Here is a 115,334-nt window from a genome sequence, read left to right as displayed (position 1 = left end):
GTATGTGAATTATATCTCAGTATAGCTGTTTAAAAAAAAGAAAGAAGAGACAGCACAGCAATCAGTTTTGAGGGGAAGAGGTTGTGATTCAAGAATTTCATAGGTAATCAGCCAGCCGTTCAAGCATATGAGCAGTCAAACATATGGCAGAGTTTAGAACATCTGTGTGCCCTTCTTCAATTTCTTGTGACCAAGGAATACCCTTTTCCAAGGAAGCTGCCTTGGGCCTTTTTTATAATAGCCCTATCCCATTCACGAGGGTTCTACTCTTATAACCTAAGCACCGTCCAAAGGCTGCCCAACTCCCAATACCATCACATCAGGCATCGGTTCTTTGTATTTTGAATGTACATCTTTCTTTCCTCTAGTCAGGAGCTTTTCATTTCTATTTCCCTTATTCCATTTCTGCTTTGTCTTATTCATTTATAATCTGTCTTCATCTGTACTGCAGGATCTTTGGGGTAAAAATCCTATTTTGAAGATTTTATTTATTTATTTGAGAGAGCGAGCCAGCAGAGGGAGAGGGAGAAGCAGGCTTCCCACGGAGCAGGGAGCCTGATGCGGGGCTCGATCCCACGACCCTGGGGATCATGACCTGAGCTGAAGGCAGACGTTTAACTGACTGAGCCACGTAAGCGCCCCTAGAAATCCTATTTTGAACATCTCTGTATTCCCCCAAAGCCCCTGACATAGTACCTATCTACTTCCAGCACTTAATTAGTACTTGTTTTATTGAATTTTCTAAGGCTCTGCTGTCAACATTAATTATACATTTTGATAGTCTGAATAATGCCATAGGTTTCAATTTCTTTGAAATTAAATTAGCTCCTAGAAAAAAAAATTCCAAGATTTAACACACTACAGAATTAACCCTGCAATGTAAATTGAAATGTTTGACACATAGAATGAATAAGTGATTCTTGATTAAATATTTACTTGAAGAAAAACATAGATTGTGTAACGCTGTCAGGCAATATTTCATTTTTGAGAGGCGTCCAAATTAATGGCTTTAATAAGGACTTTATATCAAGGTCCTTGACACCAAAGGGTCATCCAAGTGGAAAGCTACCCCAAATATTATTAGAAGTACATGATACTTACACATGGGTATTCTCAATCACCTACCAGGTATACTATTGTTCTACTTTATTATTTTATTATTTTTTTTAAGATTTTATTTATTTATTTGACAGAGAGAGAGAGAGCACAAGCAGGGGGAGCAGCAGCAGAGGGAGAGGGAGAAGCAGGCTCCCTGCTGGGTGGGGAGCCCGATGCAGGGCTCGATCCCAGAACTCTGGGACCATGACCGGAGTGGAAGACAGACGCTTAACGACTGAGCCATGCAGGTGCCCTTATTGTCCTACTTTAAACGGAAAGAACTATCCCAGCATGGTTATCTGTCTGCAGAGAAGGACTAGTTGGTCACCAGGCAATAGTTAGATGACTCTGAAGGTTAGTGTTGTCAGACCATGACAGCCGGAGGTATGCTCTCTAGTATACATACCCACTGCACCAGAAACAAGGGTAAAGAGCCCACTAGCAAGATGGACGTTCCCGAGTCCCTTCTCTGTGCCTCCATTCCTCACCCACACTCAGCCACACCCAGTCCCCCCCATTTTCTGAGGAACACGGTGTTTCTCTACCAGGATTATCACCTTCCATTAAATTATAGTCACCTTCATCTGGGGATTATTTTGCTTTATTTAGTATTAACCCTGTGAGATTTATCTTACCATTGGAAAACAAAAGAATCATATCTCCAGTTTTAGAGAATGATTATAGCTTTCAAGTGATATCCTGGTAAAAACAAAAACAAGCACACAAAATTCTCTCTGTGCCTTTTCTAGAGTCTGCTGTGAAATCTGAGCTAGCAGTGTTCATTTGATAAGGTCTGAAAAATGGCGACTGCCATGTTTCTCCAGGAATTCATTCTTTTTTTTTTTAAGATTTTATTTTTAAGGAATCTCTATACTCAATGTGGGGCTCAAATTTACAACCCCGAGATCGAGAGTCTCATGCTCTACCAACTGACCCAGCCAGGCGTGCCCCAGTAATGTATTCTTGCAAACATGTATTCACTTACCACTGTATGCCCAGGTACTAGATGTTGCTGTAGATGTAGTTAGGACAGAACCAGAAAAAGTCTGTACTTAAATAAGACTTTCTTGGGGCCCCTGGGTTGCTCAGTTGGCTAAGCGTCTGCCTTCAGCTCAGGTCATGATCCCAGAGTCCCAGGAATACGGCTTCCTGCTTGATCCTGCTTCTCCCTCTCCTTCTGACCCTCTCCCCACTCGTGCTGTCTGTCTCTCAAATAGATAAAATCTAAAAAAAAAAAAAAAGACTTTCTTAAACTGAATAAAAGACTTAAGTATGCAAGGCAAAAGGGCAGACAGGGTAGCAGGCAAGGTACCTGACCTACCGGAACTCATGAAGGTCTTGTACTAACACTCTGGGGATGATGTTTGTGATCTTCCTTTGAACATTACATTTTTATCTGGCCCTAAAAGCCACGTACGAGTATCTCCCATTGAAAATGTAGCATATTTAAAATTTCAGGGTTTCGGGAATGAGGATGGCATTTATTTAACTAAGAAAGCGGTAACATTTTATAAACCCATGTTATATTTATTGTAAATGAGGGCCAGGGCATCTGAGTGACAGCTGAAATTATAAGCAATTTGGGACATCCAATTTTCTGGGGAAAAGGCTGCCCACAGGGAAGTCTTGGCTTAGTGACAAAGTGTACGAACGCTGAAACCAGTTTTTCCAGGTTTGAGGACCAGCTGCGTGCACTGGAAATGTGACCTTGGGCAACTTGTTTAAGTTCTCTCTCTTCTGTCCTTTTCTTTTGGGTTAATCAGTAAAGCAAGGCAAGTGGAGAAGGTACAAAGAAATCTGTAGCTGGTGATCAATTACTGCTGCACTCAGACCAGTCAAATTCTTTCCCTTGGTTTTTTCATCCTGAAACAAGGGTAATAAGAGCACCTAGCTTATGGAGATCCTCTTCCATGGCACTAATCTTGCTTTATAATGATACATGTGATTATCATTCTTCCTAGGCTCTAGGCTGGAGGGCCTGGGTCTGTCTCATTATTTTAGCTCCAGTGCCTGGCCAGTGTCAACAAATATTTGTTAAACAAAACAAATAATAACGCCAACAATTCATAGGATTTCAACAATTGGATCTTTTAAAAAATTATATCTATATTTTAATATTTATCTGAGAGAGTGAGAGAGCGAGCGAGAGAGAGAGCATGAACAGGGAGAGCGGCAGACGGAGGGAGAAGCAGACTCCCTGCTAAGCAGGGAGCCCGATGCTATGTGGGGCTCAATCCCAGGACCCTGGGATCATGACCTGAGCTGAAGGCAGACGCCCAGCCAACTGAGCCACCCAGGCACACGCAATCAGATCTTTATATGCCAGTACACATCTGAATTGGAACTTGCGTCCCTGCTTCCCAAGTATGGCCAGAAAATAATATTTTAAATCACCTCTATTTTAAAATTTGCCCTTTAAAGGAAAACAAGAACAAAATATTAACTTGGCTAAAATTGCCGAACTTTTTCAGCACTGAACCCTAACCAATTTCTTTTTGTAGTTATGAGAAAAGAGTTGGTTCCCAATGAAGTCTTTTCAATCTAAAAATTATTTTCTGATTTCACTCCAGGTCTATACAATAAGTTTCGACTTCAAAGATAAGACTTCAAAAAGTGTTTGTCAGGTGCCTCCTTATATCTCATTTATAAAAGTGAAAGTTTAGCAGTTAGCTAAAAGTTTAGCTCTCAGTTCATCATCTTAAACTGATTAAATACCACCTTCCTGTCTATTAAACAAAAATGATTTGCTGTACTCCTAGGCAAAACCAAACCAAACCAAACCAAACCAAATCAGCCATCCCCCCCAAAGCCCAAAACTAAAAATCCAAGACAAAGCAAATTTTAAAAAGCCAGAATCTGGGGTGACTGGTGGCTCAGTAGGTTGAGCATCTGCCTTTAGCTCAGGTCATGATCTCGGGGGTCCTGGAATGGAGCCTCATGTGGGGCTCCCTGCTCAGCAGGGAGTCTGCTTCTCCCTCTCCCTCTGCTCCTCCCCCTTTCCCCCCAATTGTAAAAGCAAAACCCTCCACACTTTGCTTGGATTTTCTGAAAAAGTTTTAAATATCCTCTCAATTAAATCCACAAATGTTCTCCTCTTTGTCTTCTGAATGCTGATATTTTCAGTATTTGGAATTAAGTTTTTGTTCAACCTATAATTTACTGTGTTGGGCTCTGGCATGGGGCTGCCTGGGTCCCCACTCTACTGCTCTCTAGTTGTACGAGCCCTTGGATATTTCCTTCTTGCTTAATTTCTGCCTCTCTAAAATAGGAGCAAATATATGAATCCTATTTTATAAGAATGAAGATTAAAATAAGAGATGGCACGTAAGAACTTAAGAGTTCCATACACAAGAGCCAGTATAACCATGTAACCAGATCAAGCCCATTTTTTTGTATTTCCTTTTAGTCAAACGTGATGTCTACATACGGTGCTGGCGTAATTAGCCAGGTCGAAGATGAGCTACCTTTTGATGACTAAGAATGCTTTTGGAGGGGCGCCTGGGTGGCTCAGTGGGTTAAGTGTCTGCTTTCGACTCAGGTCATGATCCCAGAGTCCTGGGATCGAGCCCCGCGTTGGGCTCCCTGCTCAGCGGGGAGTCTGCTTCTCCCTCTCCCTCTGCCCCTCCTCCCCACTAAAGCGTGCTCTCTCTCTCAAATAAATAAAATAAAATAAAAAAGAATGGGGTGCCTGGGTGGCTCAGTTGGTTAAGCCACTGCCTTCGGCTCAGGTCATGATCCTGGAGTCCCAGGATTGAGTCCCGCATCGGGCTCCCTCCTTGGCGGGGAGTCTGCTTCTCCCTCTGACCCTCCCCCCTCTCATGTGCTTTCTCTCTCTCATTCTCTCTCTCTCAAATAAATAAATAAAACCTTTAAAAAAAAAAAAGAATGCTTTTGGAGTTAGTGCAGCAGGTGGAACGAATTGAGCCAACTGACCTCCCCAGGTGCCAAAGTCCTACAGATAGAGAGATGGTAATTCTCTTCATTCAGGAGAAAAGGGGGAGCAAGGCCTCTGTAGGGCTATTGGTGACAATAAAATAACTTCAAATTTCCTTTGTATTCTTTTTTACTACCTTGTACTTGGCAACAATACTGTATATCACAGACTCCATAAATTCAGTTCAATTACTACAATCCAGGTGGGTTATCAAAGTGCTTGTTGACCTATGTGACTCTGGGAGTGGGTCATAATCTTGAGATTATGAAAGGATTTGAGGGAAGAAGGACAAGGTCAAGAGTCTTCTGGGGAAAGCCATGGTCACCTTGACACCCTCCAGGGGTAGCAATCCCTTATTCCAGAACTGACTCTCAGTTGACATTCTTAAGACTCTGACTAGCAGGACACCAAAGCAACCCAATGGGCTTCACACACACAATCAAGCCCATAGAATTTTTTTTTTTAAGATTTTATTTATTTATTTGAGACAGAGAGAGAGAGTGAATGTGCGCAAGTAGGGAGGAGGTCAGAGGGAGAGGGAGAAGCAGACTCTCCTCTGAGCAGGGAGCCTGATGTGGGCCTTGATCCCAGGACCCTGAGATCATGACCTGAGCCAAAGGCAGATGCTTAACCAACTGAGCCACCCAAAGCCACAGAATAATGTATAAAGCTAGAATACAGTTTACTTACTGGCGTACAGTAAGAGTTGGAGATTGAGGTTCATCAATCAGAGCTTCTTTCTATGAAGACAAACCCGCTGGGAGAGAACCCCAGAACAACCAAAAAACAACCGAGGGGTTTTTGGAGTTGTACCTCTACATACTGGATGTGTGATGGATGAGCCTAATGAGATGGTGAAGATGAGGGTGGGGGGTGGGCTAGCAGATTTTCATCAAAATAAGATAATAGATGCTTTACTACAGAAATAGAGAAATTGAGGCTTTGTCTCAGTGGTCCTACCTCATCTACAGATGCAATTGTATTAGTTTCTTAGGCCTAGTGTAACGAAGTACCACAAGATGGGTGGCCTAAAACATCAGAAATGTACTGGGTCGCAGTTCTGGAAACTACAGGTCTAAAACCAAGGTGTCAGCAGGGCCATCCTGACCTCTATTTTTGCTGTCACATGGCTGTTTTTTCCTTGTGAATCTCTTTCGTCTTCCAACAAGGACACCACTCATGTTGGACTAAGGGTCCATTCTCCTTGGACCTCATCTTAACTAGTTACATGTGCACCAAAACTTACGGGGGCCATTCTATCCCTCCCACGCTCTTCTTTGTTCCATTCTCCCCCACTCCGCTTTTTCCATCTCCGAGTATCACCATTTTTGGCAAAGATGCTATACACATTATTATTATACTATTTTAGATATAAAAAATTGAGTTAGAATTACATACAGTAAAATGAGAGTGGCATGCAAATTTGTACTTTAAAATAAAAAGATCAGTAAACCTCGCAATTTGGTCTCAATTTTATTTTTCTAGATTCATTTGCTTTCCTCCCCTCTACCATGCTCATCCTTACAGAGCTGTCCTTTATTTCAAATTCTTTCAAATGCTGTGTTCTACTCAGGGAGTTTCTTCCCCCTGGAGAGCTCTTCAAGTCCCAGTTACTTCCTTGAAGCTTTCCCCCAAAACCCTTAGAGTAATGCAGCTCCTTTTTTTTTTTTTTTTTTTAAGATGTAATTTATTTATTTGACAGAGAGAGAGACAGCGAGAGAGGGAACACAACCAAGGGGAGTGGGAGAGGGAGAAGCAGGCTCCCCACCGAACAAGGAGCCCATTGCGGGGCTCGATCCCAGAATCCTGGGATCAGGACCAGAGCTGAAGGCAGACGCTTAACAACTAAGCCACCCAGGCGCCCCTAATGCAGCTCTTTTGGCACACTGTATGTGGTTCTCATTTTTTTCCTGTTCAATTGTTAGTTTTAACTAGTTTGTGAGTTCTTTCTCCAAGACAGCAGCCCCGGGGGGTGAGATGTAGATTGTCTTTCTTTGCATTCCAAGTGCGTAGCCCAATGCATGATACATAGTTATACTGTCAGTAAGTGACAATTAACACGCACATATGCACTTAAGAGTTTTCATAGAGCGTTCGCGCGATCTCATTTTCTCCCTCCTACAATCTTATAAAATAGCAGTTACTGCCACCCTATCATTTCCTGCTTGTAGTGGTGAGACTCAGGTTAATTATCTTGCCCCGCACCAGTCTGTAGCAAAACGTGACTAGAACTTGGTCTTGACTCCAAATTCCCCGCTCTGGACACCACAACAGGTTGAAACCAGCGCCCACTTCGCACCACGACTTAAACTTGGAGAGGCCACGAAGGCCGCACTGCCGGATATCGGGCTTGGAGATGCGCCCAGCCTCCGCAGCACTTAACAGTTTTGGGCTCCGGCAACACTGACTGCGTGGGACCTTGGACTACATCTCCCAGAGAGCCCTGGGGCAAACCCTCAGGTGATTGGTTAAAATGGATCCGTCAATACCCGCGACGTGCTCGTACAGACCAATCATAGGCCGGAAGGGGCAGGACCTCCCACGCAGAGGCTAGATTGAGCGGAGAAACTAACGTTGTAAGGTGTCCCAAAGCCCTAGGGGCTGAGATCCTCGGTCCCGCGCCCCGGGCGCCACGTCGTCCTCCTCTTCGGGTCCAGTCTGCGCCTTTCCCGCGACCCGACTTCGGGTCGCGCGTGTGTGGCCGCCAGCCCCGCGCCGAGGACAAGCCGGGTGACCGGGAAGGAAGCACGTGTTCGAGCGTTGTAGCGGCCGAGGGCGCGCCTGTCATCCCCACGCCGCGCCCAGGTCCCGCGGGAGGTCCCCCGCGCGGCGTGCGGTGCGCGGAAGGCCCCGGGCGCCGCGGGCTCCGGGGCCCTCGGTGCCCCCAGCGACCTGGGCCTCTGAGGCCGGTGCTGCCCGGCGTCGCTCTTGGCCCAGTCCTCCTGTGCAGAGTGCGACTTCCCGGCTTCGCCCCTGGCCTGCGGAGGAGGAGACTCGGCGGCATGTCACCCGCGCTGCCAGAGCTGACGCCTTCCGGTAACGCTGCCACCCGCTCTCCGCGGTTGGGTTGTTTATTGACTCCTGTTGTGGGCTCCTAATCCCTGGGGTAATTTTCCTCGCCACCTGGAGAGGCGCGCCAGGTTTCCTCGCGGGCGGGAGGGCGGCACCTTTGAACTGGCGGAGGAGCCGGGAGGTTCCACGTTGTTCTGCTGGATTCCTTCCCCACCTGCACCCCTTCCTCCCCAGACAGACAGACAGACAGACCATCAGCAGCCACGAGGCACTGCTCTCTCCCCGCGCGCCCGAAACACCTCTTCATGTCAAAGTAACTTTGCAGTTCGGTGCAACGTATTCCAGCGGGGCGCAATGAAAGTTTTGCCCGAGTTAACGTTCTCAATTCAATACATATTTATTGAGCACCTGCTGTGCTCATACAAAAAAAGTTCACGTGTTGAGGGACGGATAAGGAAACCCAGAGAACTATTTAAAACTTACAGGAAACGATTCTTTTCCGGGGTTAGAGCAGTCGTTCTGCAAACTCCAGTGGCATAGAATCACTGTGTAAAATGAGCAGTGAGTCGTGATGCGGAGTAGCAATCTCAAGTGATTCTGATGTGGATGGCTCTGAGATTAATGAGAAAAAACGAGTTTGGCTTAAGAACTGACAATAATTTCAGCTTTATAATGAGATCTGGGCCTCTAAGGTCATCCCTGGTTAAAATCTGTGGTCAAACATACCCATAAAAACATGTGAGGTATGAGGTAGGAAAAGTAGAAAGAAGAGAACCAGTCCTAAGTAGACAGAGTATAGCTGGCTGTGGGGGAATGAGGGTGTTCAGCTTGGCGGGGGGTGAATATTGAATTCATAACTCAGAAGGAAATTTATCAGAGGTGAGCCAGTGACCCTGTTGATTCTAGGGTTCTGATGTGGGACTGGTAAAATTGTTCTTGAAACCAGTGGAAAGGTGACTGTGAAACATTTTATCACTGTTGCTATAAAAGAAGAGGTAGAGAGGCAGATCATATAGTTCTTTGAATAATATCTCTGCTTCATGACTTCTTGCCTTTCCATTTAATTAAAAAAGGAAATACATGATTTCCCTTTCATCTAAATTTATCAGCAGCAGAATGCCTTGGCTAAATGGGGGAAATGCAGAGCTATATATTTTTGTTTTCACTGTGAGAGATGTTGGGGAGAATCTGCTCTGTTAAGAACCTGATTAGTCAGGAGTAAAGTGTACAGAATGTTCGGTATGCGATGAACCGAATATAGATAAATATGAGGGTGTTTAGGTTATCATTGTTCTTCATGGAAGATCTCAGTGACTGCTCACCTTACCAAGGGAAAGGAGAATTGCTAAGGTGGCTTACCCTTATGAGAAGGTTCTGGAGGGGCAGCAGTGATTAGAAGCCAGTGAATGATAACCCCCTACTGGAAAAGCTTGGGGAATACATGAGGATAAGAACAGTGAACACTTAAACCAACAAATCCGGCAGGAAGACCTCTTAGTTTCTCTAGAAGGGAAATCTTACCCCTAAAGGATAAATAAGCATGTGGATGATGTAGAAGCAGGGGATTTTTAAGGGCCTCAGTTGGAGGGGAGTTTTGTATCCAATGCATGCAATTCCCATTTTATTATGTATCCCATTTAATCTCATTTTCTTTCTTTTTTTTTTTAAGATTTTATTTATTTGACAGAGAGAGAGAGAGCGAGAGCAGGAACACAAGCAGGGGGAGTGGGAGAGGGAGAAGCAGGCTTCCCGCGGAGCAGGGAGCCCGATGTGGGACTCGATCCCAGGACCCTGGGATCATGACCTGAGCTGAAGGCAGACGCTTAACGACTGAGCCACCCAGGCGCCCTTAATCTCATTTTCTGTTCACAGTTCTCTTGCTCCCACAGGTGGCCTGTTTCCCATATTGCTATGTATTCATACGTTTCCTTGTACTCTATCTAGTCTGTGTATTTTTAATTTATGTAAATAGTATCTTGGTAAGTTGACGATTTCTGACCCTTTCGCTCAGCATTCCATCGTTATCGTATAGCAGTGCAAGTGTTCCCCACCAGTATCCACCACATTTTACTTGGCCATTTCCCAACATTGTCTCCAACGTGCCACTCCTACAAACATCCTCTTCGGTGTTACTGACGGATCAATCTGAGATTTTGTTTGGGAAATACACCTGGGATTGAGATTGCTGGGTTTTCTGCATACTTAATTTTTACCAAGTTCTGCTAGGCTGCTCTCCAGAATGGCTCTGTCCAGCAAGCATCCTGGTGGGTTCAGGTTTTCTTTGGCATTATCCAGTTTTCTAATTATTGTCCATCTACTGGGTGCAAATGCGTATCATCTTGTTTTAATTCACATCTTCACTCATGAGTTTGAGCATCTCTTCATATAGTTGCTGGGTATTATTTTCTTCTTCCTTGACTATTCGTATCTTTGTAGGGGTTCCTTGTGCATTATAGCTGTTAGTCCCTTTGAGTTTTAGACATTGCAAAATCTTCCCCCAATCCATAATCTGTTTATTATTTTTGTTTATGGTAACTTTCATTTCATAGGAATCCTTAGTTTTTATGGAATCAAATTCATCTTTTTTTTTTTAATATTATAGTTGGGCTTTTTGAGACTTAATTCTTTCTCTATTCTAAGTAATGAAGATATACTATATTTTATTTTTCCTTTTTCATGGGAATATAGTTTTATGGTATGTTATGATATTTAGTGGGTCAAATAACCTCTTTCTACTTTTTCAAAGTTAACTTAGCCTTTTCTGGACTTTTAGTCTTCCACATAAATTATAGAATATGTTTGTCAAATTTCTAATAAAAAATCAGATGTTTTGTTTAGAGTTTAAAAAAAAAAGCTTTGATTTCTTGCATATATGATGACTCCTTTCACAAGATCTCAGAACTTGTATATGTAGGGGCGAGGTTGTTTTATGGTAAATACTAAACTGTCTTAAAGACCAAAAATAGTTTATATTTCTGGATTGAGAAGTGAATACCATAGGGACCCCATGGGAAAGTGCTTAGATTTTTTATGAAAATGGGAGGAGGAATAGAGGCATGCTTTTCACCCTCAGACCTGCAGTGGGTACAGACAGACCTGCAGTGGGTACAGACGTGCGAATCTTCCCTAAGTGCAGAGAGAAGGAAAGTAGCGTAAGCCAAGCTGTAAGAGGATTATGAGGTGGAGGGTGGGGTGAATTTTGGAGCTCCCAATAGAAGACTTCTTTGAATGGGATTAGGTAGAATCTCCTACAGAGGGAGAAGGATTTGGAGCTAAAAGAGAGCAGGTCTGGGACAGTAGATGTGGGCTGTGTTGAGGGTAGCCAAGAAAAGCTGACCAAGGAGGAGGCTCCATGTTAGGAATTTTCAGGGACTCCAATCACCATAGTTTCTGTGGCTTTCCAGTAGTTCTTAGAAACCTTTTCCACACATCTTTTCCCCCTGGTTTTGAAAGTCAGATTTTTCACTTTCTTTGAAGCAGGTGTGAAGAAAAGCCTGCAGGATGAGATTGAAGCCATTCTGCGGGAGAGGATCATGGTGCTGGATGGAGGGATGGGGACCATGATCCAGCGACATAAGCTAAGTGAAGAAGACTTCCGAGGTCACGAATTTCAAGATCACGCCAGGCCGCTGAAAGGCAACAATGACATTTTAAGTATAACGCAACCCAATGTCATTTACCAAATCCATAAGGTATAGTATCCGCCGTGTCTCCTGTTCTCAGTCCATTATCCTATAAGCCGCTCCGCATATTGAAGGCTCTAGAAGGTACAGAAGAAAGGGGTGATTTGTTCACAAAGAAGGCGTTGGGCACAAGATAAAGGTCTTGCACTGTGATGAGCATTCAGGATAAGGAGATGAGAAAGGTAGTTTGTCTGCCTTCGAGACAGTTAAACTCCAGTGAAAGACCATAAAAATCTTGGGCAAATTGGGCTTTTCACATACACTACTTTACCTAAGTCACCACAACAGTCCCGATAAAAACCAAAAGGTGGTGGTTATTCTCATTTTGAAGATTTGGAAGTTGAGGCTCCCAGAGCCTAATGTTAGGGAGACTTCCTCACTTGAAATCCTACGTTCTTTCATTCCATTTTTCTGTCTCCAATAAAAACGGTTAGCCGGCATAAAGAAATGAGGAACTGGGGGCGGTAGGTTTTTAAAATTTAGAAATAAACACAGAACGAAATTGTTTGATAGGTTATCATCATAATTTCATAGAATTAAAACCAGAAGAGATATTGAGGTGATTGAATCTGTTTTCCTGGTCTGGATTCAGTTAGGACAAAGTGTATTTACCAGTGAAGTGAGAAAGTTTTATTTTCTGGAGAAGGGCATTGCTGTAGGTGTGTTCAGGCTCTTCTTAAGGAAAAAAAAAAAGTCATTTAAACAAATCACTTTGTGATTAAATGATCCATCGGGAATGGAAGGGATCATTCTCTTGCGTGGTCAAGACTTTGTTTTAGGTTACATGCAGAATGGCGTTCATTTGAAGAAAAGCTAAGAATGCCTTTCCTTTGCTCATAATGGGAATTCTAGGTCCTAGAAGATTGAAAATTGGTCTTGAAAAGGTGTGGTTCTGCCAGAAGAATGGTAACTGTTTCTGCTAGGCCTTGAGAATATGTAGTTAAATCCTATTATAAAATCCTAGTCGATTGGGAATGTCATCATGGGTATGAATTGCTTGGTATGGTTACAAATACGCTTTTTTTATTAAAAAAAAATTATTTATTAGAGAGAGCACAAACAGGGAGTGGCAGGCAGAGGCAGAGGGAGAGGGAGAAGCAGAAGCAGGCTCCCCGATGAGCAAGGAGCCTGACAGAGGGCTTGATCCGAGGACCCTGGGATCATGACCTGGGCCGTAGGCAGATGCTTAATGACTGAGCCACCCGGGTGCCTCCCATATAGGAGGCACTCAATAGAGGAAAGAATCCTTGCCCTGTGTATTAGGTAGGCATCTAGGTGGAACAATGAGGTTCCCATGATAGGTACATGAAACAAAAATGGCTGTAAATACAATAAAGTATACCTGGGTGACCCATTTCTGGGGGCGCATTTACTAGCTGGAGATATGGAGAGCATGTCGTGTTCATGGATGAAGAAGGTAAACAGACTGTGTTTTTTTCACACGTGGCTATTTCTAGTGGAGCTAGTGACCACAGATCAGATCCCCTGGTGTTTAATTTTAATGGAATGTCCAAGTTATATTTGTAATGTAGGTGCCTGACAGTAAGCTGCTTTGGTGGTAATGTAAATGCCTGACATCAGGCTTTGGGTTGCCAAGATATCCATTTCAGAGACATCTCTCTTGTATTAAACATGACGCTGCTACTCGCTGAACAACTAGATAGCAGGCTGCTCCCACCCATGAGTTCCACTCTTGGAGAGACCTGGATGACCCAGACAACTGACTGTTCTCATTTTTCCCTTTCCACACCCTGATCCCCACTCTTCCGTTTTAAATTCAGTAAAGAGTGAAACTGTGAAACCCTAGGTGCCCCATCCTTGTACCCCCCAAGAAGGCAGAACCCCATGTCTGTGCTCAGCACCCCCACTGCCCATCTGCCCCTCGCCCTTTGAAGCATGGCCCTGGGCATACCTGTACCCTCCAGGACTTGTGAGTAATACACCTTTTTCTCCCAAAAGTTCCCATGGTTGTTGCTGACATACCACAAGGGCTGGTGTCGCCACACCTTGGGCTCTGCCCAGGGAAACGTGTGTGGGAGCTGTCCGCAGGGAGTGTGGGTGAGCACCTCAGGCATTGCTAGCCCATAGCGGCTCTCTCAGGAGACAGAAGTCAGAGCCTCTGTTAGCATATACAAATGCTGTCCTTCACATCCTCCTTGACTCCTGACAGCGTTCTCCATGAGAGAAGTGAGGAGTAGAGAAATTCAGTAGCGTGCCTCAGATCACACGTTTTTTAAACTGGCAGGAATAGGTTTGGAAATTGGCAAGAATAGGTTTGGAATAGGTTTGGGATAGAGGGACGTCCTGCCTGGAGTCCACAAGTGAGGATATTGAGCCAGGAGAACAGGCACAGAGAGAGGATGAAGAGCTAGAAGAAATCCCTACATACTTACCTGTAGAAAACTATACAGTATGGAAATTTTCAAATCTACACAAAATTGGAGAAAACTGTGAACTTAGAAATTTTTTTCCCTAATTTTAAGACAATACGTGTTTATTGCTTAAAAAAAAAGTAGATAATAAAAGAGGGATGCCTGGGTGGCTCAGATGGTTAAACATCTGCCTTCGGCTCAAGTCATGATCTCAGTGTCCTGGGATCAAGCCCCACATCGGGCTCCCTGCTGAGCGGGGAGCCTGCTTCTCCCTCTCCCTCTGCCCTGCTGCTCCCCCTGCTTGTGCTCTCTCTATCTCTCTGACAAATAAATAAATAAAATCTTAACAAAAAAAAAAGAAAATCATAAAAGAGAAAATCAAAACCAGGACATATCAATACCAAGACATAACTACTATCCATTCACATATTTTAACTTACATTTTAATCTAGTATTTATACTGGGATTTTAAAAATTAAATTTTAATTATATTCCTTTGTACTGTTTTATAATTTGCATTTTTATCTGTATACATGAGTATTAAATATTCTGAAACATGGTTTAATAACTTCATAATGTATTCTATGTATATATTATTAATTACTTAACTAATTCACTTATTCCTAAGCATTAATGTTTCCAGTTTTTCTTGTTTTTTTTTAATTTAATTTGCTGTCATAAAACAAAACCCATAGATGAGAATAAATTCACTTTTGACCACTACTCCAAATTTCTATTTTTTCTCCTGAGATAACCATTTACATTAATTGCTGTATGTCTTTCCAGATTTCTTTGTTACGCATTTACATATATATGCGTACATATATATGCGTACATATATATGTACATATGTATATGTGTATACATACTTACCTGTAGAAAACTCATACTGTTGTATACATGTATGCTTTACACTTAATGGTGTCCCATTTTACATATCAATCAATTTTGGTTTCTACTCAATATTTTTGGAGATCTTTCCATGTCAGTATATGTAGCTATACACAATGTTTTTAACTGCCACAAAGCATGTTATAAAATGGATACATTCTAGCTTATTTAGTTTTTTCCAGTGGTGGATGTTTAGGATGTTTGTGACTTATTATAAATATGTGTAAATCTTGGTTTTCATTTCCCAGCTATTTTGTAAACAGGTGTTCATCAGTTGGGGAGGGGTTGGGTTTAGTCACTATTGGAAAATCAAGAGAGTTGAGGGATTCCAGAGTGTTCATCGCATTGAGGTTGTGGAGGTGTCGTCCAAAGAGCGAAATGAGGAAGATGGGTTTCGAACAGGGAGGATAGGAAGGCACCGAGATCCTCAGGGTTCTAGAAGGTGTGCCGATCTGGCTCAGAGGGACCCGCAGAGAGAGAGACTGAAACGATTACGGGCAAGACTGGGCTCTCAGACGTAGAGCCGTTGCCAGTGGGGATCAAACTGTGCTGAGGCTGGAGAGCGCCATCCTGGGTCAGAACCTGTGTCATCACACAGCCATGCCATGGAGCTGGGTTCTAGTACTTTCCATGAGAAACTGGAACTCAGGGTTTAAGGAACTTGATTCCATTCACCCAGCTTAGCATGTGAACTGTGTCTGAATTCAAGCTCTGCGTTTGTTTATTTATACCACATTCCTCTCTCTGAAAGCCTTGTATCATTTTGCATCTCTGGCCTCTAGTGCAGGGCCTGCGCTTAGGGAGCAGTCACAATGTGTTTGGTGGGGATGAACAGATGTGTTTATTGCTGGGCGACAGGGGCTTTGAAACTCCGAGCACTGACATTGCTATCTCGTTGCAGGATTACTTGCTGGCTGGGGCAGATATCATCGAAACAAACACTTTTAGCAGCACTCACATTGCCCAAGCAGACTATGGCCTTGAACACTTGGTAAGAATGCCCTTGTTCTCAAACTAAGATGTTTCTGGGCATTTACTGCCTTGATAGTTGCTGGTGAGAAAACCATCAGCCGCTGCAGCGTCAAGCTGATGCCTATGGTCAGACTGGGAAAGCGCTTTGAATCTCTCTGCTTATGAACACAGCAGACCATTCATTTCTAACTGATTTCTTTTATGGGCAAGTAATCAGGTAAAAATGATACTTATTAAGCAGTGGCTGCTGATAAAGGCGCAATGATCAGCTGTGTGTGCACCCTTTTTATGACCTGGGTGGCAGGTTTTTTTTTTTTTAATTGTGGCAAAACACGTGCAACATAAAATTGACCATCTTAGCCATTTTTAAGTGTATGGTTCAGTGGGATTAAATATATTCATGTTGCTATGCAGCCAGCACCACCATCCATCTCCAGAACTCTTGTCATCTTGTAAAACTGAAGCTCTGTACCCATTACATTCAGTAACCCCTGTCCTCCCCTCACCCCCCTGGGCCCCAGAAACCACCCCTGTACTTTCTTTCTCTATGAATTTGACTCCTCTAGGTACCCCACGTAAATGGACTCGTACAGTTTTTGTCCTTTTATGACTCTTAGCTTAATGTTTTCAAAGTTCACTCATGTTGTAGCAAGTGTCAGAATTTCCTTTTTAAGGCTGCATAATGCTCCCCTGTATGTATGTGTGTGTGTGTGTGTGTGTGTATTACATTTTGTTTATCCATTCGTTTGTTAGGGACACTTGGGTTGATTCCACCTTTTGGTGATTGTGAACAGTGTGGCTGTGAATATGGGTGTACAGAAAATGTTTGCATCCCTGCTTTCATTTCCTTTGAATATATACTCAGAAGTGGTAATTCTGTTGCCTTTTTTGAGAAACCACCATACTGTTTTCCACATTGGCTGCACCATTTTATATTCCCACCAGCAGTATGCAAGGATTCCAAGTTTTGTACGGCTTTATTGACACTTGTTATCTTCTGTTTTTTCATTTTGTTTTTGTTTTTTTTTTTGATAGTAGCCATCCTAGTGGGTGTGGGGTGAAGGATCTGGTTTCTTTTTAATCAATATGATGCTCCTTTTTCAAATTTTGTAAAATGTGGATGATGGGAGTACATAGTAGATGCTGCCGTACCCACGTCTGTGTGGGATTTTTCCAGACGCATGCCTCTGTTTTCATGCAACACTGATTTCTCTCATGATGTTGGGACTTTGTGAGATCTCGCGTCTTTTGGGTTATCAAGGGAAAATGATTAGTTTTGTGTGATTTAGGGCAGGAGTTGGCAAACTTTTTCTGTAAAGGGCCAGATAAGTGAATATTTTAGGCTTTGTGGGCCATATACAGCAACCACTCAACTCTGTTATTATAGTGCAAGAGCAACAGTAAACAATATGCAAACGAATGAGCTTGATTGTATCCCAGTAAAACTTTATTTATAAAACTGGCCTAGGCTAGATTTGCCCTGGGACCTATAGAGTTTGCCAACCCCTATTTTAGGATATTCTGGTTTCTTAATTACCACGGTGCATAGGATCTGAGAAGGGCTCATGAAGACCACAAGTCTAGCACCTTCTAATCTGTTCTGGGAAAGGGTTTCAGGAGGCCTATGGACCTCTTTAAATTGTAGGCATTATTTTGTGTGTATGTGCATACTTTTTATTTCCTAGTGAGGGGGTTCATGGCCCTTTACCAAATTCTAAAGAGGCTAATAATCTGCGAAAAGTTCGGAACCCCTGAGTACAACCACTGTACAGAGAAGGAAGTCAGGGCCTGGAGAAGTGGCTAAGGGAACTGCCCAGGCAGGCCCTGAGAGAGCTGGTCTTCGAACCCCCGTCTCCTGTCTCTGAAGCCTGTGCTTTTTCCATTCCTGTGCTTTCTGTGATTCGCAGAGGATTTAACTGCATCAGCTTACTCTTTGACATACCAGATGTCCAAGAGATTGCCCTTTTTCTAATAGTTAGCTCATGGCTAAGGGGAAGAAGCTCAGAGTGGTTCTCAAGGACTCTTGGCTCTCCTGCTTCCTTCTTGGCTAAGATTTCGCTCAGACCTCCTATTAATTCACTCGACATTTCCTTACTGAATAAAACTGGGTTTTATAAGGTCACGAATCCCTAATTTATTGGGTGGAGGGAGAGAAGTGCTAGCTAATGTTTGTGTTGATGTGTAGGCCTACCAGATGAACAAGTGCTCTGCGGGGGTGGCCAGAAAGGCAGCCGAGGAGGTGTCTCTCCAGACAGGTAAGGCACGGCTGCAAGGATGGCTCCTTTGAGAGTCGCAGCTGTCATGCGCTGTCGTCATTGCGCTTTTCCCTTCCATGACAAGTGGCCCACCAGCAACACTTCAGATGCTGTTTCGTACCTGTGGGTAGGTGACTTCTTTGCAGTTTCATAATCAAGCCCTCCCCGGTCTCTCTGAATTGATTCTGTCACCCTGGGTTTTGGGCTCGGGGTTTCCTCTACTGCGGGTTCCAGCTTCACTTTGTAGCTATAGCTACTTTTTCTTTTCATAGTTAGAGCTTCTTCGCATGTTTACAGCGAAGGTGATTTTTCTCCTTTTGGAAGCACATTCAGGTGACAGTTGCCTGCTCTAGTTTTGTCGGTTAACATTAAGATATTTGATGTTCTCAAATATCTTTGAAGCTACCATCGTCCTTGTGATTGGCTTCTGTAGGTGAAGAGCCATTGCCTTTTGAGCATGTTCTGTGTCCTATCCCTCATGTCCTTGAAGGCTCTGTGCAGCACACACAGGAGTGTGGCATGAGACTCAGCCTTGCTGGAACATGAAAAGCGGCCTCTTGAAATAACTACCCTCCTGGCTGGCTGCCATAACATGACTTGGGCGCCAGCTGGTGGGGAGGCTCTGAGGGAGGGAAAGGAATAGGAGAAATATATGGAGCCCCTTAAGATTTGGAAATGTAAAATTATTGCCAACAGGGGAAAATATAAAGCAAAATTGCTAGGAAGTGAGGCACAGCATACTAATGAAGAAAGACCGAAGCAATTTATGGGAACTCTGCCTCTGGGAGATAGTGTTTAAATCCACGGATGTGCATAGACTGTTACCCCAACAGAGTCGCGGGTCAGAGAATGTGAAACCAGCGAAAGCAGGGAAAGATAAGGACATTTTTCTTATACGCACATTATTGTTCAGCTTGGGGCAAGGTAACCTGTTCAAAGGCTGGGTTATCAACTCGTTGGTAATCTTCACCACTTAAGTTGTAAAGCGTAACCCAGGTTACTGAGTGGTTACCATCACCAAAGGTGATGAGCCGTGTACCCCCGGCTTCAGTTATGACATGTAGATGAACCTAACTTTTGAGGCTCTTTTAGAAGCACCTGGACTCTAGCCCGGAGGAAAGGTTATTAAAGAATTATTAAAAGAGTGCTTACAGTAAGATTTGACCAGCTTCATATTTTAATTTTAGGCTTTATAATTGTTAATCCTGATCTAATAGTCTCCCCGCCAGTGAAGGGCCTGCAGCCCGATACTGGAGAGCATTTCAAGTTGAACACTACTGTGAGGAGCTTTTGTAGAATCTGTGTTAGGTTCAGGACCTTCAAGATTCCTTAAGAGTAAGGGGAGGTAATTTATCCAAACATGGCTGTGGAGATAAAAAAGAGTTACTGAAACGCTTTGAAGCCCGATAGGCGAGAATTCAGAGTCTTTGGGATTGGCTTGGCAATCAGCTGTACACATCCCTGTATTTCATAATTTTCCCGGTGGGGTCCAGGATAGCTCCTATCCTCGGATACACATTTGCAGTCAAATCTGTGCATTGTCTCACTGAGTGTGATAAAGACTTTAAAGAGCCTCTTGTTGGTCCAGGAGAAGTCGTTTTCTTGTCAAATGAATTAAGAAAATAATCTGTGCTCTTGTATTTCCGAGTTGTGGATAAAGGATTATAGACCTATGTTCTAGGGGAAAATCTTATAGCCTATTGAGTCACAACAAAAAGGTCAAGCTCTTTAGAGATTTTTACATTTGTTTTTCTTTTCCCAAAGGAATTAAGAGGTTTGTGGCAGGAGCTCTGGGTCCAACTAATAAGACACTGTCTGTGTCCCCGTCTGTGGAGAGACCAGATTACAGGAACATTAGTGAGTATTGTAAATAATCTTTGACCTCCTGCAAGTACGTCTGTGTTTCAGTGATCTTAAAATCTGTAAAATGGGACCAATAATAGGCTCTTCCTCAGGGTTATTGTGACTTAATGGACATAAAGGGCTTATAATGGTCCCTGGAATGTAGTAAACATCTAAATAAAAAGATGTTGTTATTATTACTACTTTTATTATTTCAAATGTACATGGTATTGTGATCATGCTTCTTTATCACCTGAGGAAAGGAAACTAATCAAGAGAAAGCTTTAAACTGAGAAGTTGAGCAAATATGGACACTAGGCCTTGGTCTATTATGGGATAACCCACTGGGCCCCCATTTTATGTCAGAAATCACTCCAAACTATATAAACATACTAGCATTGTTGACATTATAAACTAACGTATAGAAACATACTTACATTGAGATTTCATGAAAAAAATCTAGATATCTAGATCAATTTCTTTTTTTTTTCTTTTTTTTTTTTTAAAGATTTTATTTATTTATTTGAGAGAGAGAGAGAGCATGAGAAGGGGGAGGGTCAGAGGGAGAAGCAGACTCCCTGCCGAGCAGGGAGCCCGATGCGGGACTCGATCCCGGGACTCCAGGATCATGACCTGAGCCGAAGGCAGTCGCCTAACCAACTGAGCCACCCAGGTGCCCTCTAGATCAATTTCTTAAGCATCAAGACAATGAAATACAAAAAGAATTAAACTTAGCTGAATAGTACTGATACTTTGTATGGTGAAGAATTTTGTGTAGATGACAAGTTCAGGCAAGTATGGTTTGTAGGTTTTTGGTTATAGAACTTTCCATGTGGTGATATCATAGCTCTTCACTAGGGGTTGCTCATACTGGGCTTATGCGTGGTCGATGCCCTCTTTGATCCAGGCATGACCACGAGGGGCTAAGTTTTCCTTTCTCTTGTGCTATATACAGCAAGCATAAAGGTACTACTTGGGTTTTCCTATTGAATATCCAAGTCTTTGTCTTTTTTTCATTGGGAGGTAAATGGGGAGAGGGATGACCTCTCAAATGGAAATGGACAACTCAAGATGTTTCTAACAAAAATTGTACCCAGGAATGATTGAACACTTTGGTTTCAGACTGAAATTGCCCTTCAGGGCAGGTTTTCTTTCAGGCAGGAGTGAAGTCCACAGGACTGAAGCCTTTTACCACAGCCAGTGTGAGAGAATGTGACTAGACCTGCCATCTTTCCAAGTCAGGGTGATGTGTTTCTCTACTTATTCCTCGCACTCATCCCTTAACTGGACTGATTAAAACCATTCCTAGGAAGAATGATGTACCTTGAAGGTGTTGAAAATAAGGTGCAGGGCTCATTAAACCATGTACCTGCTCACTCACTCATTCTTGGCTCATACGTGGGATGTGGAGGTTGTGTGGTAAGTGTTTAGGAGTGACTGTGTTCAGTCTACAGGTTTCATTAACATCAATGCTCCATTTCTTTATTTGGTTTCTCACAAAAGGTGATGTCCTTAAATTAAGCATTAGAAACCAGCAATAGTTAGCTGACAGGTGCCAGGCCTGAACATAGCATGTCCTGATCATTGAGAGGATATTTATGACTGGATGTGATTTATTTTTTGCAGCATTTGATGAGCTCGTTGAAGCATACAAAGAGCAGGCCAAAGGGCTTCTGGATGGTGGGGTTGATATCTTACTCATTGAAACTATTTTTGATACTGCTAATGCCAAGGTGAGTTAAGGGAGATGAAAGGGACAGCTGGGGTGGGGGCTGTGATGAGTCCCCCAGTGGGGCGAGAAGCCATTGTCAAAGTTAAATAAAAGTCTTCTGTTCCATTCTATTTTTGAGCATTTCTAGTTGAGGCCAGTGGGATGAGAAAAACCTCAAAAGATTATCTTTTTAACTTTCAAAAGCATTTTTTTTAAATTATGAAAGTAAATACACATATAGCTATTAATTAGGTGCACATATGCAGATGTAGTAAATATATATACATGGTTCTAAATTTAAAATGTACATAAATGTGTGGAGTGAAAACTAAATATCCTTCCTTCTCCTATTCCCTGGGCATCAACGTCTTTCCTGGGTCAGCTATTACCGGCGTGGGGGTCCTGATAGAGATGCTACGCAGGTAGAGGAAAGTGTGACATTACATTCTTTCGATTATTGAGGGACAGGTTGTCCCCATGACGCGTCAAATTTAGTTTGGAGTGAGGAATGTGGTAGAGATCTAACTAGGTACTCTTTTTCTCTAAGGTTTACCTAGTTTTCTTAACACCATCTATTAAATATCCTACCATTTCCTAGTGATAGGAATCGTGTACCACCCTAAATTCAGAAGTGCATCTGGGTAGAATCTATTCCAGTCATCTGTCTGATGTCACACTCCTATCCTGCTATTTTCCGTACCATTGCGATTAAAATACCTCTTGAATAACTGGTAGGCTTTCATTAACTTCCCTCACCCTCGGTTTTTCCCCCAGAATTTTCCTGGTTATTCTTCCTCATTTACTTTTCCATAAGATCTTTAGGATCACCTTGGCTAGTTCTTAAAACAAAACAACAACAACAACTCATATTGTTGATTTAATACCTTTCTATGCGAAAGAAACCCACCATCCCCATGAAAGGAATACATTATAGACAGGTTGCATTCTGACTTCAGCAAATGATGAAAATGTGCACGTCTTGGAATCAGGAAGTACAGTGATCAAAAGAGGGAGAAGATGTTCCCTGGAACTTAATGCATCATGGACATGCACTGAGTTACTTAGCATTAGTACCTACACAGCCCATTCTGAGCTCACGCTAATTTGCACGGGGACAGCGTGTGCTGTTCATTTCTGTACCTCCCGTGTATCTGTGAGGATGTGGATGGTGGAGGCATTCTTATTCATCTATTTTTGATTTTGACTGGGAGAAGGAAGAAAGAGCATAGCTCTTGAGCTCCTCTTTGGAGAAAATATTAGTTTGTAGGTAAACTCTGAGCCAGCATCTGTTCTGTTTCAGTAGGTGCTGTGTTCTCCTCGAGAAAGGGGTATCAGTATCGTACCTTACAGAGAGGATGCGTGTCTGTCCCAGAGTGTGCAATGTTGATCACATCTAGAGAGGTTTTGGAAAAGGGAGCATTCTCATCAGCCAGTTAGACTGACCGGGGACACAGTCTCTGAGAAATAAAGATGTTCTTTTTCCCACTGACAGGCTGCCTTGTTTGCACTCCAAACACTTTTTGAAGAGGAGTATCGCCCCCGGCCTATCTTTGTAAGTTCTAAAATTTGCATGATGATTTTTGTCTTTTATTATTAATACTGTCAACTCGAGGGTAGGGTTTTTGTTTTCCTGGCATAGGAGAACTAGCTGCAGTATCTTTAAGGAACCACCCACTTCAGCTTCCTCTGTTCACCTTCCTCCTACTGGCAGCTGTAAACCAGTAGCTGTCTCAGCTCTGGAAATGCAAAGAAGGTGAACCCAGAAGTGGCTGGTGGAAGGCAGGCTATTCGAAAGAAGCCTGGCTGAATTGGTCCCCTGAAGTCAAAGGCTTCGGGACTCCCTCTGATAGGGGCCCCAGGAGAGGCGGGCTTGCTTGCTGACTGAAGTTCCCAGATTGGATGACACCAGCCTGCAAGTAGACAGACCCCCGGGAGAGTCCCAAGATTGCTTGGTGGGAAAAGACTAGAATCAAATCAAGGGGTGTTAGACGAACCAGGGGAAATAGCCAGGACAGCCTGAGGTCTCTGGTAAAGCCTTCTGCGATGGGACTGGATGTGTGAATTCTAAAGCTTTGTTGGTCATTGCTTTTGCCTCAGTGACTTTCCCTGTTTTCTGTGTTTATGGCTTCCTGACTCCTCCCCACAATCCCTTTGCCCGTGTCCTTTCTGACCATGATGAAAAGTGCTTTCTGTGGGAGAGTTCCACACTCCCCTTCCTCGTAAAAGAACAGTTTTCTGTTTTTATTTCATCTTTGTGTCCGTGTTCTTAATTTGAGCCTCTGTTGTTGACTGAGTTTACTTTGTTAATTCAGATTTCAGGGACAATTATTGATAAAAGTGGGCGAACTCTTTCCGGACAGACAGGAGAGGCATTTGTCATCAGTGTGTCTCACGCAGACCCGCTCTGGTAAGTGATCATTCTTTCCTTGACCCCATTCCTTTTAGAGGGATCTTTTCTCATGGCAACAAAAATCACTCCTGCATATTTCCACTGAACCACCCGCATGGGATGTTGGATTTCTGGGAAGTACATTCAGACTTTTCTTAAGGGTGTCAGAAGACCCCTGCCTGAATGAGTCAGTTTGAGGGGCTGGGCAAGTGCTCCTGCCCCTTGGATCAGGCACACGTTTGGCTGTTTGTAAGTGCGCCCCTCACAATTTAAGGCTGTGCTTGGTTCAGTCGTAATGCTGCAAAAACAGTGCTTACGTTCCTAGGGCAGGGCTTTGCAAAGTGTTTTATCTCCATGCTTATGGAGCAAACAGAAGCAGTCCAGCTTGGAATAAGGTGGGAATTCTAAAGCTCAGATTTTTATCTTTAAAATTAACCTGGCTTTGGGGCGCCTGGGTGGCACAGTCAGTTAAGTGTCCGACTCTTGGTTTCTGCTCAAGTCCTGATCTCAGGGTCCTGGAATCAAGCCCCGCGTCAGGCTCCACACTCAGCAGGGAGTCTGCTTGAGATTCTCGCTTTCCCTCCCGTTCATGCTCTCTCTTTAAAATAAATAAATCTTAAAAAAAAAATTCACTTGGCTTTTACATTCTATTTTTCTTGTCAGAAATGTTTTAAATTACATACCATGAATGAAACAGAACCTCCAAGAGTATACACTGTTGTCATCTGTGCCTTTTCCACACATGTACTGATCTTCCTGCCTGAAAGCTGTGCCTGCCTCCCCCACCCCCCCAACACACACACACACACACACACACGGAGTCATGCTCTGCCGGATCCTGGCTCCTTCCTTCCTGGAAGCTGTGCCTGTCCCTGCCCAACACACTCACACTCACACACACACACACACACACACACAGTCATACTCTGCCGGCTCCTTCCTGGAAGCTGTGCCTGTCCCCGCCCAGCACACACACACAGACACACACACACCTTGTTAGCTTTTAAGAATCCTCTCCAGGGTCTTTTCCAGGGAACTCTCCCTCTCTGACTAGCCCAGGTTGATGTCCTCAGAGCACTCTGTTTACTTTATTATAGTCTTTGCCATAAAAATAATAGTAATAGGCATTTATTGAGAGTTTGCTGATTTAAGTGGTTTATGTGACTGAGTTCTTTTAATTCCAGCAACAACACCTTGAGCTGGGCCCTGCTGTTCATGTCCTCATTTTGATGAGAAGGGGACAGAGATGCTCGGAGGTTGTGACTTGCCCAGCGTGCAGTCAGTAGTGGGTCTAGCATAGGGGCATGCTCACAGCCATGGGCTCTACCACTCTTTATCAGTTATTTGATATTGGTTTTTTTTCATGTTCTAATGTTTCTAATTTCATGACATGCCTTACAGTTGAGTTAGTGTGGTTGTGTGATTTCTTTTTTTTTTAAAGATTTTATTTATTTATTTGACAGAGAGAGACACAGCGAGAGAGGGAACACAAGCAGGGGGAGTGGGAGAGGGAGAAGCAGGCTTCCCGCCGAGCAGGGAGCCCCATGTGGGGCTCGATCCCAGGACCCTGGGATCATGACCTGAGCCGAAGGCAGATGCTTAACGACTGAGCCACCCAGGTGCCCCGGTTGTGTGATTTCTTAAAAGCTGCTGTTAATTTAGAGTGCATTGTTATCCAGTTGACTGGGCCTGATAATTAAGAAAGTAACTGTATTGAACTGGACTGTGATTGACCCCTTAACAGCTTATGAGCTTTTCCAAAGCAATCTCTTCATCATCTTTATGTCTCTAGTGCTTAACAGAGTCCTTGGCATGTAGGATGGCTACAGTAAATGTTTAACAGGAAAACTGGGGATAGGAAAATGTAGGGGTCTCTGAGGACAAACCTTATCTAGTTTACTTTCGATTTTTTTTGTCTTTCCTCATATATTTTGAGCATTCCTCCTTTTATTCTCTTGCTCTCTTCCCCACCCCCTTTACTGAGTCTTAATTCGTGATCTGGTTGGAACCCCTAGATGTGTAGATGAAACCCCCTGCATTGCCCCAAGTATCATGTTGCTCTTTAGTCTGCTTGACTGTTCCCAGAGGACATCCTTAGAGGATGTTCTCCCACTCCCTGCCTCACCGGCGGGAATCCAAGGATGATATTTTAATGGAGTTTCAAAAATTTATATTTCTGTTCCTTAAGCAAACATGCAATGAATTCTAACTTTTGACCCACTCAGTGGTTTCATTTTTTTTTTTTTATTATTGTTATCCTGTAATTCTTTATGTGTCTTCAACATTCATCTGTAGGCCATTCACAGAGAGAATATATTTGGTCTCTGATTTGTTAGGAATCTTACAGACCGAAGGGGCAGATAGGTGGATGGAAGGCAGCCCAGGAATTGGAGAATTGTATCAGGTCCTATTTATATTGTTCCAGGTTCAGAACTCTGAGTAGTGCCTACTGGTTTTCTTTCTAGTTCAGTACTAAGGGTCGATCTCAGTATAGAGGAGTCCTGTTAACAAATATATGATAATTTTAAAATAATGTGTATATGCACATTATTGTGTATATGTGTATATGTGTATAATGTGTATATGTAAACAGTATGTAACAAAGTGTGTAAGAAACTATCGCTTACTGATTTGTGATTCTCGCAAACTGTACATATGTTCACAAAGTACAATGGGACAGAGCTTTTATATTATTATTATTATTATTATTATTATTATTATTATTAATTCATTGAACATTAATTGAAATCCTACTCTGTGCCTTGGAATACAGGCAAATGTGAAATAGTCCACACTAGGAGAAATACATAAGTAAATTAAAATATAAAATATCAACTGCTGTACAGAAGTATGAACACAAATCTGGCCGGACAGAGGACGGATTAATGGTGTCCTTGCGAGATTCAAGGATGGCTTTGTCGAGAAGGTGACACTTGAGCTGGTTTTTGAAGCATGAGCCAGAGTTCGCTAGGCAGAGGCAGATGGATGTGTCAGAATGAGCAAAGAGCAGGAGAAGGACTGCATTTTTCTGAAACGTTTTCGTATTACTGATGTTACTTTCACTTGACCCTCACTGCTGTTTGGGCATTGTTTTCTCATGCCGCAAATGAGGACGTGAAGCCACCTTACTATTGAACCAGATGAGTTAGGATCAGACCGAAGTTTAGAAAAAGTCTAGGATCCTTTCTAATGATAATGTGATGATTTAAAAAAAATTTAGTTTATTACCTGGTGTTGAGTGTGGATGACAGTAGCACAAGATTAAAAAAAAAAAAGAGTAAAAGCATTCCAAATGGAGACTGGTGCAACCGAACAGGTCTATTCAAGGCTTGTAACTTAGCTGTGCAGTCTTTTTTTTTTTCTTTAAATGGAGGTATAACTGCCTTAAAATATTATACTAGTTTCAGGTGTACAACATAGTGGCTTGACATTTGTGTATATTGCAAAATGATTGCTACAATAAATCTAGTTATCGTCTGTCCGCATACAAAGTTAACACTGTATTACTGACTATATTCCCCATGATGTACATGACATCCCAGTGACTTACTCTTTTGTAACTGCCATTTTGTGCTTCTTGATTTGCACCCATATTACCTCCACCCCCAAACTCCCTCCCCTCTGGCAGCTATCGGTCTGTTCTCTGTATCTGTGAGTCTGGGTTTCATTTTGTTTGTTTTGTTTTTTAAATTCTACGTACAAGTCAAATCATGTGATGTTTGTCTCTCTCTGTCTGACTTATTTCACTTAGCATCATACCCTCATTGGCTATTGTAAGTAATGCTGCAATGAACATAGGGATACATGTATTTTTTTTGAATTAGTGTTTTTATTTTCTTTGGATAGATACCCAGTAGTGGAACTGCTGGGTCATATGGTATTTCTGTCTTTAATTTTTTGAGGAACCTTCCTGCTGTTTCCTATAGTGCCTGCACCAGTTTGCATTCCCACCAACAGTGCACAAGGGTTCCCTTTTCTCCACATCCTCCCCAGCATTTGTTGTTTCTTGTCGTTTTGATACCGGCCAATCTGACAGGTATCAGGTGATCTATCATTGGGGTTTGATTTGGATTTCCCTGATGATGAGTGATGTTGAGCATCTTTTCATGGGCCTGTTGAGTATCTTCTTTGGAAAAATATCTATTCAGATCTTCTGTCCATTTCTTAATTGGATTTTTTTGTTATGGAGTTGCATGAGTTCTTAATATATTTGGGATATCAGCCCCTTATCAGATAGATGATTTGCATGTCATCCCTGCGCAGGGGCCCTGCTGATCTTCTCTGTATCATTCTGTTTTTAGTACATGTGCTGCCAAAGCGAGCACCAGATGTATGATTTGCAGATATCTTCTCCTATTCTGTAGGCTGCCTTTTAGTTTTGTTGATTGTTTTCTTTACTGTGCAGAAGCTTTTTAGTTTGATGTGGTCTCAATTGTTTATTTTCGTTTTTGTTTCCCTTGTCTTTGGAATCAGATCCCCCCCCAAAAACATTACTAAGATGGATATCAGGGAGCTTGCTGCCTATGTTTTCTCTCGGGAGTTTTATGGTTTCCGTTCTTACATTCAAGTCTTTACTCCATTTTGAGTTTGTTTCTGTGTCTGGTGTAAGACAGGGATCCAGTTTCACTCTTTTGCATGTGGCTGTCCAATTTTCCCAGCACCATTTATTGAAGAGACTGTCCTTTCCCCAGTGCATATTGTTGCCTCTCCTATTGTAAATTAATTGACTGTATATGCATGGATTTATTTCTGGGCTCTCTTTTCTTCCATTGATCTGTGTGTCTGTTTTTAGGCCAACACCATACTATTTTGATGACTATAGCTTTGTAGTATGGTCTGAAATCCAGGCATGTGATATCTCCAGTTTTCTTTTTTTTCTCAGAATTGTTTTGGCTTTGAGGGTCTTTTGTGGCTCCATATACATTTTAGAATTATTTGTTCTAGTTCTATGAAAAATGCATTGGAATTTTGATATGGATTGTGCTGTAGATTGCTGTAGAATCTGTACATTGCTTTGGGTACTATGGACATTTTCACAGGATTCTTTTATTCCATGAGAATGGTTATCTTTCCATTTCTTTGTGTCATCTTCAGTTTTTTTCATCAGTGTCTTACAGTTTTCAGTATACTGGTTTTTCACCTCTTGGTTAAATTTATTACTAGGTATTTTATTCTTTTTGATGCAATTGTATGGGATTGTATTCTTAATTTCTCTTTCTGATAGTTTGCTATTAGTGTATAGACATGCAATGGATTTTTTTTGTATATGAATTTTGTGTCCTGCAACTTTACTGAATTCATTTATTAGTTCTAGCAATTTTTTTTAGTGGAGTCTTTAGGGTTTTCTATATAGTTCATATTATCTGCAAATAGTGTGTTTTACTTCTTTCTAATTAGAATGCCTTTTATTTCTTTTGGCCTAGTTGCTGTGGCTAGAACTTCTGATACCGTGTTGAATAAAGTGGAGAGAGTGGGCATCCTTTTCTTTTCTGGTTTTAGAAGAAAAGCTTTAGCTTTTCACTGTTGAGTATGATGTTAGCTGTAGGTTTGCCATATATGGTTTTTATAATCTTGAGGTATGTTCCCTCTATACTCTCTTTGTTGAGAGTTTTTAACATAAGTGGATGTTGAATTTCGGCAGATGCTTTTTCTACATCTTTTGAGATGATCGTGTGGTTTTTAAGGTTTCATTCTGCTCACATATTGGCTGACTTGCAGATGTTGGACCATTGCTGCATCCCTGGAATAAATCCCACTTGATCATGGTATGATCCTTTTAATGTATTGTTGAATTTGGTTTGCTAATATTTTGTTGAGGATTTTTGCATCTGTGTTCATCAGGGATATTGGCCAGTAATTTTCTTTTTTGGGGCTGTCCTTGTCTGGTTTTGGTATCAGGGTAATACTGACCTCTTAAGGAGGTTTGGAAGCATTTCCTCCTCTTCAATTTTTTGAAAGAGTTTGAGAAGGATATGTATGACATTTTCTTTGAATGTTTTGGTAGAATTCACGAGTGAAGGCTTCTGGTCCTGGACTTTTGTTTTTTGGGAGGTTCTTGATTACTGCTTCAGGCTCCTTACTATTGAGATTTTCTATTTCTTTGTGATTCAGTCTTGGAAGGTTGTAAGTTTCTGGGAATTTCTCCACTTCTTGAAGTTTCAACTTGTTGGCATATAATTGTTCATAATAGTCTCTTATGATTCTTTTGTATTTCTGTGGTGTCGATTGTAAGTTCTCTGCTTTCATTTCTGATTTTATTTATTTGAGGGTTCTCCTTTTTTCTCAGTTTAGCTGAGAAACGATATTGTCGATTTGTCGATTTTGTTTTATCTTTCAAAGAATCAGCTCTGTGTTTCATTGATCTTTTCTATTTGTCTTTTTAGTCTGTATTTTATTTTTTTATTATATATTTTTTTAAGCTTTATTTGTTTTAGAGAGCGCACACATGCAGGGGGAGGGGCAGAGGGAGAGGGAGAGAGAGAAATAGAGAACCTCAAGCAGGCTCCAACTCCGGGCTGAATGCAGAGCCTGATGTGGGGCTTGATCTCACCACCCTGAGATCATGAACTGAGCCGAAATCAAGAGTTGGCTTCTTAACCGACTGAGCCACTCAGGTGCCCTGTCTATTTCATTTATTTTGACTCTGAACTTCATTATTCCCTTCCTTTTGCTAACTTTGGGCCTCATTTATTCTTATTCTAGTTCCTGTCGTGTAAAGTGAAATTGTTCATTTGAGATTTCTCTTGTTTCTTGAGGTTGACCTCTGTTGCTCTGAACTTTCCCCTTAGAGAGTCACTTTTGCTGCCTCCCATAGATTTTTTTTTTTAAAGATTTTATTTATTTATTTGAGAGAGAATGAGATAGAGAGAGAGCATGAGAGGGGGGAGGGTCAGAGGGAGAAGCAGACTTGCTGCTGAGCAGGGAGCCCAATGCGGGACTCGATCCTGGGACTCCAGGATCATGACCTGAGCCGAAGGGAGTCTGCTTAACTAACTGAGCCACCCAGGTGCCCCGCCTCCCATAGATTTTGATGTGTCGTATTTCTGTTTTCACTTGTCTCTAGGTATTTTTAAATTTCTCCTTTGATTTCTTCTATGACTCAGTAGTTGTTCAGTAACATGTTTAATCTCCACATATTTGTAGTTTTTCCAATTCTATTCCTGTAATTGATTTCTAGTTTTCTACCATTGTGGTTTGAAAAGATGCTTGGTATGATTTCTCTTTAATTTGAGACTTGTTTTGTGGCCTAACATGTGCTGTAGGGAATGTTCGGTGTACACTTGAGAAGAATGTGTATTCTGCTGCTTTTGGATAGAAGGTTCTGTATATCATTTAAGTTCGTTGGTCTAATGTGTCTTATTAACGCCAGTGTTTCCTTATTGATTTTCTGTCTGGATGATCACGATTGATGGAAGTGGTGTACTAAAGTCCCCTGTTGGTGTGTTGCTGTCAGTTTCTCCCTTTAAGTCTGTTAATAATTGTTTATATGTTTTGTTGCTCCTACGTTAGGTGCATATATTTATCGTTGAATTTTAAGAATTTTTTATCTTTTGGTTACCACTTATTTTATCAAATATGTGTTTTGCAAATATTTTTTCCCAATCTGTGGCTTGTCTTCCCATGCTTTTAACAGCATAGTGTCTTTCACTGAGCAGAAGTTGTTGATATTAGTGAAGTCCAGCTTATCAGCTTTTTCATTCATTGATCCTCCTTTCAGTGTTTTATCTAAAAACTCATGGCCAAACTCATGGCCACCTAAGTCTTCTCCCGTGTTACCTTTTTTTTTCTTCCAAGTTTTTATTTAAATTCCAGTTAGTTAACATACAGTATAATATTAGTTTCAGGCTACGTTATCTTTTTATGTATCTTTATATCTTTAATAGTTCTGCAGTTTATATTTAGGTCTCTGATCCATTTTGAGTTAATTTTTGTGAAAGGTGTAAGGTCTGTCTCTCATCGAATTTTTTCACATGTGAATGTCCATTTGTTCCAGCACTGTTTGCTGAAAAGGAAGTCCTTTGTCCGTTGGCTCGCCTTTGCTCCTTTATCAAAGATCAGTTGACTGTGTGTGTTTCTTTCTCTGGACTCTCTGTTTCATTCCATTGATCTATTTGTCTCTTCTTTCACCAATATCGTTGATTACTTTAGCTTTTAGTGTCAGTCCTTCAACTTTGTTCTTTTCCTTCAATATTGTATTAGCTACTCTGAGTTGTTTGTCTGTCCATATACATGTTAGAGTCATTTTGTTGATAGCTACAAAATACGTGGCTAGAATTTTCACTGGGTTTGTGTGAATGAATATATGTATATGTGTATATATATGTAAAATTGAGAAGAGCTGGCATCTTAATAATACTGAGTCTTCCTGTTCATGTCCATGGAATATCTTTTCACCTACTTAGATTTGCTTTGATTTCTTTCTTCTGAGTCTTGTCATTTTGTAGTTTTCTTCATGTAGATCTTGTACATACTTTGTTAGAATTATACCCCACTATTTCATCTGTTTTGGTGCCGATGCAAATGGTATTGTGTTTTTAATTTCTAATTTCAATAGCTCATGGCTGGGATATAGGTAAACAATTGACTTTTGTATATTAACCTTGTGTTTTGCAACCTTGATATCAGTGCTTATTGGTTCCAAGAAATTTTTAGTTGATTCTTTGGGATTTTCTACATCCTATCTGTGAATAAAGATGGTTTTATGTCTTCCTTTCCAATCTGTATACCTTGTATTTTCCTTCTCTTTTTGCATTAGCCAGGACTTCCAGTATAATGTCAAGTAGGAGTTGAAAATGGACATTCTCTGTTTTGTTCCCAATCTTAGGGGAAAAGCGTCTAGTTTTACATCAAATTATGATGTCAGCTATAGGTTTTTTTGTAGATGTTCTTTATCAAGTTGAGGAAGTTCCCCGCTATTCCTAGTTTGCTGAGAGTTTTTATCATGGGTGTTGTATTTGGTAAATAAACTTTTTATTTTGGGGTAATTTCTGATTTACAGAAAAGTTGCAAAGGTAGTAGAGAGAATTTCCATATACTCTTCATCTAGTTTTCCCTAACGTTAGCGTCTTCCATAACTATGGTCCTTTTGTCAAAACTAAGAATAGTATTATTATTAACTAAATTTCACACTTTATTCAGATTTCAAGTTTTTCCACAATTGCCCTTTTTTTCTGCCTCAGGATCTAATCTAGTGTATCACATTGCAGTTAGGAATCATAGTAAAAGAAAACAATTGAAATAGTCTAGTAGCTTCCTAGTTAATTTTTGAATTCCTGAGGGCCCCAGGGGCCCCACTGAGAGTGGTATTGGAGGGGTTTCAGGCCCTCCACCATGAAAACTTCAGTTAGGGCAGCTCTGCTTGGATCTGTTTCATTTGAGACAGTAAGTTTCATATGCAAAATTAAACTTGGTTTTATAGATAAACCAATTTAATTTATAAGAGGACAAACTGTAAGGCCAAGGTCACCTTGCAAGTCAGTTACAGAGCAACGACTACTCAGTCTTGGTCTTCTGGACTCGCACAGTGGCTTCCATGTATCATTACTGTGCCTTCTCTTCTACCTCCATGATTTTCCTTTCTGTTTCTCATAAGTATTGCTTTCAGATCAGACGTGTGTTAGCACTTGTAGTTTGCTGGCATTTCTGTTTTCGGTATACCAGTAACCAAACTGTCAAATTCTTCAAGGAGCTACCATAGCAGGGTCCTTTAGCTGTAAGATCATCTGACATTGGAGACATGGACAGAAACATTCAGAGGGACTTCAGTGAAATGGCTTTGACTATATATGAATAAAGGTGCTAAAGCTAACATGGAGATTTATTATCTGCTTGGTTTTAAATATAGTCCTTACTTTATCGTAATGTTTTATATACATAAACACCTTGCATACAAGATGATGCTCCTGATACCTTCTTTTTGTTTTTACAGCATTGGATTAAACTGTGCTCTGGGTGCAGCTGAAATGAGACCTTTTATTGAAACAATTGGAAAATGTACAACAGCCTATGTACTCTGTTATCCCAATGCAGGTGTGTATTTCTAGGGAGTTGCACATGGGGAAATCCAAATACACACGACGGGGTAGGTAGGGTTAAAAGAGTTTGGCCAAAAGAATTTGTTTTGCAGGTCTTGGTACGTAGTTGAAATTCAGTGGCCATTTTCTAAATGAAGAGTATTTGGGTCTAGACCACCGCTTGCCTCTAGACCTGAAGGAACAATTTGACTCAGCCTGCAAGCTTCAGGATTGGACAGAACTTTGGGGGATGAAGTCTAGTTACAGAGCCTTGCTTTAGGTGACAGTGCTGGCCATGGGAACACAGCCAAAGAGATGAGTGCAAAGAAGAGGAGAGGGAGCCCTCCTCTCTGTTCTGTGTTAACAATCTTTGTCAGCTTTTTCCTTTCTAAAAGTTAGCACTTCTAGCTTACTATATATAGATATAGATACAGATATTTTTTACTGTTCTAAAACTATTCAATTAGAAATTAGTAACCCATTCTGCATTAACCAGATTTTCTGGTGAATGTTTTTGAGTATTTGCTTAGCTCCTTAGGGCTAACAATCATTTTCCAGCTTTCTTTCTCCAAATATGTATATCTTAATGCTCACCAAATTTTATTTCCCCAGAAGGAGTAAGATAACTGGAAGGAGCTAATAAATAAAACAGGAAATTGGTTAATTCGATGCTAAAATTTTACTTGGGAAAATTTATTTGAGCATTTGGACTTGGAAAAATTTATTTGAGAACTGGTTGTGTTTTGAGTTTGTTTGTTTGTTTTGTTTTTTTTTTTAAAGATTTTATTTATTTATTTGAGAGAGAGAGAATGAGAGACAGAGAGCATGAGAGGGAGAAGCAGACTCCCTGCCGAGCAGGGAGCCCAATGCGGGACTCGATCCTGGGACTCCAGGATCATGACCTGAGCCGAAGGCAGTCGCCTAACCAACTGAGCCACCCAGGCACCCTTGAGTTTGTTTTTAATTCATATCGCCAGGTGCTCATTAGTTCAAAGGGTATGTAGTAGTCCCCAACTTCTACTCCCAAGCAGCTAGCTGACGAGATTGAGCTTCCTCTGTGGGAAGGGGATAGGGTTGGAGAAATTCTGTCCCATATAGTAGTGACTTTTTTCTTTCAAATGGAAGAGAAATAGCCTATGTTTATTTGCCTCTGTGATTTTTTTGGGGGGCGGGGAGAGGTGTGGTATCTCTGCATTTACCATGTTTGATATTAAGAACTATTATTTGTTTTTGCAAGTAATCACCATTTAATTATAAATATAAAATTTCCTAACTTTTAAACCTGTAGCCTCACAAACACTAGGCTATTTGTTAAGATGGTTTTCAGTAATGCTTGAAATGTGCTTTCTTAGGTCTTCCCAACACATTTGGTGACTACGATGAAACTCCACATATGATGGCCACGCAACTAAAGGTTAAGGATGGTCTTTCATTTGGTTTTTTAAGAGTTGGAGTAATGGAAATCTTAGATTTAGAATATTTAAAAGTAGAATTTTCTCCTAAAGAAATCCCAGTGTCTATATAACAAAAGCTTACCCACTCTGAATTACGATGGTAGAGGCAGAGGGATGGGCTCGCCGGCAGCATTTTTCTCCCCATCTGGCCCTGGGGCTGTTGGAAAATCCCCAGTCAGGCTGGACCCAGACTAATTGAAACTTCGCTGTCTTCTGCAGTCCTCTCATGTGGTGGCTTCCCTCCCCCACTCCACCCCAACCAAACTTCTGGGTGGAGTAGGTGTCCTCCTTGCTCCCTGTTGTCGCCTGCACACCTTATCACCCACACACCTCCCATCTTTGAATCCCAGGTCATGGGACCATACTGCCCACTAACCCCTGGGTCTGGTCTCTTCCTCATTCCTTGAACTTTCAGCTTCTGGCTCACTAACATTTTCTCCTAAACGATTTCTGACTTGATTCTTGTGATTTCAGTTCCTTATCTAGTAGATAATCTTTCCAATACTCTGACTTCTCAGTTTCTTGACTTCCTGTCTCAGTTACTGTCTTTCGCTAACTAGCGTATGGTTAAACTCTAGACCCACACTGCCCAGTATGTAGCCACTACCATGTGGTTATTGGAGAACTTGAAATGTGACTGAGGAACTGAATTTTTAGCACACAGGCGCACATGAGCAGGAGGAGGAGCAGAGGGAGAGGGAGAAGTAGGCTCCCTGCTGAGCAGGGAGCCCGATGCGGGACTCAGTCCCAGGACCCTGGGATCATGACCTGAGCTGAAGGCAGATGCTTAACCGACTGAGCCACCCAGGCACCCCTGAATTTTTAGTTCATTAAGATTTAAAATTAACTTAAATATAAAAACTGACGCTCACTTTATGTGTTATTTGGTACACTATCCAGCTCACAGTCATTCACCTCAGCATATGGGGAAAAAAAAAGTCTCTATTATGACCAAGTAGGCAAATGATTATGTCATTGTACTTATAAATGGTGTAAAGGATTTCATAGCATCTGGACTATTTTCTGCTTTTAAACTTAGATCCAGGGCGCGTGAAAGCTTTATATCTTGGATTAAGTATGTTTAACTCTCTTTACAATGAAAAATTCATTATTCGGGAAACATAGATCTCCTGCTGAATTGGTGGAAGCGAGTTTAGAATTCAGATGGGCTCTGTGAAACTTTTTCTTTTCCGAAATGCAGGCCTTTGCTGTGGATGGCTTGGTCAATATAGTGGGTGGTTGCTGTGGTACGACACCAGATCATATCAGGTAGGAATCACTTCTAAATACGCTCTTTTGTCATGGGACCAATCATGTCCTCCACCCCCCACCATTCATGTGTTGAAGTTCCAGCCGCCCAGTTCCTTTGAATGTGACTGTATTTGGAGATAGGATCTTTAAAGAGATAATGAAGGTACGATGAGATCCTGTGGGTGGACCCTAATCCAGTGTAACTGGTGTCTTTGTGAGACAGACACACACAGGAAGGGATCGAGTGAACACATAGGGGGAAGACGGCTGTCTCCAAGCCGGAGAGGCCTGAGAGGAGACTGGCCCTGTCCACACGCCTTCGTCTCAATTTCTAGCTTCCGGAACCTTGAGAAATTGCTGCTCTTTAAGCTACTCAGCCTGTGGTATTTTATTTTGGCAGCCCTAGCAAACTGAGATGCCTTTATATTGTGAAAAATTCCAATAAAAGTAGAAAAATAGTAAAATGAATTTCCATGTGCCTACCACAGAGTTTCGATAATTTTCTAGATTTTGCTATTCTTATTTTGTCTGTTTTCCAACTTTTTCCCCCTTAGAATGTTGTGAAGCAAATTCCAGATATCATGATATTCTATCACTTAAATACCTAACTAGTATTCAGAAAATTAAGGAGGAACGGTTCATATATCTTGTGGGCAAGTACATGTGTCCATTAGTTGTCTCATGGAAGGGGAAGACAGTAAGACAACCAGGTACCTTAAGGTCATTGCGTACTCCATGTTGTTGAGTGAACGTGTGAAACATGTGTGGAAGAAGAGCCTGGTGGAGTATGTGTTCAAGTCCTTGCCATTTTGTGGCTAAGAGGAATAAGAAGTGGAATAAAATCCAGTTTCAGACTGTTTGTAATTTGTTTTTTCTCTCCTGTGACTGATGATCCTGTTTTGAGCCAGTCATCTCACTGTTCTGAGTCTGTTTTTGTGCACGCGATGTGTCCACCATCCTGAATTACCTAACAGTTCACTGCTTTTGTTGGCTTCTGTGATAGACTCTGTGAAGAGCCTATGGAATTTTTAAAATATCTTTTTTTTTTTTTTTTTTAAGATTTTATTTATTTGACAGAGAGCGAGAGAGGGAACACAAGCAGGGGGAGTGGGAGAGGGAGCAGGGAGCCCGATATGGGGCTCGATCCTGGGACCCTGGGATCATGACCTGAGCCAAAGGCAGACACTTAACGACTGAGCCAACCAGGCGCCCCTGAAATATCTTTTAAATAGTATCTAAAAGCTATCAGTAGTTTAAGGTGGATCTCTTTTTGTTTTTAAATCTTTGAATCTCTTTTTGTTTTTAAGATTATCTCCTCCTTTTTAAAAAAAGTTGTTTTAAAAATACCTGTGTGTTTGTGTTTCTGTGTCTGTGTATCTGCATGCAGGTATATGTATGTCTGTATCTACTTACCTACCTACCTGTGTGTGTGTGTGTGTGTGTGTGTGTTTGCTGCTTTTACTTTGGCATACCAGTCTAGGGGGCAGCAGAGTGAGGAGTTCATACTGGCCCTGATAATTTAGTGGAGTAGACAGATTTTTCCAGGTTGATTAAAGACATAATTTACCAGAGCCAATAAGGTTAAAAAGTATATGCATAATCAAAGCAAATTTTGAAGACTAATCATCTTGGAGTTTTAGTGATTTATTACCATGGACCCTCCCTACTCTGTGCTTTCTGTGCTTGGGAAAAACTGACCTGAAACACGGGCCTCCACTCCTGGCACCTCTCCTGTATGCTCCTCCTTCTCAATGATGAAGCTTTTTTTTCTTTTAAACCACTAAGAAGCAAGCACCTATTTCATGGAGTAAAGGGCATCTATGGGTTTGGGAAAGAAAGGAGATTTGCTGTTTGCATTTGCGTAAACCATTACGTATGTCGGTTTCTATCTCTTGAGGGCAGAAACTGGTGCAGTCAGTACACAGCAGACTGGGAAAATACAGAAAAGTTAAAGTTGACACATTCATTTTCTGCATTGCTGAGAAAACTAAAAGGCATAACTGTTGCTGCACTTTTGGAATTAGGTATATAATTATGTGCATAATTATGTTAGACTTAATTTCATAGCTGGGAATTAGTTTAATTAAATTTATTTTATTTCGAATTAATGGAGATAGTGTTTTCTCTTTTAACTCAGGGAGATTGCTAAAGCTGTGGAAAACTGTAAGCCTAGAGTTCCACCTGCCACTGTTTTTGAAGAGCATATGTTACTATCTGGTAAGTGATAAAGTAATGATTTTTATCATTTCAGAAACCATTTGTGGGTTAATTTTGTGTTTATCCTAAGTGGTAGTGATGTGTGTGCCAAGCAGCTTGTTTCTTAGGTCAAGGAAGCGTCCATATTTTTTCTTGCATTTAGATGAATTCTCGTGAAGATCAGGGGTGGGAAATGGGCAGAAGGTACAGGTGGTTTGCCCGGTTGGGGCCCTTGCTTGGATTTAGAACTCACGTGGCCCTGGCTCTGTGAGGCACTGCTTTGAAAACATACTCTCGGCCACAGGCTAACTGTTGTAATCATCAGACTTGCTCTTAGTTATTGAAAATTCCAAACTGTCGAGGCTCAGTGGTTTGTCACGACAGCAGCCTCTTCGTAGAAAATTGTGCTTGCTTCTACAACATGATTGTCGCCATCTGAGATTCACCACGTATTTAGGACTTTACAGAGAGGTGTGGTATTGACTGTTCTCTGGTGCTCGACAGTCCCATAAGGTGGGCAGCTTCCCTTTTTGAGAACGAGTGTTGATGTTCAAATAAGGAACGTTAATAAAAGAGTTTATCATGCCATCCATTAGAAACATAACTTTAAATTTTATGTTTTCCCCATAATACTTCAATGATGTATTGTTAGGTAGTATTTCTAAGGAAAATAATTGTGTGTGTGTGTCTATATATATATATATATACACATATAGACACACACACACACACACACAGATTCTTAGAGAACATACAAATAGCGCACATGGGAAATTAGGCACCCTAATAATTTAGAATTTAGCATTTCTCTGAATTGAAATATTTTTGTTCCTTATGTTCCTCTAAGAAAATTGAAATAAAATACAAGGGAAAGTAAAAGGAACACCTACTTTTCTCAGTTGGAATATAACTTCATCGAATTCATCCCAGTGAGTGAGTGTGAAGTTGGGTTAAAAACCCTCTTCAGTCTTCCTTGTTTTCTTTTTGTTCTCCAGAAAACAGAGAGAGGTGTGGTAGGATAGTTTATTTCATCCTTAGATCTTAAAACTTGTTTGCTTCAGCCAAGGACTAGCAGTTTAAATAGTCAGCCTTTCCCACAATTGAAACAAGAAGAGAACCACTTAGATATGATTTTTATTTTAATTTATTTTTTTAATTAAGATTTTATTTATTTGAGAGAGAGAGAGAGAGACAAGCAGGGGGAGGGACAGAGGGAGAAGCAGGCTCCCCGCTGAGCAGGGAGCCCGACATGGGGCTCCATTCCAGGACCCCCGGGATCATGCCCTGAGCCTGAAGCAGATGCTTAACTGACTGAGCCACCCAGGCTCTTCTAGATACGATTTTTAAAGAAGAATTTAGATGTAAGAATAAAAGAATCCTCTTCTTCTGATTTGAATTTCATGTGCTATTTCTAAATTGCTTTAAAAATCACCTTCAATCAGATTTTAAAGAATGACATCAAACATACTCTTTCATGGATTACAAACTTAAGAAAAACGTAGTTTTTATATCAGATACTTCACATGTGTAACTGATGAGAAGCCCTCTGTATGCGGCACTCATAGGGTGATGATGCAGGACCCCTTGAGCATTTACGCGTAGGCCCAGCTGTCTGCCTGTCCTGCGTGCCCCCGGGTCTGACTAAGGCCCGGGGCCGCCCTGCGGCTCACTCGGAGGGTCACTCCCAGTGGGAAGAAATCATAGGACAAAACTGGGAAGGGATAGCTTCCCCAGTCCCTTAAACAGTCTGGAATACTTTTGTGATTGCTCATCTCATATTCGTTTTTTTCCTTTCCCTGATATTTTGTTCTTTCTCAACCAGTGCTTTGACGAAGGACACAAAAGCCATTTTCTCTTATTGACAACAACGGCTATGACTGCTGGTGCTAATTTTATGCTTATCAGTGTTCTCTAGTCTCATTTTTACAATAGTGCCATGAAATGTATGAAACAAGTATGAAAAACCATCCTTTTACATCTCTCTTTTATACGATCAGAAGCTATGAAAGAAGTGTCCCTGGGCTTTGAACCCGCGGCTGGCTGTCCCTCCATCCTTCCTGTAACCACCCTGCAAGCCCCCCTCGCCTCACACTTTCAGTAGAACAAGTAAAGCAAAAACAGTTAAGGGCTGTTTCTATAGTGATGCTTTACGCCTCATCTCGCTTTTTACCTCCGTGAATGTGTTCATAATTAGAAAGCCGGTATTTGCCCCTCAATTGGCCTGTAACAGGAGAGATACAAGGAGAGAGGTGCAGAGAGCCCCAGTTTTCCCAGCGTCAGCTCATGAGTGGGGGATGTGCTGCGGCAAATCCTGTCTCCCGGGGCTCAGCATGGGTCCTTCCTTGTGATCCCATTCGTCCTTGCTGGTTATAGGTTCATGGCCTCTGGATCAAAGACATAAGGTAAAGCGCTCAGCTCACAGCTGGTGTGATTATGAAAGCTTACTCCATCCGGCTTCAAGCTGATGTCTGGGTGGACGGCTGCAGAGTGATCCTTCTGATTCTAACTTCATGGCTTCCACCCCCCCACTCTTGGTGAAATAGGGGTATGATGATAATGTTTCCTTGTTTCTCAGAGCTGGTATGAAGCAGTTCTTTTTTTTTAAAGATTTTATTTATTTATTCATGAGAGAGAGAGAGAGGCAGAGGCAGAGGGAGAAGCAGGCTCCCCGCGGAGCAGGGAGCCCGATGCGGGGCTCGATCCCAGGACCCTGGGATCATGACCTGAGCCGAAGGCAGACGCTTAACTGACTGAGCCACCCAGGCGTCCCTGGTATGAAGCAGTTCTTTAGAAACATTTTGCATCTCCACTCCTAAAATACTTCCTTTGGGAGTTCTGGGTGTCCACGTAGCTGTAACATGTAGCCTTTGTTGTGTTTAAATATCCCTGGGGGAGGAGGCCATGGTCCTAATCCCACATCAGGGATCCTGTCTAGTCCTGTGGGCTGTGCTGCCGAAGCTTCTTTCTCAATGAAAACATTTGTTTTCTGTCTGTCTCATGTCATCATATGAATTTTCAGAAAATTTTCAAAATGCTTCTCCTTTTAAGGTCTAGAGCCCTTCAGGATCGGACCGTACACCAACTTTGTTAACATTGGAGAGCGCTGTAACGTGGCAGGATCCAGGAAGTTTGCTAAACTCATCATGGCAGGAAACTATGAAGTGAGCATCTCATTAAGACCCTTGAGGCATCTGCCATGTTTTTGGCTAGACAGCATGTAAATGAGACAGCTCTGCCTTCGAGAGTGTTATTAGCAGAGCTTCTGGGGACCGTGAGGAGAACGGTCACGTGTGTCTGCAGCAGGTGGGCAGGTGGGAGCCTGCGGCTTCGGGAGACTGAAGCTGCTGTTATTAATATTTGTCAAAAAGAACTGCCTCTGGGATCTGAAGTGGGGTGAGGTGGGAGGGATCCAGGTTCTGGCTGTTTCTATTAACTGTGAAGTAAGTTTAAGAATTTGAGAATACTCTTCATGTTGGCTTCTCACAAATCCTTCCAGGGAAAGGAGAAGCCAAGAGCATTCCTAGTCACTTCCTCGTGACCACATCCAACAGCTGACTAGTGCGGTGGTCTTGATTCTGCTGGCTCTAGACTAAAATAAACAAGCACACAGAAAAGAAGGAATAGGCCCCTGCCGTGGAGAGTCTACATGACGGGTTAGCCATAGTATTTCTCAGCTTGGTCACTCTGTGGGTCTGCAAACTCTGATCCCCATAGAGCCTACCCTACACAGCCGGATAGATTTTTTTTTTTTCTTACTAAAATAGTAAGTTAAACATTGGAGGAATTTAGTCTGGGCTTTCATGATGATTTATTTTATCATCAACTGTCACTTGGAGGTTTTGCAAGCTTTAGGAAATAGATTTTCCAGAAATCAGTATCAAAGCAGACTTCATTTTAATCACCAAGAAAGGAGCCATTTATCAGCCTTCATGGACTTATTAGTTACTGCTCCACGGTAGCACTCGGTGGCGCCCCTCTGTGGCACACCGACACGGCCTGCTTAGCTGCTTTGCTGGTTCCTGGCAGGTTCCGTCTGCCCTCTGCCCTGCATTCCTGCTGCTACTGCCGTGAGCTCTTGTCACAGCCCTCCCCCAGATCAGAAGCTTTCACAAGGTCACATTTTGTGCAGATGGGAGAAAATCCAAGCTCTTTAGGCCACCATTCATTTCGCTCACTTAGACACCAGACTGTCTTCCCATCCCGACCTGTCACCCGAACATTCCAGAAGGCTTGCTTCTGTACCCATGCCTTTTTTTTCTTGTTTGTTCCTCTCTGAAGTCCTGATGACCCTTAGTAGTTACATAGCATTCTTCAGTTGGCCATGTTTCTATTTACTTTTTGATTCTTATGGCCATTCTGTGGTGTCCCTTTGAGCTGTCAGATTTGATAGATTTGATACTGAGGACAGAGGGCAACTTAGGAACATGAAAGCGGATGGGAGTAATAATATCTAGCCTTCAGTAGGGTCTTACTATGTGCCAGTCATGGTGCGAGGTGCTTTCCATCATTACTCACCGAATCCTCACAGACCCATGAGATAGGTTCTATTGTTACCCCCATTTTTCCCACGTACATCTGGGAGAAGGCAAACTACTCACCTGTTGTTCACAGCAAGTGAATGATAGACACCAAGGCCACTCTGCTGTCCCTGCCTGCAGGACACAGGAGGAGGCAGTGGGATCTGTCAGGGGGCCGCTAGGGCTGACTCCTCATTTGATTCTACTTTTCCCTGAGTTAGCGATCCCTCAAGCCTTTGTGGTTTAACGGAAGGAGCACTGACCTTGAAAGAAGCTCCAGGGCTGATTTTTGCTCACCTTGTACAAATGACGTCATCGTAGCGAGCCCATTTGGGAGGGTTGGATCTCCAAGGTTTTACTCCGTGACTTTTCTGGAATAGAAAGGTCAGGTATTGGCATCTCTGCTTTCCAGCTCTTTCGATCTCTGGTCTCACCAGTTTGCTGGCTGTCTCCGCTCTGCTTCCTCCAGTCTGTCTCCCAGGGGCCAGCTGAAGACTGTTCCTCTGAGGTGGCTTCCTCCATTTCAGTCCGCAGAGACTGGCCCTCTCCTGCTTTGCAGGCCGTCTCGCACTTACTCACACCTCACATGGCAACACTGCTGGCTCTTTGTGTGACTATGTCATATGTCCCCAGCTAGATGTAAGCCCTCCAGGAACAGGGATTGGGACGCATGCTTTCGATTCTTTATAATATTTCACACATTGCCAATACTGAAAAAACATTTTTTGATGTGCTGAATTTTATTGTGATCCTTTTCCTGTGTAACCTTGGGTCATTACGAATGGTCTTTCCTTGTGGCATATGCAAAAGGTCTCATGCCTGCTCTGTCACAATGATTAAAATTTCGATGTCGTTTTCTTAAGCTAAAGAAAAAATAAGACAACATCAGAAGCTACTATTGATTTTATCCTTATTTATTTTATTACATTACAAAGTGTACGATGAAGACCTAAAATAAACCCTGTTTTATCAGTTAGTTAGAAAGCATTATGGAACGTGTATATTTTGCCCAGCATTGTTCAAAGGAGAGCAGGAGAAACCTAAGACCTTTCCAGAGTTCCAAACACTTACACTCTATTTTGAGGAATAAGCTAATACTCATGAAATCCTGGGGAAACGATGATCTCATAGACCACGATGATGTAATGATCACAGTCATTGCAGAAGTTACAGAGGCAGCACGTCATTGTGGAATAAGCCATGTTTCCCACCCAAAGTATGTTTTCTGGAGCACTGAGCCTACAAGATACTCCTTCAGTGGTCACAAGTTGGGAAATGCTGCGTATTCTGTTCTTGGATATTTACAGTGGGTGACAGTGTATTAAAGGATTTGAAAAGCCTTCCAGTATAAAAATCTGTTGGATTTTATTTAACTCCTATTTCATGTAACTCTTACCAACAGTCTGCAACACACTTTGCATGTCTTGGCAAACACTGAAGAGTCACAGAAGTTGTGGATGGTTTCTCTGAGGACTTTTTTGGAGGAGCTGGGGCTTGAGCTGGGTCCTAAACAGTATAGAAGGGAAAGGGATTGTATCCCAAGCAGAGGAGACAACTTGATCTGTGACCCTGAAGTGGAAACAGATGTGGTTGGGTGAAGGGAACCAGGAGGGGAAGAGTGGGGCCGGGTCACAGAAGGCCTGGAACGCCAGGCTGAGGGAGTTGAGCTTCTTTATGGCAGGAGGACAGAGCCTTGGTGGATTCTGAGTCGTGAACTGAAATGAGGGAGGAGATGTGGAGGAAAGGCCAGTCATCAGATTGTGATGATGGATGGGAGGAGAGCAGGCCGGGACTTGGGGAGGCTGGTTCATCCTGTCTGATTTGAAAGGACTGCTGGGGTGGTAGGGATGACTTTTGTAGCCTTCTCTTGAGTCACCTTCTCCTAATGCTGCCTCCTCTGGCATTCTTCCTTCAGGAAGCACTGAGTGTTGCCAAAATGCAGGTGGAAATGGGAGCGCAGGTGTTGGATATCAACATGGATGATGGCATGCTGGATGGTCCGAGTGCAATGACCAGATTTTGCAACTTCATTGCTTCCGAGCCCGACATCGCCAAGGTTGTACAAAATGAGGGGATTTACCTGCCCTCATCTGTCACTCATTTAACTTTGTCACTTGTCCCAGGGATCCGTCATCTCACGCCCTGGTGTTCTCTTTTCCTACAGTGAAAGTGAACGGTTTCTGTTTGTCACTTTCTTCCCTAATGGTAGTCTTTCGATATAAACCAGAGAGAGTTGTGACTTCAGCTCAGCTGTTTCCAAGGCTTCTGGAATTGCTCACAAGAATTGAGTTTCCTCTGATGTCTGGATGGACTAAGAACCTCCTTCCCACGTCTCTGAAGGACATTAGTTGCCTGTTCCTACCAAGACATTAGTTCTGTTCTGGGCACAGGGTCACTCAGGCAGTTCTTCCTTATTGCGGGAGGAAGAGACCTTCTGGGGCTTATCAGAGTAAACAAAACTATAAAACAAGATTAAATCAAAATAGCATATGTCAGCTTTTACATTTGTTCTTTAAAAGATGAAAACTAATTTGTGTGTCCAGTTCTTTAAAACATTTTTTAGGTGGATCCTAAAATCTTTAAAGTTTTTACTTCATTTCTCTACCATTGAATTTGTGATGGAGAAGTGATTTGTGAAGTTCTTTTTTAAAGAAACTTCCTAGTGCTTTGAGAGACGGGGCTGTCAGTGTTTCGTTAGGCCTTCAGCCAGTGCTTAAGTCAGGCGTCTTGCGGTAAGCAGTGGATTACATTAACCCATCTTTCATTTGTGTCTTTAAACTCCTCAGTAAAAAGCCTCATCACTCCTCTGGGAGTAAATATTTTGAGAATTTAAGGTACGGAGAAGGGGGAGCAGCTGTTCATCAGCTGAGGGGTAGGAAGGGGGCTCTGCTGGGAGTCGGAAGACTCTTACGGTCCCAGGCAAGCCAACTGACCATTGACCCGAGTTTCCTTCCTCTGCCCTGAAGTGGGAGCAGTCATACCTGCTGTGTCTGACTCTCGAACCCTGAAGATAAAAGTGCCTTCACTATGAACAGCCTTGTGTAACTTAAGACATTGTTAATTAATTACTGTTCTGATTGCTCCAGTAATTGTTCTTCCTTATCTTTCCTGGATTGGACCTCCTACCACAATTTATTTGAGACCAAATTATGAACAGCTGGAGTCGAGCATAAAAAGGTGCGACTAGCACATTTTCACCAGCGGAGTTGGGACACCACACTCAACCAGCACTTTAAAACATTGGCCTGCTATTGGCACTAGTACTTGACCACAAACCTGTCATTACCAGCGTGCTGGGAAAGGGTAGAAGTGAGAATCCCTTGTTCCGTTGTGCTCTCTCTCCTTTGGAGGTGGGCCTGAGGAAGAGCCGATTGCCCTGGGAACCTTTCCGTGATTCTCCTGCCCGCCCCCCATGCACAGGTGGGGTCTGGTGCCCCTGAAGCAGGCTTTCATGACAGCTATGCCCCTCTCCTGCCCTCACGTCCCCCACACTTTATGTCGTTACTTGTTAAATTGTTTATCTTTATAAAGCTCGGGGAAGCCAGGGAGCCACCAACTCTGTCATTGCCCCCAAGGCTAGCGTGCGGCCTAATGTGGTTGTCGCTTAATTATATACTTATTGAGTGACTTAAGCAAAGGAGCCTAGATCAGCTGCCCTGTTTCATTTCTGTGCTTGACTCTAGTCCTGCCTCGAAACCCTTACTTTCACCTTTCCCGGAACAGAGGCATGAATGCATGGAGACTAGTAAAATTGGCCCTGTTCTCATCTGTGCCTTCCAACTTCGTCCTTTCTCGTAGTTATATACATTTATTAAATATTACGTCTTTTCCTTTCTAAGAGTAAAATTTTGTCTTATCCAGTCAGGAACTTGATTTTCTTTCTTTTTTAAAGATTTTTTATTTATTTATTTGAGAGAGAGAGAATGAGAGAGAGCATGAGAGGGAGGAGGGTCAGAGGCAGAAGCAGACTCCCTGCCGAGCAGGGAGCCCGATGCGGGACTCGATCCAGGGACTCTGGGATCATGACCTGAGCCGAAGGCAGTCGCTTAACCAACTGAGCCACCCAGGCGCCCAGGAACTTGATTTTCTAAAGGGAAGATTGGATGTGAATAACTTGGCTGGAGGGCTGTTCCCGAGGATGTGAGGCCAAACCTTAATCCCAGAGTCAGATCAGGGATACCGGAATCCTGTTTGAGCTGTAGGCACTGGAAGGTGTAAACTGGGAATGAAGCAGATGGAGCTGAGCTCTGTGATTTCGTCCTGGTATTTAGCTGGGATCTTTGATGTGTGTAAATTTTGGACTCATGCATGGGGTCGCCTGTAGGACCGGAATCACTCCAAGTGTTATGGGCTTTAAAAGAACAAGTACATTAAAATCCTTTTTCTGCCACACTGTTATTGGTGTACTGTTTCCCTACATACTAAATGAGGACTGGGAGCTGGCCCTCAGAAGGGAATCTGTGTGACCTGTGATTTTTCCCTGATTCTTCCTGCCCCTCTGGTCTAGGTGCCCTTGTGCATCGACTCTTCCAATTTTGCTGTGATTGAAGCCGGCTTGAAGTGCTGCCAGGGCAAGTGCATTGTCAACAGCATTAGCCTGAAGGAGGGAGAGGATGACTTCTTGGCGAAGGCTAGAAAGATTAAGAAGTTTGGAGCTGCTGCGGTGGTCATGGCTTTTGATGAAGAAGGGCAGGTGAGTGATTTCTTTGGACCTCGCTCCATGGCGTTCCCTGGGCGAGACAGAGCAGTGGAAGAGAACAGAGTCTGAAACAGCTGTGTAAACACCACAAATGTATATGTATACACATAGGCACACACGCGCGCATCATACACACGTACAGACACTTGTATCCGTGTGTGTGTGAAAATTGGATGTGTAGTAGTCGCTGTATCGATGGAGAAAGGAATTATTCAGTAAAAGCTATTAGACCTACTGGCTGTGCACTTGGGAGAAAATAAAGTACAGACCTATTTCCCACCATCTACTAAAATAAAGTCTGCGTCAATGAACGATCTAAACATATAAAGCAAAATTCTAAAGAGTGTATGGGCAAATCCTCACCTAAAGTTGGGAAGCCAGAAGGAAAATTAATAGAGCTATCCGCATGGGAATGTAACACTTTCTCTGGTGAAGGGCATGGTATTATCTGCAACATGAGTAGTAACAGCGGGTTAATAGCCCCAATATGCAGCGTTTCTGTAAATCAGAAAATAAAACACCCAAATCAACCCAAAAGAAGATAAAGGAAATGAATAAGCAGCTTATAGGAAAAAATGCAAATAGCCAATAAACCTATGAGAAGATACTATATGTTACAATGATTAAAGATAGGAAAAAGGAAGCATTAATGAGATATTTGTTTCTTTTAGCAAAGAGAAAAAAAGTAAAAGATTGACACATGGCACCTCTCATAATGTCTCTGCTGTGGAGTCAGGGAGGGGCAATGGGAAACTTCAAACATAATGATAGTTCATCCGAGGGAGGGCATGCAGTGATTATATTGTATTGTTGCTTTATTATTTTTTTAAAGATTTATTTATTTTAAAGAGTGAAAATATGAGTGGGGGGTGGGGCAGAGGGAGAGAATCCTCACGCAGATCCCCACTGAGTGCAGAGCCCGACCGGCTGATCTCATGACCCTGAGATCATGACCTGAGCTGAAACCAAGAGTCGGATGCTCAACTGACTGAGCCACCCAGGCGCCCCTGTTGTTGCTATATACCTCACATGACTTTTACAACTATTTTTGTGTCTATTCAATATTTTTTAAAAAACAATGAAAAAAACTCCATTCCTTATGAATCAGCCCCCTCTTGGAATTTAATAATAAGCTGATATGTAAGGGTATATGTTCACACTTATTGTGGCTCTGTGGTAGCGAAAAATGGGAAATACTCTGAAAGTTCTTCAGTAGTGGAATACCTTGGTTCTTACTACATGCCATAAGGAATACTGTGTACCAGGTAAAAAGAATGAGGTGATGGAAGCCATGGAAACAATATATCGGAAAATGGAAAAAAAAACCTAACAGGTGACATGATTCTGGTTTTATTTAATAAAGAATTAATATGGGTATATGTGTGTCTGTATAAGCAGAGAAAAAAATTGCTAGGTAACTGGAGGGTAGGGGTGGTTTCAGATGGGGACATACTGACTTCTTTTATATAATTGACAAACGGGATTATATGTTGTTTTTCTTTCTCTGCTTTGTGTATTTTTAGAATAAAATTATTTTTAACTAAAGGGTTATTGTATTTGTACAAAAGATGTATTTTCATCAGGAGAGAAATTCAAATAATTCAGAAGAGTGCAGAGGAGATCATTTTGATAATGAACGGGTATTGAACCTTTACTCTTACCAAGCAGGCACACCTCACACGTTAAATCAGCTTTTCCTCCCAACGTATAAATGTTGGGTATATATGATTATTATTTTTGTATTCCATGCACTTGAGTCCCTGTTATCACAGGTAGCATGTAGTAGTACTAGGATTTGAGCCGAGATCTGCTATTATTCAGCAGAGTGAAATGATAGTTGTTTCTTGATTTTTTAGTGGAATGAGTGTGGTCAGCGAATACCCTAATTCATTCAGTCCTTTACCCCTGTGCCCTGGTTTTCCTCGTCCGTTCGTGGAAGTGGGGCTGCTAGGTCAAAGCGCATGCGCATGCAGCATTTGGACACACGCAGTTAACTCCTGCGTCTGCGAAGTTGTTACCCAGTCCTCTTCCACTACTAGTTCCGTGTGGTGGGACCCTCGGACATAATTTTTAGTTCCAGAGACAAATGGTTCTGTGTGGCTCTTTATGGAAAACAGAAGCCCGCAGCCCTCTAGACGCCCAGAGGCACCGGTTGTCAGCTTTCTTATCTGCTCCTTGTAGCATTTACCTCCTTATCTCCAAGTCCCCGTTTCCGCTGTTATTCATTGCCTCTCTGTAGTGCCCACAGATTTGGCATTTTTACTCTCCTCTACCCCCTCCTTCCCACATCTTTCCTTTCTCCCCACACCCTCCCAGTACAGTTAATTTTAGTCGTAACTATTTTCGGCGCTCACATCAGTAAGCAGTGCACAGGCTGAGACAGGGTGCGAGAGCTCCAGTCCTTTCCTGCACCCCGAGATCAGGACTTTCTGTCTGCTTTGTTTCTTACAGATTGTATGTTCAGAATACCCCTGGTCGTGTACACTTCCAATATCCAGTGTATCCGGGCACACTCAGTAGACGGTCATTTTGATTTCTTGAAGAATTCTCCCTCCCAGTCTCCTGACATGGTCTGGAAGGTCGTAGGCTGGCTGCCCAACTGGCCCCTGAGCCACCATCCCAGGGATTCTTCTCGCCCCTCTCTCGGGCTTTTCCATCTCATAATGTCTGAGTTCTTGGCTTAATCTCTCATTTGGTGGAGTGCGTCCTCTGTCAGCTGCCTAGGAAAGAAAACATGGCAGTAAATATTTTTGAAGCCTTACATGTCTGAAAGGGGCCCTATTCTACTTTGACACTTCTGGGACAATTGTATGGGTATCGGAGTACAAGCTTGACATCATTTTGAATCGTTTTCCACACTGGTGCTCTTCTAACCCTTGGTTCTTTTTTGCAAAACCTATTTATCTTCCTGCTTTCTGGATGCTTCTTGGACCTTCTGTGTCCATGATGTTCTGAAATCGCTTGACGATGAGCCATCCATTATGTTGGGCCCTATTGGGCCCTTTCATTTGGAAAACTTGAGGCCACGGTTGTAGCAAGTTTTCTTGAATGGTTTTATCTTCTCTTTTGGCATGTGGGGCATTCAGATACTAGATGTTTTGGAAAGATTGCCTAATTTTCTTGTCCTTCCTGTTTTTTTCAGCTCTAGCATTTTGCTCTGCTCAGTGTGAGATTTCTACCCTTATATTTATTCTCCAGTTAAGTCTTTATCTCTTCTTTTTCTAGGAGCTCTTTGTTGTTGTTGTTGTTGCTGTTATCTAAGTGTTCTTTTAAGAATTGATATGGAAATCTGTTATTGTTTGATGGAGGCAGATACCGGCCTTAATCCTTTCAAATCTATCTTGAGCACCTAGTGTGTGCCAGGCCCTGGGGAGATTGCAGGGAAAAACCTAGTCTCTGTCCTTGTGCAATTTATATTCTTAGAGGGCAAAGGGAGTAAGAAACAAAAACACAGATCACATACGTCATCTAACATATATAGACATATGTGGATAAACTTGGGAATAATTTGTACATGGATGGGATTTAAAGCAGGGAGACTATTCTGTCACCAAAGGAATGACTGTCGAGCAGAGGTCCTAGGACCAAGTGCATCTTGGAGCTGCAGTGCTCAGGGCTGGGGAGAAGAGGAGACACCATCATCATCAGAAGAATTTGAGGAGGAGCATCCTATTTGGTAGGAGAGGAACCAAAAGACAGGGTTCACTTGGAAGCCAAGAGAAGAACAAGCTTCAAGAAAGGCATGATGAGCTATTTTAAAAGAGCTATGGTGGATCGAGTTGGATGAAACAAAGAATTTGTCATTGGATTTAGAAATGGGGTAGTTTATGATCTTGCTGTACTGTTTCTAAGGAAATGAAAGCCCGATTGGAGTGGGTTCAAGAGAGAATAAGGAGAATTGGAGGCAGCAGGTGTAAACAGCCTTTTTTGAGGAGTTTTGCTGTAAAAGGGAACAGAGACATAGTGTGGAAACCAGACATGGATAGGAGGTTAAGGAAGGGTGTGTGTGTGTGTGTGTGTGTGTGTGTGAGAGAGAGAGAGAGAGAGAGAGAGAGAGAGAGAGAAGATGGGTGATGTGACAGTATGTGTCCGGATATCTGGAAGCTGATGATGTGAATGGTCTGGTAGAGAGGGAAGAACTGATGCACCAGAAAAAGGGGGCATTTGCTGGGTCCGTGACCTTGTAAGTGGAGAGGGAGGGCAATCAGCGTGCTAGTGGAGGGGAAGCCTGGCTCACGCGGCGGGAGAGGAAGCCGAGTGTAAGAGTGCGGATCCAGAGGCACGCTGGGCGGTGTGCTGGTGGGAGTCTATAATTGCTTCTGTTTTCTCAGTGAAGGTAGGAAGCAAGGTCAGCTCTGAGAATGAGAATGAGAATGCAGTGTTGTGTGCTTTGCGTGTCTGTGGTGCTTAACCAGGAATGTGAGGCAGAAACACTCCCGTGGGGAAGGGTAGTCTCTATGGGTGCTTTTAAAAACCACGTACGGGGGCACCTGGGTGGCTCAGTCATTAAGCGTCTGCCTTCGGCTCAGGTCATGATCCCAGGGTCCTGGGATCGAGCCCCGCATTGGGCTCCCTGCTCGGCGGGAAGCCTGCTTCTCTCTCTCCCACTCCCCCTGCTTGTGTTCCCTCTCTCACTGTGTCTCTCTGTCAAATAAATAAATAAAATCTAAAAAAAAAAACCAAAAAAAAAAACCATGTACGTCCCTGGGCTCCACCCCTGGAGTTCCTGACTCAGTGGGTCGGGAGTGAGAGCTGGCTTCAGTAATTTTTTCATTTTTTTTCAAATTTTAAGTTCCAGTATAGTTAACACAGTGTGACATTAATTTCAGGTGTACAGTATAGTGGATTCAGCAGTTCTCTGCATCACCTGGTGCTTGTCACGACCCCATCACCTGTTTCACTCATCCCCCCGCCCCCGCCCCTCAGGTGACCATCAGTTGATTATCTAGTCAAGGGTCTGTTTTTTGGTTTGCCTCTCTCTTTTCTTCCTTTGCTCATTTGTTTTGTTTTTAAAATCTGGCTTCAGGAATTTTAAAGCCGCAGAGGTGATGTGTAACTCTGGTTGAAAACCACCAGCAGAGTGGATCTCAGTCCTCATAGCAACCACCTGGGGTAGCTGTCGTCCCATTTTACAGTGAGCCAAGGTCAGCTAGGACAAGCTGGAGCCAAGTTTGGATCCCTGCTCTGCCAGTCTGCAGACTGATGCATGTTTCCAAGCCCTGTGTAATCCCCATGCTTTATCTGTTAGCATTGCATAGTGTTTGATTCTGTCTGAGAACAAGCCTTCCCAATTTAGATCTGAATGTGACTACAAAGAAAAAGCAAGTGTAGGGCAAAAAATTTTTTAACTTGCTAGTTATGAAAGAATGCAAATTAGAGCAATATTAAGGTAGTGTTTTATCCATACTAAGTTAGTAAAAGTAAACTTAAAAATGATCAAGATCTGTGCTGGTCCAGCAGTAGTAAGCAGAAAGCCTTATTCATTCTAGAGCATAGCATCAACTGGGACGGTCCTTTTGAAAAACACCATAATACCTGCCAAGGGACATAAAAATGTTCCTACCCTTTGAGCTAATGATCTCATTTCTGGGAAATTATCCCAATAAAAGAATTCAACAGCATAAGAACGCTATATATGCAAGAATTTTTCACTAGCTTTATTGAAGAAAAAAACAACCTAAATGCCCAACTGGAGAGAAATGCTAACTTAGATTACATCATTCTGTTGGAATATTATTCAGAGTATTCAGATAATAATTATGAAGATTATGGAGCAGGATGACAGTGCTTATAAAAAATGTAAATAAAAAATGTAAAACTGAAAATTAGACACTGTATATGACTATGTAAAAACTACATTTGATAAAGATGGGCAGAAAATGCTGTTAAGGGAAGTAATTACTAGAGTAAGGTGGTAGAACTAAAGATTCCGTTTATTTATTTATTTTTAAAGATTTTATTTATTTATTTGAGAGAGAGAATGAGAGAGAGAGAGCACATGAGGGGGGGAGGGTCAGAGGGAGAAGCAGGCCCCCCCGCTGAGCAGGGAGCCCGATGCGGGACTCGATCCCGGGACTCCAGGATCATGACCTGAGCCTAAGGCAGTCGCTCAACCAACTGAGCCACCCAGGCGCCCCTAAAGATTCCTTTTAAATACTGCTTTTCCTATTACAAAGTAATTTTTCTATATGACTATAGACGTAAATGCTCACTGAAGGATTGTGGTAAGCAGTTATAAAGAGCAAAACAAAAAATTCATGTATTTGCAAAGCTCAGAAACCAACAATCCAGATATTTTGGTATAAAGCATGTCTGTCGACGAGTTCTCATCACGCTTTTGGGTGTAACGGTCAGTTAACCAGAATCCGCTTTGCGTGCATGACACGGTTGCTTCTAAGGAGAATGCGGCTCTCTCAGATGGAAAACCACTGTTGCAACTGGACAGAGCAGAGGAACTCACACCTGCTTTTGTTGCAGTATCTGCCTGCGATTTTAGTTTACGTTTATGATTCATGTTACAATGAAGACTGCCAAGTCAAAGCCATCTGTGGCAGAGGGGACTGGCCCTGAAACTTCTGGAATAAAAGGCGAATAAGGAAGCATTTCTCTGTCTTCTGTTGATGTCAGTAGTTTTGATCGCCTGTTTTTTTTTTTAAGATTTTATTTATTTATTTCAGAGAGAGAGAGAACACAAGAGGGAGGAGGGGCAGAGGGAGAGGGAGGATTCCAAGCTGACTCTGTGCCGAGCGCAGAGCCCAGTGCAGGGCTCGCTCTCACAACCCTGAGATCATGACCTGAACCAAAATCAAGAGCCGGATGATTAACTGACTGAGCCACCCAGGGGCCCCTGCCTGTTATTTTAACTCTAACAAAATACTAAACACCTTTATCATTGAAATTTCTATGGGAAAGTAACTTTATTCCTACTCACTTCTAGATTTAATTTTCCTTTTCTAATTGAAATGATTATTTTAAATGATAATTTTTGGTAAGGTCGGTTTCTTAGAAATATAATTATCACATGATAGAATGGGCTGTATCATTTTTGTTTGCACCCATGCAAACTATATAAAAGAAGAATCAGTATTCTATAAATGCATCCATTATATTCAACACATTTTCCTATGTTAAACTGATGTGAAAAATAATTTTCCAGTTTATGGAGTAATAAAGCCCCATTGGGATAGTGATTAAAATTTAATTAACCCTAACCTAAAAATAGTGCTATTTTGGCAATATTCAGCGTTGTCATTCAGGAGCATGGTATGTCTTTCCAGTTACTTTTAATCAAGTTTTATAGCTGTTCTTAAATAGGAAATCTCAAGAACGTTCCTAGGTATTTTGTGTTGCTTTGTTGTTGTTGTGATCGGCGTATTTTTCCTTTCGTAAATATTTTTACTTTGGTAGTGATTTTTTGGATTTTTATTTGGTAATGGCCTCTTTAGTGAATTTAGATAAATTGATACTGTTTTTCAGTTGTATTTTCCAGGAAAATACGCACTATGGTATTATAACTAGTTCTAGGAAACGGAAGTAATAGTTCTTAACATTCCCTTTATTTTCCCTCTCTGAAGGTAGTTGGCCCACACCTAGGAACTGATTCTCACATGTTCTCCTCTGACCTTCTGAAAATCCGACCTATATTTCTGCATTTTAAGTGCCTCCTTTTCAGTGGCTCTACAGAGGTCCCTACTCCCTGGCTAAGCTTACATGATTATTTCCATTCTTGGGCCTTTCCTTATAAGATGGACTATAGATCTTAAATTATTTTTTTAAGTTTATTTATTTATTTATTTAAGTATCTCTTCACCCAATGTGGGCTCGAACTCACAACCCCAAGATCAAGAGCTGCATGCTCCTCTGACTGAGCCAGCCAGGCACCCCAGATCTTAAATTCTTAGTAAGAAAGAGACTTCTCTAGATTACCTTCAGAGGTGGGAGTTCATGGCAGGGATGTGAGGAATAGGGGGCCTCCAAGCACTCAGTCCTAAGACATCCACAGAGCCTGGGATGTTCATTGACTTCACAAGAGTAACAGCACAGCATATAGCTGGCGTCTCCCTCAGCTCAGGCCCTCCGGCTTCCCAGCACACACACCTGGCATTCTTGTTTGTGAAAGAGAAGATTGGAACCAGGTCGTGTGCCCCCTGTTAGGATATGGTGCTGCTTCACCTGGGCACTTCCGAGTAGGATTTTTCCAGCAACAACCTCTGCCTGTGGTTTCTAGAAAAAAAGCCATGGGTGGGCATTGGATCATGATGATGACAGGCAGATGAGTCTGGTTTCTGATTTCCTCATTTGCTTTGTCAGCAGTGGTCCCAGATGAGACCCTTTTCTCCTCCCTGGTGTTGGCACACTGTGGAGATCGCCTCTCAGTCTCGTTCCCTGTCTGACATTGGGTCTGTTTCCTGCTCAGTCCCGAGTCCCTGGCTTCCGGATTCCCTGATGGAACATGAGCTGTGCTGGGGGCACCACGTTCCAGGTTGGCCTTGCATTTCCAGTGACTCCAGCTCACTCTTCTACTCTGCTCTTCAGCCACGAGCAGGATCTCCCCCGTCTTCACCCCGTGCCTTCGCTTCTGACCTCGAGATGCTGCTTCTGCATCCCTAACTCCTGCCCACAGTGGACAGTCCACCCAGAAAATTTCTGAACTAAGCCGACGCCCTCAGTGGTTCTGAAAAGCCAGAGCGTTTGTCCTCGTAAACTTTTTAAGTAAACGTAAAACCTTTCTTTGGCTTTTTTCCTTCTGACTTGTCAGTGCCCTCCTGATGGTGGCACAGACGTCCCTTTCCATTGCTGCTGTTGGGGACTTGGTGGCAGCAGGATGGGCCTCCTGCCGCATTCCCTGGCCCATGTGAAGCTCATTCCGTGGGGAACCTTTGACCTACCTCAGCAGTTGGTCTTGTTCCTTCCCTGTTCCTTGTCTGGCTGCATTCTTATAGATTCTAGGTATCTTCCACCTTTTCTATCTCTTCCTCCCAGCATCCACCTTGATGAGTCAATCAAAAATTGTTTTATCTCCTTTTTCCCTGAGAGTGATATTCTAGCAAAGCCTGACTGTTGGATTTCTTAACTAAATCTTCTACCTACTGATGGCTGTCTAGCTTTCTGAAGCTCAAGAGTAAACTGGGTAACTCATAAAATCATTAAAAGTATTTATTCCTTCTTGACCCCTAGATTTGTGGTATTGTCACTCAGGTTTTCTCATAGCTTGACCGGAGAAGATGGCGCCTCACCAACCTGGGGCCCCATCCTGTCTGTGTGTTAGAATCACTAGGGGCTCCTAAAAATACTGTTGCTTTAGGTCTCTTCTCAAGATCCTGATCTAACGGGTCTAGGGTGCAGTCCAGGTATTAGCACACGAATAAGAAGCCTCCAGCGATAATATGCAACCAGAGTTGAGAGCCCTTGCAAATAGAGGAAGGTTCCCATTCCGTTCTTTCCTGGGCCTCTCTTCTGGGTCTCTTGGACCTCTCTTCTGGGTCTCCTGGACCTCTCTTCCAGGTCTGTGAGATCCTCAGGCATGACTGAGACTGACTGATGTGCATATTTCATAACCCTGGCTGAGGAACACGACAAAGAAAACCTTGGCGAATCTAACGTGATATGACCTGCTCCTGGCAAAGGCCCGTACCCTGAAAGCCTGGTCATTTTGAGATTCTTTTGTTTATCCAGCAGATAGGAGTTGTCTGTTAAGGTGATAGGCACTCTGCTGGGTGCTACAGGAACAATTTGACAAGGCCCCATCCTTCTGGGACTGATAGTTGGTGATTCTGTTCCGGCCCTATAAGAGGATTCCTGTCCTGGGAAGACCTTCCTCCTTGTTGCTTGTGTGGTGGCTGGACTTCCTGCTCCCCTGTGAGGAGCATACTTAGCCTGCCAGATAAGGCCAGGTGTCCTTCGAGGCTTGGAGAAATGAGCAGGACCTTGATTTCTTGACCTACCAACCAAACTAGGTTCTAAGAAGCTCTAGCTTCTAGCTTTGGAGCCCCAAACCCCTGTACCTTCTTTCTTAGGGAGCTTAGCTGGGCCATGAACCTGGAACCTCGAATTCTCATTTGGCTCGCTGGTAAAGGATGAACCAAAGTCTAAAACTAAAGGCTTCCCTGGGTGACCTGCTCCTGACTCCTTTCTTCTGGGCCCACATCTTGCTCTTAACCTTGTCACTCTCACTGAAGGAGTAAGTAAGTTGTTGAAGAACTTCAGCTAAGGAAGATGAGAGCTTGCCACCTTCCCTAAAGCCTGGAGCAGTGAGGCCACAGAGCCCACTCCTGTCTCCCTCTCCCAGGGCCCCTTGGTCTTCTTCGTCATGGGTGCCTTGAGGCAGCCAGAGGTGAAATCTAACCCCACCAGCTGCAGGAAGCAGGGAGACATTCGAGACTGAAGGGAATAGTTGAATGGATACCAAAGTAGGTAAGCTATTGAAAGCCTAGGTGTAAGCGCGAGCTCTTTGTGTAATTAGACTACCATGTCTTTCTCTAGAAGGTGGGGATTCCCTGAATACCCTGGAGCTACAACAGTGTCCCCACCCTCATCTGTGTGCTTGCCTGGAGAGCCCTCTCCAGAGGTCAGAATGTGTGTGATCAGGACCTGAGTCTTCACCATGCTTAGTGTCCGCATCTAGCCAAGGGCGCCCTGCCTCAAAGTAGGTAGCTTGGAGACTCAACATGCGGTTCATTGGTGTTGGCCACTTTCCAGGAGCATTTTGCACATCTCTTCAGAATTGTATGTGACTTAGTTTTTTGGAACTACTCTAGTGCTAGCAAATGTTCAGCTTTTCTTCAGAGCGGATTTGATATATTTTTTTTAAGATTATTTATTTATTTGAGAGAGAGCAGAGCAAGGGAGGACATGGGGAAGTGGGGGCAGGCAGGGGTAAAGGGGGAGGGAGAAGCAGACCCCCCACAAAGCAGGGAGCCCAATGCAGGACTTGATCCCAGGACCCTGGGATCATGATCTGAGCCAAAGGTGGACATTTAACCAACTGAGCCACCCAGGCAGCCCAGACTTGATTTTTTATATAAGAAATCACTCAGAATGTACTTTGTGGCATAAGCTCTGTGTTGAGGTTGTAAATTAGATGGGAAGAGAGTCTCCATGACAAAGTTCGGAAAGGCTTTGAGTAAAAGCAGCATACATTCATTCAGTGAACAGTATTGAGTACATACTCTGGGCGGGCACTGCTGTAGACTTGGGGGGTATAGCAAGATTGGCATTCTGGCTCAACAAGTTAATAATAAATAATAAAGCAGATAAAGAAGTTGCCAAATAAATACAAGTTCTAGAAAGAGGTACCATAAAGAAGACAAAGGAAGCAGGCAAGATGGCGGAGGGGCTGGTTTGGAGCCGGTGAGTGAGGAAGGCCTTACTGGGAAGAGACTCGAGTGACGTGAGGCACACGGCCACGTCCTGGTGTGTCCTGAGCTACACACCAGTGGCATTGATAAATGGAAAGGCCCGAAGGTAGGAGGAGCTTGGCAAGTTTCAGGACTGTCAGAGGAACTGAGGGGAGAGTAGAGTAGAGGAGGGGCAGTTGGTAGGAATTCAAACCGGAGATGTGGGCCCTGATTCTGAGGATGAGGGGAAGTGACTGGGAGTTTGAGTCTTTGCTGGAGTCACTCCTTTGCCTTCCAATGTCATTATTTTGAAGAGCAATACTAATTTATATTGATGGCTTAAGGCCCACATTAATTAGCCAGTGTTTGGGGGGTTGGGAAGAAGCTGGGGACATATCCTTGAATCTTTGTGGAATGTCAGAGCAGGAAGCTTGTGGTAGCGTTGCCTGGATGATGCATTAAGGTACTGCGGGCAGTTCGGGACAGGAGGGATGCTTATTTTTTCATTGTTCCTTAGGAGCATTTGAATCTTTATCGCATGTGTGTATTTTGTATGAAGCCTGTTTATTAATCTACCATCTCTGTGTGTGTAAGATGTGATTTTCACAGAAGCAGTGTAGCTGTTGTGCGGATGAAAACACAAAGTGACTTTAAACCATCTCCTCCTCTGAGATAATTTGATAAATGCTTGGCATTTGGATTTCTATGAAATCCAAGCATTGATAGTTAAGTGCTTTGAAAAGTAAAATGTGCTTCTGTTTTCGTAGATACCACTTCATTTTTCTATTTTAAATTACATCTTTTGCTCCTTTCCCCAGGCGACAGAAACAGACACCAAAATCAGAGTGTGCATGCAGGCCTACCATCTACTTGTGAAAAAACTGGGCTTTAATCCAAATGACATTATCTTTGACCCTAACATCCTCACCATTGGTACCGGGATGGAAGAGCACAACTTGTATGCTGTTAATTTTATCCAGGCAACAAAAATCATTAAAGTAAGTATGGGTATTTTCTCTCTTCTACTCAGGACATCACTCAAATTTATGTCATGGCTCCAGTGAATAGTTTGAGCTAACATATCTGTTTATTGGCTGGGAATGTTGACAGTTTACTCTTAGGTAGTAAATTGGTTTTCTGAAACTTAGGGCCCTTTATTATTTTTCTTTGATGTGATGTTTTACGCTATGAAGTAGAATGTACATACTGGAGAAAATATATAAAAAATACAGGGTATAATAAATAATTAGGAAGCACATAATAGCTTTTACTTAGGTCATGAAACAGACCATGTGCGCCCCTGTGACTCTCCCTTTCAGATTACACCCTCAACTTTTGAATTTTGTGATGCAGCCGTCATCCTGTTTTATGATACCACTTTGTTGCTTTTCTTTATCATTTTATCGCTTATGTACAGTCTGAATTATCCATGGATTTTGTGTTTGCAGATTCACCTACTTGCTAAAGTTTATTTGTGACCCCAAAATCAATTCTCTTGGTGCTTTTGCAATCATTCTGCAGAGAGGTGAACAATTCGAGTGGCCCAACCCACGTGTTCCCAGATGAGGTCCACAAACTCTGCTACTTGTTTCAGCTCTCATTCTGTAAACAAGTGTCCAATGCACAGTCTATGTAGTGCCATGTTTTTCACCGTTTTGACCTTTCTCAGGGTAATTTATTTCTCTGTCTAAATGGCCCCCAAGTATAGTGTTAAAGTGCTTTCTAATGTTCCTGGTTGCAGGAAGGCCGAGACGAGCCTTACGGAGAAAATGCTTGTGTTTAGATAAGCTTTGTTTAGACGTGAGTCGTTGAGAGCCAGTTGGCCACGAGCTCAGTGTTAGTGAATCAATAGTATTCGTTAAACAAGATGTCTTTACACAGAAACACACATAAAACGGGTTTTTGTATTGATGAGTAGATGAAAATTGTGTGACCAGGGGTTCATGGAAGCATAACTCTACTTTTCCCCCGAGGAGCAGTGGTTCTCAATATTCCCGAATTCGTTGTTCACAGTGACTTTATACAACATAACTCCTGCAAATACCAAGAATCGGCTGTATAAACAATGCAGTTTAGTTTGGCCAATTTTTGAGCTTCATATAAATAGAGTCTTAAGATTCTTAGGTCTTTTTGGCTTACCCAAACTTACTTAAAAAATTCATCTATGTTGTTGTAGCTTGGACTTTGTTCATTTTCATGAAGGTATAACATTTCATCGTGTAACTATTCCACAATTAACTGTTCTAGTGTTGATAGACATTTGGTTTGTTTCCCATTTTGGACAGTATGAGCAATGCTGCCATGATCATTCTTGTATGTGTAACTTGAGTGCACATGTGTTTTTCTATAGCGTATACCCCAGAAGTGGGATGGTCGGGTCACAGCAGTAGGTACGGTGAGCTGTCTCCCTAAACACTTGAGCTGGTTTGCACTTTAGCCGATAGGGAGTAAGAGTTCCTGTTGTTCCCACATGCGTGCTGATGCTGGACATCGTCCTAAGGTGTGCTGGGAACCTCAGTTTCATTCTGTCCTGTTAGAATTAGTCAAGTTTATGGTGAATTAGGGAGTTGGTTCATTCAGGCTCCAGAAGCCTTTGAGTGAATGACACTCTCTGTCTCTGTTACCGATTCAGGAACTATTTTATGGCACACTCACTAGGTACCGCGGCCTCATCAGGCCCACTGAGGAGACCTACAGAGATAAGGCAGAATTTTTTATTTTCTCTCAGGGATATTAGAGCCTAGTAGGAGAAACTCTATGAGGCAGTGCTTTCGCGATGCCATAATATGGCAAGTTTTGGTCTCTTTCTGGCTACAAGAAGCTCTGGATTATGTCGAACTTCATGTTTTTTACTTTCCACTCTTACATATAAAGCTTGAGGGCTGTGATTCCTGCTTTTGGCGAAATAGGGAAATCTTTTCACATTTTAAAATATTTGCCAGGAAACCCTACCTGGAGCCCGAGTAAGTGGAGGTCTTTCCAACTTGTCCTTCTCCTTCCGCGGAATGGAAGCCATTCGAGAAGCAATGCATGGGGTTTTCCTTTACCACGCAATCAAGGTACGGTAGAACACCTGTTTGCCCTTTGAAAGCAACTCAGGGCAGGGGTTTTGTCCCCTTTGGCCCACAGACTGGCTCTGGCCTGCTTCCAGTCTCTGTGAATAACGTCCTATTCGTGCTATATATGTTGTCCATGGCAGCTTTTCTGGGACAGTTGCAGAGCTGAGTAGCTGTGACAGAGACTGTGACCTAAAAATATTTTCTACAGAAAATGTTTGCTGACCCCTGATGTCGAGTATCCCTGGAAATCCTCATTTTTTTCTTTTTCTTGCCCTTAGTTTGGTATGGACATGGGGATAGTGAATGCGGGAAGCCTCCCCGTATATGATGATATCCACAAGGAGCTTCTCCAGCTCTGTGAAGATCTCATCTGGAATAAAGACCCTGAAGCCACTGAGAAGCTCCTGCGCTATGCTCAGGTAGAGAGAAAAGTGTTCTGACGAGGGCTTTTCCTGCCTTCGAACTTGTCACCCACTTACAGTTATTTGACCTCTGTTGTAGACCAGGAGCAGGCATCTAATGATGTCTTTGGGTCACTGAAGATTTCTACAGAGAGTCCCAGAGAAGCCATTTTAGTTAAGGGTCTAGGTTTCTTTAAATCTGTTTTAAATTGTAAAACTAATTTTGTCCCATACTGAAGTAACACATAGTTATTCTAGAAAATTTATAAAGTATAGACAAGCAAAAGAAGGAAATAAAAATCCCTCAGAACCCTGTCACCCAAAGTTAACCACTGTTGAGATGTTATGACCTTCCAGTCATGGTTTTGGTTTTATTTTCGAAATGAATATGTCCTCACCGCTGTGTCCACACACACACATATATACACGCACACTCACACACATGCACACACACACACAGTTTTACAAAAACAGACCTCTATTCTAGATGCTTTTTGGTAACCTATTTGTTTAGCAGTATATTGGGAACATCTTTCCATTTTACGAGATATTTTTCCACCTCATAATTTAAATTCGCTCTTTTGGCTTTTCTTGTGTGACTGTGTTATTACTTGGTACTCATTGCAATGTGTTTACATTTGTTTATATCAGGATCTGGTCCATCTGTGGCAAGGTTCCGCAGTTTGAGGCTTGGGGTCTATACACATTTGATCTAAAGACATGAGAATATGATAATCAATCCAAAAATCGGTTTCTTGTTTCTCTCTCATTGTGTGCCAGGCAGTCGTAGGTACATTAAGCATCTATCATAGGTGCTGCTTCCTGGAATCCTGTTTAAGGAGAGATGACATCTTTACCTCAAAAAAAACTTTTTAGTTTATTTCAGAAAGCAATGGCAAGGAAGACATTTTTCTCACAAAGTACGTGGGGAAAGTGGTAGAACGCTTTCATGGATGCTGTCCCCTTTGTTAATGTTTTCCGTGTTAAAATCTGAATATAACTCTGGCAGCAGTGTTTACTTTTCCTCTTCCATTGCAGAGTGAGTACTAGAGTGTTCTGGAAGAAGGCTAGGATGGTTTAGGATTAACTGCATCCTTGATTTGTCAGCTTTATGGGTGGCAAGATTTAAATTTCTGAAATTGCTGTAGGCTCAGCAAAGCTGATGGAGATCAGACTGTGCCGGTGAGCACAGGACCCTCCTCCCAGTTCCTTAAAAACTTTGCTGATTTCTCTTGTGGACCCAGGACAGAATGTCTCAGGTCTTGATTATTGCAAATATAATCATGTTCTGCTTCTCAGCTCATTGCATAAGAAACAGTCTCTAGATTTCCCCCCCCATCTTTCCAGGGCTGTTTCTGCTCATCTAGACAAAGTACTTAGCCCCTGAGTGTGGAACACTACCCTGTTTTCTTCTTTGCCTGTCTTCCACCCAGTGGAATAATAACTGAGACAGTGTTCTGTTGAAGGCCAAAAGGGCATCATGGGTTCTATAAACATGAAGTTACACCAAAGAGTTCTTAACCCACTCAAGGATGCACTATTTCAATTTTTCCTCCACTCTGTCATGTAGGAAAGATCGGGCTCCTTCACTGAAATACTATTCTCATTTAAGGTGTTATTGACTTTGTATTTTATGTCAGTCATTCTTTTGGGTCTGTTTACTGTTAGCATTTGTTTACAAGTTTTTCTTTCTGCATGTTGTGCTGAGCTGTCAAGAGGTTTTGCCTCTGGGGCACAGCCAAACTGAGGGAAATCTTAATAGCAATTGTAAGATTTTAATAATCCATCATATAAGAAATTTCCTGCCTCTTAATGTAACCACAAGGACTTATTACAAGCCATTGACCCCTCTGTCAGGTAGGCTAACTGTCTATATTCAAGGTGACTTCTGTTACCATTAAGGGAATTAATAACCAAAACAGGTATACTTAATAAGTCCCAGGAGTTGCCAGCTCTGTAGCATTTCTCAGGATATACTGAGTGCAAATGGAGCATAAAAAGCAGTGAAATTAAGAGGCAAATAAGGGGCAAGGATTTTTTTTTTTTTCTTTGTAAGAGAATGATTATCTCTTTTTGTTATTAAATGATGAAGTCTGTACCCAAGTTCCTGTGTGATACGTTATTGAAAAGGTGGAGGGGCGCCTGGGTGGCTCAGTTGGTTAAGCATCTGCCTTCGGCTCAGCTCATAATCTTAGGTCCTGGGATCGAGCCCCACGTCGGGCTCCCTGCTCAGCGGAGAGTCTGCTTCTCCCTCTCCCTCTGCCCCTCTGCTTGCTTGTTCTCTCTCTTTCTCTCTCTCTCTCAAATAAAATCTTAAAAGGTGGAAAGAGTCTTTTTTCTGATCTTGCTAAGCTCTCTAATCCCACTTTGGGGGAGTTAATGGGTTTATTGAAAAATAATTACTTAAATTTGGCACAGGCTGACCTGTGGTAAGTAAATTATTTTTGGTAATGAAAAGTTCCAGGTATCATGGTACCGTATGATTTCCGTGGAGTTTCTTTCTTTCCTTTTTTTCCCATGGAGTTTCTTTACTAAGCAGTACCCTAATAGAGGTCATGACCCCTTTGGCCTGGAAGGATCTCTGCTCTGAATACAGTGGCTCCTGAATGACCTTGGGTTGTGAGAATATTTTTGATGCTTTTCTGGGAAAAAAGTTATTGGATCCTTGGTCTGGCGTTCATCTTCCTCATTGCCACTGGAGGTCATGTTCTTCTTTGTCTTCCTCTCGAGCAGTTTACTCCCCTTGATGCCTGTCCAGCTTTTTTGTTTGTCAGAAACAAAGCACAGATCCCATGGGGAGCCTCTGACTCGGGATCTACTCTAGAGTAGTAGCAACAGAGACACGGATAGCCAGATGGACATGACCGTTGGTCGGTTTGCTGGGTAACCTCGTGTTTGATGAGCATCCACAGCGTGGCTGGTGTGTGGTCCCACCTGTGCGGATTTTGCACTTAGATTGTGGAGAGGGTTCTCTCGAATAACTAGTTGGAAAGCAAGGTGGGCTCAGCATGCCATGTTGTGCTCCTGAAATAGCAGCTTTCAAATGTGCCCTTTGTTTTAAGTTTTGATTTTCTGAAGCACAGTCATCAGGTGGGGTAGTTTTCATTCATTGCAGCCTCCGACACTTGGGTGAAATCTTCGTTGGCCTTCCCCGGATCCTCAGTAGCCGCTGTTCATCGTCACATAGGTCCTGACCGCTCCCCGCCCCATGGCGCTGCGCTCCGTGGGATCTTTCTGTGAACACGCCAGGTCCTTTCTCCAAGAGTGTTAGGAACCGTGTCCTGTTTTCACTCCTCAGACTCTGTCCCACCCGCAGGAATTGCCTGATGCCATGGCTAACAGAGCAAATGGTGCATCACACGTATCAAGTGAGAGGATTGTGAGCTTCAGAAGGACTTCCTTTTCTCTTCTCTTTTTGGTTTTCTTTTGGCAGTGCCACACAACTCTGGTTTGGGTTTTTCTCCTTTATGGCTGAATAGTATTACCTTGTATGTGTCTATGCCACATTTTGTGTGTCTGTTCATCCATCCATGCACATTTAGGTCACTTCTGTGCCTGGCTACTGGCAATAATGCTGCCAATCATTCTTTTGGAGTCACCATCTTTAGTTTTTCTGGTAGGGGAGGAAGCCCTTGTGCCATCAGTCTTGCCGTTAGCACCCCAGCCCTGCGGTTCTGGGGGCTCTCCCTGGGTCCTTCCTTCCCTCTCTTCTAACATGTTGTCCGTTATGTAATGTCTTTATGCTTGTCTTCTTTCCTTCCTGTCACCACCGCTGTGGTCCAGGCCTTGATCACGGACTTTTAAAATCTCTTCCCCCTTCTGAGGTGCTTTTAAAAATACTGCTTTGCTATTCTGCAGCTTCAGAATTTTTTTTTTAAAGATTTTATTTATTTATTTGACAGAGGGAGAGACAGCGAGAGAGGGAACACAAGCAGGGGGAGTGGGAGAGGGAGAAGCAGGCTTCCCACCGAGCAGGGAGCCCAATGCGGGGCTCAATCCCAGGACCCTGGGATCATGACCTGAGCTAAAGGCAGACACCCAACGACTGAGCCACCCAGGCACCCCAGCAGCTTCAGAATTTTGAATTTGGTCCTGCTCTCACCGCCTCCCCCCGCCCCAACTGCCTGGAAGGTTAAATCCAAACTCGATAGCATGGATTTCTGGTGCTCTGTGACTTGTCCTCTACTATCCTGCATAAACGTGGCTCCAGAAAATCTGGTTTTGTTCAGCATTAAATCACTCAGCTAATATTTACTGAGCTCTTGTTCTGTGCTGTGCACTTCACTGAGCATAGAGGATCTAACCAGTAAGAGAGATGGGCCCCTCCAGGGCCTACGGTTGAGTGAGGTGTACGAAAATGTGAGAGGCAGTTGTAACCCAGTCGGGTTGGTGCTGGGATAGGGCAAGTGCAGGAAGCTGTGAGAACGCACAGGAGGGCCCCTGATCCCAAAGGTAGAGGTGGTCCGGGCAGGCTTCCCAGGAGGCGCGGGTCAGGACTGACATGAAAGCTAAATGGGACTTAGCCAGGCTGGGCTCTGGCGTTGGAGTGCAGGGCTGGTGGTCCCTGCCAGGGCGGGGAATTTGCGTCTAGCCGGGGACCGGCATGAGGGTAGGTGCTGAATAAATGTGTGTCACGCGAATGAATGTGGAGGCCCAGAGGTGAAAGAGATGACAGAGAGTGTGAGGAACTGAAATGTTTGGGGTAGCTGAGCTTGCTGCGCAAGGCAGAAGATGAAGCAATCGGAGAAAGCCAGGTGGGGGCATTGCATGGCACAGAGAGCAGCCTTGAAAAGGAGTGCTTGGCATGGAAGCTACTCTATCCTGGGAGGAATGGGACACTTATGATGACTTTTGTCATGTGGGGTGGTTTGATGAGATTTGCAGTTTGGGAAGGCCCCTCTGGTTACAGTGCAGAAGATATACTGTAGACTGGGGGAATTCTGGGCTGCAGAGACCAGCTAGTGGCTTGGACCATGAAAATGTGGAAACGGGGCAGGAAGAAGTTTAGAGGAGGTGTAGTCATTAGGACTCGGTGAGTGACCGAACGAGAGGAATGAATATTAAAGAATGTTCTGTAGATTTTTGGTTGGGGCGAGTGATGCCACCAGTTGATGTGGAGAAAACAGATAATAAGGTCATGCAGTTCACCTGATGGGCCACGATCGTGGCACTTTTTGTCCCTTTGCTGAATCCATCCATTTCTTCGAGGTCTCTCTCCACCCTGGTTTGTGATGATGACTCATTGCTCAAAGTTCCCGGTCTAGTTTGTATCACACAGTTGTCTGTATTATCTGCTCATTCAGACCCCGGCACGTGCTTTCTCTGGTGGCTTGCCCTCTCTGCCTCCCCTAGGATGTGGCCAAGGCCTGGAGGGCGTAGGCCATGTCCTGTGGCTCTTGGCATGCCCACCTCCTGGATGCTGACTCCACCCATCAGCTCTCTGCACATATTTGTGGGTAATGATGCTCCTTGTGGAGGGCTCTGGAGGCCCCTCACATGTGGGGAAGAGCTTCTCTTTCTGCCCTGGAAATCCTTCGTTTGAAATTGTTACCTTGTAGGAAAGGAAGAATGGGGCCTCACTGTGTCCTTCTGCTATAGGATCAAATCCTGAAAGACCTCTCCTTATCTCTTCTTCCTGCAAACATTTATTGAGACCTTAATTCATGCTGGATACTCAGCTAAGCGCTGGTAGTATATGAGAAGAATGAAGCACAGTTTTTTGCTCCTACGTAGTTCAAGGAGGGCCTGTTATCCTCATCTGTCTGTCCTAATTTCAACTCAGACTCATGGCAAAGGAGGGAAGAAAGTCATCCAGACTGATGAGTGGAGGAATGGCCCCATCGAAGAACGCCTGGAGTACGCCCTCGTGAAGGTGAGTTGTAGGAGCCTGGAGTGAGCATGAAATGGACGGCTGGAGGGGAGAGTCCCTAGACCAGCCCCAAGGGAGTGTGCCCCCCCCCCCAACCACCTCCAGGACCGTTGGCTCAGTCTGGAGATATTTTTGGTTGTCACAATAGGGCTTGGGAGGTGTTCCTGGCATCCAGTGGCCAGGGATGCTGTGGACATCCCATAGTGCACAGGATAGGCTCTACATGACAGTCGTTCAGCCCAGAATGTCCGTGGTGCCAAGGTTGAGAAACACTCTCCTAGACCAAATTGCTGTCTTTTGATCAACAGGCAAGTCTGGGCTCTTCTGCTGATAATTGGAATTTTTTTTTAAGATTTTATTTATTTATTTGTCAGAGTGAGAGAGAGTGAGCCCAATGAGGGGGAGCGGCAGAGGGAGAGGGAGAAGCAGACTCCCTGCTGAACAGGGAGGCTGATGCAGGACTCGATCCCAGGACCCTGGGATCATGACCTGAGCCAAAGGCAGACACTTAGCCGACTAAGCCACATAGGCATCCTGATAATTGGAATTTTAGACAACATAATCTCTTGGCTTCATTGTCCTCATTGTGGTCTGGAGAATTTCAGGTTTTTTTTTTGGCTCTCAAATTTAACTTTTAACTTCTTGAAGCTTTTGAGATTCGCATATTTGAAGTTGTACAATCAGTCAGCTACATCCAAGGGACCTCAAACTGTGGACACGGAGGATTAGGGCTTGATCAGTGACGGCTAGAGAAGCCTGCGGAAGCCTCATGGATTTGAACTTCACCTCAGGGTCCTGCCCATTGTCATTCCTCCGCCAGCCCCAGAGCTTCATAGGGACAAAACATGCTGATTTCACAGGAGATCTTTAGTAATGGATACTCTGCTGAACCACTAGGATGCAAAGTGTATTTTATGATGAATTTGAACTTACTAGTATTTCTTCTCTCACTAGGAACTCACTTTTACTGAGTACTTACATTGTGTCAGTCCAGTCGGCTAAGCACTTTACATAGGTATTTCATTTAATCCTCAAAATAACCACCTGAGGCAGGTACTATACGACAATTTTATTTAGGAAACTGAGGCTTGGTAAATTGCTAAGATTAGTGATAGGAGTCAGGATTTGAACCCATGCAATCTGATTCCAAAACCTGAACTCTTAAGCATTTCCATGATTCATTCTTTATTGGGTATTTGGACTTAAGCCAATTTTTAATGTGATTTTTTTCCCTAATTTTTTTTTTTTTTAATAGGGTATTGAAAAATATATTATTGAGGACACTGAGGAAGCCAGGTTAAACCAGGAAAAATATCCCCGGCCTCTGAATATAATCGAAGGGCCTCTGATGAACGGCATGAAAGTTGTTGGTGACCTTTTTGGAGCTGGAAAAATGTTTCTACCTCAGGTTGGCAAAAGATGGGGAAAGCGGACGGGGTGTAGTTTTTACAACTGGAAGAAAAAGACTTTGTCTTTTAATAAATAGTAAGTTCGGGTATATTTCTCAGGTTTGGGTTTTGATAAGAGCTTAGGGACATTTGAGATCGGGTCATTCTTTCTCTGAATGTGTTCAAGAGTAGTGTCTGGAAGGTCCATCTTTAGGGTGAGGTGCAGGTTAGAGGTCAATGGAAACTGTTAGCATTCTGATCTCCATGTTTGGATCTGTGTCCCATCTCTTACTCCCAACACCCATCTGCTCTTCCCCCCAAGTTACAATAAAACCCAAGATGAATGTAAAGTTCATAGCATTCGTGTTTGATTTGCCAGCAAGTATTCATCTTTAAGGATGTGTATTTTGAACAAATCATTCCCATTTAAAATAGTGATATACATTACATTGTAACTTTCAAGAAAGCCAGAACTCTCATTTTGATTTATAGAAGCTGTTGACCATATCAGTGAACAAACTGTGTTGAGCCATCACGGTTAGGGCTGTGAGGCATTACACAAAACTTAAAGGCCCTGTTTTTGTTTCTGTTTTTTTTTATTACTCATTCTGTATTCAATTCATTGCCCATTTCCTTTATAACATTTACCCCCCTTTTTAAACAGCTTTATTGTTTTATAATTAACATACAACGAAGTGCACATATTTAGAGGATGCAGTTTGATGAGTTTTAACACATGCACTAGTGAAACTCTCGCTAACTTGAGCTAAGGAACGTTTCGTTGTCCTGTCCTCTTAATCTCCTCCAACCTGTGACAGTTCCTCGGTCTTGGTTCTTCATGTTGCTGACTTATTTTTCACTTTGCATTTTTGAGTAAACATTAGACATTTTGCAATGTAGTTTGAAAAATGTCTTGTATCCCTCCCCCAACTTCTTCCACTCATGTTAGCGTTTTTACTTGACCCTCGCGCAGTTAGCAGAACCCAGAAATTAACATCAATGTAATGCTGTTAAAGAAGGACCTCATTCAGATTTCACCATTTTCCACTACTGTTTTCTTTTTATTCCAAGATCCCACACTGCTTTTTTATCCTACCTTCCTCAGTACAGTACAGTTATTATGTAGACTGTTCCTCAGTTTGAGTTTGTCTGATGTTTGCTCATTCTTCAGCAAGAATAAGAGCGTTGCTGTGCCCCTCACAGTGGATCTTATCAGGATTTCCAGAATGTTGCTGGGTCTCATTAATGGTTATATGAACTCTGCTCATTTGGTTAATGGTGTCTGCTAGGTTTTCTGCGCTGTGAATTTACTTGTAGGGAGAAACTTGGAGACTGAGCAAATATCCTGTTTCCCATCATACTTCCAGCCATGAATTTTAGGATACATTGATGAATTTTGTAAAAGGTCCTGTTCTTGCTTAAGCATGAGCCTTAATTATAAGTGAATTGTAATGCTGGGGATCGAGAAGAGAAGGCTGAGAAAGGGCTCATGCTGGAAAAGGATGCCTAGAACCTGGAGAAGTGATAGACAGCCTTCTAGGCTGAGGAAAAAATACCGTGCAGAAGTTTGGAAGACAGAAATCACAGCATGTGGGTCCTAGCCTTGTTTTCCTTCTGCTATGCCTTGTTCATCATCTTTCCCCACAAGGAACTTGTTCCTTATCCTGTCTGCTGTCAAAAGTGGACTCCAGTGGTCAAAGCTTGCATTCTTGATTTAGGCTGAAATTCACAAGTGGCCATCAGCAACCATTCAGGATCAGGTAAAGACGCCTGACTCCATGTGTTTTTCCTAGGTTATAAAGTCAGCTCGAGTCATGAAGAAGGCTGTTGGCCACCTTATTCCCTTCATGGAAAAAGAAAGAGAAGAAAATAAAATGCATGCTGGCATAGAAGAAGAAGAGGCAAGTCATTTTGTCCAGGCCGCTGAGCCCTGTGAGCAATTGGCCTCAAAGACTTACTGGGGTGGGGTAGGGACCATGGGGCTTGGCTGTGCTTCTCATTGAAGATAAAATGGAGCAACGATCTCTTTAACCCAGTCTCAGAATACCCTGGGCTTTTCCTTTGAGTGTGGCTTTGTGAATTTTTAATATGAACGTAGTTTTTCAGATAGAGCCCATGATTTCAAATCAAAACCAGTTCGTTCATTCATCTGCTGACCATTTAACAGAGCTCCTACTATGTGCCCAGCACGGTGCTCCACACTGTAGCTACAGAACTTGGTCCCTGCCCTTGAGGCAACTGAGTGATGTTTGGCTTTGGAAAACCTCTTCACTGATCGTCTCTGTACCCTGGTAACGTTCCAGCACTGCTTCTGGATCCAATTTAACTCCTGTTGGCTGCACCACCAGAGTAAATCATTAAGCTTTGACCTTGTTTAGCGCCCTGTGACGCTCAGCCAGCTTTGGCCTGTGGGATTCTGAATTCTTATATTGATGTGAGTTTGTCAATGGCTCCGGCAGATGTAGAATCCCACTTGCCTTGCATGCCCTTTTCTTTTCTCTTTTTAAAAAATGATTTATTCATTCATTTAGTTACATATTTGGGAGAAGGGGTGCCCACAGTGCATAGCACGATGGTATTAAAGAAACAAAATATAATGAAATGCCCCTGCAGTGGGCTGTTGAGATGGTGATTCGGGTTCCGATGGGCCGTATGCACTCTCCAGCTTCTCCCTCTGGTCCCTCCTCCTCCCTTACTGCTCACAATAAATATTCATCAGACAGCATTTTTGGAGTTAAGGATATGTTCTTCAGCTATGGGACTGTTTTGTAGTTGCCCTTAACCTGTTCTTTGAGGTGATGGAACCCCTGGTTGAAGCTTCTTGGGCTGACCAACGAGGCAGGCCTCCTTCAGACAGCTCGGGCTTACAGCTTTCTACTGGCAGAGCACGTGATGTGGGTTCTAGGTCTGCTTTTGAGGTTGCCTTGGTTTTGTGAAAGTGCTTTCTGTGGCAACACCTGTCTGGCTCTAGGGAATTAGGTGATCTGCTCTAAGTGAGCACAGCAATGCTCAGCTGCATGGCTTACTCCCCAGGATCCTTACCAGGGCACCATTGTGTTGGCTACCGTGAAGGGCGACGTGCACGACATAGGCAAGAACATAGTTGGCGTGGTCCTTGGCTGCAATAATTTCAGGTAAGTTAAGACTCACCTCTTTCAACCCCTTTCTTATTTAAAAATAAAAGCGTTAACAGGATGATTCTTTATTGGTCAGGAGGAGGAGGGTATGGCCATGGATATTGTAGATGATTTTTCATTTCTGTTTCCTGACTCTGTTTTGTACATTCTCTACATTGAATACACCTTTTCAAATGAAGTAAGTTAGTAATTAATCTGTGATCTGTGTGGTAAGGACAAAAAGAACAGTAAAAGCTATTCCAGCAGGGTCAGAACAACCAAGAGGCTTCTTGAGAATTGACCTTGGGCCTAGGCTCTAATAACTAGGACACTGGGCTCCTGCCCATAGCCAGTGGCATGGGGCATATTCTGTTTTTCTTCTCAATAAATTGCCATGTTTTAGAACTGAGATCTTATAAGACTTTGGCTAAATGGGGTGTTGTAAGAAGGCTTTGACTGTACAATTCTCTCTTTCCCCTGCTTAGAACAGGACCATGCATCCCTCTTGGAAACAATGAAGCTAGATTTTGAAATGTTGTATAGAAGTAAAATCTCTGGCTGACATATCTCATTAGAGTGAATATTCAGCCCTCAGTTATTTCCATGTGAGAGCTGATGACCGTAAGTGTACATTTTGCCCAGATTTGAACATATTCTTTATGATCAGAAGCCTAATATAACTAATGCCTTCTCTGGTCCATGTCCAACCACCAGTCCCTTTGAGTCATGGACTTCTTTCCAATGTGCTGTTTTCTCTGTGAAGTAGGGAGCCCCTCACAGGTGTCTCCTGCTGTCCCGTGACAATTCCCCGTTGATCCCCTCCCTCTCTCATCTTGGTTAACCATCTCTGCCTTCCAGGCAATTCAGTGCAACCAGGAAGCACTCAGGGAGGCTCCAGATGGAGGAGCCGCGTCAGGATGGCACCTTTCTGCCTCTGTCTTCACTGGTGTTTCTGTTTGCTGCCTACTCACTGTCAGAACACTTAGCACTTCCTTCTTGTCCTTGGAAATGAATATTGTTCTTGGGATGCATTCATTATTTTTTAAATGATAAATATATTGGAGATACCTCGGAGGTGGTTGTAATGAGATTTCCCCAGTAGAATAAGTATTTGGATAAGGTGTTTGCTTCCTGAAATCTATAAGACATCTCTGCTCTTGTCTCACCTTTTCAAGTCCCATGTTGTTGGCTTCTGTTGGCATTCATTGTAATTAGTTAAAATTGAATTCAGCTCGTAAATGTTTATAGATCATCTCCTATACACCACACATTGTACTAGTGACACCAGAAATGGTTTAGTTGGCGTTTCTCAAGAATTCAAGGAATTTATTGTTTACTAAATAGCCGGGTTACATAGTCAACCGTGATCATGGAACAGAAACTGTTGAAAAAAGCAGTTTGTAGGTAAACTTCCTAAAGCAATTCTTGAGATATAATTGTCAAGTGTTTATAATTTTTTATTTTGAAAAATGGATAAGTAGCCAAGAGAGTCGCACTAGGAATGTTTTTTCCTCCAGTAGAGACATTGTAAGAGGCCAGGGAGAACTGTGGCATTTCTCCAGGGTGCTCCTAGTGTGGAATGTCAGCATTTGTGAAAGCCTGCTTATTAAACCCAAAGCTTTCCTCCAGCACATCTAGTCCTTTGTCTTGTGCATTGAAAGTCTGCTTATCTTTGCTCATAAGTCTAACTGGAGAAATATCTCCTCCAGTGAAACTGTAATTATTCCTTTTATAAAAATATAAGTGAATGTGCAAACATTTTCTATCCCGTCAGACACCCTTTTGGGTCTTGTGTCTCTTAACACGTGGCCACCTGGTCAGTTTAATTTTATGGCGTCAGCTAGTAGACAAGTGCCCCGAAAATCTACCTTATGTAGTTAAACATGTACTTTTGCTGAGCATCAGGTTTCTAGGCTAGATTTGGGGTGAACCACCCAGCTAGTGAGTAAGTCTAACAAACCATCTGGTACCAAATCCTAATACAACTTTCTAGTTCCTGGCTGTTTGTCATTGATGCAGAAAATCTAATAAAAGGGAAAGAACTTCCTTCTTTGTGAAGGAAAAGGAAGTAAAGGGGACTAAAGACGATAGTCCTGTCTAGACAGAGAACATTTTTATGGGGATGACGCATTAGATTCTATGTTATAATAGAATGTATAAATTTGCGAATTTGAATAGACCTCAGGGATGTATCCACTGAGAGTCTACTAATACCTAACATTAGTTTACCACTTCACAAATTAGTGCTTTCATAGCACTGATTTTTTTCTGTCTCCTTTTCCTGATGTTTTACTTTTCCTTTCTTTTCTTTCATCCTTCCTTTCTTTTTATGGTTTTAATCCTGCTCTGCCTGCTTCAATTACTGTCTTTCTCACTTTCTCACAAGGAAACTGAGGCTTCGAGAGGTTAAGCAGTTTCTTCATGGTCACACAGCCAGCAAGAGGCAGGCCATATGCCCAGGGCTTCTGGTTCCAAAAGTCAGGACCCTGTGCTCTGTCAGTTTATCTTCCAGTATTGATTCTAGTTATAAAGTTAAGCAACTTTAACTGTACTGTTTAATGTTGATATTCTAGTTAAATTCCTCTTATGTAATTTGATTTTTGATCAGATAGTACATGAAAATGGATTTTAGATACACTCCTTACTAATTATTACATAGAAAATGTGGATTTTTCCCACTTAACAGGTAATGCACACTGTTTAATTATGTAAGAAAAAGCAGGATATGTCAAAAGAAAATTTAAAATTAGATATCCTGTATCTAGTACTTTAAAAATATGGATCTGGAGAAATGTAATAACAGAGGCCTGTTTATATTTTAACCAGTGCTTGCTAATCTACCTGTGGAGTATAAGTAAAAATTAAGCAGCAAAGAGTTATGAATGAACAGAATAATGGTAGAGTGTTCAACTATACTAAGTCAAGGGCACACTAATCCACCCTGTCCTGACCACACATGCTCACTTGATGATTATTCATAGACTTTCAACCTGATGTGTGTATATGAGTATGTGTGTGTATGGGTGTGTGTGTTACATGGTAAGTTTTTGTAAGTTTAAGGTGTACAGCGTACTGATTTGATACAGTTCCATATTGCAATATGATTACCACCGTAGTGTTAGCTAACACCACCATCCCTTCGCATAATTATCATTTCTTTTTTGTGGTGAGAACATTTTCTCCACGCCTTGGCCAACACTTGTTACCACTTGTCTTTTTGAAAACAGCCATTTTAACAGGTTTGAGGTGATATCTCATTATGGGTTTGATTGGCATTTCCCTGATGCTTAGTGATGCTGAGCATCTTCTCATATACATATTGGTCTTTTATAGGTCTTCTTTGGAAAAATAGCTATTCAGTTTGTCTGCCCAACTTATTATATTTGAAAGGGAGACTTTCCAGAATTTATTTTTTTTTAAAGGAGAAATTGAAACAGACTCTTAGCTCCGCTTAACCTCAGATTGGAAACGGGCCACGGGGACTGCAAAGTAGTAGGATACTGCCATCTGGTGGTAGCACCTGTGAATTGCAAGATCAGAAAGGAAATTCTGTCTTTGTTCAGTTCACTTCTGGAGACTGCAGCAGATAGGAGGCACCCTGAATGAATGCAGATGCATGGCTCTGAGTTTCCTTTTTAATTCTTCCAGAGAGTACAAGGGACTTTATCTATTACAGTACTTTTTAAATTGTATGTATTCTTAGGTAGTATTGGATGCCTTTGCTAAAGCAGCGAGTGCAGCTTACATTTTTTTCTGAATTAGAAGCCCAAATTATTGCTTGCGTTTACAGCTGTTATAAGCACTTTAGAAAGATGATTTTAAAATCACCATTTTCCCATAACGTTAATTTTTTTTTTTTAAGATTTTATTCATTTATTTGACAGAGAGATACACAGCAAGAGAGGGAACACAAACAGGGGGATTGGGAGAGGGAGAAGCAGGCCTCCCGCTGAGCAGGGAGCCTGATGCGGGGCTCAATCCCAGGACCCTGGAATCATGACCCGAGCCGAAGGCAGACGCTTAACGACTGAGCCACCCAGGCGCCCCCATAACATTAATTTTTATTTTTAATCTCTCACGTGGCATAATACAAGACTGTGTATAAGAAGAGGCCTGTGGACATGGGGCATAGAGCTGCAGGTGGAGAAGGGAAACCAAGGGAAAACATGGGAGAATGGAGAATGGAGGTGTGGGGGAAACAGGACATGGCGGTGAAGATGAGGACAACGGCAAGGGGGCGGTGGGAAGTAGGGCGGGAGCTGCGGAAGGCAGGGCTGGGTTTGTAACCCACCCCTCCCCTCCAGGCTTCAGGTCCTTCCTTCAGCTGAAGTTCCCAGGGCTACCTGGTTCCTCATTCTGGACCTTTAGTGCTCGTCTCTTCCTGGCCTGCCCTCTTTTTTCCTTCATCTAGCTGATACCTACTTTTTCTTTGAAAATTCAGCTGAGGTATTGCCCTCCTGGGATGCTTCAAGTTCCATTTGGATAACTAAAGAAATGTCAAATTTAGGGGGTGCCTGGGTGGCTCAGTCGACTGGGTGTCCAACTCTTGACTTCGGCTCAAGTCATAGTCTCAGGGTCATGAGATTGAGCCCCACATTGGCTCTGCACTGGGCGGGGAGCCTGCTTAAAATTCTCTCCCTCTGCCACCCCCCCATCCTTAATTGCTCTCTCTCTTAAAAAAGGAAGAAAGAAATCTCAAACTTAGTATTTTGAAAATTGAACTAGTTGTGGCCCTTAAGATGCCCCCTCCTCCCCCCTGACCTCTCTGCCTCCAATTTCCTCTCCCCCATTCTGTTCAGTCACAAGGTCTCCTTACTGTCCTCAAACCAAGCAAGCATGCAAAGAAGTTCCTGAAAGACACATTGCTTAAAACAAGAAAAAGACACGAGAGCAAGTTGATTCTTACTATCATACTGGCGATTTTTAGTTGAATTTTAAAAATACATATACAATGTTGAATACAGTCAGCTTTGAAATGTATGCCTTTTTGTCTTGATTTAAAGACAATTTACTAATTAATTGAATTTAAATTTAAAAAATAAAGGCAATATACTATTTTGCTTAGTTTTATATGCAACAGTCTATATTTAGTTATAGTTTAGCAAAAAATCCAATTACCAGACTTCTCAATATGCTAAAAAAAAAAAAAAAAAGGTGGTGTCCTCTGACTCTTGTTATACCCTGTGGCACCACAGCATTAAAATCTGCAGCATTTCCTCTACCAGGTTAGTGCTAACACCCTGAGTATAGTTATTATTGATTTGAAATTGTCTTGGTTTTTTACTGAGGAGTCTGTATGTGCTAGTTTATTTTTTAAAAAAATTTTAAGTGATATGGGAGCAAGCTGAAAAGTCAGTATAACACGTATATAGCAAGAAGCAAACTCCTTCCTGCCCGGCATCCACTGTTACCAGATGATACTGTGTCAAGTAGTAGTTCGTAGCATTGATTTTTTTTTTTTTATCTAAAATTATTTTGCGCCTGGGTGACTCAGTTGTTAAGCGTCTGCCTTCGGCTCAGGTCATGATCTCAGGGTCCTGGGATCGAGCCCCGCATCGGGCTCCCTGCTCCGCGGGAAGCCTGCTTCTCCCTCTCCCACTCCCCCTGCTTGTGTTCCTGCTCTCGCTGTCTCTCTCTCTCTCTGTCAAATAAATTAAATCTTTAAAAAAGAAAAAAAAATATTTTGCCTATTTTAATGACATTGTAAAAGAAGTGAAAGTGCATGCTGTGAAATGCATACTCATGATAAACTTAAATTGTAAAAATGACTGATGGTGGGTCCTTTCTCCATCTTGACAACGGGGGGAATGGGAAATTGTTACTGAATGATCCAAGTTTATATTTGGGATGATGACAGGGCATTGAAAATAGTGGTGATGGTTGCACAACATCAGGACTGACTGAAATTTGTGCCTCTGGGTAAACTTATTGGGTAACAGGGCAAACGATATTTTACATATTTTACCAGAGCTTAAAAAAAATAATAATGCCACATGACAAAAATGATTGAATCGTATTTTTGGAATGGGTGAATTTTATGCTGTGTGAATTCTGTATCAATAAAGCTGCTTTAAAAATCTTAGCATAGCACCTGGCATATGTGCTAAGTACTTCATAAGTGGTCATTGTAGTTGTGATGATTGTCGGTGATTAGTGAGCATGTCCCTGTGACTCCAGTTGACATTAGAGGAGTGTTTGGTGGCTGAGTAAAAATGTTCATCTCGGCTTTGTCTCTGATGGGTTCTCATTAATTTTCTCACATCTCCTTTCTGTCCGCCAGAGTTATTGATTTAGGAGTCATGACTCCCTGTGACAAGATCCTGAAAGCTGCTCTTGACCATAAAGCAGGTACGGTTCACCTGTGCTTCTGGGCTTTCCACTGGATGTCCTCACCAGCAGGGTGTGTCTGTCGGTAACCGGTGACGCCCCAGCCCGCGTGGGACCAGTGGCACACTCAGGCAATTAGGGGCCAGTTCATGCGTGGGGGGCTTTCACTGTCGTTTATAGTGGGGTTTGGATTGGTGAATAGGGACCGGTGAAACTCCTCCCAGCTGGGAAGATGGGGAATGGGAACAGGATTATTATAGGGTCGTATCAGATTTTTCTCTGTGTATCATCGTTTTTATGTTTCTTGAGACACTGTGACACATTTAAGTCTGGGAAATCCTAAACAGTGTATTTTATTTGCATGGCTTCCCCAAACTGTGGCAAGCACATTATTGCAACTTGAAGCTACAAATCATATTTACTACCAAAAGTGAACAAATAAATTGAAACTCCCCAGAAAAGATGTCTTAGAATTAGAAGTTGGGAATTCATTTAAGGTCTTCTGGTCTTTATTACAAAGGTTTTAAAATGAGTCTTGCATACTTTTCTGTGTTTTCTCTCATCCTCCTCCTCACTGTCCTTTTTTCCTTTCTGAAATAATAGATATAATTGGCCTATCAGGACTCATCACTCCTTCCCTGGATGAAATGATTTTTGTTGCCAAAGAAATGGAGAGATTGGCTATAAAGATTCCACTGTTGATTGGAGGAGCAACCACATCCAGGTAAGTCATGCTAATGAACTTTTTGCTTTCCTTTAAATTCATCTAAATGCCAGTGTTTAAAAACAGTGATAAAACCTGTGGGGTTTTGGGGAGGGGGGTTTGTTTGTTGGTTTGGTTTTTTATGCTTAGTGCGTTGGCTCCTGTATAAGCCCATGAGCCTTCAGCCTTCCCTTGGACAAGAGCCAGCGTGCTTTTGGAGCATGGTCTAGGAAACTCCTTTGTGATCTCCCCACCCTTTGCCTTTTTTTGGATTCCTTTGGCTTGTCATTGTCTTTTCCTTAATCCCCTCACCTCCCATTCAGTTCCTGAGATTTCTGATAAACACTCCTCTTGAAATCAAACCAAGTGGAGAAAGGTGTATCTTTTGGCACAAAGACGTTGCTTTAACTTTAGCCCATTCTCTGTCTGGAAGCAGGTGTCTGATTGAGTAATTACAGGTTCCCTTGAAGAAACTCCAGTTTTGGGGGGGTGGAGCAAGATGGCAGAGGAGTAGGAGACCTGGATTTCATCTCCTCTCAGGAATTCAGCTGGATAGGGATCAAACCATTCTGAACACCTACAAACCCAACAGGAGATCAAAGAAAAGAAGAGCAACAACTTTCTGAACAGAAAAGCGACCACTTTCTGGAAGGTAGGACGTGCGGAGAAGTGAATCCGAGGCGATATTCGGGAGGATAGACGGCGGGGGAGGGGCCTCCGTCCGCCGCTTCTGGCAAGTGGTAGAACCACGGAGCACAGAATCGGAACTTTTAAAAGTCTGCTCTGCTGAGGGACGTCACTCTGGTGGCTAAGCGGGGGGTGGAACCCTCCGGGACAGTGTGGTCTCAGGACCCTTGGGGTCACAGAAAGACCGGGGGTGCCTGAGTGTGGCCGAGCTCCCAGGAAATAGAGCAGGGAAGCCGGCTGCAGAGGCGGAGCCCAGGCGCGGGCTCTCAGCTCGGGGTGGCCATAAACCCTGATCCGCGGCCCAGTCGGGCCCCTGCTCCTCCAGCAGGGACCCAACAAGCGGCAGATCTGGGGAGACTCCCCTTCCTTCCCTGGAGGAGCCGCGCGGGAGCGCACCGCAGGGATCTGCTGGGTTTGGAGACTCCACCCGGGGTCGGGTGCCAGAGAGAGAAACGCGGTCACAGGCCGGGCGAGCACGGAGTGCGGCCGGAGAGCGGGGACACGGGAGTGACTGACGGCTTTTCTCTGGGGCTCACTGAGGAGCGGGGCCCCGAGTTCTCGGCTCCTCCGGGCGGAGATTGGGAGGCCGCCATCTTCACTCTCCGCCTCCAAAGCTGTACGGAAAGCTCGCAGGGAACAAAAGCCCCGGAGAGCAAACCGGAGCAGATGACTTAGCCGGGAGGGGCCAAGGGCGGGGCAATACCGCCTCCGGCAAAGGCATTTGGAAACCACGGCAACAGGCCCCTCCCCAGAAGGTCAGCGAGAACAGCCAGCCAAGCCCAAGTTTACCGATCAATGAGAACGGCAGAACTCCAGCGCTAAGGGACTACTGCACATAGAATTCACGGCTTTTTTACCATGATTCTTTAGTCTTTTAAAGTTAATTTTTTTTTAACTGTCTTTTTGTCTTTTTATTTCTTTTTGAATTTTTCTTTTTCCCTTTTTCAACCAACATCTTATCAATCCCTTTTTAAAAAAAAAATTTTTTTTATTTTTCATTTTTAGAGTCATATTCTATCCTTTCATAGTAGTTACCCCTATTTTTGGCATATATATATAAGTTGTTCTCTCTTTAAAATTTTGAGATAGTTTCTTCTAACAGATTAAAATATACCCTAAATCTCTAGTATATGGTGTTTTCTATTCCCCTGCCTGATCACATCCTCTCCCTTTTTTTTTTCTTTTTCTTTTTTTTTTAAATCCTCTTCTTTCTTTTTTCAAACAACTTCTTATCAATTCCTTTTATAAAATTTTTTATAATTTCCATTTTTACAGTCATTTTCCATCCCTTCATCATATCAACCCTTATTTTTGTACATATATAAGTTTTTCTTTCTTTAAAATTTTGGGAGACACTTTCTTCTAAAAGACCAAAATACACCCCAAATCTAGTGTGTGGCACTGATCTATATACCATATAGATCATATTTGATCACATTCTGGTTTTTCTTTTGTTGTTGTTGTTTTGTTTTGTTTGTTTTTGTTTTTATCTTTATCTTTTTCTTTTTTTTTTTTCTTTTTCTTTTTTCTCTCTTTCCCCTTCTTATCCCACTGCTTCAGGTCTTTTCTGATTTGTTTAGAGTATATTTTCTGGGGACGTGGTTACTCTGCTAGCATTTTGTTCTCTCATTAATCTATTCTCCTCTGCACAAGATGACAAGACGGAAAAAATCACCTCAACAAAAAGAACAAGAGGTAGTACCGACTGCCAGGGACCTACTGAATACGGACATTAGTACGATGTCAGATCTAGAGTTCAGAATCATCACTTTAAAGATACTAGCTGGGCTTGAAAAAAATATGGAAGTTATTAGAGAAACTCTTTCTGGAGAAGTAAAAGAGCTAAAATCCAACCAAGTAGAAATCAAAAAGGCTATTAATGAGGTGCAATCAAAAATGGGGGCGCTAACTGCTAGAATAAATGAGGCAGAAGAGAGAATCAGTCATATAGAAGATGAAATGATGGAAAATAAAGAAGCTGAGAAAAAGAGAGATAAACAACTACTGGATCATGAGGGCAGAATTCGAGAGATAAGCGATACCATAAGACGAAACAACATTAGAATAATTGGGATCCCAGAAGAAGAAGAAAGAGAGAGAGGGCCAGAAGGTATAATGGAGCAAATTATAGCAGAGAACTTCCCTAATTTGGGGAAAGAAACAGGCATGAAAATCCAGGAAGCACAGAGAACCCCTCTCAAAATCAATAAAAACAGGTCAACACCCCGACATCTAATAGTAAAACTTACGAGTCTCAGAGACAAAGAGAAAATCCTGAAAGCAGCTCGGGAGAAGAGATATGTAACCTACAATGGTAGAAACATTAGATTGGCAACAGACCTATCCACAGAGACCTGGCAGGCCAGAAAGGACTGGCAGGATATATTCAGAGCACTTAATGAGAAAAATATGCAGCCAAGAATACTCTATCCAGCTAGGCTGTCATTGAAAATTGAAGGAGAGATAAAAAGCTTCCAGGACAAACAAAAACTAAAGGAATTTGCAAACACAAAACCAGCCCTACAGGAAATCTTGAAAGGGGTCCTCTAAGCAAAGAGAGACCCTAAAAGCAACATAGACCAGAAAGGAACACAGACAATATACAGTAACAGTCACCTTACAGGCAATACAATGGCACTAAATTCCTATCTTTCAATAGTTACCTTGAATGTAAATGGGCTAAATGCCCCAATCAAAAGACACAGGCTAACAGACTGGATTAAAAAACAAGATCCATCGATATGCTGTCTGCAAGAGACTCATTTTAGACCCAAAGACACCCCCAGGTTGAAAGTGAGGGGGTGGAAAACCATTTACCATGCTAATGGACACCAAAAGAAAGCTGGGGTGGCAATCCTTATATCAGACAAATTAGATTTTAAGCCAAAGACTGTAATAAGAGATGAGGAAGGACACTATATCATACTTAAAGGATCTATCCAACAAGAAGATCTAACAATTGTAAATATCTATGCCCCTAACATGGGAGCAGCCAATTATATAAGGCAATTAATAACAAAAGCAAAGAAACACATTGACAACAATACAATAATAGTGGGGGACTTTAACATCCCCCTCACTGAAATGGACAGATCGTCTAAGCAAAAGATCAACAAGGAAATAAAGACTTTAAATGACACACTGGACCAAATGGACTTCACAGACATATTCAGAACATTCCACCCCAAAGCAACGGAATACACATTCTTCTCTAGTGCCCATGGAACATTCTCCAGAATAGATCACATCCTAGGTCATAAATCAGGTCTCAACCGGTACCAAAAGATTGGGATCATTCCCTGCCTATTTTCAGACCACAATGCTTTGAAACTAGAACTCAATCACAAGAGGAAAGTCGGAAAGAACTCAAATACATGGAGGCTAAAGAGCATCCTACTGAAGAATGAATGGGTCAACCAGGAAATTAAAGAAGAATTAAAAAAATACATGGAAACCAATGAAAATGAAAACACAACTGTTCAAAATCTTTGGGATGCAGCAAAGGCAGTCCTAAGAGGAAAGTATATAGCAATACAAGCCTTTCTCAAGAAACAAGAAAGGTCTCAAGTACACAACCTAACCCTACACCTAAAGGAGTTGGAGAAAGAACAGCAAGTAAAGCCTAAACCCAGCAGGAGAAGAGAAATCATAAAGATCAGAGCAGAAATCAATGAAATAGAAACTAAAAGAACAGTAGAACAGATCAACGAAACTAGGAGCTGGTTCTTTGAAAGAATTAACAAGATTGATAAACCCCTGGCCAGACTTATCAAAAAGAGAAGAGAAATGACCCAAATCAACAAAATCATGAATGAAAGAGGAGAGATCACAACCAACACCAAAGAAATACAAACAATTATAAGAACATATTATGAGCAACTCTATGCCAGCAAATTAGATAACCTGGAAGAGATGGATGCATTCCTAGAGATGTATCAACTACCAAAACTGAACCAGGATGAAATAGAAAACCTGAACAGACCTATAACCACTAAGGAAATTGAAGCAGTCATCAAAAATCTCCCAAAAAACAAAAGCCCAGGGCCAGATGGCTTCCCAGGAGAATTCTACCAAACATTTCAAGAAGAATTAATACCTATTCTTCTGAAACTGTTCCAAAAAATAGAAACGGAAGGAAAACTTCCAAACTCATTTTATGAGGCCAGCATTACCTTGATCCCAAAACCAGACAAAGACCCCATCAAAAAGGAGAATTACAGACCAATATCCTTGATGAACATGGATGAAAAATTCTCACCAAAATCCTAGCCAATAGGATCCAACAGTACATTAAAAGGATTATTCACCCTGACCAAGTGGGATTTATCCCTGGGCTACAAGGTTGGTTCAACATCCGCAAATCAATCAATGTGATACAGTACATTAACAAAAGAAAGAACAAGAATCATATGATCCTCTCAATAGATGCAGAAAAAGCTTTTGACAAAGTACAGCATCCTTTCTTGATCAAAACTCTTCAGAGCATAGGGATAGAGGGTACATACCTCAATATCATAAAAGCCATCTATGAAAAACCTACAGCAAATATTATTCTCAATGGGGAAAAACTGAGAGCTTTCCCCCTAAGGTCAGGAACGCGGCAGGGATGTCCACTATCACCACTGCTATTCAACATAGTATTGGAAGTCCTAGCCACAGCAATCAGACAACAAAAAGAAATCAAAGGCATCCAAATTGGCAAAGAAGAAGTCAAACTCTCACTCTTTGCAGATGATATGATACTTTATGTGGAAAACCCAAAAGACTCCACCCCAAAACTGCTAGAACTCATACAGGAATTCAGTAAAGTGGCAGGATATAAAATCAATGCACAGAAGTCAGTGGCATTCCTATACACCAACAACAAGACAGAAGAAAGAGAAATTAAGGAGTCGATCCCATTTACAATTGCACCCAAAACCATAAGATACCTAGGAATAAATCTAACCAAAGAGACAAAGGATCTGTACTCAGAAAACTATAAAATACTCATGAAAGAAATTGAGGAAGACACAAAGAAATGGAAAAACGTTCCATGCTCATGGATTGGAAGAACAAATATTGTGAAGATGTCAATGCTACCTAGAGCAATCTACATATTCAATGCAATCCCCATCAAAATACCATCCACTTTTTTCAAAGAAATGGAACAAATCATCTTAAAATTTGTATGGAACCAGAAAAGACCCTGCATAGCCAGAGGAATATTGAAAAAGAAAAGCAAAGCCGGTGGCATCACAATTCCGGACTTCAAGCTCTATTACAAAGCTGTTATCATTAAGACAGCATGGTACTGGCACAAAAATAGACACATAGATCAATGGAACAGAATAGAGAGCCCAGAAATGGACCCTCAACTCTATGGTCAACTCATCTTCGACAAAGCAGGAAAGAATGTCCAATGGAACAAAGACAGTCTCTTCAACAAATGGTGTTGGGAAAATTGGATAGCCACATGCAGAAGAATGAAACTGGACCATTTCCTTACACCACACACAAAAATAGACTCCAAATGGTTGAAAGACCTCAATGTGAGACGGGAGTCCATCAAAATCCTAAAGGAGAACACAGGCAGCAACCTCTTTGACCTCAGCCGAAGCAAGTTCTTCCTAGAAACATCGCCAAAGGCAAGGGAAGCAAGGGCAAAAATGAACTATTGGGACTTCATCAAGATAAAAAGCTTTTGCAAAGCAAAGGAAACAGTTAACAAAACCAAAAGACAACCGACAGAATGGGAGAAGATATTTGCAAATGACATATCAGATAAAGGGCTAGTATCCAAAATCTATAAAGAACTCATCAAACTCAACACCCAAAGAACAAAGAATCCAATCAAGAAATGGGCAGAAGACATGAACAGACATTTTTCCAAAGAAGACATCCAAATGGCCAACAGACGCATGAAAAAGTGCTCAATATCGCTCGGCATCAGGGAAATCCAAATCAAAACCTCAATGAGATACCACCTCACACCAGTCAGAATGGCTAAAATTAACAAGACAGGAAATGACAGATGTTGGCGGGGATGCGGAGAAAGGGGAACCCTCCTACACTGTTGGTGGGAATGCAAACTGGTGCAGCCACTCTGGAAAACTGTATGGAGGTTCCTCAAAAAGTTGAAAATAGAGCTACCATATGATCCAGCAATTGCACTACTGGGTATTTACCCCAAAGATACAAAAGTAGGGATCCGAAGGGGTACGTGCACCCCGATGTTTATAGCAGCAATGTCCACAATAGCCAAACTGTGGAAAGAGCCAAGATGTCCATCAACAGATGAATGGATAAAGAAGATGTGGTATATATATACAATGGAATATTATGCAGCCATCAAAAGGAATGAGATCTTGCCATTTGCAACGACGTGGATGGAACTGGAGGGTATTATGTTGAGTGAAATAAGTCAAAAAGAGAAGGACATGTATCATATGATCTCACTGATATGAGGAATTCTTAATCGCAGGAAACAAACTGAGTGTTGTTGGAGTGGGGGGTGGGGTGGAGGGATGGGGGGACTGGGCGATAGACACTGGGGAGGGTATGTGCTCTGATAAGCGCTGTGAATTGTGCAAGACTGTTGAATCTCAGATCTGTACCTCTGAAACAAATAATGCAATATATGTTAAGAAAAAAAAAAAGAAGAAGAAGAAGAAGGTAGCGGGAGGGGAAGAATGAAGCAGGGGAAATCGGAGGGGTAGACGAACCATGAGAGATGATGGACTCTGAAGGGCAGGCAGGGTTCTAGCGGGGAGGGGGGTGGGAGGACGGGTTAGCCTGGTGGTGGGTATTGAGGAGGGCACGTTCTGCATGGAGCACTGGGTGTTATGCACAAACAATGAATCATGGAACACTTCATTTAAAACTAATGTTGTAATGTATGGGGATTAACATAAGAATAAAAAAAAAAAAAAAAAAAGAAACTCCAGCTTTGTAATAGTTGAGGCAGGAGGCCAAGCTAGCAAGAATAAACCAAAGGATCACCTTGGGAAGTTGTTTTTGAAAGGGGGAACCTTTTGAGAAACTTTCAGTTAAGCAATTTAAGGCAGAGAAAGTTATAAGTTGGTCCCATGACATTATTCAGTTTGTCAGATTTTTCCTGGGGTTGTGATCATAATGATATTTGGTGAGAAATATGTTAATTTATGGGTACTGTTAGACTTTTTCTGACATGTTCCTTATGCCCCGTGTTATTTACTTTGGCAGGGAATAATGCCCAGGTGGAACATTGAACTTGATGATCCTACTAGCACACAGTTTTTTTTCTAATACAAGAATACAATAGAGTCCAAAGATACTCCAAAGTTCCTTTCACACTAGAAACAACTGTATATTAAGCCAGTCGTATTAACCAAGTTTTCCAGAGAAACAGAATCAATAGGATGTATATGTATATATTTACTTTATGTATGTTATATATATTACTCTATATTATATTCTTAATATATACTATATATTATGTATACAGAGAGGTTAATTTTAAGGAGTTGGACCATGCCATTTTTGGGTCTGGTAAGACTGAAATCTGCAGGGAAGGTCAGCAGGCTGGAGACCAGGCAGGAGCTGATGTTGCAGTCTTGGTTCCAAAGGCTGTCTGGAGGTGGGATTCCTTCTTCCTTTGGGCACCTCAGTCTCTTCTCTTAAGGTCTTCAACTGATTTGACAAGGCCCACCCACACTAGGAAGAGTAATCTGCTTCACCCAGAGTCTACTGATTTAAATATTAAATCACATCTAAAAAAATACCTTCACAGAAACATCTAGACTGGTGTATGACCAAAACCTAGATCCCATGGTGTGGCCAAATGGACACATAAAATGAACCATCATACCATTTATAATCTGAGAGCATCATTTTCACAAGTAGTAACAGTGTTCTGTGTCATTTATTCACTAACTGCTTTTCATACTTGAAGGACTCCGTAATGTGGCCATTGTTGCTCACCTTAGAAAACTGGGTTTGTTTTTCCACCCAGGACTTACCCATTAGGATATGGGGCAGATTATTCTCTAGGGATATGACCATCCATCAAGAACTGGGGTTTCAGTGAGCAGGGTCTTGGGTAACTGATTTTTTTTTTTTAAAGATTTTATTTATTTATTTGAGACAGAGAGAACGAGAGAGAGAGAGAGCACATGACGGGGGGAGGGTCAGAGGGAGAAGCAGACCCCCTGCTGAGCAGGGAGCCCAATGCGGGACTCGATCCCGGGACTCCAGGATCATGACCTGAGCCGAAGGCAGTCGCTTAACCAACTGAGCCACCCAGGCGCCCTAACTGATGATTTTAATGTGAATATTCATCAGCTTAGTAAAGAGAATGATCAGAATTTACAGACTGTTGTGAGGATGAAATACCTTTTAAGATCATGATTATAAAACAGAATAAATAGATGTGATGTGGTTTCCAAATAAACCATTTTATAAGGCACGACACCACACTGAGAAGTTCAATGTCAGGAAACCACGTATTGCTCTTATGCAAATTGGAACATTATAAATGGTCCATTCTGTTATATCTCTTACCAAGTAAGGGCCACCAGATTAAAGAGGATTTTAAAAAAACATTTGGAAGCGACATAACTAGCTTCCCAAGATATACCATATGCAAAATTAGCCACACGTGCCTCCTAACAGTTAGAACCTGGCATATCAAGTTAGAAGCAGGTCAGAAGTTACCCGCTGTCTCTCTGCGCTCCTGCAAAACTTCTGTTCTCTTGGTCTGGGCATGGGTGACGTGATCCTCCCCAAAGGTGGAAATCTAGGTCCTACGACCTCACAAAGTTCCTTCAGCTCTCCAGTGCTCTGTTTCTGTATGAACTCCGCCTTTTTTCATGCTGTTCTCTTCATGCCTCTTACAGTTTCTGGGAAAATAATTGGAAAATAAAAGCCAGTCGCCAGTTACACGTTCTCTTTTCCATTGTTCTGCTAGAACAGCCCTTGCAGGATAGATTCCTTAGATTCTAAGAACCTCAGTCTAAAAATCCCCGACTCTGACTCCGTTCTAAAGTAGTGACAGTGGGTGAAGCCTCACTCAGTCTTGCTTAATCCAGCCCTCTTCTTTAAGGAAGCCCTTTTCCTGAAATACATCGGTCATACAGAAAAGTACACAAGTCAGAGATCTATAACTCGATGAATTTTTACAAAACTGAACCCCCTACGTAAGCACCTCTAGATTAAGAAATAGAACGTTATTGGCACTCTGGGCGCTTGGCTGGTCCCCCACCTAGTCATCCTTTACAACAAAAGGACCACTGTGCTGTCTCCCATCACCGTAGGTTGGGTTTGCCTGCATTTCAGCTTCATAGACGTGGAATCCTGTTGCATGTGTTCTTCTGTGTCCCGCTTATTTTGTGCACCGCTCTGCCTGTGAGGCCCAAACTGGTGGTTATAGTAGTTGTTTTTCCACCGTGGTGTATATAATATTCCATTGTATAATTGTATACTATACTGTGGCTTAATTATCCAGGCTACTGTTGGTGGACATTGGGTTTTTCCAGTTTGGGGCTATTGGGCAGAATGCCGCTGTGTTCGTATTTCTGCCCTGAAGCAAACTTGCTGGGTCCTGTGCGTACGATCATTGGCATAAGATGTTGCTGGGTAGTTTTCCAAAGTGATTGTATTAATTTACACTCCCACCAGCAACTACAAGAGTTCAGTTACTCCACACCCTTTTCAATTTTATCCATTTCAGTACATATGTTAATAGTATCTTGGTATGGTTTTCACTTGTCTTTCTTGCTGACTGATGATGTTGACTACCTTTTCATGTGTATGTTGACCATTTGGGTTTGCTTTCTAAGTCTGTTTTTTTTTAATTCGGTATTCTGCCTTTTTTCTTACCGATTGGTATGCATTCTTTATTTATATTGGATGCAAGCCCTTTATTAGAAATATATGGCAAATAGATTCTTCCATTATGGCTTGCCTTTTGCTGTCTTAGTTGTATTTTTGGATAACAAAGTTTTTAATCTTCAGGAAGTCTGATTTATCAGTCTCTTCCTTTACGGTTAGTGCTTTTTGCATCTCTCTAAGAACGCCCTCTACTCCTGGAAGAGTCAGCTTTGCTAGAAGGCAAGGAGAGTTGGGATATCTCAGAAGCCCTCTGGGAGCTCTTACTCTTACCTCCTGCAGACCTGTTGAGAGAGCAGCCGTGTTCCATTTTTTGCCTTTGTGAACTGTTATTTGAGCAGATGGCAGCTCAGGATTTCCAAGTTGTCATGAAAGAAGATGAGGGGCTGTACCATGTCCATGGCTTTTCCAGATCTCAGTGGCCCGTGGTGGCATGATGGAATTAGAACCCTATTCCCAGGACACTCGCAATGAGCCTTACGGCTGATTGATGCATCCCGGGATGAGTTGAAAGGGCTCTACAGACTTGGGGTCATGTGCGCATGGAAACATGCCTGGAGTTCCCTTTTTAACCTGTAGCTCTGAGAGGATAGAAAACTGAATATTCTTCCGTCCGTAATGCATATTGTTTTGTATCACAAGCTAGAAATGACTTGCATGGAAATCTGGCCCTGTTAGCTGCACAGCTTCTCAAAGGCACAAGTCTGGTAGTTAGCACTCAATTTTTAAATGGTTCAAAACCCATAACTTCACAGTGTCTTTTTCAGTTATTTTTTTGTGAATAGTGGAGAATTCAGAAGGAAGTCACATTGCTCGAAGAGAGAGGTCATTTCCCGAGTTTTTGTTTTTGTTTTTTTTTTAAAAGATTTTATTTGTTTATTTGACAGAGAGAGACACAGTGAGAGAGGGAACACAAGCAGGGGGAGTGGGAGAGGGAGAAGCAGTCTTCCCGCTGAGCAGGGAGCCCCATGTGGGGCTCGCTCCTGGGACTCCAGGATCATGACCTGAGCCGAAGGCAGACGCTTAACGACTGAGCCACCCAGATGCCCCATGTTTTTGTTTTTTTTATGAATTCTTAGGAGGTAAGATGCTGAATCGCATAACTAGCATTGTTTTCCTCGTGGCGTTGGCTATGGGGAAGCTTGGAGCTCAGGTGCGGGGGGAGGATTTCACGGACCCGACTTCTGCATCTGACCCCACTGCTGATTGCCTCCCATCTTCATTTCCCCTGACTCTCATTTTTCTCATCAAATTCTAAGGGTTTTTTTGGTCATGCTGCATTTATGTAAAACGTTTTAATTCTGGAAGGATAAGGCATTAAAAAAAATTCTTGAATTAACTTGTTCTTTTTCAGAGTTTTTAAAAAGACCTTCTGAAGTTAACACTGTCCTGCCCATTGGGCAACCATGGGGGGCGACTCACTGAATCCCCAGCATTGCTGAGGGACTCAGCAGAGACGGAGCTGAGATTCAGCCTCAGGGCCCAGCCCTGTGCTGTTGGTCTGTAGGAGCGGAGGAGAGATTCCAGTGTTTTCCATCTTTTCAGGCTTCGGAAAGAAGTCTGCTTCCCGCTGGAGACAGATGCGTAAATGGAAGCTTAGAAGAAAGTAGACTCAATGTCATACTATTTTATAAGGAAACCAGTGGTGCTCTTGATGGCTGAGCCAGCTCAAATTTCATGGCTGTGCTCCTTTAGCTTTGTTGTGTGTGTGTGTATGTGTGTGCACGCGCTGGAAAACAGCACTTTGCTTTTATTTGTTGTTGCTGGTTTTAAATAGTGGGATCCATCCATTTCTTCCCGGTGCCCTTGTCCAGAAGATCATCAGTGAGAGAATGGCCAGAATTGCACTGGGAATCCTTGGATGCTTAATGAATATTGATTGTGTTGACTTTAAGATTTAAAACTGCGCTGGTTCCCTTTAAGAGAAGTAGCCAAGTCACATCAGGCCTAATGTTTCCCGGAGGAACTTCATGCAGAATATATATTGAGGGCTATTTGCGTGTTCGAAGAGCTGACCACCTGAGGAAGAGAAAGAAAGCATAGTCTCACTTGTGTTCTCTTGAGAAGCTGGAAACAGTTTCTTCTTTAAAACTATTCCCACTGTTTGAAAATCTTCTGCCTTGTAGAATACCAGGGATACTTTCAAATCTTTGTGCACACAGGTAGCACCAACAGCACACCCTGGGACGGCCGTGGAGGTGTTGGGTCTGACTCCCTCTGCCGCTGTACGCCCCAACCCCCCAGTCCAGCAGAGCCTCCTGTGCCCAGCACCTTGGGCCTGCACGTCTATTGTAGAGCTCAGTGCCTGTGACTTTGGGCTTTAGTCCTCTGCTTCCTGTCCGTGTGTGGAGAGACCTATACAAAGGGGACAGGTGAGGGGTACCTGGGGGGCTCAGTCATTGAGCGTCTGTCTTTGGCTCAGATCATGATCCCAGGGCCCTGGGATCGAGCCCCACGTCGGGCTCCCTGCTCCGCAGGAAGCCTGCTTCTCCCTCTCCCACTCCCCCTGCTTGTGTTCCCTCTCTCACTGTCTCTCTCTCTCTGGGTCAAATAAATAAATAAAATCTTAAAAAAAAAAAGGGGGGGACAGGTGAAATGTCAGGCTCTTATCTGTCTTCTTGGGAATGAACTTTTAGTCATCCCTGAGAAGCCTATTAAAAACACACTCACCCATATATTGTGCCTTTAATATTCTCCTGGTTGTTAAAAGTTACCTCAGTAATCCACGCTTATTATTAGAACATGTCAAACCCTTCAGAGGAATGGAAAGTAAAATTTAGTCTCTCCCTTCCTGCCTTCCATTCCACCTCCAACCTCCGTGTAACCAGGGCTGACATCTGATGTGTGTCTCTCTGTTTTTTTCTAAATACACATACAAGGTTGGCAGGTGAGGGCAGGTTCAGGGCGGTAGTACTTGTTTATTTAAAAAGCAGAGTTGTATTAAACAGACTGTTCTGTTACTTTGGTTTTCCCCCACGTAGTAGCTTATTCTGGACATCTTTCCACAGGAAAATGCATGTTAGTTGAGGGGGAAGAATAGGAAAGCATCTGACCCCTGGAAGAGTGCTGCTACCTTAGGGGGACAAGATAGGGCGAGAAAAGACCGGGAAAGACAGTCCATCCTGGGGGAGCCACAGCAGCTGCCCTTTTAAATGCGCTTGTGGCAAAGTGCACACTCGGGTCCCACTTTCAGGGCCCTGGTGTAACCACTGTCGGGGAGGGTGTGCAACTGGGTCTCACTTTAGCCGCTGCAGAGCCTGTGCTATGAGATTCAGTGATCAGAGGGCAGCTTGCTGCGCACTTCAGTGAATTAGGCCCCTCCAAGGGTTAAAGGGTGTTTCTTCCTCACTGCTTCTGTTTCCCAGTCTGGCAGTAGGGGTTTGGGGCTGAATGTTGTTGCCACTTTTGCCTCTCTGTGTTACTTCGTGTCAAATTTATTCAGGGTCTGAGGTTCCTTACTGCAAGTCTGAGGTGGGCTTTTTGAAGACTGCGTCCTGAGCTAGCATGTGCGTCCTCTGCCTGGTGCCTGGTGCCCCAGGGGCCCTGGCTGCTCTCCCAGCCCATTTGAAGGAAGGAACTCAGCCTGACTTTTATGGCAGCAAAGCACAATTGTCCGGGCTGCTTAGCTCCCTCAGTTCAGACAGGCTGCTAATGAGGGCAAGGTCATGGTCGCATCCCTGTTGGCAGAGAGCTGAGGACAGTCTTCTGCATTTTGTCACAGATTTTTGTTTTTGTAGCGTGAGCCGACAAATCCATGTCTTCTCCCCTCAGTCTCCCCATCTTATGGGGGTGGGGGAGAGGAGGAAGTCCCCTTGTTTTACAAGGGAAATGTGAAGTTCAATATTTGAAGTACCTTACAATCTTTCCTTGGAAAGCACTCTGTAGAAACACATTATCTCTAATGGTTCCAAACACGTGTCGTGGAGGAACTGTCAGCCCTGATGGATGTGTTTTTCTTCCCGACCCCTCTTTTTAGAACCCACACGGCGGTTAAAATAGCTCCAAGATACAGCGCGCCTGTAATCCACGTCCTGGACGCATCTAAGAGCGTGGTGGTGGTAAGTGTGGGGCCTTGCGTTCCTTCAGATATGTTGTAAGGAGAAGAGAAGATGCAGAGTTCAGGGTATTTCCCAAGATCATCTTCTATTTTTGTCCAAGTCTACTAAAAAAAAATGTGGAAGAAGAGCCTACAGCTTGTCACAGTGTCACTGCGGGGGTCTGCATTGCTGGAAGGGGGGGCCAGGTGACGTGTCCTGTGCTTTCGAAGACCGCGTCCTGAGCTAGCAGCGGAACGCTGGTCTGAGCAACAGAGACATGGTACCAAGACACTCGTGACCTTGACACCAGCCCAGAGGGAGAGAGGTTTCAGCCATTTACATGCATTTACAAATATGAATATATACTGTCTTAACTCCACACCAGAGCTAAAAGGAATGTGGAATTTTATTTATTTATTTATTTTTAAAGATTTTATTTATTTATTTGAGAGTGAGAAGGAGAGAGCATGAGAGGGGGAGGGTCAGAGGGAGAAGCAGGCTCCCCGCCGAGCAGGGAGCCCGATGCGGGACTTGATCCTGGGACTCCAGGATCATGACCTGAGCTGAAGGCAGTCGCTTAACCAACTGAGCCACCCAGGCGCCCCTGGAATGTGGAATTTTAAAAAATGACCTATGTCCAGATAAAAAGACCCTTAACTCGGAATGGGCCAGTTGACCCTACCCAAAGAGAGAAAAACATTCTCTAGATGTTCAAAACCCAGAATAATAGATGCTTTTTCTCAGTAAATGTAATAAACAACATACCTGAGTGTGTTTTTATGCTTCTCTCCATCAGTGAAGCCCAGTATCCTCTCTTGTTGTTACGTGTTTCATTTGTTTCATTGTATAATAGGAAATAATAGCTGGAGAGAATCTGAGGGACCGTGTGGTCCCGTGGTTTCCAGGTTTGTTTTAGCCACAGAAACCTTGTCTGCAAGTACAGCCCGGTATGGATAAGAGCAGCCCCTTCCATCCTTCATCCCGCCCCTAGTTCTCGAAAGAGCACAATTTTAAAAACCGCTAATATAGTGCAGCCTTCTGATTTGTGGGCGAGGAGAGTGACCGAGGGGCTCTGATGATTCGTGAGACTGCCCAGTGACATCACGCGGCCTGAACTCGGGTGACCACATGTCCTAAGCCATTTTCCAAAGGCATCCTTCCAGATCTGTGAATTCATTTATATTGAAGTTGAACAATAATGACTAACATTACTGGAAATTGATAGGGTGCCAGACACTGTGCTAAGTGCTTTCCGTGGATTTTTTTTTTTAAACCCCCATGAAGCAGATACTTTGAGAGGTGAGGACACAGGAATGGAGAGGTTAGTACCCCTCTTGAAGCCAGACGTCCGTCACGCGGCAAGTGTGGGGTGTAGAGGCAGGCGGTCTTAACTCCATTGCCTCGTTAAACTTGCTGCCATTAATATTTAAGTGATCCTCCTTTATTCAGAAGGATACGATTAAATCAGACTGGAATCATAGAGTTGCAGTTTTTCATTTGCCATTGATGTAGACTAATGTGTAAATAAACTACATTTCTACAATTTCAGAACAGTTTTTTGTATCTTATATTTGGATTGTGCTTCATATATCGAGCTTATATCGAGTTCATGATTGAGTAACCATTGGGCCTATTTTTAAGGCTTGTTGCTATTTTCAAATGCTAAGGAATGACTGAACATTTCCCGTTTGGAGACCAGGCTGTTGGCCCTTTTTAAGTCCATGGTGGTAGTGTTGCCCCCACAGGTAGGGGGATGACTCTGGGTGGGAAGGAACTGGCCTCTGGATTCTATCTTGAGGGCACTCCGTCACCGTCTTGAAGAGTAATGCAGCAGGGGCCGAGCCGAAAGCCCGGAGATGAGGCGTAGGTACTGGTGCTCTTGCCGGTCGGTCCGGCTGGACAGCCGGCAGTGGTTAGCTCTTCTCAGATACAAAGAGATGGCCCCCTTCTGAAATTACTCAGACATAAGTGCGATGATAAGTCATTTGGGTCATTGCTGGTGACACTTCTCAGGAGTCAGTGGTACAATTCATTTAGGCTGATTGTCGGTTCAGAGTCTTTTGATCCGACCCCAGTGAGCGTGGCCCAGGCCCATGCTCTGGACCACTGGCTCCAGCATCTGAAAGATTCCGAAATGTGGCAACTATGGGATCATTGGAGCTTTAGACCTCAGGATGCCCCTGCTGTCTTTCCTTTCTTTTTAAATAAAAAACGAGGTGCCAATATTTAGTTCTTTCTAAATTATAAACTGTATTTTCAACTTCTCCCCTCTCACTGTGCTATTGCTGTTATGAAAAATGAAGAATAAAAGAATAAAACACGTGTGAATGGTTGGCCTGAAAACCCACGACGAGCTCTGATTTGTGGTGGAAAGATCACAAAGATAAGCCCGTATAATGGGCCATGAGCAAGTCAGACTGGGCAGGGAGGGGCTTGTCACTCTGGCTCTGGGAGCTGGGGCCCCCAGGGTATGGACAGTGCCAGCAAACTGGTGTGCCCTGTCTACCCGATGGGAGCCATGTCAGAGTCCTGTTAAAAGTCCTTTGGATGTTTAGAAAAATCAGGATTTTGCTTTCTCAGGGTCTAAAATCTCACAGAATGCAGAATTTTAAACAATATTTCAAACAATATTTAAAATCACCGATTTCATGTGCATGGCGGGCTCAACAGCAAGCATTCCCTTCCTGTCTCCATTTAGCTCTGCTGGCTTAAGTGAGGACCCCATTGAGTTAAGGTGGATGAAAGGCTGGGAGGTACTTTGTGGTGTGAATACCATTCAGGAGTCTATTGTCAGGCTTGTCACAGTGGTCTTTTCTGATTAGGTTCCTAAAAGTGATTTGGCTTTATACTAACTCTTAGGGGATTGGATTGCTGTTAGAGATACTTAGAAAATTCATGTAGAATTAAAGGCATTTCAAGCCGGTGGGCACCTCAGCCATCGTCCAGCCTAACTTGGTCAGTTTCACATAATGATACTGACCTTCCAGGCCCTTGTGTTGGAAGATCCAGCTGGAGGCTGAGAGATGAGATGGGGCAGCACAGGGTTTTGAGCTGATGGTGATCAGCAGCCATTTCCTCTTTCTGGATAATTGTATTTTGAGCTTTGGTGGTGGCTATTCTCCCATTACCTTGATAATCCCAGTCATAAACAATATATAGCTGATCCTAGTTTTAGAATTGACTAAGTCGCCTCACATTTCTCAGATGATGGGTTTCCTTTCTTTCCTTAGCACAAGCTCGTAGTTGACCATGAAGATCAGCCTCATTCCTTCAGCAGACATTTAGTGAGGAGACACCTTGTATGTGCCAGGTACAGAGCTAGAAACCAGGGACATGAAGGCAGTTAAGGTGCAGTCCTGCCCTCCAAGGGCTTGTCCTCTAGTGAGCCAAGTGGATACACAGATACTAAAAGCCTGTGGGAAATGCAATGAGGGAGAGAGGCACCGAGTACCTTTGAAACATAGATCGGTACCTGACCAATGTGTTGTGTGGGTCCCTGGGACCACCCTCAGTTTCAGTGATTTGCTAGAAGGACTCAAAGAACTCAGAAATACCGTTATACTCACAGTCACGCTGTATTGCAGTGAAAGAATACAGATTAAAATCCGCAGAGGCAAAAGATACAAAAGGTGGAATCCAAGAAAGGGCAGGCACCAGCTTCCAGGTGTCCTCCCCCGTGGAGTCCTACGGACAGTGCTTAATCCTTCCGAGAGTGAGGCGGGACACCACGGGCAGCGCATTGCCGACCAGGGAAGCTCAGCCAAGCCTTGGTATCCAGGGCTTCTCCTGGGAGTCAGTCCCGTAGGAATGGAATGCTTTAAGCACCTGACTCGCCTTAGTTACTCCAGAGTCAGACAGATACAACATAAGCCAGGTCTCCCCAAAATCACATTGTTAGCGTAAACTATGCAGGGTGGCCCAGGGCTCCAGGTGGACGAAGACTCTTATCAGGCAGGATATTGCAAGGGCTTAGAGCTTATCTCTCAGGATCCATCAAGAGCGAGGCGTTTCTCTGGAATGTGTGAGAGTTGGACATCCTAGGTCTACTGAGGTAGCCCTCGGCTGCACGCCCCGGCAGGAATTAGCGAAGCTGGCGAAGGGAGGGGGAATGACGTGAACGAGGGAAAGCTCCTTGAAGGAGGCGTCACCAGAACTGACCAGTGTTGCTCCTGTTTTGTTTGTCTCCTTTTGCTCCTCTGTGGTTCTTGAATTTCGATCTTGCATGTTCAGTGCTCGCAACTATTAGATGAGAATCTAAAGGATGAATATTTTGAGGAGATCATGGAAGAATATGAAGATATTAGACAGGACCATTATGAGTCTCTCAAGGTAAGTGACAAAAACAGGTCCCTGATGGTTGGGCATTAAAACGATCCTGCATTTTTGAATGTGACTTTATTGTTTTATGGAGGGCAAAGGTTTAGGATCATTTTAGAGAAGCCCTGTTTTCTAGTTCAAATCGGAATTCTCTGGTGTCTGAGTTCCCAGTAATTTGGGGTTATACTAAAATTAATTTCATTTATTCCACCAAACATTTATTGGGTACACAGTAGGTGTTAGGTGCTGTGCCTGAGAGCAGAGTTATGAGAACGAATGAAACATATCCAGCAGGAGAACAAGAACTGAAACGGTGTGTGGACATGATTCCCCCGGATCCTTGTTCTTGAAATAATGGAAGAAAATGAAGACATCAGACAGGACCATTGCAGCCTCTCTCCCTACTGCCTAGTGCAGGCTGCAGAGCGGTGTTAAAGGAACTGTCCCTCTCTACATAAGCTTCAGGGAATCCTTGGGCAGCAGACGTAATCACTCGTTAGAAGTCACTGGGATATTTCTTCCCGGTTCATCTGCCTGTTGGACCTTGTCCGTGGTGGGGGGCACTTTGGGGGTGGTTAGGCGAGCGAAAGGAGACAACAAACGGCATGAAGAGAACAGGTGTTTCTGAGGTGTTGACTAGCCCAAGATTCTGTGGTTGGCTTTCTGCCTCTCCTCAGGTCTGCCCACAGTTGACAGTTTCCTAGCTCTGCCTTCTGGTCCTAGGGCCGGTCGACGGCAGGCCGGTTAGCCCTGGCCTCGGATGTTCTAAAAGGGTAGGCGGGATGCCGCTCCATTGCCGGGCTTACTGCAGGGTTGAGGGATCTACATATCAACATTTAATGGGTATTTACTGAATCTTTACTCTCTATTGTTCTGGTGCTAACATGGAGCCATATTGGGTGGAAAAGGAAGAGCTTCTTATGATATGAATTTTCATTAATAAAAGCATTTGTGTTTGTTTTGTTTTGTTTTTACACAAGTCATGTACTAGCTTTGGGGACATACTTCCATAGTAGCAGCTGGAGAGAGAAGAGTCTCCGACTAAAATAACTTTTCTTTTGTTCATAGGAGAGAAGATACTTAACCTTAAGTCAAGCTAGAAAAAACGGTTTCCGTATTGACTGGCTGTCGGAGCCCCCTCCAGGTCTGTCTGGCTGTCGGTTAGAGAAAGGCTGCGTGTGATAGTGAGGGCTGGAGAGGTGTTTGCACGTACTTGGCTACAGAATCAAATGTGCAGCTAGAGACTCTTACTTGTGTCTAATAATAGTGATGAAGCACAGTGATGATTTAAAAGAAAAGGAAATAGGTACCATTTACGGAGGACCAGACTGACTGCACTCTGTAGTGAATGTGCTGTTGTCCCCACTTACATGTGAAGATCCTGAGTTTCGGGTGAGAACATGAAAGGTTACTGGGATTCTCTCTCTGGTCTGTCTTCTGACCCCACACTCTTTTCTCTGTGTGGGGCTCGAGGGGCCCCCCGCAACTTGACATAAGTTCTGGAGACCTGCCTGGGTGGCCTGGGTCGTGGGGCAGGCCCAAGTGTAGACATGGAGTGCTTGAGATCAAAGATGCCCTCACCCTGAACAGACCTTTAGAACATTCCAGCAAAGCAAGAGCTCCTATTTCCTGTGCACTCTTTCCCGTTCTCTCTCTGAATGCTTCCTTCTATTTCTTTTGTTTTTTCTTTTTTTTCCTTTCTTATTTCCAGCCATCTCTCTTGCCTTATGGAGTTGTTCATGAGGGAATAAAATATGGAAGATGTTTTGACACGCTTAGAAGGGCATGAGGTACAAATGCAGAACTGAGACAGGGTGAACAGGGGTTGTATTACTTGAATCCTTATTTCCAAGGTAATGCCTCAAATCCACTCTCCTGGCTCACAACATCAGTGTTACGCATATGATCGGCAGAGTGGAGAGCATTAAATTGGAAATGTAGGTGCACTTGGTTCTACTTTCAGTCCTGCTGAGTTCAGTGTGGGTGAGTAGGAGGAATGCCACATTGGGAGTCAGGAGGTCGGGTTCTACTCCCAGTTTGGCTCCTCGCTCCGAATCACTGAATGACCTTGAGCATCTCACTTCCATGGTTGACAGTTTCTAATGTGTAAAAAGGAGTTACCCTATGGAAGATGGTGAGGATAAAAGAAGATCAGCTTTTGAAAAATGTAAATCACTGGATAGTCCAACTACTGTTTTCCCTTTACCTTTCACTATGAAATTAGAAAAACATCACAGGGAAAGTCCCATTTTAGCCCAAATATCCAGCACGATTCAGCAGAGACAGTCCTCTGAAGGCAGCAGTGGGGATACTTTTCGAATGGCCCTCTGTCCCCAGGGTGGGGCTGCTGTGGGGCTCTGCACCTGTTACTTCAGAAGGGCAGAGGCCCCGAGGTATAGCCCACAGAGATGTTTCTGAGGACAACCCAGTCTTCCAGTAGTCGCAGGAAGTCACTAAAGGGAAAAAGAGGAGCTCTTCTCTCAAGGTCCTTGGTGGTAAAATTCCAGAATAGCATCCTTCAGTGACTACAAGGCAAGAGGGAGCTTTCATCCAGAGGAAATCTAGCTTCTTCTTAACGGTCAAACACATCAACACAATTTAATGTTATGAAGAAGAGATTGTTCTGAATAGTAAAAAGATGACCAGCAACAAATGAGATAGAGCTACTGTGAGCATGTATGAAAAGATAGAGATTTCCAGGCAGAAGTAAGAAGCAGTGCCTACTCTCCCCGTACTTTTCTCCCTCTCACGTCTACCTCTGACTATCTGGTGACACAAAAATACTCCGGAGGCTCCAGTGTTATCCCACAGCACCTGAGATGAGTAGGAGAGCGTAAGTTCTCTGATCCCTATTTACAGAGCAGGGAACTGAGGACACGGAGGCCAGGAAGCTGGTGGGGTGGTCGTGGCATCTGACCCTGGCCTGATCCTGCCCCAGGCTTGGGGGGACAGGGTGCAGTAATGTCACTCCTGGTGTCCCAGAGGGCCCCGTGGCACCATCTGTCTCCAAATTCTTTGTCATTAATTCACTTATGATCTATTTTAGACTCGCAGGGAGGTGTAAAGAACAATATGTTGAACACCCATATATACCTGCTATATATATATTAGGTACATAAGACCTAAGAAATAACCCATTTTTTGACTTGATTATTTGTTTTTTGGGTGTTGAGTTTGAGAAATTCTATATAGATCTTGGATACCAGCCCTTAGGTACATAAGACCTAAGAAATAACCTGTAGGGGCACCCGGGTGGCTCAGTCGGTTAAGCGTCTGCCTTCGGCTCAGGTCATGATGCCAGGGTCCTGGGATCGGGTCTCGTGTTGGGCTCCCTACTTAGTGGGGAGCCTGCTTTTCCCTCTTCCTCTGCCTGCCGCCCCCCTGCTTGTGCTCTCTCTCTCTCTCTGACAAATAAAATCTTTAAGAAAACAAAAAAGAACCTGGTGCCCATTTAAAAAAAAACAAAAACAAAGCAGAACATACGTAGTGGAAGTCGCCCTAGCGCTCCTCCCTCCCCTGCAGGATCCTGAATTTGATGCCTTCTTTCCGTGCATTTCCTTATGTTTTGCCTGCGTACGTATATAGCAGTGGGCAGTAGAGATGATTGATTCAGGTTTCTAACGTTTTTCTAAGTGGCTTCCTGCGTGTGCCTTTCTACAGTGGCATTTATTGTAGTATTGTCTTCATTTGTGCAAGTGAAGAGAAACCCAAGTCTCTTCTCTTGGACCGAAGGGCTGAGGGAAGAATTTCCAAGGGCGGTGTAGACAGTCGGCCCCTCGGGAAGAGTGATTTGATTTAAATTCGCTGCGGAGTTACTCCTTCTCCGTGATCATTTAAAGTTCCACTCTTTGAGGGGCGCCTGGGTGGCTCAGTCGTTAAGCGTCTGTCTTCGGCTCAGGTCATGATCCCAGGGTCCTGGGATCGAGCCCCGCATCGGGCTCCCTGCTCCACGGGAAGCCTTCTTCTCCCTCTCCCACTCCCCCTGCTTGTGTTCCCTCTCTCGCTATGTCTCTCTCTGTCAAAAAAAAAAAAAAAAAAAAAAAAAAAAAATCTTTAAAGTTCCACTCTTTGTAAAACAAGTCCAACAGGCAACAGGAGGGAGAGAGAGGGGGAGCCCCAGAGCAGGGAAGAGGCTGCCAGGAGTGTCTGGTGCAGGCGACTCAGCCCCAGGCCCCGGCATTGGCCTTGACATAGGGGCTTCTTTTTACAGTGAAGCCCACGTTTCTTGGGACTCGGGTCTTCGAAGACTATGACCTGAGGAAGCTGGTGGCCTACATCGACTGGAAGCCCTTCTTCGATGTCTGGCAGCTCCGGGGCAAGTACCCGAATCGAAGCTTTCCCAAGATATTTAAGGACAAAACTGTAGGTTAGTTCAGTACGCCCTTCTTCCTTTCTGCTCTGCTATTCGAGACGTAGTGTCTGGACTTTGAAGAGGAGAAAGGGTGGCGAGCAGAGGGTTTGGATTCTGCCAGATAGTTTATTGCTATAATCGTTCACCTATTCAGCTCTTCTGTGGTTTTTAAACTGCTAGATCGGTCCTTATTTATGGGATAATTGGGTATTTTGTTGGTCTGTTCTTTGATAAATGCTTATCGACGTCAGTTACGAGGCAGGCTCTGTGGCGGGCGCTGGGGATGAACAGAAGGTAACAGGGGTAACCCCTGCCTTCCAGTGCAGGGCTCACAGCTGGTGCGGCCACCAACGATGGGCAGTTCCTGCGCGGCCCTCCAAGCTCCTGCCTCGGGGCTGAGTCCAGGGCGTTCGTGAACACACGATAACAAGACAGATCTGGGGGAGGTGGTATGTGAAGTACTTTTTGAAGATGAAATGGGAGGGACTGGGATTGGGGATATGAGATGTTCCTGGAGAAAAGGATGTCCCCAGCAGAGGAGACAGGATGGGAAGGCACAGTCACATGTGCCCACTGGGGGAAATGCCAGGAGCCCATTGTGCCGGGATCACTGGTGGGGGGAGGGGGTGAGAAGCTGGAGGTGTGGGTGAGCTGGTAAACCGCTGGCCCCACTTCTCAGGCCCAGCCCCACCCCCAGAATCTACCCCCAGAGGCATGGGATCACAATGCCAAGCCTCTAGAGGATTAGGAGAGAGCCAGAGGAGAGTAAGGTGGAGGGGTGTTCTGCTAGGAGGTTGGGGTGAGGGTCAAGGGGAGCCAGGTGCCCATTGTGCAGGGACAACCACCCAAGTGCAGTGCTGGAGCCCCTGCAGAGGGGCTGGGCCCACACCTCCCTCCTCCACCTGGTCCACGGCCCCAGAGGCCACTGTGAGGTCACTGGAGTGATGGGTGCACGAGGAAGGTCGGTGATGGAAGGCTCTGGCTGGCTTTGTTTCACTCGCTGTCTGAGACTGCGTTGGGGAGCCCCAGATTGGGCTCTCTCTGCCTCTTACTGAACAGAGGCATTTAGGGGCACTGCAGTCAGCCCAAACCGCTAACCCTCAGCCACTGACAGGCACCAGTGAAGTATTTGGGGGGATAAAGGGGGGATGGGAGAGGCTGGCTGAGGAGGGGGAGTGGCTTTAAAAAGAAGTATTTTTTGCTGGCTATCACTGGCATTTTTAAGTGAATTCTGACTATGTTTTCCTAATAGGTGAAGAGGCCAAAAAGGTCTATGATGATGCCCAGGACATGCTGGAAGTGCTGATCAGTGAGAAGAAGCTCCAAGCCAGGGGCGTGGTGGGGTTCTGGCCGGCGCAGAGCGTGGAAGACGACATCCACCTGTACGCAGAGGACGCAGCGCCACAGGCCGCGGAGCCCATAGCCACCTTCCACGGGCTAAGGCAGCAGGTATGGGGAACCGCGGTGCTAAAAAAAAAATCATAAATAGGAATTAAGCAAGCCTGAGCTGTGTATACATGATACACCTCACCCCAAATGACCACTCATAGGCCCAGGCCGAGGCATTCGGGAGGACAGTGGACAGAAGCAGCCGGTGTGGGTTGAGAGGCTGGCCCCTTGGCACCAGCAGGAGAGGGGTGTTGGATGTGGTGTTGGACAGGCTGCCGGGACACACTGTTGCTGCCTCGGTGGTCACACACAGACGGATGTTTCCTTGATCAAAAACATCGGTTTGCATGCATGCATATTATTAAAACAGGCCGGTGGCTCCCTTTCTCAAGGGGAAGACAGGCGGAAGCACACATTTGCTGAATGTCTGTGACGTGCCAGGTGCTTAGTCGGGTGCTGGATGGACCGTCTTAATTCATTTCCACGCCGCCTTGTAGACAGTTTATGTTTCCATTCTACAGGGGGAGGGGGATGAGGGCCGATGGAGATGGTGCTAAGTCCACAGCTTTAGAGGGGAGAGCCCAGCTCGTCCACACGTGGTAGCTTCCCTCAGTGTGGCAAGAACTGGCATTTCTCAACACGGTTGCCTCTCCTGTGTCCCCACCTGGAAGAATGCAGATACCACGTGCGTGTCCCTGTGGCCTTGATGAAAGTTGTCCTCATCCAGAGTTGGAGCCAGAACTCACCAGAGCCATTAACAGAGGGTTGCAGTAAATCATCCTGCAAAGTTCCACTACCATTGTCAGTCATTCAGAAGCGATAGTATTGCTTTTAATCATAACCACCACGTAATTCATAATGACAGATAGTTTCACTGTAACAGCATCTGAAGGGATTCTTTTTTTTTTTTTTTTTTAAAGATTTTATTTTTATTTAGTAGGTAGAGAGAGGAAGCACAAGCAGGGGGAGTGGCAGGCAGAGGGAGAAGCAGGCTCCTCACTGAGCAGGCAGCCCGATGTGGGACTCGATCCCAGGACCCTGAGATCATGACCTGAGCCGAAGGCAGACGCTTAACCAACTGAACCACCCAGGTGTCCCGAAGGGATTCTTAAACTTGGGACACTGATACCGTAATAAGATCGGGGAGGGCAGCTACATCACTCCTGTCTGCACCCAGGCTCCGACACCACAGAACAGGAGGCCGCCGGTTGTAATGTTAATGTAATGTCACTAGCCAACTGGTGACTTTTCTTCTGCAGGTGTAATTTGGGTCACAAACCTCTGCCCTAGCCCTGTTTACGTCCAACACCATTCGTGACCGGGCAGGCTATGGCAGACCGTGTTAGGGCATTTAACAGCAGGACTTCTCGATGTGCACGTATGACGCATTCAGATAGCTCTTGCTGAGGAGGTGCTCTCTTCCAGTGCTCCGGAAGATGATTCTGGCTACAGCCACTTACTGCTGTGGGAGGCTTCTGTCTCAGACTGTAGTGGCCGTCTCTTCCGCGCTGTGAAGGGGCTCTGTGACCTGTCTCTGCTTGTGGTGCTGGGAAGCTCTGTGTCTGCCTCTGGCTTTTGTTAGTGAAGAATGGTTGATGGACAGAGTACATCATTTGATAACGGCCCCGCATCGTGGTCCCTGCACTCTGTGACATTTCTGCGGGCCATTACCAAACACCTTCTGGCCATTTAACCGTTTTCTGCCCAGTGTTGGTTAGGCTGTGCTTGTTTCCAGAGCTGGCAAGCAAATAATAGCTCTGAAGCCTCTGGCTTGCTGCTCACCGATTAATTGATCAGTCTTACGTGCCGTACAGCGGTCAAGAGCGTGGGTTGTGGTATCAGACCCCCGGACCTAGCACCGTCTGACACTGGGCTTGCTGATCAAGCTCTGTCTGCCTCAGGTTTCCTGTCTGTGAAATGGGGCTGATGGTATCACTTCCTTACGTCACACGGTCGTTGACAGCGTGACATTAGCGAGTTCCTGTACAGCAGCAAGAGTAGTGCCTGACGTACAGCGAGCACTCGGTGAACACTAGTTACTAGCTCTTTATCTTCTCGGCAAGTGTTTGTTGATTGTGAGATATGTATACGACCTTATTTGTCTGCTTGGTGGCAGGGGGGAGTCCATCACCATTTGGGCATGAGAAATGGGCAAGGGCGGGCACCTGGCCTTGAGGAGAGACTCCCGAAGCTGGGCTGCTGAATTCTGGGTTTGGTGTCAGGCCGGCCCAGGGGCAGCCTCGCGGTCTCCTGAGCCACCACTGTGGCGGGCAGCACGGGGCCCTGGGCTGCTGACCAGAGGTTTGCTGAACTGCATCTGTTGATGCTAAGTAGAGGCTTAGGCATTTGTGGATCCCTTTTGGATGTAACTTCTGGATTTAATGTTGATCTTGAATTGAAAACACTTTTGGGGGAAATTTGTTTTATATGAATGTTTAGGGTTCCAGTTCCCAGCACAGTGCCTGGAGGCATGCAATAAATGTGGGAAGGAGCAAATTCATTGGTTTCTTGACTGTCATGTCATGTCATGTATTTTTTTAGAATCTTCTTTCACTAGTTGATTCCACAAATATTTATCAAATACTCGCTACGTATCAGGCCGTCTTCTAAGTACTGGGAATGTAACAGGGAACGAAACGGGCATCGCTGTGTGAAGCTTAGATCCGTCTGAAGAGACGAGATTGCTGTCTGTTGCGCATCGCTCCCACATCTGTGCTGACGGTCCGTCTGTCCGTCTGTTGGGTTTGAAGGCCGAGAAGGACCCTGCCAGCGCGGACCCGTACCAGTGCCTCTCGGACTTCATTGCTCCGCTGCATTCCGGCGTCCGCGACTACCTGGGTCTGTTTGCCGTCGCCTGCTTCGGGGTGGAGGAGCTGAGCAAGGCCTATGAGCAGGAGTGTGACGACTATAGCAGCATCATGGTCAAGGCTCTGGGAGACCGACTGGCTGAGGTAGAGCGGCGGCACTGGGGACAGACTGGGTGGGGAGCGTGTGACGGTGCCGGGTGCGAAGCAGCCCTTAGCATCCATGTCCTGCCGTTTTGTTTTCACCGAGTCAGATGAGGCTGGCCTTAGCATCACATGCAATTTTAAAAAATCAGCTCTTCTCGAATTGCTCTCATACATCATTTTTTGGGCAAAGGAATGCCTCCAGCGATGCCGTAGTTTGTAGCCGTCCTTAGAACCGCGACCTCTTTGCTGTAGTTCTGATGTCTCTCTTTGCTTGTTGTGTGACGTTTTCCTGAGGAGCCTGAAAAATTCAGGACAAATTTCTACGCCAGGACTCCTTGTTCTCGTGTTGCGATCCTCTGTAGATTCATCTTCCTGTACGTGGCCGGGGTCCCCTCTGCTTCCCCTGAGGCTGGCAGGGGAGGAACTGGCAGCTGTAGTGGTCCCCGCTTCTCCTTGTGGCCACTGTCAGGGAAGTGTTTCAGTTCAAGGCCCTCGAATCCTCAGATCACTGAAGAGGATATGTCAGAGCCCAGGCTGAGGCCAGAACTGGGCAGAGAGCAGCTGATGAAGCGACAAGCGAGCTGAGAATGCAGTCGGCCCCTCTTGCCCAGTTCCTCCCGCCTGTGGTGCAGGCAAGGGCGGGGGTTGCCCCGGTCAGCTTTGATGGGGGGGGCGGGGCGGGGGGGCGCCGGTGCAGGGGGCTCCTGCCTCTGCCCACACGCACGCCTTGCTCCCCACTGCAGGCCTTTGCGGAGGAGCTCCACGAGCGGGTCCGCAGGGAGCTGTGGGCCTACTGCAGGTGCGAAGAGCTGGACGTCGCCGACCTGCGGCGGCTGCGCTACGAGGGCATCCGGCCGGCGCCCGGCTACCCCAGCCAACCTGACCACAGCGAGAAGCTCACCATGTGGAAGCTCGCCGACGTGGAGCGGTGCACGGGTGCGTGCGGGGAGCGGGGGGCGCCCTCCTTCCCCGTGCGGGTCACGGGCCTGCTCCGGTCACACACAGCAGTGCACACGTGGCCACCCGTGTCAACACGTGGGAACGCTCGGAATGAACCCCCCCTTCCTCCCATCTAGCTCTTGATCCCACTGTTTTACAACTACATTATTGAATAGTCGTCTCAGACCCCTCGCTTTTAGATGGATCAATTCCCATTACTTTCTCTTAGGCTGTAACGGATGAGAATTTAGCTTATCATAGTGCCCGCCCATCTCCCGCCCTGATTTCCTGCTACAGGGCTCTCACTGCTTCTAATCTCACCATTAGCGACCTTCAAAGCCTTCAGTGACGTAGTTCCCGTCAGCTCCTCCTCCTCTGGACGCTGCCCCTGCCCTTCAGCTTTTCCCCTTTATTAACACAACTAACAGTGTCAGTGGAATGAATCAGAAGTGTGCCGTCAGTGCCGATCAGGTGAAAGGGACTTGGGTTCAGGTGAGGGACTGAGGCTTTTGGACACTGGCAGGAATGGCGTGGACTCCCTGAACCGTAAGATATGGGTTCGAGTCCTTCCCTGCCGTGAGCTACCTAGTGATCTCTGGCAAAGTGTTGAAACTTTGTGCTGCTCTGTTCCTTGTCCATAAGATGAGAGGCTTAGACGGGACAGCCCGGTGCTCCCTCTGTGTCCTGTGGGCTCGTTCTCAGGGCCCGACTGTTGTCATCCCAAGGGGCAGGAGCCTGGGGGTCCAGATGGTGCCTTTCTCCCAGGGCTGGCACTCCTTCTCTGAGAGGCCCAGGTTTAGGACCAAGTGGAGGCCTCTGTCCCTGAGATTGGAGGAATGGCGGGGGGCGGGGGGGTACAGACGGTCTTTTCAAGGTCTGTCCCCCTGGGTTAGAGGAGATCGGCCTGAATTTCATGCTGTGTCATGTGTCCACTTAGAAGGCATAAGCTCACTTTCATTCACCTGTTCCTTCTTAAACAAGAGCTTATTGGGTGCTGCCAACCGCCAGGCCCTATGCTGGGCACTGGAGAAATCAGCATTTTTCCCCCCCACCCCCCGCCCCCGTGTTGCTCTCTGCAGGCATTAGGTTAACGGAATCCCTAGCAATGGCACCTGCTTCAGCAGTATCCGGCCTTTACTTCTCCAATTTGAAGTCCAAATACTTTGCAGTGGGGAAAATTTCCAAGGATCAGGTAAGTTAGCCGTTTCTTTGTGTATGGCTTCCCTAGATGCCTGTCTTGTCTTAAATGGAACTGAAGAACCTGTTTTATTTTACATGTGAATGAGAATAAAAAGGGAGGGAAAGCGTGACGAAATTTACCCCCAGTTAATGTCTTAATTTGATATCAGCTTGTTACCCCGAAGCTCGCCCTCCCCATTTGCACACCTACACCCCCAACGCTCACACACTCTAGCCAGCATCTTGGCACCGGAAACTTACTGCATGTTGTTTTCTGCCCAGAGGATAAGGCGACTTGGTGAACAGATAAATATCCATCTCCATCTAACTCAGTAGATTGCTATTATGACAAGAAATGGAAGGCATTTCGGGTTTCCTAGCAAATCCTGTGGGAACCTCACTTCAGAAAGTCTTATCATTTTGGTTTGATATGCTGCTTCTAATCTTTTGCAGATTGAGGATTATGCTCTTCGGAAGAACATGTCTGTGGCTGAGGTTGAGAAATGGCTGGGACCCATTTTGGGATACGACACAGAGTAACTTGTTTATTTATTTACTTTTTAAATCCTTTTCTCTGCTTGAGGATCCTCAAGGAAATAGAGTCCAGAGTGCCTTTAAAATGAACAGCAGTAGTAGCAACGTAAAAGCCCGGCCGCCTCACTCTGCTCCAGGCTTCGGAAGACTGTTTGGTGGAACCTTGTAGAGGAGCAGGGCCTTCCTGTGTCCTTGGGAAGCAAGCGGCTCCTTTCCGGGGGACCTTGAACGAAGAGCAGCAAGCACAGCTCTGGTGGTTTTCCTGGTCCCCGCGGACGGGACAAGCTGGAGTTAGAGGTCTTTTGCCTTTCAAAGCAAGTCAGCTTGCTTTTTTTTTTTTCATTTTTACCTTGCGTCTAGGAGGCCACTTATTATTATTTTTTTTTCTCTTGCTCTCTTAGAAAAAGGCCCGAGACTTAACTGAGTAGAGAAATGTATAGAAAAACGTGACCCCGTGGCAAAATCACCCTGTGCGAAATGGGGCATTTTAATCTAAAACGGTTGCAACAGCACTCTGACAGGGAAGAAAGTACAACTCTGCTCTCCCTCTGGAAGACCTCGTTTTCATTTTCTGAAGTCCTGATTACATGGGTGCGGAAGTCCCTTTGGCAGAAGGTCCTCTCTCACCGCTGACTGCTTAGAAATGCTCAGGCTGTTTGCCCTAGGGTGGTCAGACACAGGGGTGTTCTCTTAGCATTTATGTCCTCTTCTAGTTTCATATTCTCTGCCCTGAGGGCGAAGAAGGAGGTGGGGTGAGGAAGTGGCTGCTCAGGGTAGTTAGCATCTTGTCGCTGTTTTCTGGAGTTGAGCAGGCTCTTGGCTGAGCCGCGGTGTCCTGTGCAGGGTTGGACCGACGAGCAGCGAGATTGCACTCAATTCCCCCATTTCTGTGCCGACCCGACTGTGGACTCCTGCAGTGTAGGACAGCACATTGACGTGTTCTCAGTTATTTTGGGGGAAATGGCTAAGAACATGGACTTCGACGTCAGACATACCTGGATTCACATTTCACCTTTGCCGCTGGCTGTGCAACGCGGGCAAATTACTTCCATTCTCCAACACTGTCTTCTCATCTGTACAGTGGGGACACCAGTTCCTCTGTCATGGGCCTGAGGGGTGGATAAATGAGGTGACACACGTAGGGCACGGAGCAGGGCATCTGACACACAGTAGCTTCTGTAGAGCTCAGTGAGTAGTGCCTCCAGCTCAGCACACGGTTAGTCTTCCTGGGAAGGGAATAGATTAACAGGTGAAAAGATACCAGGGGATCGCAGGTGATAAAGACTGGACCGCCTGCACGAGGTGCCCTTTCTGCGATTAGAGCCCCATTTACACTATGACTGGGACAGGGAAGCTGCCTTCATGTCCCATGAACCGTTAGGACTCATGTTCTGTGTGACAGCCCTCTCCCTCGGCTCTTGTGATTTAAGCCTTGCTTCCCAAAGCAGTTCTAGCAAATGTACATTCATTCAAGTGCATCAGAGGCGAAAGGAAAAAATCTTCGGAGAAGGAGAACCCTCCACATCTGCAGTGTACCCACGTGGACTTACAGAGGAACGGACCTTTCGGCCACCACTTGCCCTTGAAGCAAACACAGCCTTGTGCTTCTTGAGGTACAGTCGGTCTGTGCGTGAGTGAGAACGGGACTCAGTTTCCCGAGACACTTAGTCGGGAGACTTATCTTCTGTTCTGTAACAGGTGTGTTATTCTTGGTACCTTCTTCTGTGAGAAAGAGTAACCTCCTCCGAATATTTGACTGTGTTTCGTCAGAATTAGAGTTGCTAAGAGTCTCCTGATTTCGTTAAGTATTTTCCATCTCTTCCCTCAGCTGGTTATGTGACAGAATGGCTTCCTTAAATGTACTGTTCATCTCATCCCACGAGGGATGCCTTTTTTCCCAAAGACAGAAACAGTTCATGGAAGTTCGAGCCCCTATATATTCATGGAAGAATATAAAGTGCCAGTTGAAGCCCCCTCCCTTGTTTATGTCATACACTTGGAAGGCAGGTAGGTGGCCGTTCTGAATGCGGGGTCCCTTCTGTGTCAGTGCCTGTCCATGCAGAACCTCTTCTGGTCGTCACCGTCTGTGGCTGTCATTCGAACCCACTCATAGTCATCATTTTCACCGAAGATCCCACATTATTTTTCCCTCTAAAGAGGCGCTTGTTTGGCATCTTCCTCTCTCTGCTGCTTGCTCTGCTGTCCACACTGAGGAGTCTGGTTGGCGGGATGGTGGGGAGATTGGGTGTATGACAACCCATTTCTCCTTTGAGATATTCTCCTATGTCCTCACTGCACTCACAGCTGAACTCATGTAAGAATAGTCCGCCTTCTTTCTGTTTCTCTCCGGCACGCCCTCAGCAGATACTGACTGACTGCTGTGTGCCCCCCACCTGCTCCCCCTTTCTCTCTTGAACCCAGTGAGGTTAGGTTTTTACCTGCCTCTTCTGGCATCAGTGACCCCTCAGAGGTTAGACCCAGTGGCCTTCCTGGAGATTTGTCATCTGTGTGGGCCTGGACAATGCAGACCCACTTCTTCAAAACTCTCCTTTCCCTGCTTCCCCCTTGGCATCACTCTCTGCTTATCCTTCTGTGTTTCTGATCATTTCTCAGCCATTTTCATAGTTTTTTTTCCTTCCTCTGCCCATTTAAATCCTGGTGTCCTCAAGGGCCTGGCATTAGTGACCTCCTTGGCATGTGTAGTTCCAGTGGGTGATCTCACTGAGTTAGTATCCCCATCTAAGCTCTGTCCTGAAGAGCACAGGGTACATCCAACAGCCCCTTCCAGGCAGACAGACAGACACCTCAGTGTGTCTCGTCTCATTCCTCTCCAATCGTGAAATTCAGTCATGAAGAATGGTGCCACCACTCCAACATGAAACCTCACACTTAGCCTATATCATCTTTGGCTTAGACTATTGCAGGTATCTGAAAAAGTCAGCACACGAAAGACACACTTAGCCTATTTTAGTCAGGATGGTGGCAGAGATATTTTGGGAAGGCAATGCTTAGATGAAGGCCTGACTTGGGATGTGAGGGATGAAGATGAAGAAACAAGGTAGGAACAAGCTGTCTTTGTTCATGAACAGGAGTATGAAGGGTTGGAAAGGTATCACATCTTCCCGAATTGATCTATAGGTTCAGTGCCATTTCCAACAGAAATTATAGTAGAGGCTGTGTTCAATATGACAAGCAGGTGTTTAAATTTATATGGAAAAGCAAAGGACCAAGAATGGCTGAGTGCTACCAAATGTGAAGAGGTTACGAGGTAGTAGGTTTCGTTGTATGTGGTGCAGAGGTGACCATTCCAAGCAGGGCCGTGAAATGAGGAGCCTGCAGGGTAACCTGTGCATGTGTTGACCTTGACAACATGACGGAGGTGGCTTGGCGCATCCAGGAGGACAGGCAGGGTGACTCCACACGGGGTGCTGCAACAATGCTTATCTGAAGGGAAAAGGTGAAATTTGGTTTCTGCCTCACGTGTTATCCAACCGTCAATTCCAAATATATTAAGGTCTTAAATACAAAAAATATATATTTCAGTGTTTGCGTGGACAAGCCTAAGGGCAGGAAAGAATCCCTCGAGACATAAAGCACTAACCACAAAAATAAAAGATGATTAAATCAACTGGTTTTTTCTTTAAGATTGATGTTAAGCTAATAAACAATTTAAAGTAGCGAAAAGACAAACCATGACTTGAGATATTTGTATTACACTTGACTGACAAAGGATTGGTAGGCAGAATAGATAGAGGGTTCCTATTTAATAAAAAAAGAAACTTGGCAGAATTAGACTTGAAGAGGCATTTCCCAGAAGAGGAAATACACATGGCTTATAAAAAGTGTTCCACAGCCTCGGAGATCAGAAATATGAATTAAGACCACAACGAGATCCCATTTTACATCCATATTTTGCAGAAGTTAAGGAGCCTGATGATACGGGGTGCTGAAGAAGCTCTGTGAGAACTCTCAGGGTGCGGGCACGTGACCAGGCATCTCTGCTTCAGAAAACCATGCTATCTCCCAAAGTTGAACTCTTGCATGCGTTAGGATCTGGCTTACGACTCGGACTCCCCCTTGGGTATCCAACAGACTTGCACACATGTGCCCGGAGGTGTGGGCAATAACGTTCATAGCAACATCTTTATGATAGTCAAGAACCGAAACACCCAAAATGTCCATCTGTCTGTAGGGGGATGGGTAAATAAATTAGGTATATTCATACTAAGGGGTTATTATTCAGTAGTGGAAATGAATGAACTGCAGCTGTACGGGACAGTAAGAATGAATATCAGGAAATAAGAAGAACAAAAGCAGACCCCAGGAGATCATGGGCTATGATGCTATTTTTATGGAGCTCAAAAACAAGCAAAACCAAAGAATATGTTGTCTAACCACATGTATCCGGTAAAACTATGTTGTAAAAAAAGAAGAAGTAACAATGATAAACCAAAATTGAGCAGAGGAATTAACCCTGAGAGGGGGATCCTGAGCGGATCGCAGAGGGACACCTAGGTGGATGCAGGTCATTAGTAATATTCTAGTTCTCGGGTTGTATGATAGGTTTATGGCTGTTTGTTACATTATTCTTTATTAACAGAGTTTTGTATGTATTA

The 115,334-nt window shown here is 43.8% G+C and overlaps 1 protein-coding gene and 1 pseudogene across 5 annotated transcripts; one reads left to right on the top strand and one right to left on the bottom strand.

Moving 5' to 3' along the window:
• The first annotated feature begins 7,487 nt into the window (after positions 1-7,487).
• On the top strand, positions 7,488-113,853 carry MTR (5-methyltetrahydrofolate-homocysteine methyltransferase). 5 transcript variants are annotated; one of them, XR_010412420.1, is made up of 34 exons: positions 7,490-8,068; positions 11,522-11,736; positions 15,892-15,981; positions 18,148-18,217; positions 19,982-20,074; positions 21,686-21,792; positions 23,263-23,322; positions 24,083-24,177; positions 34,088-34,188; positions 35,525-35,586; positions 36,828-36,895; positions 39,015-39,094; positions 42,122-42,234; positions 45,506-45,646; positions 48,098-48,283; positions 60,444-60,623; positions 62,568-62,684; positions 62,963-63,103; positions 68,868-68,957; positions 70,210-70,362; positions 72,136-72,243; positions 73,376-73,476; positions 79,739-79,806; positions 80,389-80,509; positions 94,998-95,079; positions 99,289-99,387; positions 100,444-100,519; positions 103,586-103,741; positions 104,979-105,175; positions 107,866-108,066; positions 108,810-109,002; positions 110,085-110,197; positions 110,638-111,015; positions 111,120-113,853. XR_010412420.1 is itself a non-coding variant. In XM_045877771.3 (33 exons), exons 1-33 carry the CDS (start codon positions 8,035-8,037, stop codon positions 110,722-110,724), a joined length of 3,795 nt encoding a protein of 1,264 aa, XP_045733727.1. In that variant the 5' UTR covers positions 7,489-8,034; the 3' UTR covers positions 110,725-113,853. The 5 variants fall into 5 exon arrangements, 4 of the variants coding, with proteins under 4 accessions (XP_064450661.1, XP_045733727.1, XP_045733726.1 ...); XM_045877771.3 differs by having other exon boundaries at positions 7,489-8,068; positions 11,525-11,736; positions 110,638-113,853; XM_045877770.3 differs by having other exon boundaries at positions 110,638-113,853.
• Positions 28,364-28,484, bottom strand: LOC123847224 (U6 spliceosomal RNA; annotated as a pseudogene).
• Positions 113,854-115,334: the final 1,481 nt, after the last annotated feature.

The sequence above is a fragment of the Mirounga angustirostris genome, unplaced genomic scaffold (assembly GCF_029215605.1).
Source record: "Mirounga angustirostris isolate CCGP_5_RB_7025 unplaced genomic scaffold, mMirAng1.0.hap1 SCAF_6, whole genome shotgun sequence".
In the NCBI taxonomy this organism is placed as follows: domain Eukaryota; kingdom Metazoa; phylum Chordata; class Mammalia; order Carnivora; family Phocidae; genus Mirounga; species Mirounga angustirostris.
The sequence above is the reverse complement of the archived record's forward strand: the minus strand, read 5'-3'. Positions and strand labels throughout refer to the sequence as shown.

Excerpts from the sequence above, each read along its gene's own strand:
- MTR (XM_045877770.3), top strand. The coding sequence starts at position 8,035 with ATGTCACCCGCGCTGCCAGAGCTGACGCCTTCCG. Across the intron at positions 21,793-23,262 it reads TTGATACTGCTAATGCCAAG|GCTGCCTTGTTTGCACTCCA; the intron begins GTGAGTTAAGGG and ends TCCCACTGACAG. Across the intron at positions 108,067-108,809 it reads TGGGAGACCGACTGGCTGAG|GCCTTTGCGGAGGAGCTCCA; the intron begins GTAGAGCGGCGG and ends TCCCCACTGCAG.